Source organism: Pleurodeles waltl, chromosome 6 (assembly GCF_031143425.1).
Source record: "Pleurodeles waltl isolate 20211129_DDA chromosome 6, aPleWal1.hap1.20221129, whole genome shotgun sequence".
NCBI lineage: Eukaryota > Metazoa > Chordata > Amphibia > Caudata > Salamandridae > Pleurodeles > Pleurodeles waltl.
In genome coordinates this window covers 1504183815-1504327993 of record NC_090445.1, presented here as the reverse complement: position 1 = coordinate 1504327993, position 144179 = coordinate 1504183815, and the positions used below count along the sequence as shown (strand labels likewise).

Genomic DNA, 144179 nt, shown 5'->3' with positions numbered 1-144179 from the left:
CTCCTTCTGGGAAAACATGGCTACCTACCACTGTGATGTTGCTGTGGTATTGAGAAATCAGCAGTTCCTCCTTGCTGCAGTGATGCCTTATGTGTTCCTACAAATGGCAGCTGCCGGGATCTTTGAATCCACATCTCTATCCCCTGATGTGTGTGTGGCTCTCTCAACAACAGTACCACTCATGGCACAGGAGGCACCACACACATCAGAGGATGAAGATGTGGAAGGAACAACATTCACAATGAAAATCACCTGGCAGCACTAGTCTGTGCCACATGGACAGTATCTCCTTAGTTCTGTGCTTAAGATCATGCCAGTGTTGTGACAGCTGGCAATGTGCCCTCTTCACCTAACCACTGTTGACTTGCCTGCTATGTACTGTTATTGTATCAAATCTTACCTATTGGCAATTTGGACACCACCTTACTAATGCACACTTCTCCTAACCATGTCTCATGGCACGTCTCTCACCCCTGGACTCTGATTGTACAACAAATGGCTCAGGATCTCTCATGGGGTCTATGAACTGGACATTGTATAGCATTGGAAAATACACTTGCACCTGTAAATAAATCACCTTGTTCAAATGTAACATTTCAACGTTTATTGTGATCTATCAACTCAGCTAAATGTATGCATTGTGTGAAGCTATGTCAATGAGAACAGAACATAATTACATGTGTGCATTACTGTCAGACACAAAGCCACACACTAGGATCCTAATATGAAAAAGGTGAATGATGGTGTTGTGGGCTACAACCAACTTACAGAGTCTTAAATACATGTATTGAGCAGATATCCAGGGAAGTTGACATATGGCATGTATGTGTCTGAACCAAGTGTATGGTAATTTACCCAGATGAGAGCACCAGCACAGCTAATATGTGTGGTTCAGAAGAGGCAAATCTAATCAGTGACGGGCTGCTATCAGTGTAGCAGAATACAGACTAAAAAATGGCTAATGTCAAATGTGCCACACTTCCCACCTATAATACTGCCAGACCTCAGCAATGACAGTTGAAGTTCCATACTTAGCTGTCCAAGATACCGTATACATACACAATGTGAATGGCTGGAATTGTGGATGACAAATTTTTTGAGTAGCTCATGTCATTTGGACATAAGGGATGCATATGTTCATCCAGGGAAATACAGCCAGAGAACATACCCTAAGCCATTCCTCTTACTTGGCCAGTGCACACATAAGAACACCCAGACACTCAATCAACATGGAGAGATAATTGTCTAACACTAACAGGATTTATTAAAACATATTAATAACAGCACATCAAAACCTAACCTATACACTACCCTACACTAAACTAACCTAAACTAACCTATCTTAACTTACACCTACACCTATCTATCCTATTCTAAACTAATCTTACACATGTAACGCCACACTCTAAACATTGTCACCCCCTCCACTTAAGAGACATGACACGAGTAGGACAACATAAACTAAGGCTACACATGTACTAACCTAACCTATTTCCTAAACAAATATAAATATTTTTGTACGTTTTTTTAGATTAAAAAAATGTATATACATATTTTATTTTTTTAACATAGAAACCCCAATACAACCCCCCACCCAAACGCCCAAAATAAAAAATTAACTAAAAGCCATACCCCAACTATACTTACACTAACCTACACCTAAGCTACACTACTATACTATCCTATCACTATCCACCTAAAACACACTAAAAAATGTAACATCAGTAAATAGGAGAGGGAAGGAACTGGGAGGCTGTGGCACAAATAGTTTACAACTTCTTCAGTTTCTTCTTGCAGTACTGCTGAAGTAATTTGTAATTACCGGTCTTGTCTCTTCCAACTGATCCAGCCTTGCCATCATGGCTGCCATGTCCAGTCTCATGTCGGATTCGAAGGTGTAGCTTGTGGCTGGAGCAGGTGGCTGTTGGGGTGTCTGGCTGTGGATTGGTGCAAAAGAAGTGGAAGGGGTTGGACCAGCACAGGCTCCCCTGACCCCAGATTTCTTCCCTGATGTTGACTGACCGGTTGTGGGCTGCAGCAGAGGTCACCCATTCAAAAATGCATGACAAGCCCCAGTGGATTTCTCTCTCCTATATCTCTTCTCCATCCTTTGGTATCTGGCCTCTACTGCCATTATGTGCCTGTACCTGTCAGCACTCTTCTCAAAGACGTGTTTCTTGGCTTGGGTTCATAGTGGCAGCTGAAACATGAGGCGAACATGGCATTAAATACAGTATTGAGTGGAGGTAGAACAGACATGCTATGTACACAGCATCCTCAAATAACATATGCTGTCCACAACACATTCTACAACACTGACAAACTCCAAATCTATACTAACTTCCTACAAGCTATCTACAATATCATGTCACTGGGGGTAACGGCTACCCATTGTTGACCATCGGGCCCAGAGGTAAGTGGACTAGTACATCCTCGCTCAACATTTGTGTCATCAGAATAGTGAGGATCAAGTTGCCGTACAATTCCAGAATCCCTGTGCCATTGTCAATCCACGGGGCAACGCGTGCAATCCACCACTTTGACACTCCTGGTGCTACATCAAGCCTTGGCCAGGCATCATGGATGCAAGGTGGGGGTCATCTGATAGGGGGACAGGAACCTTCCCACTTGCAATTCTAAGGTTTAGCAAAGCATCATTCATGTGTCCTTGGATTAACACCTTCTCAGAGCATGCGTTACAAGGGGGCAGACAATTGCTCACAATGGGCCCACATGTACCGCTCAGGCTTGGTGCCTATATAGTTTGGCCAAAGCATGAACAGTACATCTATGTTGTCTATAGATTTGGAACCTATTGCCCCCTACCCTGTGCTATGTTGTGCAAATTGGGTAATGCGGAACACATGGTGGCTGACAGCTGCCCTAAGGGGCACAGTATGATTGGCACTACACTGGGTGCAGCTACAGTATTCCTATTTATTGAACAACATATGCACATGCATGTCTGACATCTCCTAAGTACCAGGTACACACTCAGCATTCACATTCTATGCACACGTGATGTGACCAAGACTACTCACAAATATCGTGATGGGTAGACCATGTTGGTAAATCTGCACACACCTAGCTTGCTACATACCGTAGAATGTCCCACAACCTACCTGACTGTTGGCCAGCACAATAAGGCTCCTTGCTTTCACGCTTTCTTACTCAAAATCTGAAGAGTAGTGAGGCACCGGTGGTGCAAGTGTCTCCTACATAAGCCCCCTAGAGACCTCAAAACATGTACATTATCTGTACCGTTTCCTGAGTAACTGAAAGTTACGTCTGGCACACAGTGCTGTCAAAAGTGCTATGACATATATGTTGGCAACAGGCATGCTAATCAGATAAACAGCAGCTCAGACACATATCATGATTGGCATCAATGTATATGTGGGCATGCTTTTCTTTTCCCACTATTCCATAGCAACACACGTTGGCACTTGTGCAAAAATCAACTCATACTCCATCCTCAACATGGCATCAGACATGATGTCCATATCCTAACTCAGATGATGGCATCTCATTGGTCACACATTACATTTCATCATTGCATTGCACACATCAGACCCTCTCACACAAAACCCTGGAATGACACACGTGACACACAAGGTGACACTTACTAGCTGCATTGGGGTCTTCAGATCGGGACACTTCTCCAGTGGTGTATGGTGGAGGCCCACCTGTATTACATGAAAGGAAAACATAGCTTAGTGATTGTTTGACATTTCTGTGCATGAACAACAGTTTCACATTCAATTTGTTAAGCTGAGTAAGCAAGCCAACTTAGAGGTAGGCCAGAACAACAGCCAAACATTTATAATCTGTCTGGGAGTTGAAGGGCCAGATAATGGAGACCCTGGCACCACCAAAGCATCCCTTTCCCTGACGCTCCTGTGGTGCATGTCACTGCACCATATGTACATGGATTGGTCATGCAGCTGTTTTTTTGGGTTACACCTCCATGTCCATGTGGGGCAGCATGACAGAGTATTCTGCATCAGAGGAGTATGCAATGGTTGTTGCAGTGGCTGTCCCATTGTAAAGCCATTGCTTTTGACCATGCCCCAGATATTGAAGACATCTTACTCAATCGATTGATACATCCTTGTTCCTTGTCACTGATATGTGTGTGCCATTTCAAGACACACATACTAGAGCTGAAAATGCCATGGCAGTTTCCTCATGTTCACGTAGTTCTCCCTTCCTGCACATTAACTGAATAACATTACTTATGTCTTGCCAATAGTGTGTGGGCAGCCATTGTCACCACAATAGGCTATGTCCAGGAAGGGATACCAACATGTGCATCTACACTCCCCTCAACACAGACACACTTGCACTGTGGTCCATGTATGCCTGCATTGGTGCAGGCTTCTGAGTAATGTGCTAGTGCTGCAGCAGGTGCAGGCCTGCCCCATACTGTCTGCAAAATGGGGCAAGCCTGCGTTACAAATTCAGCACATGTGTGTCAGATAATAGAAACATTATGGGGTGTATGTGATACACAATGTACACAAAGAGGAATGTGCAAGTAGTCTGGACCCAGTGCCTAGCTAAGCTCCCTTAAATACTGTTGGCTAAAGACAAAAAGGGGCTGATTTAAGGAAAGTTGTGCTGCACCTGGTGCCTTGAAAATGTCCTTCTGCCCCTTAGCTCTCCTCTTTCCCCCACTATATGTGCCCCCTATGAAATATACGGCACACCATGCCGCAGGGTAGGGGGCAATTGTGTCATTTCGTATAGACGCAAATTATGTTTTCAGCAGGAGTGGCACCAGAAATGTTGCACTACTCCTGTAGAGTATATGGGGGACCATGATACATAAATGTATGCCCTCTTTTAATGCCTGCTCTGAGCAGGCATTAAAAGTGCGGGAAAAATGGTGCTGGGATATATAAAGTTATTCCCTGCTGCATTTATTTTGCCCCCCTCACAGGGGTAGGCCCGCGTACCATACATGATGCCTGGCGCAGCCATCATGTTGTGCAAGGCTTAACAAAGTGGTGGTATGCATGCATTTTACCACTTTGTTAATATGAAACAGAGAAAATGGCACTTCCACCCTGCTTTAGCATCATTTATGAATTTCACATGATAGTGCGATGGTGGCACTAGGGGCTCTTAAATCTGGCCCACAATAACCTGTCCTGACCCTTGACAAAACATGCTGCACTCAACATTATGGGCCTGATTACAACTTTGGAGGAAGGTGTTAATCCGTCCCAAATGTGACGGATATACCACAAGCCGTATTACGAGTCCATTATATCCTATGGAACTCGTAATACGGCTGGTGGTATATCCGTCACATTTGGGACGGATTAACACCTCCTCCAAAGTTGTAATCAGGCCCTATGTCCGCCTGTCAAGCACATGCATAAGGATATTGGAATGCAAATGGTGTACTTACCAACTGGTCCACCAATCTGTATCCCCAGGTGATTCAGTAGATCCTGCTCCCGTGTTATGAGGTCAGCCCGACGGTGTTTCAAATGGTGGTCGTTGCGCACTATTCCAAATATTCTGCGTAGGTGGTGGAGCACCTTGCCCCACCACAGCTTCCGTGCCTTTGTGAGGTAGCCCTGGATTACGTGGCCACCCAAAACTAGCATAATCGGAAGGTAACTTTGCACTAGCCAAATGAACCCTACCAGTTTGTCGCTTGCCATCTTGGTTGCCTTCCCTATCCCAGACATTGTGCAGTATGTGCAAACTGCAAATGTAACAACCCCCAAAAATATTAATAAACTACCCCACCTAACCCAAATTACCCCAACAAACTATGCCACCCCTTGACAAACACCCCACAATACAATCACAAATACAGGACTAAAACACTGCATAAGGCTGAGGTAAAGACAAAAAGCACACAACAGCAACAGGATACAGCACAAAACTCTCCAACAACACCAATCCTCCACAAGTACCAGCTCCACACCCTCACATAGTCACAGACAAAAAGACTGTGAAGTGAAAGTGAATGCACTGTACCATGTATGTAGCCAGGAAGTCCTGTTTCATCACTTCCTGGGCCTGTGAGTCCCGTTTTCTGATATGTGTTGTTTTTTGACGCATGACGGTCATGCGTTGATTTTTCCCCATTGAGGCTGACTTTCGATTGACGTGCAGGGGCCAGGCATCATTTTTCTCTTAGCAAAGTAAGAAGTATCATCGTTTGTGTCAAACATTTTGACGCATAGCAGTCATGCCTGGTATTCTTTCCCATGAAGCCTGACAAGGCCTATGGATTTGCGACTGACTCGCAGGGGCCAGGTGTCATATTTGTTTTGGAATATTGCCATTTGCGTCAATATTTTTGACGCATAACTGGAATGCGTGGATTATGATGGTAAGGCTGACAGTGCACCCAGATTCACATACCATGTCAGCCTCCTCACGGTAGCTCTTCAGCAGAGCAATGTGCAGTCTCCTGCAGACAGACACATGCACATTTCTGATCAAATGGCCTGGGATTTTCATTTTTCTTTGATGTAAGGCTTGCCCTATCATGTACAGAGGACTGGCTACTTGTACGTGTAGAACATGTCTTATCATTTGGCATGGTCTGACAGGCATGGTAATACATTCTTAGTAATTTCCATTTGCAGCTTGGTTATGGCTGGTACCTTTAGTGGAACTTGTAATTTTTGTACGACTAGGGGGACGGATGATGTCATCTGTCACTGCCTTCTGTCAGAATAGAATGTGATGTGGGCAACTACAATGTCGTTGTTGTAGCAAACACGAGTGGGTTCTATACTGACCTAGGCATCCTCTCTGAGCATATGCTGGGTGATCTTATGGTGACACTGTTGTGTTGCACAGTCAGTATTGGTCTATGTGTGTACTTTCTCCATCATTTACGAAATATCATGTTTGGAATAGATTAGGTCCTACATTACTGGCATTCTTTAGCCTGCTTACACTTTGTACACATCTTCTACTGCAACATTGTCCAGTCATACATGGACAGGATGCAAAGTGTGACTTGCGTAATTTGGAGATGTACACATCTTCTACTACTGGCTACATGATAGTTTCCCTCCCATTTCCAGGCTTTGCAAGATTACATAATTTACACACACACATGACATTACACCTGCCACAGCACTTGTGTAGTCTCCAAGTGACCACCCCATGTTGTATCTCCAAGTATCTGTGGGATTCTCTCAGCTGTCCTTCCACATCCTTTGGTGTACATTGGTTTGCACTAAAATCTGCATTCAACAACCTATGTCACTGTCACCATGAGTTTATCTTGTTAGTGAGTGAAATCATCTCAGCACTGTATTTTTCCAGCCAGACATTTTAGGATGGGTCTGTGACATGTTTGGACATTGTTAGACATACTTTTACATACCACACTTGAGTGGCATGTTGGAAACCTAGACATTTTAGGAAATTTTGTCACTGTTCGTAACTTTCTCTTGGTCAGGCATGCGAGTGTCAATGAGAGGTGTGTTTTCATATGTGGTGTGTGATGGTCTCATACAGACTATACTGGGTAACCTTGCTGACACATGTCAACCATTGTAGGTAATTAAAAACCCTTTCCTTCCTAGGCCATACACCAGTACATCAGTCTTCACATGTATATCTGGATTAGCTTCAGGCATGTGTCAAGACAGCAGATTTGTATGACAAAAGTATTGTAGAATGTACAAAGGGAGTGGGACAGACTGCCTACTTCCAATCAGACATTAGTTTGGTGGTGCATTCTCCCATTTTATAGTTAAATTCTGGCTATGGGTCATATGTATGGAGAGTGGATCAGCAGCCATTGCTGCTTCACTTGTCTAGCAACCCTTAGGGCACTCCACAGACAACAGGTGTGTGCTATATGTGAGGTAAAGCATACCATGTGGCAGGGTTGGGCACATTGGCGGTGACGGAACATAACACCAGTGAAATACGGTGCAGGCTTAGGCTCATTCTTTGGTTCCTAACCCTGAACAGTCGATGAAGTTCCATTGATACCAATGGTCTCACCCCTTGTCACACATGCTCAGTGCTAGCATAGCAGCTATCCGCCTGAGATGTGACGCAGTTCAGTTTCTATTTTTCTACTACACCCTTTTGAGACAGCCTGTACGTATATATGCTCCCCTGGCATACATTTTGCCAGGCATGAGGATGATGTGGGGAAAGGGGTAGAAATTAGCTCAATGCCCACTTAACACCACATATTTTTTTAGGTGCATGGATCTAGGCCTTTGAGAGCCACATGGCCATGAGTAATGTGACACTCATGTGCGGCATGGAGGCGCTATACCATCTTACATCACAACCTATGTCCCAACCATCTTTGTTACTGTTGTGTTTCTTTCCTGCTCTCTGAAGTATGAGCAACATTCCAATGGTATATGTAGTGGAGAATGAGTAGACCATGGACATTCTGGTGCGAAATGATTTATTGGTGATAGTTACAAAGTGATATTATTTGTACAATGTGTAGGTGTAGAAGTTCTGTACAATTTGTTGTCTCCTGCTAACTCCAGCAGCAGTATTTTGTAGTTCTCCCTCCAACTGTGCTGAACCATTGTCATCCTCCTCCTGATTGGAGACATCTACCAGTTCATCCCAGGGAACATTGGTCCATATACATATGTTATGCAAGATTGCACGTACAAGTATCATGTGGCATACAAGTGGTGGTGCATACAACAGGCTTCCTCCTGTCAGGACCAGGAACCTGAACCTTGACTTCAGGTGCCTCCACCACATTTTGTGTCCTTATGTGCCCTTCATTGTATGCACACTCTTCCATTGTAGTCGGGTTGCCAAAAGGAGTCATCACCCATGGTGGTATGCCGTAACCCTAGTCGGCTGCAAAGGAATGAGAGAATATGTGTTGGTAATGCATATTTGTGGTTTTGTATGTTCCATAGCATATGTTAGTTATAGGTGGAGTGGTGACTCCGGCTTGCTTCTGGGATTGTGTGTGTTACTGTTTTGTAGTATGGTTCCATTGGTTTATGTTGATGGATATTACTATCATGGGTTTTGGTTTAGGGACCTGGTGATTGTCAAATTAATCCAAACTGATAGTTCATCCATGACAATCGTGTTGTGTTGTCCATATTTGAAGATGTGTCCTATTGTTAGTGGGACCGACCACCTCCTTGCACCACAATGGTGTCATCTAAATTGACACCATGGTAGCCCTACAAAGCCAAACTCAGACCTCCAAGTTACCATGTGGCACTATGCATGCAGTGCAACACTTTGTGGCCCTTTCTGGCAGATGATGGCTGTGCCAGCCATCATGTGTACAAGGGTGTGATTCACACAATTGGAGGAGTAGCAAAATCGGTGCAGTAGAATATCCAAATTTTTATACATGATTCATCACAGACACTTTCAACACATGAACAGTGCACGGGTTGGGAGAGAGCACACAATAGTTTTGCATGGGTCCCTATGTGCAGTGCATGAAAGGTCATGTATGTTCTCAATAATCCTACAGAGTCCTCCTATGGCATCCATTATCTTTACAGTATTGCACCTACTCTGCGCCATGGTGCCCTTTCTTGTATACAGTACACCCAGGGTGGCTTTAGGAGGAGCTTAGAGGTGCATGTGAAGTGGCACTGGACTATGTGCAGCACCACTTCTCATTTATTTGCCTCATGGTCTTTCATAGCTGGTGATGTTGTATTCCTAAGTGTGTGGCACAATGCAGCAGACAGGTGAAGGTGCACACTACAGGTACGTCAGGTATGTGTAGGTGATATGTAGTTGGTAATGGCAAAACTTGAGTGGCATTTGATCTTGGTGCTGCCAGAGGCTTGAAAAACATGACAAATGTGGGGTTGTGCCAATGTGTGACTTTCTTTATATTGACATTGCCTTTGCCATTCACCTAGCTGAGCTATTCATTGTTTGGTGTAATGTGTGTGGGATCTGTTTTTAGTTGTCAACCAGTGGACACTTGTAGTGATTTGGTCCGAGCTTCTGTATGCAAAAGGGATATAGCTCCACCTGTCCTCCACGTGGTGTGCCAGTCAGGTTGTGGCTATATTATGTACATATGGGTGTAAGTGTGTGTGATGTGCAATGAATGCAGTGTAGTGTGGCATGTGCCATGTGTTGTGGTCTGTACATCTGTGTTCCCCTGCCCATCGTGTGTTTAGTGTTATGTATGTCTTGTTTGTCCTACAAGGTTGCTGTGTTGTCTGTGTACTGCTTGGTATGGTGGCTTACCTACGAGTAGGCCATGGCCATATTGCCCATCCTGGAACCGCTTGTTGATGGTGAAATGCTGGAATATGTAGGCATCATGGACGCTGCCATGATATTTGGCTAGGATGTTTCTGAGGAACCCACAGCAGTCCACAATGGCCTGCACATTTATGGAATGGGTGTGTTTGCGGTTCCTATAGAGGTGTTCTGTTGCAGCAGGTGGCACAAGTTGGACATGGGTGCAGTCCATTGTGCCTAGCACATGCGGGAACCCAGCAATTAGGCAGAAACCTTGCTTGGTCTCCTGCTGCAGGAGCTGGGTGTTGGGGAAGCAGATGTGGTGGGGTATGAGGCAGATGATTGCTTTTAGAACCTTTTGCAGGAAGGCCGAGAAGGATGACAGGGAGATACCAGCCACTTGTGCACCCTTCGTCTGAAATGATCCTGATGCCAGCATATGGAGGACAGCAAGGAGTTTGGTCATGGGTGAAATATTTGTTGGAGCTTCCACCCTTGCAGTGATGTCTGGCTCTATGTGGTGCAGCAGGCATACAATGGACTCCCACTTCAGACTGGGGTTCTGATCACATCTTGTTCCCTGAGGCCAAGCATGGTTGTGCGCTGTCAGAATATCCTCTCCCGCCTTCTGCACTGCCTTTGTGGCTGCTGTGGTGCTGTTTAGGGTTGCTGTGATGGTGCTGGAGGGACCTGTTGTCGTCACTGCCATCTGCGGCATTTTCCAAGTTGGAGCATTAACAGTTCCATGTTGTCCAGGGGGTTGCCAGTGCTCCTTCTGTGTGTTTTCCCTAAGTAGTGGTGCGGGGGCCTCATTTTACCACCTGGTCTGACCAGGCATTACAATTTGACACAAATTGGGCTTTGCGTCATTTTTGAAGACAGATTACTTTCTGTGCATCGTTTTAGCATCAGGCAGTAGATATGGCGCTAGAGGGCTAGCGTCATTTTTTGGACGGGAACTCCTACCTTGCATATCATCATTGCAAAATGACACAAGGTAGGTTGGCGCTGCCAAAAAATGACGCTAACTCAAATATTTTGACGCTAGATGAGTCTAGCATCAAAATATAAATGTGTCGGTAGGTTTGTGCCGCATTACGTAAAAAAAAATTACACAAAGGCGATGCAAACTTTTCATAAATGTGGGCCTTGGTATCTTCTTGGTTTCACCAGAACTCACGTCCAAGGGCCCAGGAACTGGATTTGGTACCATGTGGCAAGTCAGGATTCTCAGCAAGAAAGTCCATGTGCTGGCAGATTAAGATGGTCATTACAACCCTGGCGGACGGTGTTAAAGGTGGGATAATCCTGCAAACAGGCCGGCGGACAAAAAAAGGGAATCATGACCCTGGCGGAAACCGCCAACAAAGACAGCCACTTTAACACACCGCCCGCCACGGCGGTACAGACAAGCAGCGCGGCGGTTACCGCCAACAGACAGGCGGGAGACAATGTACCTTCCACACTATTACAACCCGCCAATCCGCCACCTTTTCCGGGGCGGAATCACTGAGGATAAAAACACGGCGGAAACAGCTTTTGCAATGGGAAAACGCTCACCTTAGCACATCCCACGAGGAAGGAGGACACCATGGAGCCAGAATTACAAATCCTACCTGCCCTTGTTTTTCTGCTCCTTTACGACCAACAGCTACGTAGGCGCAGAAGATACCGGTGAGTACTGCACCTACGACACGGGGAGGGGGGAGGCAAAAGTTAGGGGGACACCCACCAAACACCCCCACCCTCGCATATCACAACATACACACCAATGCAGTCACAAAAATCACAGTAACAACCCACAAGCCCCCCGGAAGAATGCAAAGACAATGCGAAATTCGGGCAAACATTGTAATGTGCCAATATACATGTCATACAAAAATATACAGATATATATCTCAAAATCACTCTTATTTACACATACAATCCGAGAAGTAGTGCAGATATGTACAAAACAATGTCCGTGCACCAACAGTTCAAAAATGCATGGGCGAGGCCCACAATAGATACCTGACCAAAATCGGAGAGAACACTGCTGGAGCATCAGATAGAAACACTACAGGCACCTCAGGGGGAAGGGAAGGGGGGGCACCTCAGCCAGATGAATGCGAAGCTAGATCCACGACGGGCTCCATGCCCATTGATGGATCCTGGGGAGTGCAAAGCCACAGTCTCTCAAGTCTCTACAGTGGGTGGTTTGCCCACTGTTCAATCCTGGGGAGTGCAAAGCCACAGTCTCTCAAGTCTCTACAGTGGGTGGTTTGCCCACTGTTCAATCCTGGGGAGTGCAAAGCCACAGTCTCTCAAGTCTCTACAGTGGGTGGCTTGCCCACTGTGCCATCCTGGGGAGTGCAAAGCCACAGTCTCTCAAGCCTATACAGTGGGTGATTTGGCCACTGTGCCATCCTGGGGAGTGCAAAGCCATAGTCTCTCAAGTAGATGCAGGTCTCCACTGGTTCTGGAGGGGGACTGTTGCCCAGACTGGATGAGTCTCCCCGTGAAAGTACCTGTCCTGTCACTGTCCCAGCTGCACATGGGATAAGGATGCCTGATGTGGCGGTCCATTCATTCCTACACGGTGCATGCCCTGTTCAGCGGTGCTTTGCCATGGCGGTCTATGGACTGTTCAGCGGTGCTTTGCCATGGCGGTCTATGAACTGTTCAGCGGTGCTTTGCCATGACGGTCTTTGCCCTGTTCAGCGGTGCTTTGCCATGGTGGTCTATGGACTGTTCAGCGGTGCTTTGCCATGGCGGTCTTTGCCCTGTTCAGCGGTGCTTTGCCATGGCGGTCTTTGCCCTGTTCAGCAGTGCTTTGCCATGGCGGTCTGTGGACTGTTCAGCGGTGCTTTGCCATGGCGGTCTTTGCCCTGTTCAGCGGTGCTTTGCCATGGCGGTCTTTGCCCTGTTCAGCGGTGCTTTGCCATGGCGGTCTATGGACTGTTCAGCGGTGCTTTGCCATGGCGGTCTTTGCCCTGTTCAGCGGCGCTTTGACATGGCGGTCTTTGCCCTGTTCAGCGGTGCTTTGACATGGTGGTTCTGATACGGACATTGGTGTGTGGCATGACGATCTCTACACTGGGCATTGGTGTGTGGCATGATGATCTCTACACTGGGCATTGGTGTGTGGCATGACGATCTCTACAATGGGCATTGGTGTGTGGCATGACGATCTCTACAGTGGGCATTGGTGTGTGGCATGACGTTCCATCATTGCCCAGCGGGGCTGTGGCATCCTGGCCCCTCATGGGCTGTGACTCCGGCAGTGGTCTCTGGACCAGTGACGATACTTGGGCCCTACTGGGCTGTGACTCTGGCGGTGGTTTCTGGACCAGTGACGATACTTGTGCCCTCCTGGGCTGTGACTCTGGCGGTGGTTTCTGGACCAGTGACGATACTTGTGCCCTCCTGGGCTGTGACTCCGGCGGTGGTTTCTGGACCAGTGACGATACTTGTGCCCTCCTGGGCTGTGACTCCGGCGGTGGTTTCTGGACCAGTGACGATACTTGTGCCCTCCTGGGCTGTGACTCCGGCGCTGGTTTCTGGACCAGTGACGATACTTGTGCCCTCCTGGGCTGTGACTCTGGCGCTGGTTTCTGGACCAGTGACGATACTTGTGCCCTCCTGGGCTGTGACTCTGGCGGTGGTTTCTGGACCAGTGACGACGGTGCTGGCGGTTGTGTCTGGATCGCCGGAAATGATGGCGCACTTCTCCGCCGTGACACTCACAACAGGCTGGGCAGACTTCCTCTGGACCTTCCCCACCTTTTTTGGAGTTACAGCTGACTCACCAATCGCCTTCGATCCCATGTCACTTGTTGTCCCACCAGGAGTCTTAAGACGGTCCCGTCGTCCACTCTCCAATTTCTGAGCCTTTACAGGGGGTGGGCTGCCAGTGCCTTGGCTCCGGGTCCTACTGCCTGCCCTGGTGGCCGGTGCACTCCAAAAACCTGGAACACGCACCACTGGTACTGGAGGCTTTTTGGCTGAGGCGCTACGACGGGACTGATGAATTGGAGGGGGGGCAAAAAGGTCAATTTGACATAGGGACAGTTTCTGACGGACACTGGGATGGGTAGCTGGAGGGGGTCTGGGAGTGGAGGAAGAGGAGGTGGTTGTAGGAGGTGTCACTTTTGGTGTTTTGGGTGCAGGTGCAGGTACTGGAGGCTGTCATGAGGTGGATGGATGTTGGGTCATTGATTGCCGGCGTTTGTGTACTTTGGGAGGGGGCGTCACAGACACACTGGGAGAGGACACAGGGGACGTGTAAATGGGAGTGGAGGTGGTGAGTGCAGGTGAGCGGCTTGTGGTGCTGGGTGTTCTGGTGCGAGTCCTAGTGCCTGTAGATGTGGTGCATGCAGGTGTGTGTGTAGACGAGACTGGGAGGGAGGAGGGAGAAGAGGAGGAGGGGGACACAGTGGAGACAGTGGATGTTGCTGTGTCTGTATGTGGGTGAGGCTTGCGTGAGTGCCTGTGGTGTGTGTGGTGCCTATGTTTGCTTGAGCTACTTGTGTGTGTTGACTTGTGTGCATGCTGGTCTGTAGGTGTGCTTGGGATAGGCTGGGGTACAGGAGATTGGGTCTGGGTGGAGGAGGTGGAGGGGGGAGGCTAGAAACAGGGACAATGGCTGCCATCAGTGCTGAGGCCAGAGATTGCAGGGTTCGCTGAAGGACAGCCTGACCAGAATGAATGCCCTCCAGGAATGCATTACCGTGTTGCAACTGCCTTTCTACACCCTGGATGGCATTCACAATGGTAGACTGCCCAACAGTGAGTGACCTGAGGAGGTCAATGGCCTCCTCACTGAGGGCAGCAGGGGTGACTGGGGCAGGGCCTGAGGTGCCTGGGGCGAAGGTGATGCCCACCCTCCTGGGTGAGCGGGCATGGGGCGAACGCTGAGGGGCTGCTGGGAGGGCGGTGCTGGTAGGGGAGGTGGCGGCTGTACCTGTAGAAGTGGGGGGCACAGATGGTGCCGCCACCACAAGGGAGCTCCCATCGGCAGACGAGTCCGTGTCGCTGGTTGGTGATCCGGTGGCCGACGTGAAGCTCCCCTCGCCCTCCGTCCCACTGGTGCATTCAGAGTCTGTGGTGTGGCCCTCCATGGCCATGTGGGATGCAGCTCCCTCGTGCTCCGGTGCCACTGTACCTCCGCCTGATGATGCTGATGTACAAAAGGACAGGGAGAGCAGGAAAAGGCGGGGAGACAGAACAAAGAGAGTTTTAGTGCATGGCATGCCGCTACCGTTGGCAGACAAGACAGACGCAGCAGCCCCCTGCATAACGCCGTGCTCCTGACCTCTGCACATGCAATTTCTGGAACATGGCCTACATGGCAATGGTGGAAATCTGCGCACATGGATGCCACAGGGGCAACTATACCTCAACTTGGCACTCTGCTGAGGTGGGGTTGAGTGCCACATGGCCTACATTACGGAGGGGCCTTGCCTACCTAACTCACCCTGGCCTAGGGACACCCACAGCCCACCTCCCCACCCAGACACCTCCACTGCACGCAAAGTCCGCAGAATGAGGTTGTACTCACCCCCTTGTGTCTGCTGTGATTTCCTCAAGCGCCCATCCAACTCCGGGTAGGCCACCGCCAGGATCCGGAACATCAGGGGGGTCATGGTGCGACGGGCACCCCTCCCACGTTGGGAGGCCATCCCCAGCTGAGACTCCGCCGTCTTCTTACTGCAGCGGCGAATGTCCTCCCATCTCTTCCGGCAGTGGGTGCCCCGTCTCTGGTGGGCCCCCAGGGTCCGGACCTCCTTGGCGATGGCATGCCAAATGTCCCTCTTCTGGTGGGCGCTGACCTACATGACATGCACAAGGAAAGAGGAACAGTCATTACCAACTGCACCGTCAATGTGAGTGGCCCCCTCCCTACTCTGGCCATGTGGCCCATTCATTCCCATGCATAACTGTTCTATGTACTCTGCCCCCTTCCCTCTTCCACCCAGGCCTAGCCCATACAACGTGCTCCCTGTGTACTAACCTGTTGGTCTGGAGGACCGTAGAGTAGCATGTACTGGGGGAGGACCCCATCCACAAGTTTCTCCAACTCCTGTGCAGTGAAGGCAGGGGCCCTTTCCCCAGACGCAGCAGCCATCGTCGCTTCCAGACCGAGTTCACAGCAGCACAGCAGTGTAGGTCCTCTCCTGTTGAAGGTCAGGTATCTAGTGAGTGAACAGATAGAAAATGGCGGTGACGTCCGCGGCGGTGTGCATCATCACTGCTGGCGCACCTGTTCATTGGCTCCTGGGACCTATAGGCTCCAATGTTAACCAATGCAGCATTGCGCCGCGGTCTACGACCGCCTACTGCGACGGTGTGCAACGCCAGGGCTGTTACCCCACAATCCCATTGTCCCAGTTTAGAGGTCAGGCAGCCGCCATTTCAGGGGCCCACATGGCTTCATTTACTACTGCGTCACGCATAGCTAGGCCTATACTCAAAACACATACAGGAAGGGTTTTTTGTCTGGTGTAGTCTTGTGTGTAACTGTGGGTACATACCTGGAGGAATAGTGACTGGTTCTTCGCTGTTGTCCTTCTTAGGCACCGTCAGCTGGGACATATGAGAATATGACGGAATCCTCCGGTGTACCGACCACTGGTGGACCTGTTGACAATGGAAGAAAGACATATCATCGTCACCTACAGGTTTGCCCGTGCCACAATCCAGGAACTATGTACCCAGTTGGAGCCAGACCTGATGTCACCAATCCGCCATCCGACTGGAATCCCCCCTGACGTGCAGGTGCTGTCAGTGCTCCATTTCCTTGCAAGTGGGTCTTTTCAGACAACTGTGGCTATGGCATTAGGGATGTCCCAGCCTATGTTTTCCAACGTCTTGTCCAGAGCGTTGTCTGCTCTGCTGAAACACGTAAGGAGATACATCATTTTCCCTGAGGTGGGGGATTTGCCTACAGTGAAAGGTGACTTCTATGCCTTTGGACATATCCCGAACGTCATAGGTGCCATTGATGGGACCCATGTAGCTCTGGTCCCCCCCGCAGGAGTGAACAGGTATACAGGAACAGGAAGAATTATCATTCGATGAATGTCCAGATGGTCTGTTTGGCAGACCAGTACATCTCGCAGGTAAATGCAATGTTCCCTGGCTCTGTGCATGACGCCTACATCCTGCGGAATAGCAGCATCCCTGATATGATGGGTCAACTCCAGAGGCACCGTGTATGGCTATTGGGGGACTCTGGTTACCCCAACCTTTCCTGGCTATTGACCCCATTGAGGAATCCCAGGACCCTGGCAGAGGAACAGTACAATGATGCCCATGGGCGGACTAGGAGGGTGATCGAATGCACCTTCGGCCTTCTTAAGGCCAGGTTCAGGTGCCTCCATATGACAGGTGGATCCCTATTCTACTCACCGAAGAAGGTGTGCGACATCATCATCGCCTGCTCCATGCTCCATAATTTGGCACTGCGACGACAGGTGCCTTTTCTGCAGGAGGATGATCCAGATGACGGTGTTGTGGCAGCTGTGGAGCCTGTGGAGCCAGTGGACAGTGATGAGGATGAAGCTGAGGATGAAGAAAACGACAACAGGGAGTCAGTCATACAGCAATATTTCCAGTGAGACACAGGTGAGAACATTTTCTGGTTTAACATTACATTAACTTTCACACGTCTACCTCTATGCTGTACCTACATTTCACTCACTATTTGTTAATTGAGTTGTACCCTTCCATTTCAGTTTCACAAGTGTGGTAACCTACGTGTCAACTGCTTGCATCCTTCAAGGGCTTGTGATGTGTGACATTGGTATGTTAGCCTTACAATGGGTAACCCATTATGACACTGTAATTGATAATACAAAGTTCCAAATCATAGACTGACTCCAGATTTTTTTGGCTTTCAAGGGTGTTTATTTAAGTGCTAAAAAAATCAAGGAAGGTTGTAAAATGGTGATGGGTGATGGTGGAGGAATGTCCATGGCAGAGTCCAGTCTATTAGTCTCACAGGTGCACTGCCCATCTGGGCATTGGAGGTGGAGCTGGGGCAGTTCCAATCTGGACAGGGTGACAATTTGGGACAGTGGGGGGACAATCAGGGTGGTCTTATTTCCTGGTGGTGGTCTTGCCATCTTGCTGTGTCCTGTTCCTGGATCTCAGGGCCTGCTTACGTGTTGGTTGACCGTCTGCAGGGGGTGGGGTGCTGGTGTGGTGGTCCTGTGGCCGGGCGTCCTGTCCACTAGCGCTGGCGGAGGTGGTGGGCAGTTCGTCGTCCTGGCTAGTGTCAGGGGCCCCTTGGAGTGCCACGGTGTCCCTCAAGGTCTTTTGAATGTCCGTCAGCACCCCTACGATGGTGCCCAGGGCGGAGCTGATGGTCCTGAGCTCCTCCCTGAACCCCAAATACAGTTCGTCCTGCAGACACAGGGTCTCCTGCAACTTGTCCAGGACCGTCGCCATCGTCTCCTGGGAGTGGTGGTATGCTCCCATGATGGAGGATAGGGCCTCGTGGAGAGTTGGTTCCCTTGGCCTGTCCTCCCTCTGTCGCACAGCAGCCCTCCCAGTTCCCCGGTGTTCCTGTGGCTCCGTCCCCTGGACCGTGTGCCCACTACCACTGCCCCCAGGTCCCTGTTGTTGTTGGGGTGGTGGGTTACCCTGGGTGCCCTGAGGTGGTGGACACACCACTGATTGACCTGTCCTGGGTAGGGAGGTTTGGGCCCGCTGGGTGGGTGCTGTGCCGGTGTTACCAGAGGGTGGCAGCTCGGTGTTGGGCTGTGGCTGGGCAAGGGGAACCGACTGTCCTGAGGCCCACGATGGTCCGGGCTGGTCATCAGGATCCAGTGGGGCAGAGCTGCTGTCGTCACTGTGGGGCTCTTCTGGGGGTGGAGTGGTGTTGTCTGGACCCTCTGGTGTGGTGACGTTCCTTTGGGTTCCTGCAGGGGTATAAGAACATGATTATTGCATGTGTGTGTTTCATGGTGTGAAATGGTTGGGTGTGCGTGATCCCCAGTTCAGGCATTCCTGTGTGGGGGCTTGTGTGGTGATGGTTGGGGGGGGGGGTGTTCTGGGTATGTGCAGTGGGCATGCTTTAGTGAGGGGTGTCCATGCTTAGTTGTGTCATGCAGGGCTTGGTGTTGGGATGGATGGTTGGTGTCATGGGTAGATTAGTGAGGATTTGGGGTGATATGGGAGGGTGTGAGGGTGAGGGTGTGTGATAGCATGCAGGTAGGGTGGGGGATATGATAGATAAGATTTGACTTACCTGTGTCCCATCCTCCACCGACTCCTCCGAGGCCCTCAGGATGCAAGATGGTCAGGACTTGCTCCTCCCATGTTGTTAGTTGTGGGGGAGGAGGTGGGGGTCTGCCGCCAGTCCGCTGCACCGCGATGTTGTGCCTGGATACCGTTGAACGCACCTTCCCCCGTAGGTCGTTCCACCTCTTCCTGATGTCCTCCCTATTTCTTGGGTGCTGTCCCACGGCGTTGACCCTGTCGACTATTCTGCGCCACAGCTCCATCTTCCTGGCTATTGATGTGTGCTGTACCTGTGAGCCAAATAGCCGTGGCTCTACCCGTAGGATTTCCTCCACCATGACCCTGAGCTTCTCCTCGGAGAAGCGGGGGTGTCTTTGGCGTGACATGGGGTGTTGTGTGTGATGTGTGGGGTGGTGTATGTGTTGATGAGTGTGGTGAGTGTAGTGGTATGTGGTGTTTTGTGCGTGGATGTAGTGTGGGTGATGGTGTTGTGTGCCTGTGTGTGATGGGGTTGTCAATAGCTGTGCTGTCTCTGGACTTCTCTCAGAAATTCTGGTTGTAGGGGTTTGTGGGTGATGTGGGTTTGTGTTTTATATTGTATTGGGTGTGTGGGAGTGGTGTGTGTATGTGTATCAGGTGTGTGTATTTGTAATTGTCCAATGTGGCAGTGTTTTGGAGATGTGCGTGTATTTTGAGCGCGGCGGTGTGTACCGCCAATGGAATACCGCGGTTGAAAGACCGCCGCGTGGATTCGTGGGTCGTAACAGCATGGGCGTGTTTCTGTTGGCGTGGAGGGGGGGATTTGTTTCCGCCACTTTATCGCTGACCTTTGGTGTGGCGGTGTTGTGTGGGTGTCTGAATTTCGGCGGATTCCGTGATGTGTGTCACAATAGCTGTGGCGGTCTACCGTGGCCGCGGCGGTGTATTGGCGGTCTTCTGCACAGCGGTAAGCGCCTTATACCGCCAATGTTGTAATGACCCCCTAAGTCTTTGATGTCCCTGATACTTATATCTGGAGGCAAGCTCAATTCAAGCCCTTGGAGAGCTTTGGAAAACAGGATGTGAAAAGCAAAGTCCATTCCTTTCACTCCCAGGGAATAAGCAGGAAGCAGCAAGCAGCAGGCCAGCACAGCAACGCAACAGGCATAGTGTCAGTCCCTCCTACAGTAGCTAGTTCTTCTTCCTGGCAGAATGTCCTCAGTCCAGAAGTCTTTGTCAGTTGTGGTTTCAGAGGCCTAATACTTATACTCATTTCTGCCTTTGAAGTAGACAAACTTCAAAGGAAAGTCTTTGTAGTGCACAAGACCTTGCCTTTCCTGCCCTGGCCCAAGACACACTCGAGGGGTGTTGAGGCTGCTTTGTATAAGGACAGGCACAGCCCTATTCAGGTGCAAGTGTCAGCTCCTATGACCATTCTAGCCCAGGAAGACCCCTCAGGATATGAAGGGCACACATCAGTTCCCTTTGTGTGACTGTCTAGAGTGAATTCACAAACTGCCCAACTGTCATTCTGACCCAGACGTGTATTCCACAGACAGGCAGAGGCACAGAATGATTAAGCAAGAAAATGTCCACTTTCTAAAGGTGGCATTTTCAAACTTACAATCTAAAAAACAACTTCACCAAAATATGTATTTTTAAATTGTGAGTTTAGAGACCCCAACCTCCCCATCTCTATCTGCTCTCAATGTGAAATTACACTTAAAAGGTATTTTAAGGCAATCCCCATGTTAACCTAGCAGAAAACCGAATTTAGCAGTAGTTTACTATCTGGGCATATACAACACACCAGTACATGTCCTACCTATTAAATACACTGCACCCTACCCACGGGGCTGCCTTTGGCCTACCTTAGGCGTGACTTACATGAAGTAAAAGTAAAGCTTTGGTACCCACTTGCCAGGTCAAACTGCCGGTTTCAAACTGCCCACACAGACACTGCAGTGGGAGGTCTGAGACATATTTACAGGGCTACTCATGTGGATGGCACAATCTGCAGGCTCACTAGTAGCATTTGATTCACAGGCCCTGGGTACCTCTGGTGCACTTTACTAGGGACTGACTAGTAAATCAAATAAGCCAATCACCCATACAATTTAGACAGAGGGCACTTCAACTTTAGCACTGTTCAGCACTGATAAAGTGTCTAGAGTCCTAACAGCCAACAACAACGAAATTCAACTCAGGATCAAAACAGGATGTCAAAAGCCAAAAAGACTGGGGGAAACCACGCCAAGAGCTGACAGGTCTAATATGTGTCCCCCCCAGCTACAAATGGGGAGAACTACCCAACTCATGGGAGTTCTTATCACTAAGGATAAAGAACCTGGAAAGGCCATCATCATTGGTGTGTTCTGTGCCAGGGCGGTGTTCCACCGTAAAGCCATTCCCTGTAGGGAGATGGACCACCTCAACAGTTGAGGATTCTCACCCCTCATTTGCACTAACCATCTGAGGGGTCTGTGGTCTGTCTGAATCAGCAAGTGAGCCTCAAACAAGTAGGGTCTTAGCTTCTTCAGTACCCAGACCACATCAAAAGCTTCCCTTTCTATTTCACTCCACCTCTGTTCCCTGGGAAGTACCTCCTACAGACTGATCTAGGCCCTCTCCATTTACCTGTGAAAGCACAGCTCCCATACCATGTGCTGAATCATTTGTCTGCACCACAAATTCCTTAGAGAAGTCAGGAGCCTTGAGCATGAGTGCAGTGCACATGGCCTCCTTCAGGGTGACAAAAGCAGTCAGACATGCCTCTGTCCACATCACCTGATGGGGCTGCTTCTTGGAAGCCAGATCTGTCAAGGGGGCAACAATGGTGCAATACCCCTTGATGAATCTCCTGTAGTACCCAGTGAGACCTAAAAAGGCTCTCACTTCTGTCTGGGTCTTGGGGGTGCCCAAGCCAGAATAGTATCAATCATGGCGTGTAGGGGCACCTCCTGGCCACTACTTCCCAGGTGTCCCAAGTAGACCAGAGACCCCTGCCCTATTTGGCACTCACTGGCCTTGATAGAGAGGCCTGCACTCTGCAGAGCCCTTGACACTTCCTGGAGGTGGTACAAGTTATCCTCCCAGCTAGAGCTGAAGACTGCAATGTCGTCCAGGTAGGCAACATGGAAGTTCTCCAACCCAGCCAGGACCTGGTTGATCAGCCTCTGGAAGGTGGCAGAAGTGATCCTCACCCCAAAGGGCATAACACAGAACTGGTAAAGGCCCTCTGGTGTTGAGAATGCTGACCTCTCTTTGGCACCGTCGGTTAAAGCAATCTGTCAGTACCCAGACATTAGATCAAACGTGCCTCGGAACTTGGCAGCTCGCAACCGTTCAATGAGCTCATCAGCTCGGGGATAGGGTGTGCGTCAGGCTAAGTGACGTATTGAGCTCCCGCTAGTCAACACAGAACCTCAGTTCAGGTGTGACAATGGGTGGAGCAGCCTTGGGGACCAGAACTACTGGGCTGGACCAAGAACTGTTGGTGTGCTCAATCACCCCTAACTCAAGTTTCTTCGAGACTTCCTCCTTGATGCTGTTTCTCACTCTACCAGTCACCCTGTAAGACTTGTGCTTAATAGGAATGCTGTCCCCAGTGTCAATATCATGGGTACACCATTGAATGACTCCAGGGGTGAGTGAGAACATAGAGGTGAACTGTTCCAGCAACTGGTGACAGTCCCTCTGCTGTTCTAGGGTCAGAGTAGGGGAGAGGTTCACGCCCTCCACTGACCAATCCTACGCTTTGGCAAACAGGAGGTCGGGGAGAGGCTTACTCTCCTCTTCCACCCCAACCCCGTGAAAAAGAGCAGCTTGAGGCGGTTTACGTGCAGGACCATCAAAGGGTTCCTAGGAGTCTGCACGTCCCCCAGGTAGGAGACACTCTTGCGCTCCTTCACCTCAAACGACCCAGACCAACGGTCTTAGAAAGCATAGGGCTCTACTGGGGCCATCACCCACCCCTTCTGACCAGGCTGAAACTCAACTAGGGTGGTATTCTGGTCGTAGCATTGTTTCATGTCCTCCTGGCTAACTTCCAGATTCTCTTGGGTGAGTTTCCGGAAGTGAGATGTCTGGTTCCTGAAGGCCAGCATGTAACTGAATACATCCCGGGGTGACTTCTTGGGATCTTGCTCCCAGCCCTCCTTCAACAAACTGAAAGGTCCTCTCATAAGGTGCCCATACAGAAGTTCAAAAGGGCAGGAGACAACACCCCTTTTGCGGCACCTCCCTGTAGGGAAACAACAGGTATGGCATTAGGACGTTACACTTATGCCTCATAGGTTTTGAGCGACCCATAATCATGCCCTTCAGGGTACAGTTGAACCTTTGAGCCAACCCATTATTTTGGTAGTGGTAAGGGATGGTGAACTTGTAGGAAATATAGCACGCCTTCCACATGGACTTCATGTACAGTGGCATTAAATTGGTACCTCTATCAGATACTACCATCTTGGGGAACCCCACAAGGGTAAAGATTCCCATTAGTGACCTGGCCACTGTGGGCGCAGTCACAGTCCTGTGATGGGTAGCTTCTGGATACTGGGTGGCATGGTCCACCAAGACCAGGATAAATCTGTTGCCCATGGCTGTCTTGGGATACAGAGGGCCCACTATGTCAATGCCCATCCACTCAAAAGGGGTGCACATGACAGGGAAAGGTTGGAGAGGAGCCTTGCACCTCCTCACAGAATTGCCACTTGCCTGGCAGGTCTGACAGGTCCTGCAGAACGCATCTGAGTTCTTCCTCATTTGGGGGCAATAGACATTGGTGACAAGTCTGTCAAAGGTCTTGTCCTGCCCCAAATAACCTGCCAGTGGCACATCATGAGCCAGACCCAGTAGGAAGGCTCTGAAGCACTGGGGTACCACCAGCACATGGCCTGCCCCAGGATCAGCAACCTTAGGCTCGCTATTCAGGAGACTATTCTCCCAGTATATCAAGTGAGATCCAGAGGTGTCACTAGCTGTCTGGTCCTTGGCCTGCTTCAGAAGACCCTGAAGAGTGGGGCATGCCTTTTGCAATGTGCTGGTGGGGTCAGCTCAGGTATGTCCCCCAGTTCCGCCACTTCTTCCCATATAGGCTCCGAGGGGTCCCCCTCAGGTTCAGCCTCCTCCCAGACTATTGGAATCTCAGGAGCGAGTTTCCTACATCCTGTGCCCCTCCTACTCCTGGAAGGCATGTGCACCACTGTCTCAGGCTCTAGGTCCTTCTGATCACCCTTTCTGGCAGCTATGGACAATGTGGTCATGCACACCCACTCTGACAATCCCACTATCTCCAAGTGCGACCTGAGCTCCACCTCCTTCCAGGCGATATGTTCCAAGTTGTTCCCTAGTGGACAGTCAACTGGCATGGATAGACTCACAGCTACTTTCAATGAACCTGAGACAGCGCCCCATTGAAAGAGAACCTGAACTACCAAGCATTGGCACTCACTGTTGTCTACTGCTACAACTTGGTGGACCATATTAGGGACTACCTGCACCTCAGTCACCAGATGACAGTGGATTGTTGTCATACTGGCTCCTGTCTCTCTCAGAGCCTCCACCCACCTCCCATTGAGGGTCACCCGCTGCCTGTACTTCTTAATGTTATCAGGCATGAGGGTTCTCTGGACCACCTCTTCTAGGGAGACTAGGTTTAACTCAGCTAGCTCCGCACCACTAACTTTGGACAACTCCTCCCAAAGCCCTACACTGGCCACCATAAGTGACTGCCCACCGGTGGGGGGCTATGTCAGCTTGGGACACAATGGAGACTCCCTCTGAAATGTCCTTCCTGATTATAGGCAAAGCATTTGAGGGGCCACTTCCCTGAAGGCTTACCTGAAGGGAACCAACTCCTCTTCTCAGCAGGGGTTGGGAACCCTTACCCTGGGAACTAGATTGGGGCCCTTTAGAGAAGTCTTTACTTTTATCTTTGTCCGCTCCCTCCTTCTTCTGTTGGGGACCCAGGCCACCGTTGTCTGAGTCTCTCACACATACAACTTCTTTTGGATACTGGTGCTGAGCCAGTGGTCCACCTCCCTGGTAAGCTTCCTGGGGTCAGTAATCTTGCTGTCAATCTGGTGCATCTCTGGAAAACAACGACTAGACTAGTGCTCCCATGCAATCAAATTGTACATCCCGATAGTCTGTTACCTCGCTGCCCTTCGCTCAATCATACAGTGCTCTGCAGAAAAAATAAACATTCTTCACCCAAGCTTGTGACCCACGTTTAGTACTCACCCTAAACCTTACCCTGCAACTCTCTGGGGTGAGACCATACCTCTTGGTTAGGGCGTCTTTGATGGCAGGGTACATCATCTGATCCTCTACTGCTACAGCCAACAAGGTATCTCTCCCCTCCACTGAGAAATACTTCCACAGGCCTGCCCCGTTGTCTCTCTCAGGGACCCAGTACATCCTCAGTGCCACCTCACACTCCCTGAACCACCTCTCAATGTAATCACCCACAATAAAATCTTTCACCACATCCTTGGGTATATGCACCTCCACCTCAGACAGCACTGGAGAATTACTGACACCATCTGTGCTGGACCTATTCTTTAGATCCAGGTCCTTGAAGCTCAGCTCTTCAGATAAAAGCAACTTTTCCTCAATGGCCATTTTCTTCTTTTCCATGGTGAGTTTATCTTTCTCTGCATTTCGTTTGATTTTAGCCAGCTCCAGCTGAAGGTCCCACTCGTGCTGCAGTTTGAGCCTCTCCATTTCCATTTGATGCCTTCGGGTCTCCTGTCTGTCCTCTAGCTCGTTAGGGGTCAGGCACTTTGAAAAAACGCTGCTGCCTGCCCTGGAGGGTGCTCTCCCTCCCGGCAGATCCTGTTGTGCCCCAAAATCGCAATGTAGGCTCTACTCCTCCAGATGCGCTCTGCTCACCTCTGCGTGCTCACCAGCCTCCCTGGCTGCCAACCAGGCTCTCACCAATTCCTCCTTTCTACTGAGTCCTCTAAAAGAACACCTGAACTCCTTGCAGAACTTTTGGAGCTGAGGCACTGTATAGGTCGCTAACCTATATGTATGTGGTCATGTATTGGTCTGCTCTATGGAAATAGTGTACACCAATCACTGTATGTCACGTACAAATACAAGTCTTATTCTCACTGCTGATCACCAATGTTAGAAATGGGGTCTTTAGTTGGCAGTGGTTTGCACCCTGTCCAAGTAGGAATCCTCACTCTAGTCAGGGTAAGGGAGTCACACACCTAAGATAACCCCTGCTCACCCCCTTGGTAGCTTGGCACAAGCAGTCAAGCTTATCTCAGAGGCAATATTTGTAAACACACACAGTAACAACACCACAAAAGTACTCCACACCAGTTTAGAAAAATAGCCAATATTTATCTGAATAAAACAAGACCAAAATCGCAAAAAATTCAACATACACAAGCAAAGATACACAATTTTAAAGATTAAGGCCCATATTTGTGAAAAATGCAGTTGTGTGTAATTTTTCTTAATACGATCTAACGCCATTCCTTAACGCCATCCGTGCCCCATTTTTATAAAATCATGCACAATGGCACTAAGGAATGGCTAATATCTCAAAAAAATATGCTAGCCGGTGAGGGATGGTGTTAGGGGAAATGGGGCTAGGGGTAAAAAAATTACTGCAGCCTGATTAGCGGCAAAATATCTGCCGCTAGTCAGCCTAGTGTAATTTTTTTGACGCACAAGCAGCAAAATAATGACTCCTGTCTAATTATAGACAGGAGTCATTACCACTACCCCAATGCCCACCATAGGGGACCAGTGTCCCCTGGGCAAGCCCTACATACCCAGTGCCAGCTAGAGGGCCCAACTAAAGGCCCCCCCAATGTCACACCACACACATACACATACACTTACCTTGGATGGGCTACCTTCTTCTGTATTGTCCCTGTGGTGTGGGTGGTGGTGATGCTGGGGGTTGGGGTGGGCATCTTTGTGCCCATTGAATGGTATTTCACCATGGAAATGGGGCTACCTGCACATTAATGCCTGGTCTGACCAGGCATTAAATTATGGAGCTAAGTGGGATTAGTGCCATTATTTAGGTCCGCCTCCCACTTGCGTGTCGTTTCTGTATCAGGTGTTAAATATGGTCCGGGGGGGCTAGCATCATTTTCATTAACGCAAGGTGGGTTGGCGCTTCCAAAAAATTACGCTAACTCCAAAATGTTGGCGCTAGATTGGTCTAGTGTCAAAATATAAATATGGAGTTAAGTTAGCTTCGATTTAGCGTCAAAATAAATAGTGCTAAGGAGACGCTAACCTTCCATAAATATGGGCCTAAATCTCAGTAAAGCACTTAGAAACACAATAGCTCCAACTGGAGCTATTACGATGTCCTTGACGGAATCGTTCCGAGCAGTCTAGCGCCACTCGCAAGGGAGTGTGGGTCAGAAATGGAGTTGCACAGACCCCCAACTACAGTACCTTGGAAAAGGATGAGGAAGCAAAGACGTTGCACGGAGTCTGGCAGGTGAGGAGTTGCTGGATCAGGTGTGGCGTTGGTTCCTTACTACTACCGGGGAGTTAAGGGGTCGGTTTCTTATGGTTGCAGGGAAGGTGATCCAGTGTCGGTGGAAGGGCATCAGTTACTTACGATTCGGCAGGGTCAATTAATCTAGCAGGTCAAAATGTGCAGCGTCGACTTCACTGTGTTGAGACCACACCACCGGTCCACAGGTGCTGTGGCGGAGTCAGGTGTCCCGGACAGGGCACTAAGGACTCAGGCTGTGGCGGAACTTCAGAGGCACTGTAGCAGCGTCGGGCCTGCGGCATCAGTCGCAGTTGTTGCACTCAGTGGGGAGCATGGCTCCTGGTGCAGGCACCAGCGCAGTCAGACAGCGGTGCCAGTTCCACAATCGCTCTATACTCGAAGCATTTACTGGCATATTTACAAGCCCCTAGCGCTTCCTTATTCTGCCCTATTGTCCTTTTTTTGTTACGCTAAGGCGGCATCAAGGAGGCCACGCACTGTGCCACTTTGTAACCCCTTGCGTCACAATATGCCTGCGCCAGGAATAATGTATGAAAGGGGGGGCATTCTCCCATTAGGAGGCCCAGAAAAATGGCGCAATTAAATTTACAAGATTTCACTGCGTCCTTTTTCCTGTCATTTTTAATGCCTGCCTAAGGCAAGCGTTAAAGTGACGCTCCCATTGTTTCTAGTGGACCTCCCCTCGCATTGCTCGACTAGAGCCACAATTGTTGGTGCTAGTCGACCAAAGCGCCACAATAGCATCCAAAATTTAGAAGCTATTGTGCTAATATGCATGATGGTGCACCATATTGTAAATAGGGAGCTACCTTGGTGACATTAGGAGGGGCACAAGAGAACTAGCGCTTCATAGCTGATGCAACACTTTCTTGTAAATATGCCCCTTCATTTCTTCTTGGTTTCACCAGAACTCACTTCCAAGGGCGCAGGAACTGCATTAGGCACCGCTTGGCAAGCCAGTGCTCTCAGTAAGAAAGCCCAGATGCTGGCAGATGAAGTCTTTGATGTCTCCGAGACTTCTAACAGGAAGCAAGCTCAGTTCAAGTCATTGGAGAACCTTAGAAAACAGGATGTAGAAAGCAAAGTCCAGACTTTTCACTCCCAGCACAGAAGCAGCAAGCAACAAGCAGCCGGCCAACACAGCCAAGCAACAGGCAGAGTGGCAGTACCTCCTACAGTTTATAGTTCTTCTTCCTGGCAGAATGTCCTCAGTCCAGAAGTGCTCTGGAGTTGTGGTCTCAGAGGCCCAATACTTATACTCATTTCTGCCTTTGTAGTAGGCAAATTTTAAAGCAAAATCTTTATTGTGTACAAGACCCCTACCTTTCCTGCCCTTGCCCCAGACACATTCCAGGGGGTTGGAGGCTGCTTTGTGTGAGGACAGGCACAGCCCTATTCAAGTGCAAGTGTCAGCTCCACCCACCACTCTAGCCCAAGAAAACCCACATGATGATATGCAGGGCATTCCTCAGTTCCCTTTGTCTGACTGTCTACTGTGAATTCACAAACAGCCCAACTGTCATTTTGACCCAGATGTGTATTCCACAGACAGTCAGAGGCACAGAATGGTTAAGCAAGAACATATCCACTTTCTAAAAGTGGCAATCTAAAAACCAACTTCACCAAAAGTTGTATTTTTAAATTGTGAGTTGAGTTCAGAGACCCCAAATTCCTTGTCTCTATCTGCTCCCAATAGGAAATTACACTTGAAAGATATTTTAAGGCAATCCTCATGTTAACCTATGGGGGAATAGGCATTGCAATAGTGAAACACAATTTAGCACTATTTCACCATCAGGACATTTAAAACCCACCAGTACATATTCTACCTTTTGAATACACTGCACCCTGCCCAAGGGCTGCCTTTGGCCTACTGTAGAGGTGACTTACATGAAGTAGAAGGGAAGGTTCGGGCCTGGCAAGTAGGTACACTTGCCAGGTTGAACTGGCAGTTCCAAACTTCCCACACAGACACAGCAGTGGCAGGTCTGAGACATGTTTACAGGCTACATGTGGGTGGTACAATCAGTGCTACAGGCCTACTGGTAGAAATTGATTTACAGGCCCTGGGCAACTCTGGGCTACTTTACTAGGGACTTACTACTAAATCAAATAAGCCAGTCATGGAGAAACCAATCATCCTTACAATTTAGACAGCAAGCACTTGCACTTTAGCACTGGTCAGCTGTGATAAAGTGCCCAGAGTCCTAAAAGCCAGCAAAAATTAAATTCAGCACACGATCAAAACAGGTCAGAAGCCAAAAAGACAGGGGAAACCATGCCAAGAGCTGACAGGTCTAACACCGGACCTCCTGCACACATTGGTGTTCACTATCAACATGCCAAAGTCACACATGGCTCCCATGTCAGACACTCCCTTTCATCAGAACTGTTGTGGATACAGTGCAGTTTCAGGCCTATCCTCCCGATAGCGAGTCAAGGATATACAGGCTTTGATATGCTTCAGCCTCTATCGTGGATTTCCGGTGGGACTGATTCTGAGGCTATCAGGCCTCATGGCCTCCTGCGTCCTGCTGGTAACCCATGCCCGTTGGCATTATGGGCTCTGCCGTGGGACCTGAAGTACCAGTGGGAGCAGCATCAGGGAAATCTCTCCAGGTCTTGGAGGGAACTACAGTAGACTTGCAGTGGTAGCAGACAAACCGTGACTGGGCCAGCAGTAGACCCCTCTTTGTTCCAGACTCAGGGATGTCTCTACTGACAAGATGCATTAGGCTGCCGTCTGGGAGAGGTGGAGATCAGAGGACTCTGATCTCCGGTGGAGTCCTAGCTCCATATCAACCTGATGGACCTGTGGGCAATCAAACTGGCAGTAAAAGCCTTCCTTCCCTCTATAAAGAGACATTAGTTCAGGTGTTCAGACAACCCCACTGCCATGAGGTCCTTCAAAAAAAAGGACAGAGTGGGGTCATGGACCAAACATTTCTAAACATGGCTGGAACATCGGTACATTTACCTGGTGGTTCAACATTTGCCGAGCTCTCAGAATGCCAGAGCATGCAAACTCTCCCATCAAACCCAGTGTATCACAAATTGAACCTCTATCCAGAGGGGGTGGAAGGTCTATTCCTTGAATCGAAAGAAGCTTAGTTAGATCTATTCGACAACGCCGATCACGCACAGTGTCAGACGTTTCCAAGGCAGCTCTCGCTCAGAGACACTTTTTGTCTTGAGTGGAGCTCAGACCTTCTGTACGCCTTTCTGCTGATACCACTCCTGCACAGAGTTCTCAAGAAGATCAGGAAGGACCGGGCCCAAGTCATTCTTGTGGCTCTGGATTGGGCGTAGAGTGTTTGGTATCCTAAACTCCTGAACATCAGTCCTCCAATTAGGCTGCCCCTTTGGGAGGATCTTTTGTTGTAGTAGCAGGGAAAGTTCTTGCACCTGAGCCTGGGCACTCTGCCTTCTTGCTTAGAGATTGAGCTGTTGCAGTTGACCGTTTTCAACCTTCCTCCTAAAGTATGTGACATTATTTTGGAAGCCAGGAGTTGCTCCACCAAGATGGTATAAGCCCACAGTTGGGCCAATTTTATGAAATGGTGTGCATCGAAAGAACATTGACCTATTTCCACACCTTTATCCAAAGCTCTATTTGGTTTTCCTCTGGCCGAACAGGGCTCTGCTGTAGGCACTGTTAAAGGTTACTTGTCGGCCATATCAGATTTCCTGCAACTGCTGGACCAACATTCTTTCTTCAAGTTACCTGTTGTGACTTGTTTCCTCATGGGACTACAACACCTATTCCCTCAAAGGCCATTCACTATGCCCCAATGGGACCGCTATCTTGCCTTAACGTCTCTTATGTGATGCCCTTCAAGCACTGCACAACTGTCCACACAGGTTACTCACCATAAAAACAGCTTGTCTCGTGACCATAACACTGAGCAAGAAGGCAGGGAAAAAGCGCTCTCGACCAGGAGGGTCAAGCACTCTCTGTGCACCCTTCCTACACAACATTCTATTAGACAAACTGGATCTGAAAACCTGTGCTTCCTTTCAAACAAAGGTAATGACACCTTTCCATGTAGGCCAAAATATCACCTTGCCTACTTTCTTTGCTTCACCTCACCATTCTAAAGAAGAGGAGAGACTCCACTGTTTGGACCCAAAAATAGTGTTGCAATTCTACACTGATCGTACTATAGACTTCTGCATGGACGATCAACTGTTCGTTGGGCGGAGAAAGGAGAGGTTGTGCGGAGATCGACCATCTCACAATGGATAGAGCTCTGCATAAATATATGCTACTCATTGGCAAAAAGCAACCCACTGAGGGTTTGTGTGCTCATTCCACTAGAGCCAAGGCTGCAACCACTATGTTAGCTCATGGAGCCCCTGTTCTGGACATTTGTCAGGCAGCAATGTGGTGTCTTTGCACACGTTCCCCAAGCTCTACTGGCTGGATGGTCAGGTGTGTCGTGATGGGCACTTTGCCCATTCGGTACTGCAGGACTTTTTGGTCTAATCTGTTTGCTGCCCCACCTCCAAGGAGGTTTTGCTTGGGTATCTATTCTACTGTAAGAATTTTGTGGCTAGGAGTCTCTTATCTTCTGTAACGCCTTATATGGTAGAGACTTTATCTAGCCACAGGTTCCTTATCAACCCTCCCATCTTCCCTGATCTAAGAACGGATTTCTACAAAGGGTCACCCTTATGAGTCCCACAGTGATGCACACCAGTTCATCGGAATTTTTTGTGGCTTGCGCTTCTGGTGTGGAAAGGTTGTAAAAATAAAGAAATACTGCGTTTTGGGATGGCGCCTATGTAAGCACTGCTGCTAGAAATGGGGTTCCTGATTGACTGGGGTAGGCACCTCAGCCTGGCAGGGACCACCACTCTAGTGAGGGTAAGGGAGCTACACACCCAAGATAACCCCAGCTCACCCTCTTGGCACCTCTGTGTAGGTGTGCCCTCACACACACGTACCTGCACCCTATCCTCAGGGCTAAGAGGGCCTGCTATAGGAGTGACTTACAGTAACCTGCTGCACTGACCTGAATTGAAAGGGTGCATGCACTTTTCACGCAGGCTGCAATGGCAGGCCTGCAGACACATTTTCCCATGGGTGGCACAATACATGCTGCAGCCCTGGGTACCTAAATACCCTATACTAGAGACGTATATGGGGGCACCAGTATGCTTATTGTGGGGAGTGCTAAGTCCTAAGCAATTACATTTAGAGAGAGAGAGCACAGTCACTGGGGTCCTGGTTAGCAGGATCCCAATGAACACAGTCAAAACACACTGCTAGCAGGCACAAAGTGGGGTAACCTTGCAACAAAGGGTACTTTCTTATATCTCCTCGGCTTTGCTGTGTTTTTCTGGCATCAAAGGTGGGGGGCTCACAGCCACGAGGCACAGAGGCACTTTCCTACACCCAGAGCAAATGCACAAAAGAAAAGTTAAAAAAAAGAAAGAAGCGCTCTTCACACATTGCTTCAGGCTCACACACCCAGCGCTTTTCACACGCTGCGGTGAAAGAATGGATTGCTCTCCATGCTCCTGATCTGATGCGCATAGCGCTCCCCTCGTGTTGAAGTAATGAAACAAAAGGAGCCCTCCACGCGCTTCCGTCCAGAATACATCGCTTCCCTCGCTCTTTAGGGATGTGAATGCATGGGGAAGGGGGGCACCCCACTCAGCCCCTGGAGACAGCAATGGGAGAACAGGGCTGCAGGGCCCAAGCAAGTAGGTCAGCACAAGGGTTAAAAAGGCAGTAGCAATGTCTTCAAGGTAGGTGGCATGGAAGTTCTCAAGTCCAGCTAGGACTTGATTGAGCAAACTTTGGAAGTTGACAGAGATGTTCTTCAACCTGAAAGGTATGATCTGGAACTGGAAGTGCCTCTCTGGCATTGAGAACGCCAACCTCTCCTTGGCTCCATCAGTTAAGGCAATCTGCCAGTACCCAGACGTTAAATCAAACGTGCTGAGAAACTTGGCTCCTAACCGATCAATGAGCTCATCAGCTCAGGGGATGGGGTGACCGTCAGTCTTGCTGATTGAAATGAGCCCACGGTAGTCCAGACAGAATCAAAGTTCTGGTGTGGCACCAGGTGCAGCAGTCTTAGGTACCAAAACCATAGAGCTGGACCAAGGGCTGCTGGAGTGCTCAATCACCCTCAAAGCTAACATCTTGATACCTCAATCTTGACGCTGGCCTTCACTCTGTCAACTAACTGTAAACTTTGTGTTTTACAGGAAGGCTGCCCCCAGCATCAACATCATCCGTGTATAGATGGGTGACACCTGGAATGACTGAGAAAAGAGTGGAAAATTGTCCCAGTAACTGGTGACAGTTACTCTATTGTTCTAGAGTCAGAGAAGGGGACTTCTACTGACCCATCCTGCTCCCCGGCAGACAGGAGGTCGGGGAGATGCTCACTCCCCTCTTCCACCCCATCATCTGTAGCCAGAAGCATGTTTAACTCAGACCTCTCAAAGTGGGGTTCGACGTGGTTCACATGTAGAACCTTCAAGGGGTTCCTAGGAGTCTGCAAGTCCACCAAGTAGGTGAGATCACTCTTGCACTCCTTTACCTCAAATGACCCTGTCCACTTCTCCTGTAGCGCTCAGGGCTCTACTGGGGCCATGACCCACACTTTCTGGCCAGGCTGAAACTCAACCAGAGTGGTATTCTGGTTGTACCAGCATATGTTGTCCTCCTGGCTTGCCTCCAGGTTCTCCTGAGCGAGCTTCCTAAAGTGGGCAGTCTGGTTTCTGAAGGCCAGCATGTAACTAAATACATCCCAGGGTAATTTCCTAGGAGCATGCTCCCAGCCCTCTTTCACCAAACTTTAAGGTCCTCTCACAGGGTGCCCATATAAACGCTCAAAGGGGTTAAAGCCAACCCCTTTATGTGGTACTTCCCTGTAGGCAAAGAGAAGGCATAGCAAGAGGATGTTCCACTTACGCCTCATGGAGTCTGACAGACCCCCAAGCATGCCTTAAAGGGTTCGGTTGAATTTCTCATCCAATCCATTACTTTGAGGGTCGTAAGGAGAGGTGAACTTGTGGTTGACCCCACACTTCTTCCACTTGGCCTTTATGTACATGGACAAAGTTGATATCACAGTCAGATACCACCTCCTTGGGGAAATCCACTCGGGTAAAGAGCCCCATCAGTACCCAGGTCACAACGAGTGCTGTTGCTGTCTTCAAAGGGATATCATCTGAGTACCAAGTAGCATAGTCCACCAAGACCAGGATGAACTTGTTACCCAGGGCTGTCATGGGATCCAGAGGCCCTACTATGTCAATGCCCACCTGTTCGAAAGGAGTGCTCATGAAAGGGAAGGGTTGGAGGGGAGCTTTACATTTCCCTCCACTCTTGCCACTCGTTTGGCAAGTCTGGCAGAACCTACATAAAGCATCAGTATTTTTTTCTCATTTGGGGCCAGTAGAGGTGGGTGACATGCCTGTCAAAGGTCTTGCCCTGCCCCAAATGTCTTGCCAGAGGCACATCATGAGCCATACTCAGTAGGAAGGCTCTGAAGCGCTGGGGTACCACCAGCACATGGGCTTCCCCAGGCTCAGCAGCCTTAGGCTTGCTATACAGAAGACCATTCTCCCAATAGAACTGGTGAGTCTTGGGCTCAGCGTAAGCGGCCTGTCATTGGCTTGCTTCCTAAGACCCATGAGAGTAGGGCACACCTTCCACTATGCATAGAACTCCTCCCCGGTAGGACTCCCTTCTTGCTGCCAATGTGTCAGCTAAAGTAGGTCTCCAAGTTTATCCACTTGTTCCCCTGTAGGTGCCGGGGCATCCCCCTTGAGGTCAGCCTCCTTCGGACTGTGGGAACTTCAGGGGCCAGGTTCCCGCATCCCCTGCCCTTTCACGTGGCAGGCACCTGGGCCACTGTTTCAGGCTCCAGGTCCTTCTGTTCACCCTGACTGGTTACCATGGACCGAGTGGTCACACACGCCCACTCCAGCAACCCCAACATCCCCAAGTGCGACCTGAGCTACACCTCTGTCCAGATGGACATCTCCAGGTCATTGCCCAGCAGACAGTCAACAGGCATGGTGGGACTCACTACTACCCTCAAGGGTCCTGTGACCTTCCCCCCCCACTCAAAGGGAACCTGCGTCGCCATACACTGGTGCTCTGAGTTATCCACTGCAACTACTTGGTGGAATACACCAGGGATTATCTGCTTTTGAGACACCAGGTGACACCGGATCGTGGTCACACTGGCTCCAGTATCTCTGGGAGCCTCTACCTCATGCCCACTGATGGTCCCCCACTGCCTGTACTTTTTAGTGTTATCAGGTATTAGATTTCTCTGGACCATCTAGTGAGACAAGGGTAATCTCACTTGGTTCCCCACACCCACCTGGGACCAACTCCTCCTCAAGCGCTACACTGGCCAAGCCCTTGGTCTGTCCACCGGTTGCTGGCTGTGTCCATTTGGGTCATTTGGGATCCTCCTTCATGTGGCCCACCTGATCACAAGCAAAACATTTATGGTGTCCCGCCTCTGCAGGCTTCCCTAAAGAGACCCATGGTTTCTTATCTCCTGGGAGGTGGGAATTTTTAACCTGGGTACTAGATTGGGCCCCTTTAGAGGACTCCTTTTGTTTACCCTTGTCCCCCCCACTTTTGCTAGGGACCCTGCCCACCTTTCACAGAGTCTCCCCCATACATCTTCTTGTGGACCCTGGTACTCACCCAGCGATCCACCTCCACAGTAAGCTTCCTGGAGTCAATCAAGTGTCTATCAGTCAGGTGCTGGCGCAGCTCTGCAAAACACAGACAAGGGCTCCCATGCAATTAAGCTGTACAGCCCCTGAAATTCTTTGACATTACTGCCCCTCACCCAACCATCCAGTGATCTACAAAAAGAATCCACACATTCCAACCAGGTCTATGAATCAGTTTTCTAGTTTTCTCTAAACTGATCCCCGTACTTGTCAGGAGTAAGGCCATACCTAGTGAGAAGGGCCTCCTTCGTGTCGGAATAGGTGAGGTTGTAACCCTTACCCAAAAGCTTACAAGGAGTCCCTCCCCTCCTCTATGAAATGGTTCCACAACCCTGCTCCCCAATTCTTCTCAGGGACCCCATTCATGTGGATAGATGCCTCATATCCCTGAAACCACCTCTGGATATTATCTCCCTTCTTGTATTCTCTTGCTACAATTTTGGAATGTGTACTGTTCTATCTGAGTGCAATGAAGTATTGCTGCCATCATTGGTGTTGGATCTACTCCTCTGATCCAGCTCCTTTACTCTGAGCTCAGGGTCTAAAAGCATCTTCCTTTCCACCATTTTTAACCTCTCCAACTTTTTCTGATGTTTCCTAGTTTCCCTCCTGTCTTCCAGCTCCTCTGGGGTCAGACCCTTGGAAACACTACTGCTGCCTGGCCCAGGGGGTACCGCCACCCCCTCGGCAGCTCCTGCACCCACAGCACATCTTCCCTTGGATGTCGCTCCACGGTCTTCCCAATTGGATCCTCAGAATGCCCACTGGCTTTTCCGGCTGCTATCCAGGCCCTCAGCACCTTTTGTAGCTCCTCCTTCTTGATCAGGCCTCTAATTTGGACTTTGAGGCTTTTGCAAACTGACTTGAGTTCATTCACGGTGTAGGTTTTCAACCTATCCTCCTCAAAAAACCAAATCCAGGGATGTAACTGATGATATTCTTGAGTGAGACATGATGTAGTAGGAAGTTCAACTTGAACTCAAGACCAAAAATAGATCAAAGGAAAAATCTAAAAGCCTGTATGTGGTGCGTAGTAGTCTGCGATATGGTAGTAGTGTACACCAATCACTGTAGGTCAAGTGCAAATGCAAGTCCTATCCTCACCACTGACAACCAGTGTTAGAAATGGCATCTCTAGTTGGCAGTCTGTTTACACCCTGTCCAAGTAGGGACCCTCACTGTAGTCATGATAAGGGGGTTATCCAGCTCAGCTAACCCCTGCTCAACCCCTTGGTAGCTTTGCACAAGCAGTCAGGCTTCTCTCATAAGCAATGTGTAAAGCATTTGCACATAACGCACAGTAGTGAAAACACTACAAAAGGACACCACACCAGTTGTAGAAAAATAGCAAATATTTATCTGTGTAAAACAAGACCAAAACAAGAAAAATCCAACATACAGTAATAAAGATCTAAATTTTGCAAGAATTAACTTTGAAATACCATACCTTGAAGTCGAGAGCTCCGTCTGGGACTATCTCTGTGTCATGAGCAACAAATCCAACAGTTCAGGCCAACCATGGGGTAGTGGGACAGCTACGGTGTCGAGAAGACCCACAAAAGGTACCTTGGAAATGTAGGGCAGTGTGATGCTCGCAGTGGGATCTGAAGTGCGGCATTGCTGCCATTGGCAGGTGTTGGCGGGCATTGGTTCCGGAGGTCGGCGCAGGGGTTGTCGAGCCCTTGAAGTCACACACGTTGCAGATCGAACTCCGGGACACTGATGAAGTCAGGAGCACTGGCGTTGATGGCCGCGGGGCTGCGATGAGAAGCTGGCCAATGTGACATGCTGTGCACACAGGTCACGGTGCAGGCAGTGGCTCGGTGACAGCATCCTGCGGCGTCGGTGAGACCAGGGCTGTGGTGTGAAGTGGGGCGGTGCGACGTGTGGTGTCTCCAGGTCACGGTGCAGACAAGGCATCATTGTTGCTGAAGCATCATTGTTGCTGAAGCATTGTTGTCGATAGGCCCAAGGCAGCGGTATGACCAGGGGCGGGCTCAGTGCAGGGCCCACGGATCACGGTGCAGACAGGGGTGCCTGTTGCAGGAGTTGATGGCGCTGGCGTCAGTGAAGCGGGGCTGCGGTGCAGGACAGGACGGTGCTTTGTGTACCTTACGAGTGGTGTAATAAGGCCATGGTGCAGGCAGCGGCGTCAGTGTGAGCATAGAGCGTCGTCATTGGAGATACCAAGGCTGCCATGGGAGCAAGATGATGCAGAGTGCGGGGCCCACAGGTCACAGGGCCAGCAACGGCTCTGTGATGGAGTCAGGTGGCGGCGGCGGTGAGACCAGTGTTGAGGTGCGAAACGGGGCATAGCTTTGTGTGCCGTCGTCAGGTCACAGTGCAGGCAGTGGCATTGTTGACGGCGTTGTGGTGGTTTTCCATCTGTTGCAGCACAAAACACACAGGCCCATATTTATACATTTTACACATTTTATACATATTTATACATTTTGACGCAAAACTGCGCCAACGCAGTTTTGCGTCAAAAAAATTAGCGCCGGCTAACGCCATTCTGAAGCACCATGCGGGCGCCGTATTTATTGAATGACGTTAGCCGGCGTTAGCCGCCGGCGCTGTCTGGTGTGCGTTAAAAAAAACGACGTACACCAGGCAGCGCCGGCGTAGGGGGAAAATGGCGTATGGGCGTCCAGAAATGGTGCAAGTCAGGCTGAGGCAAAAAAATCACCTCAACCCGATTTGCGCCATTTTTTTACGACGCCCATCCCCCATTGAAATGACTCCTGTCTTAGCAAAGACAGGAGTCATGCCCCCTTGCCCAATGGCCATGCCCAGGGGACTTCTGTCCCCTGGGCATGGTCATTGGGCATAGTGGCATGTAGGGGGGCACAAATCAGGCCCCCCTATGCCACAAAAAAATAAAATAAAAAATACTTACCTGGACTTACCTTAATGTCCCTGGGGTGGGCCCTCCAGCCTTGGGTGTCCTCCTGGGGTGGGCAAGGGTGGCAGGGGGTGTCCCTGGGGGCAGGGGAGGGCACCTCTGGGCTCATTCTGAGCCCACAGGTCCCTTAACGCCTGCCCTGACCCAGGCGCTAAAATCCGGCACTAATGCAGGTTTTTTAGACCCGCCCACTCCCGGGCGTCATTTTTGCCCGGGAGTATAAATCCGACACAATAGCATCGGAGTCATTTTTTAAGACGGGAACGCCTACCTTGCATGTCATTAACGCAAGGAAGGTGTTCACGCAAAAAAATTACGCTAACTCCATGAACTTTGGCGCTAGACGCGTCTAACACCAAAGTATAAATATGGAGTTAGTTTTGCGTCGAATTTGCGTCGAAAAAAACGACGCAAATTTGGCGCAAACGGAGTATAAATATGCCCCACAGTTCCCAGTGCTGTAGGCAGATTAACCTGAAGTCTTTGATATCCCCGAGACTTCCAACAGGAGGCAAGCTCTACTTCAAGCCTTTAAAGAAACTTCACAAGTAGGATACGCAGCAAAGTCCAGTCTTTGTCCTTTTTAAGGCAAAATCAGCAACTGCAGGCCAACTCACCAAAGCACACATAGGAAAGGGAAAGTACTCATCGTCCAGCTCTTTCACACTTCTCCTTGGAAGAGGTTCCTCTTGACCCAGAAGTAAACTAAAAGTCTGGGCTTTTGGGTACACTACTTATACTCATTTCTGACTTTGAAGTAGGCAAACTTCAAAGGAAAGTCTGTTGTTCACATGATCCTACCTTGCACATGCCTGGCCCCAGACACACTCCCGGGAGTTGGAGGCTGCTTTGCGTGAGGACAGGTACAGCCCTTTCAGGTGCAGGTGCCAGCTCCTCACTCCCCACTCTAGACAGAGAAGACTCATCAGGATATGCAGGACACACATCTCAGCACCCTTTGTGTCACTGTCTGGAGGGAATTAACAAACAGCCCAACTGTCAGTCCAACCCAGACGTGGATTCCACAGGCAGGAAGAGACACAGAATGGCATTTTCAAACAGACAATTAAAAACCAACTCTACACAAAGATGGATTTTTAAATTGTGAGTTCAGAGACCCTAAACTCTATATCTCCATCTGCTCCCAATGGGAAATTACATTCAGGAGGAATTTAAATGGATTCCCCATGTTAACCTAAGGGAGAGAGAGGCCTTGCAGTAGTCAAACCCGAATTTGGTAGTATTTCACTATCAGTCATGTAAAACACACCAGTACATGTCCTACCTTTTAAATACACTGTACCCTGCCGTCGGGGCTACCTAGGGCCTAACTTAGGGGTGACTTACATATAGTAAAAGAGAAGCTTTGAGCCTGGCAAGTGGGTACACTTGCCAGGTCGAATTGGCAGCGCAGGACTGCACACACAGACACTGCCGTAGCAGATCTGAGACATGTTTACAGGGCTACTCATGTGGGTGGCACAATCAGTACTGCCGGCCCAGTAGTAGCATTTGATTTACAGGCCCTGGTCACCTCTGGTGCACTTTACTAAGGACATACCAGTAAACCAAATATGCCAATCAGGGTTAAACCAACCACCAATACAATTTACACAGGGAGCACTTGCACTTTAGCACTGATCAGCAGTGGTAAAGTGCACAGAGACAATAAACCAGCAAAAACAGAGTCCAGCAAACCATAAAAACAGGAGGTCAGAAGGCATAATGACAGGGGGGAATACGCCAAGAGGTGCCAGGTCTAACAGCTAGCAAAGGAAACACTGCATCGTTTCTAATGTATATACTTAAATGTTTACAATAATGTTATGATTTAATGCACAGTCAATGCACATGCAGCAATTAATAAACTGCCTGGTAATTCTCAGAGTACCATGTTTCATGCTTTAACTCCTGGAACATTGTGCAATATTTTGTCTGTTAAATATGCCTACCCAGAAAGTACTGTTCCATGTTTTAATTGGGAGCCATCCAATATATTACTTCTTAAAGCAGAGTGAGCAACCAAGTCAAATAAGGGAACATTCCTCAAAGTAGGATCTGGGTATGTTCATTTTGTACCAGTAATTGTTGATAGTATCTATTTTTTTCCGATAGGCAGGTCTCATGCCAAAAATGTATTAATGGATTGTTCTTTCCCAAAAGCAGCAACTCATGTGTAAATCCCTATGCTAGGGTTGCAGGGCAGAGAACAAAACTGTCAGTTTATTTACCAGACCAGTATTGGCTAGCAAAGGAAACGCTGCATAGCTGCTAATGTATATACTTAAATGTTTACAATATTGTTGTGATTTAAAGTACAGTCAATGCACGTGCAGCAATTAATAAACTACCTGGTAATCCTAAAAATAAACGTCATAGCTTCAACTCTCATGACGCATCCCTTCGCGCACTACTCCCGTGAACCAGCTGAAGGATCACACTGTGGAAACTTTACCAAGATTGGCAGGTCTGGGAAAAAAAGACATCTCTGTTGGGGGTCCCTCTAAATGGGGAAGGTTTTAAAGGGTGTGCCTTAAATTCATATCTGAGCACAAGCAGAATTAAAAATGACTATGAGAGGAACCTTGTGTCAAAGTTCATCTTTTGTAGGACCTGTAATAGGAATTTCCAATAGAGTCAAAATATTGTTTGAAGTCTACTAGAGTTAATGCACTAGGGCTACATAATTGTTATGTTAGGGAAAGGGTGAGTTGCAATGGCGTGAATCACTGCCTTGAACCGTATGTAGAGGTTATGAATTTGATAACCCTGTTAGCGGGGATTTTTGCTAGAGTTCTAAGTTCTGAGTTTACAATGAATATGGGGGGGAGGTCGGAGTCATTGTGAATATTGCTCTGGGACTTTGACAGGTATAACAGAACTGAAATAGTGATTCTTCTCAAGTTTTGTTTAGGGCAGAGTGTTAGTGTGCTGGCTCTGTGAATACTTCTAAAGGGTGAGGATAAGAAAGGGCTTCACATTTCTTGAAGTACTCAATGGGGAAACAGTTTGGAACACATGTCTTGCCCGGCTGTATCCTCTATATTGCTTCAACAACTTCCACTAGGGTATGGGAGGCTCTAGATTCTTGAGCTAATGGTTTGACAAAGCTTGATATTAGAGTTCTAAGAGAATGAGTTTAACTTATTTTGCCTCTGAAAGGGACATTGCTTGTTAGAGAGTTTTGGAGATGGGTGCAAAGGCTAAGGCTTTGCCCACAGCATTGCATTTGGTGGCCCTTAGGGTAATTTATTGACATATTAATCCTGGATACAGCTTTGCAGTTAGCAAGCCAGACTAGCAATGCTCCCACTTTGTCCCCTCACTCATACACGCGGTGCTGTGAGGCCATTCTCGGAACCTATCCTTATCTAATGCTAACTGTCTCCGTTGAGTTTTCGTTAATTCAGGCATTCTAAGTTTGGACCGGTCTTTGGTAAAAGTTTATTTCTTTCCTAAGTCAAGGACTTCTGCCTCTAGGGAAATGATGGCTTTCTTCTATTCCTGTGACATAATATAGAGACGTCCTGTTTTCCCATGGATGGTTGCCTTAAAGGCTTCCAAAAATTAATGTGGCAGAGGTGGAACACCTTATAGGCCCCGCCTCCTTCCTAGCCACAGTTTGATCGGCGAGTGGCCTGAGATGCCCTGTGGAAATGTCAGGACCCTCCATGGTCCCCTTCATGTCTGTGGCAATGCAGTCTAGACGAGAGAAGGAATTGTGACCTGCTGAATAGAAGGTGTAGGCCCTCTCTCTCAGATGCCACATCCTGCAAATGTCACACCGTCTCTGTGAGGCAACCAAGCTAAACAGTGTACCTGATTTATGAGCCCCCTCCATCCCTCCGTTTTAGAGCTGTAGGAGTCCCGATCTGGATTCACAAAGGCATAAATCACCTCAATGATCGTTTCCCCATGTGTTGTCTTACTGAGAAGGTTAATAAGGATTTTAATAGTTCTAACGATCAGGGCTGGTGGGCCATACACACTGAGGACTGTTCAGAGGTAATCCTCAAGAGAAACAGAAGCTATGAGATTTCGTCTGAGGTTGCCCGTCTTTACTTTAAAGACTGTGTCTGGGAATGAATAATGAAACTGGGCTGCCACTTTCCTAAAGCCTTGGTGAAGCCAGAGTGGAAAATCTAGAAATATCCATACCTCTTCAGGGAGCTACAGTTTGTGCTTAGTAGGTGGGCTTCTTGCCATAGTTGTATCTCTGGGCATCAGCATTTAATGTATTGCAACACCATCATACAATACGGTCACTGAGGCCATTTACATTCCTTGAGATGATGTAGTCAGTCGGCTTAGAGCTAATCACCACCATCCATGCTAGTTTACTGTTTCAAGAACTGAACCTACCGAAATGATCTGCTGTGGTGACAAAAAACCTTACTTCTGAACCTTCTAGATGTAACAAATCTTTACCCTACCGTTGTGCCCAAAAAGTACCTGTCGCCAAACAGTCTATCCATAAGGATAGTGTGTGCAAACAGATTACATTGTAAAACTTAGGCGTTCATGAGACTCTAAACCTTCTATCTTTTACCTTAGGAGTTTTAAAATCTGCTACAAACATATTTAATAACGGCTACCATCTCATGAGGTGAGCATGTTTGCCAAAAAACAGTAATGGATCCATCAAGAGTGTCTATTTGACTCTGGTCTGAGTGATCGCTGCTGGCCATTAAGTGTCACCAGCATCATATAACGAGGGTTTGAGTCAAAGTGGAGGATGTGTCAGGGCTAGCGTATAGTGCAGCTAGAGAGGTAAGAGGCATGCAAAGAAGTACAGCTTTGCACAAGAACCAATGTGACCTGGCATTCACACATGACCACTTATTTATATGTAGCAGAAGGGGAGATTCTGGTCTGCGCTGACCTCTCCGTTGCAGTCTGTCTCCATAGTGCTTCCTTCTGTCCTCGTGGGTAGCTGCGAGCCCATGCTCATCGGTGGGGATAACACCTGCAGCTAGCTACGGTTTTCCCATTTGAGGAGGGAGTATTATTTCCATGCCCTTTCCTAATTGCGACTGTGGGCCTGCTGTGTGGCCCCTTCATGGTCACCTAGTCCCATATACTTTCAGAGATGTTGAAAAAGTATGACGTTGGTTAGGAGCACCTTCAACTTGACCGGATAAAACAGCTGAAGTACATTCAGCTTTATCACTCTGAATTTCCAATTTACTTTTAGAAGAATTTGCTTCGCTTCTGGCCTATATCGGCGTAATCTGGGTAAATCATAATGTTAAGGGTTTCCAGTTAAAACGGATTTTAACCAATAAAACACTACCGATGGGAATAATTGCTTTTCAGTAGGAAATGGAAAACACCTGATTTTGCTGCACTAACAGTATTTTGACATGAGGGTGCTAAAGCATTTCCGGTGCAGCCAATACTTCTAAGCAATGTATTGTGATGTGACCAGCTATGGCCCTCTTGTGCCATGATAAGCCACTTAATATGCCCTTTTGATCATCCGCACGGACACCTTGGATTTACTTCCCACCTGTTTTGGGAGCATGGCTTGCCTCATCTGACTTCAGATCAGTGTTCACTGCACATTACTCTGTAGGAGGTAGCAGGTTTACAGCCGAACTGTGAGCTGAGTCACAGTCTGGGGCAAAGGGCACCATCTTGAAGCCATACTTCTTCAGTGAGGGCAGGATGGTGTGCTTAAAGCTCAGTTATTAAGATTGTAGCAACAAAGGTCACTTATAGATGGTTTATCCAACACTCCTGTTCTTAGTTTTACATTGTCCTGTTTCAAAAAGCATGTCAGTAGGAGTTACATCTCCTCTACAGAAAGATGAGGATCATATCATGAGCCCTTTTAGCAACCATGCACAACCCCAAATGGGGTCCATGCATGGGTTTTGTTGAAATGGTGTGGCGTACAGTACATACACGAACTTGGAAAAATCTATAAGTTAGCGTATAAACTACAGCCAGTGCTGCTCAGAAATATGAAGAGGCAGCCACTGCTCTCTGTTTCCTAGACAGCACAGTTTGAGCAAAAACAACTGTATTGACCCATTCCCAGCCTGCAGACATCAGTAGAACATGTTCAAGATATAGCCACAGTCTGGCAAAGTTCAATTTTCATTCTTACTGCCTCCGCACTTTACAGGGCCCCTTAGTATTGCTTCAAACGTCTTTTACTGCATCTCAGCCACTTAGGATAAGCTTCCAGACCCAATCCAAGGTGTATGTCAGAGCAGAGGAAGCCAGAAATATAGGACAGCAGGAAAACTCAACGGGGGCTGAGTGACGATTCAACACCTGTCCACGAATACGGTGACACAGGATTTAGGATTATGCAAGATTACAGGGCTTGGTCTGAATTTTCAGTGAGTTGCTGCTGCCTTGTTTGGTGATCACCCCCCCCCAATGCTTCTTATGTCATGTCTAACACCATGGATATTCTATGGAGGTGCAGTGAGTTAATGTTATTTGTACATGATCAACTGGAGTTAAATGTGAGCATCAGGATTACATCCCAGATCAGACTACAGTTGCCGCTGTGGACTGTCAGCATGCAAAAGTGTTTCACCATGTGAGAAAGGGTGGGGCTTTATGCTGATCAAAGCCTCCGGCTCTTTAAATTTGCTGCCTACCTCCTCCAAAACATAACAAACAAAAAAGATCTGGGGCTGCTGCCAATGTCCTTGGGAGGTTTCACACCCAGTAATGTACATCGGTTACAGGGAGCCCCCAAACAATTAGCTGAAACCAGCACTCTGAAGGGTGTTTCAGTGAACTGAGTGCACATGTGTTGTATTGGTTCACCACTAGGTGACCATGTAACGGGAACCAATATTGTATGACACAGCATGCACCGTGTGAGTTTGAACGTGCCGTTACTTACTGGTAATGTTCATTACATCGATTAAGGTCCTCCTCATCCCATTCCTTACTTAGTGAGCGTGTCCCTTCTCCTCACAGGCTTCTGAAACGCTAGTCCATTTTTTATTTTTATTATATAAACGTCTCTCACCCTCCCCTATACCTGTTAGTAACAATCGAAGACACAACAGCAGCGGAAGGAAGGGAGGAGACTGGACGGGGACAAGGAGGACCTTAATCGAGGTAATGATTACCGGTAAGTAAGGGTACATTACCCCCCTCATAGGACCTCCTCATCCCAGTCCTTACAAAGTGAGCATCTTACAAGCCAAAACACAAAGAGAAAGCATGACACCAAAGATATATGCTGAAAACAAAATAATGAAAATAAGCATTAAGAAACAGCTGCTTTCATAACAACAAACAGCCAAGTTATCCATAGAAGCATGTAACACATCAAGATAATAATGGCTGATAACAGTGTCATGTGACTGCCTGGTAGTCGCCCTAAAACTCTTGGGGATAGAGACTCGGCCCAGGAAGCAGACACCAACCAAGTGGAGCACCCCTGAGACAGAGGATCCAGTCCCACAGACTTATAAGACTGGCAAACTGACAAGCGCACCCATCTACTGACGGTGGATGTAGAAACCTTCCTCCCCCTAAGCATCCCCCCGAAAGGACACAAACAGAGCCGGGGAAAGACAAAAGCCCCAGGTATGCTGCAGATAAATTTGAAGGGCTCTCTGAACATCCAACACAGAAGGAATCCAACACACCCGAGCACCCTCCTCCTCTGGAAAATCAGGAAGAACAATCTCCTGCTGTAAATGGAACTTATAGGAGACTTTAGGGAGAAAGGCTGGATTAGCCGTAAAACCATCCTGTCAGGCAGAAACTGCAAATAGGGAAAATAGATGAACAAGGCCCCAATTCACCCAACCTGTGAGCCAAAGTAATGGCCAACTTAGTGGACAGCCACAACAGCTCGGCCTCCAACAAAGGCTCAAAAGGGGACAGTTGGAGACCCCATAGTACAGTCGGCACATCCCAAGAGGGAACAATCACTGGAGAGTTTGGGAGACCAACTTCCCAACAGCTGAACCTCTACAGGTGCAGAAAGCAGCCCACTGAGCAGCCAAAGCAGAGGGGGAAAGAGTTTTTAGAAACCCATCCCTGAGAAACTAAAGAACTTGCAACTGTTTCCCAGCAACAGGATCCACCAAACGGGAAACACACCACCTGACAAATAAGCCCCAATGCCTATTGTAAGATTTAAGGCTGGAAGCCCTATGGGAAAGTTGAATACCTAACTCCACCACGGAAAAACAAACCAAAGACTCCAATCTCAAACGTTTAAGAGCCAGATCATCAGCTTCAACTGGCAGAGACAAGGCCGAGACAGGCAGGGAACTGAAGCGGGTACAAGATCAGCGGAAGCCGGACAGATCTGCCCCTGGACAACCTCAGCAACAGGGGGAACAAAAGGCACTGAGGCCAAAAAGGAGCACTCAGGAGAACAGACACCTTCTCGACCTGAATCTTCTGCAGCACCCTCAGGAGGAGCAGAATGGGAGGGAATGCATACAGAAGGCCCAAAGGCTATTGTATCGAAAGAGCATCCATCGCCCACGTCCGGGGACACATCACCTCGGAACAGAAACAGGGAAGGAGGGCATTGAAAGGAGATGCAAAGAGGTTGGTCCATGGCTCCCTGAGTCAAAGACAAATGTCCCTGAACATTGGTACAGACAGATTATACAGAAATGAAGAAGGCAGATTCAGGCTCAGGCTGTCCACATGAAAGTTCAACTGGCCTGGAATATAAACTGACTGCAGAGCCCTGATGTGCGACTGCCCAGGAACAAATAAGGGAAGCCAGATGATTCAGAGGTGCAATGACGATTCAACTAACATCAAGCCACCTTGTTGTTGATGTGAACCAACAGGGTCGCCCCTTGTAGCTGATCCTGAAAGAAGTGCATTGCCCGCCAAACAGCTGGCAACTCTCACCAATTCGAGAAACAGGCGCTGTCTTCCCAGGACCACTGGCCATTAGCCTCCAAGGACCGCCAAAGTTGCTCCCCAACCCCACATACTGGCATTAGTCATAAGTAACAGAGTGAAAGGAATCTGTAAACATCCCCTTCTCCAGGCTGAGAGAGTGGAGCCACCAACTCAGGTCCCAAATCAGAACAGGAGAAAGAGGAACCAGAACTTCGTAATCTGCATGGGAGAGATCTCAGTGGGACAACAGATGATTGACCAGTGGCTTGAGGTGCAGAGGAGACCAAGGAACCACAGCCATCAACCCCTGGACCCTCAACCAAGTCCGAGCTGAGGTTGACTGCTGAGCCATGAGATTCAACAGAAGATGCTACAGTGTAGCAATGTGATCCAGAAGGAGAAAGGTCACCCCCATCTGGGTTTCGAACAGACAGCTAACGTCTGTATCCTCTGAACAGGGACCAGATAAGACTTTGCCAGGTTTAGCTTGAAGCCCAAGTGCTGGAACTGGATCATGGTCGCTTCTACTGTCAGCTGAGCTTTTGGAAGAGAGGAAGCAGAAATCAAACAGTCATCAATATAGGGAAACACAGAGATACCCTGAAGCTGCAACACCCCAACAATCAGAGCGGATACCTTTGTAAAAGTCTGGGGGAGCAGTGGAGAGTCCAGAAGGCAACACCTGAAACTGGTAATGAACCCAGTTCACAGCAAATCGCCGAAACCACTGGCTTTCTAGATGAGCAGGCATCTGTACATATGTATCCTCCAAATCGAGGGTTGCCAAATAAACATCAGGTTCAACGAAGGGAATGATGGACTGCAAAGTAGTTATCGAAAAAGAGTTTCGCTTCACCAGTTTGTTTAAAGTCTTCTGATTTAGGACTGAGTGGTAAGAACCATTTGGTATTGAGATCAAGAAAAGTTGAGTAGAAGCCCATGCCCTCTCCACCTCTGGTACCCTGACAATATCACTCTTTGCGAGCAAGTTCTCCACTGACAACATAGCAGTTCTCTTTCCAGCATCCATTGATAATGGAGTATTACAAAAGTAAGTCTTGGGGAGGGGTGGGGAAAAATCCAGAAACGGGATCCGTGAACCCTGAAAGATGACCAATAGAACCTACTGGTCGGAAATCAAGCGGAACCAATGGTCCTGGAACAGCCGAAACCAGGACCCCACCCTGGCATAGTCACTTCTGACTAGCCCCTTGGGGCTGCTGACTCTGGGGTCGAGCCTTGATGGTAAATGCAGCCTCCCAACCCATCCACGAAAGGGCTGAGGAGAGCACACCCTGAAAACTCTGCTTATGGAAAAAAATATGTTTTTCTTCTGCACAGACTGAAAGGGCTTCAGCAATTTCTTCTGCTCTGCAGACCCCTGCATCTTCATGTTCAATTCGTCCCCAAAAGAAACTTAGAACCTTCAAAGGGCAGCTTATGAAACAAGGCCTTTTGAGCCGCATCCAGACGCCAAGGCTTTGTCCGCAGTGACCGTTTCCCAGCCACTGCTAACCCTGCTGAAGATGAAAAAGCCCATAGGGTATCAAAAGAAATGTCAGTCAGAAATTGGGCCAACACCTCCTTCTGCACCAGAATAGGATTGGGATCTCCCTGATCCTCGAGACAATCAAACAATCTATTGAAATCCTTAAAGAGAACTTGTGATGCATAGGCTGATAAAGTACTCACCCTGATCCCAAAATTAGAGAAAGCATATACCTACTTTAAGGCCGCCTCCACCACCTTCTCAACAGGATCAGAGAGAGAAGCCTTTTCAAAAGACAAGGAAGAGGAAGAAGTCATGGAGGACAAAATGGAATTGACCTTAGGGACCTGCGGAAACTGGTGATCAAATTGCACCAGGTGATATCTTCGGCTCAAGAAGCATGGAATCTCCTGCTTATCAATGTCCTTCCGTTCCTTTACTAGTATCTCCTTTATATCATGCAAGGGCAAATCATCCACATCCAAAGCACTATACTGGGAACAGAAGCCATCATCCACCAAAGATTTAGGCTCAAAAGCAACCACGTCCTGAATAAATGCTAACATGCCTGAAAATAACTTTATCCTGGACTTAATTACCTTTTGGGATATTGTTCAGCTCTGCATCATCCCCCTTATGTTTGTTTTTTTGCAGAAGGCTCAGTCAATGCAGTCTGAACTACAGAATTAATCGAACCGTGCAAATCAGTCCTGGAAACCTGCAAAAGGTTATCTTCCTTCAGGCTCTGAACATGTTTCCTCTTAAAAACAGACTTTCCAGGCACAGACACATGCTCCTTATCCCCCCATGACTGAAGGAATTAAGCAGGAAGTGAACTGAAACTACTTCCTCTTTATAACTGCCTCCTAGCCACCAAGTTTCAAGCAACACAAGACTTTGGAAGTTCAAAAGACAGCATTGTCGCCTCCCTTGCAGCCACATACAAAAAAAGACTCAGCCGCGGGGGCCAGGTGCTGCTACAGTATCTTCAGCACCCGAACAGCCTGCCCAGGACCACCAAGAATGGCCCTCTCCCCCAGCTAAGCACATGCAGCACGGGTGCGGGCAGAGCAAGTATGCATCATACCGCCAATACGAGAAATGCAGTAAGGACAGCGCATGTAATACAAATGAAGCAAGTTGTGCAAGCAAAACATCCGCATAGACAGAAAAACATAACACTACTCACGGAAGACTCTCAAAACAGCACAGCATTCCAAAAACCTGTCGAGGACCAGGAAAACAAACGAGAATGGAAGAAGGTGGGAGGGTTTTAAATAATAAAAACAAATGAACTAGCATTTCAGGGGCCTGTGGGGAGGCGGGACCACCTCACTTTGTAAGGGCTGGGACGAGGCAGTCATAGGAGGGGGTAATGTCTGCCACTGAAATCACGGGCCCACCTCCTCTCCCAACCAGAGCCTTGCTAGGATGTCATAGAAAACAGATTCCTCCACTTGCAAGTACTTCTGTAAGACTGATAAGACTGGGACACAGCCAATCTTGGACACTTGTGTGACACACAATGTCTTCCAGTCTTCCTGGACTTTTTGGACGCTTAGGCCAGTTTGTAAGAGTGCCAGAGGAACACTTCTGAACATATATTGGTTCATCTAGCAGCCCCTGGTGCTAAACATGAGCACACGATGCACAGGGCCTTGCCACTTTGCAAGGTAGGCAATCCTCTAGGGTACTGCAGGCAAGACTCTGCCCCAAGGTTTATAATAATTTAATTAAACTGTCTTCAGAAAGGATTTGTTCTGCAGAGCTAAAATTCATTCCCATTTGAGAATGACCCTTAGCACAATTTATAAGAATTTTGCCGGAGGAAGGGAACCAGGATGTGCCACGTTGACTCCTGCCCTTTTTGAAGAGTAATCACCTGATAGGGAGGGAGGAATTACTTTTGGGTGGAATGGCCCATCTAATCTTTGTAGACTGCCTTCCATATATCTGCACCAAGAGGAATACCTAGCAAAAGGTGATAGTATTCTATTGAGTATCGACCTGGAAAGACACCCTGTGGCTTTGTCACCCAGAAGGCAGTAGGACATTCCACCCAATGTAAATGGAAGTCTAGCAACTAGTCATATGGGCTTGATTGTAGTGGCTTAAGCGTTCCAAAAAGTTAGCAGGATCAAGGGCCACAGACAGATCTAACATCACCAGAAGCAATGCTGTCCCTTCATCAACTAATACAGAAAATAAAGGAGCAACCCTGTATTGTTCTTTAGGAACCTTGGTTGTAGACCACTACACAAAAAGAGATATTCCTTCTTAAAACTTTAGATACATATTTAGTAACTCAAAGTACTATAAAAAATGTTCTAGCATTCGCAACAAGAATTTTCAATTCTATTAAGGACACACAGGCAAGCCTTCTCGGTGCTGTGGAAGACAGCTTGTGGCTCGTTCATGAGGAGCATATCCTATAAGGAGTGGACTCCTTGTCAAGAAGTGGCTTCTTATGTGCAATCTTGTGTCAGAAAATGTTTTGAGAAGGATATTCGTAATACGCTACAATCTGAATGCCTGCGCCCAGCTCTTGAGGGGAAAGTAGCGGAGACCCCTGAATTAGACCCGCACATGGTGACCTTTCTTTAACAATATGCAAAAGACCCGAAAAAAGGTATTGATAGGGCCTGGCGTGGATACCAGGACAAACTTTTGGACATTTCAGGTCCCCTCACTAAGATTCTTGACTTGGCAGTCCAGGCCAAAGAGTTGCAAGAACCTATTGATCTGAAAATACTGTTGGAATGGGCCCAACGGGCCGTTTGTCTTTTGGGTAATGCTAACTGCTCTATATCCACTGAATGTAGAAAGTCGTTTTTGTTGCGCATTGACCCAAAATTTGCGGAATTAGCACCAGCTGATGCTGGTCCAGCTGCAAAAGGCCTTTTGTTTGTTGACAGGTTCGTCAAGGATCTTGCTAAGTACGTCACTACCTTTTTCCGGTTTGGACAAGGCCCAAACCTCAATTAAAAAAGTATTCAACAGTGGCCTTTTTCACCGGGCTCGGCGTATCAGAGGTCGATCGTCTGGCCATTTCACATCCCAGACCTCTCGTCCATATTAGAGGAGTAGAGGAGACTCAAACTACCAATCCGGCTCCAACTTCTACCCAACCAGAGGCCGAGGATATAGGGGCTGCAATCCTAGAGGACAACCACAAAGGAGGATATTACAGCCAAAATGCCTCTCAAACAGGTAACAATTGTCTTCCGGGGAAGTTATTCTGGGGGGAAGAGTGAGTCTATTTGTTCAAAAGAGGTCTTTGATTACGCAAGATGCTTGGGTACTGAACACAATCACAGGTTATCATCTAGAGTTTTATTCGAACTGCCAGCAATCCGAGATCCCTCCTCCTCTCAGTTTTTCCCATCAAGAAAGTTTTTTTTTTATAGATCACAAAATGGAGGCCCTTCTTCAAAAAGGCGCGATTATCACCTCTCACCCTCACCCAAGAGGTTTTATCAGTACAATCTTTCTAGTTCAAAAGAAGGAAGGGGATTCCTGTTTGGTACTCAATCTGCGACACTTCAACTCACGGATTGTCTACCGACATTTCAAGATGAAAGGCATTCACCTTCTCAGGGATCTCTTATTGGAAGGGGACTGGATGGTCCGTTTGGACCTCACGGATGGTATCTGACCATTCCTATTTTTGCCCCCATTGCAGGTTCCTTCAGTTCTTTCGGAAAAACCAATTTTACGAGTTTTCCACCCTTCCTTTCGGTCTTTCTTCCGCCCTATGGTGCTTCACCAAGGTCATGCACCCGTTGATGCAATGGCTAAGAGAGAAGGATGTACGTCTGATAGTTTATCTAGAGGACATCCTCATCATGGCTCAGGAGGAGCATCTGGCTCGCCTCCATCTTTCCTGTACAATGCAGCTCCTTCAATATCTAGGGTTTATGATCAACGAGGAAAAATCCCAGTTAGTGCTGGTGCAAAATATAGACTTCCTGGGCTTCAAGATAGACTCTGTCTTGACTCAACTGAAACCCCCTTTAACCAAGAGACTGGCTATAAAGAAAGAGTTAAAGAAAGCATGGTCTGCTCATTCAATTTCCTTGAGGGTTCTGGCCCGATTTGTGGGCCTCCTAGCATTGCCATTCAGGCCATTTTCCTGGGTCGATTACACTATCGAGCTATCCAGAGGTTTAAAATTCGGCACCTTCGCAGAGGTCTGACTTATTCCGAATTGATTGTTCTTTCGCAGGAAGCTCGGATGGAGCTTCAATGGTGGCTGACTCATATGGATGCTTGGAATGGCAAGGCTAATTTTGCCTTGGTTCTGGAAGTGTTCATAGAATCAGATGCCAGCAAATGGGGCTGGGGAGCCAGATGTGGTCAGGTGGGAGGGGAGGTGGTCCCCAGAGGAACTTAAAATACACATCAATTGCTTGGAGCTTCTGGCGGGCTCCTTTGCAGTGAAGACTTTGTCCCCTTTCAAAATCTAAATGTTGTATCCTACTGAAGATGGACAACATATGAGCGGTAAGGTATATCAACAAGTTGGGGGGGCGGGGGGGGGACACGGTCTCAGATGCTGGCAGAAATTGCAAAGGACTTCTGGCATTTCTGTCTAGAACATCAGATTTCCATAACGGCGGAATACATTCCGGACAAGGTGAATGTAGTCACAGACTGGAATTCAAGACATCTGAGGGATTCCAGCGATTGGTGTCTTCACCCCAGAATATATATATATTTTTTTTTATCAGCTTTGGGGTCCGTGCTCGGTAAACCTGTTTGCGCCTGATTGAATGCACAACTTCCACGCTTCTATAGTTGGAGACCGGATCCAAGCGCTCTCTGCTCAGACGCCTTTCTCCAAGTTTGGACGGGTGGATCGCATTATGCCTTTCCCCCGTTCTACATGATTCATCAAGTTCTCTCCCAGTTAATTCATCAGAGAGCAGAATTAGTTCTGGTAACCCGTGCTGGAAAGCTCAGTCTTGGTTGCTGGTGGCATTGACGCTATGTTGTGCAGCTCCAGTTCAAATTCTCCCTTCGGAGGATCTCTTATTGGACCCAATGGGGCGTCCACATCCTCTGATTTCGGAGGAGCAATTGTTGCTCATGGCTTGGAGGATATCAGGGGATCATCTCAAGGCACAGGAATGTCGGAGGACACTAGATTTTTCCTCTCTCAATCTTTGGCACCTAGTGCACATAAACGATATGCCTCTGCCTGGAAGAGATGGTTGGATTGGTGCAGTCAGAGGGGTATACGAAGATCTTACTCTAGAATTACGTAGAGATCAGACTGGGCAATTATTGATTTCCTTGCAAAAGCCGTTTGGTCCTGTTTCTTTGGCGACTCTTGCGAGCTGGGTCAGATGGTTGTTGCAAGAGACCTATGTTTGTGGGGCTCATTCTGTCCGTGGGCCTATGGCCTTAAAGGCTTTCAATTCAGGGTCTAGGTTGGAAGATATCATGATAGTGGCAGACTGATCATCAGATTCTACTTTTAAATTGTTCTATCATAAACCAGTTGTTGATGTGGCTTCAGCTTTAAACTAGCATAATCCAAAGCCTCCGGTCCTGACATAGAAGCAAAAATTTCTAGCATTCGCCACAAGAATTTTCAATTCTATTAAGGACACGGAGGCGAGGATTATCCCGCCCTAGGTATCTATAATATGTTATTGTCACTATTATCAGATTAAAATGTTTGATTTCCCACCCAATATTTTATGGCATGGAGTATTAGTTTAGCATGTTACCACCCTATTATCTTTTTTCCAGATGAGAAGCTGGCGAAGTTTTCTTCAGACATGGAGGAGGGTGAATCAGTTCCTTTGCACCGGTTGTGCAATGTTCCAGCTTCCTGGATTGGAAAGGCATCGTTTAATTCTGAATTTCAGCGTTCCTGGCAATTTGTTTGTTATTCAGTTATCCTTGGCATAGATGTGCAAAAAAAGAGGATGGACTTTAAGGACGGTGCGATATATAGTGGATGGCTGGCCCTGATTTTGGGGGGTGGGGGGGAGTGGAGGTGAGGGTCGGTCATATCGAGGCTGCGAGACTATGGGAAATGTAGATTTGTTTTTACTGTTTACTATTGGCTGCTCTGTGTTGACAGAGAGAGAGAGAGAAAGCATAACCTGAAGCATCTGGTCCTGACATAGAATTAGAAGAACCTACAGCCTACGTGTAATGCACAACGCATTTTCAGCAATAGGACTGCAAAACAACAAACTATGTTAGCTGTTTACAGTGTTCTTTGGAATCAGTTACATATATAATGTAGAACAGTATCATAAAAAACAACAAAGACTGGTGCTATTAAGTAATGTGCAGCACTGAAGTCAAACAAATATAAGTAGGTAGCGAAATGTGCAATTACACGTCTGAAAACAATAGGATATGCCCCTCATCAACGAGCCACATGGTGTCTTCCACAGAACCGAGAAGGCGTGTTTCAGTCTTGTATAGTGGTCTAAAACCAAACTGAGTATGTGACGATATATATTTTTAGTCTAAAAAGGATTGTAGTTGTAAATCCGTCTTGACACCAGTAAAGTACTTAAAACACAAGATTTGGCTGGGCGAGAGGAAGCAAGTTGGTTTCTTGTTCATGAGGGGAATGGGATATGGGCGGGGATCACCAATTCTCTTTTAAGTATTAAAGTCCTTCTGAGACTCCTTCATTACTAAGTGAAAGAGATGTAGCAGAAGAGCAAAAAGAATGAAGCGGTGTTTCATAAGCCACTCTGGTGTAGTCTCATAACCACTTAAACAACTAGGACGACTTGGACTGGCTGACTACATTTACAAAACGTGCACTGATGGATCTATTGGCGTTGCATTTCACACTTGTGGCCCGGCACATCCCTAAAAGCATTTTAAAAGTCCTGACACCTGTGAGAGGGCAAAGAAAAAGGTAGGGCATGGGTGCCGCTACATAATTTATATCCAAAAATATCATCAGTGTGGTTGGTGAAATGTGGCACTTGAGCAACACAATGCGACAAAAGTGTCCCTGCATGGGACAGAATCTGTGAAATAAGTTGAGGTTCTAGCCTATGGTAAGGTTAATTCAAAGGTGAAGAAAACAGAGGAAATAAAATCAGTTAGAAACAGTTGTAGAGCCAAACACACCAAGAGGAATCAGTGTACCATCCTACATCCATGTACTTCAATCGTTTCGTTACATCATAACAAGCAGAACAGTTGGTTGTATAATAATTTTTTATTAGCATTTCTGTAAAATTTTGAAATTCTCACAGTACGATTTCTTTAAAACGCAGCTTATGTAAAAATTTAAAAAAAAAAACTTTTTTAAAAACATATTATAGAGTAAATTGATATGTCCCTTATAAAATACTGAATCAGTGCTCAAATGGGAACAGCAATTCCAGCTATTATATTATTAGCATGAAAACAATGGATGTCAGTGAAGTAAACAATAAGCAGACACTACTATGCCCAGTAGTTGAATGCAAAATCTGCACATCTTACAGGTGTTTGCCTCTCTTAGGAGCAGTGTTCTGCAAAGAGGCTTAGGCTCAAACAGAAAACGGTAATAATCCAATTCAAAGACGCTATTAGTGGCTTTCCAAAAATTAAGGCAAATTTAGTTGCGAATTTCACTGCTCAAATAAGCGTATACACAACCTAATACTTAACTAGTGTATTGATTTATGAGAACTTACTCCAATACTGATATTAAGCCAAATTTTGCACATTCTGCACCCCGGTCCTCTCTAAAATGTTTTTCTTTATGAATGTGCTGTGCAAAACAGATTCCTTCTGGTGGCTGGAATGATTTTGTAGAGCTGGATGTACATTCTGGTGCTCGACTTTCACCTACGAAAGCCATTAATTTCATGGGCTACTGCGACAATCCTTTATTGCATGGGTTCCCATGTCCAAACAAGACTGACAGATGCTACTTGTTAAGCTTTAACCACCCAGATAAAAATTACTGTCCAACACGGCGCATAGCCAACGGGCACAGCTGAAAGATCTATAAATAGATTTAAAAAAAGGAGAGGTATGGTGTTCCACAGATGCATGTAATCACATGAAAGCCTTTTCAATGTAGGCGAAAGAGAAGGAAACTGGAATACAAAAAAGATATTCTAAGAAAATACAGAATTAAAATTGTCAGCGATTCCTTTAAATAGCCTCCATTTTTGTGGGGTTGCTCAGCACGATGACCTATTCTAGTCATTTACCAATAATTTAATTCCCTGTTTCGTAATGATCAGGGAAAGCAAACACTGACAAACTGGTGCTTGGAAGAGGCAGGAGCCACACCACGCCACGCCTGGTTTTCAAAAACGTGTTGGTTTTCCACAACTGGAGATATATTATAACCCGACTGATAATACTGGTACTTTCCAGGACTGTGAAATGCAACCTGGTGCTTTTGCGAAAACGTGTGGGACACATGCACACAAGGAAATTTCAAGTGCATGTTCACCGGAGGCCATACTAGTCTGGTTGAATTAGGCCAGCATGTGCACCTCAGGATACCTGAGAGCTAGGGCCTCTTTATCAGCAGACATCTTCCTATCATTCAAGACTTAAATCACAAACATCACACTTGATTTAGACATGTCACAACACAGGAGTTACAGAGGTTTGAGGTCAGCATTTGATGTGTGCATATTCTCACCAGAGCAACATTTGAATCATGGTAATTAAATCACAGAAATAAATGTTTTTTTCCGTTGAAGATACAAAAAAAACATATACCGCCCAGCATTATTTTGTAGAACTGTTGGTGTTTGTACCGGAGTAAAGTTGTACAGTCCAGATGGCTTGGGCAACAATGCCCAAGGAGGTGCTCCAGAGAACAAAAGCACCACAATGATTAAAACCTTTCAAAAGCTTGCTGTAAGTTGCTCCGGAAGCAGGAGAACCCACTTGCCTAAGGCTAGGCTTTATATCACTGAGGCTACTAACAATTTTACGACGACTGCTTCATCTCAAAGAGACTGATTGGTTCAAATCGAGTGTCAAGCCAGCTACAATCCAGCAGATTTATCCCAGCATAGTAAGATTTTTTTTTAACTAGATCACAGAATTTTCAAAACACTTTTAGATTCAGCCTAAATGCAAGTAACATACATTTTTAACTAACGGAACAATCAATTTACTGATTTTGGTAGCAGAAAAAATGAGTGACACCCCTCTAATTTTTATGTATTCAACAACCTGGAGTAGACTCTTTGTAGCCTGTGACCACTGTTAAGTCGGACCAAAGATAATCGATTTTTTTTTTTTTTTATTCCAGTTTAAGTGTATTTTTTACAAAAAGCATTTCTCGAAATGTTGTCAAAAAATAATGTAAAGACTTTACAAACACACAAACACACTTTGAATCTGGACAAACAAGGTTCTTTCTTTTCGGTTCCTGAAACAGACAGACATTCCAAACGTCTCTCTTCACCACCAAGGTGCCCTGCCATTTCCACCCCCAAAAAAATCGGATTTTGCTACTCCCACAAACATCCAACAGAAAACCATTAAAATCAAAGTTTCTAATGGCAACATGATCATTAAAAAGGCTGTATCACTTGACTGAGTAGACTGGAGCTTTTTATGAGAAATGACTGCAACTACAATGAACTGGCTATTTAAGGCACACTCTCCGAGGCCCATCGGTAGTTTGAAAAGAAGTGGAGTACGATAGGCCTCAAGGGACAGACAATTCTTCAAATATGTTGAGGTGACCATGGCTGTGCCGCACTCAAACTTTGTCCATTGTGAACACTGCAAGTCAACACCAACCCTTTGCTACCCAAACGTGCTAATTTAGCAGAATGTCTTGTATTGCAACTAAGGCTGCAGAGGGGCCTTTTAGCTTGTAAACAGCATAGTTTCATTGTACATCTGAACATTATTGCACAACAAAGTCCACAGTTATCCATCCATATAAAACAAGCCCTTACTTTCTGTTGATTCGTATGTTCTTGTGGAATGACTGCCCAAAGATTAATTTCAATACCCGCCCCATCTCCACAACCTTTTTCCAGCACAAAGCTGGATCCATTCATGTACACAAGTTATACTGTCTCACGTGTTCTTTGACCTGATTGTGCGGATCGCGCTGACTGGTAAGACCCAAATGATTTTCCCGTCTGGTCTAACAACATTTACATGAATACATTGCCTAAATGGTATTGCCAGCTGGTGCCCAAATGTGTTAGCAAGACTGGCTTGCATAAGGAAGCAACATTTTATGAGATTCAAGGAGTCTGATTATATAACTTGAAACTCGGATACACCCCCATCCCACATACACACACAAAATATGTATTCCAAAATTACATGCAGTCTTGAAAGTGGTTGACTTTCAGTTCAATTACAACCTTTGACGGTTGATGAGATGACGACTTTTATTGCCCAGCCCAAATATTCCAGCAAAGTGTGAGCCTGTGCTTAATGAAGAAATATACTGCACAAATCATATACAATCTACAAAAAATGTTCATTCCTGAAAGTTTGATTCTCGTCCATTTTTTTGTCGACAGTGTTTCATGTCCGGAAAATGGAATAAATAAGCGACTTCGTAACATATTTCAGTAGAAGAGTACGTGAAGAAACAAGCTGCTCCTTTTACAGTCTCACAAGGTGGTGGTTTATGAACTGCTTTATTCCCTTCTCGGTGTTCGCGTTCTAAATTACCGGTAATGCCGAAGGTAGACTAGTTTCTGGGGTTGAAATTTCTCTCTGCACAATGGACACTCCGTCTACAAAAGACACAAATGATATAGATAATATTAGTTTACCGAAATCTTGATAGAAGCAACCCTTCCTAATGTTTATTTTAGGACAGCAACAACCTGTGGGACACTCTGTGCTGGTGGCTGCACCCCTCGTAATCACTTTGTCTTGCCGTTATGCTAAAGATTGGAACCCATGTGTATCCATATTAGGAACATTTCTGCATTCCGTGCCATAACCCGCTGCTTTTCTTACTCATAAAACAACAGCTCCGGGAAACAACGCCCAATTGCAGACAATGTAACAACAAACAACATATTTTGAATAGTTTACATGTTCTAATGCGTGAAGAGGCAGTGTTGTGTAATTTCTTAGTCCCACAAACATCATTTTTATGTCTGGTGTTAGCCAAGACCTTCTGACTGTAGTAAAATTGTTATAATTTAGTTTACTTGTGCATAGGGGGCTTTCAGGCAACCCTCTTTATCAATTTGTCATTTTTTGTGTTATTCATGTTTTTCATCTACTGCATAATGCAGCATGGGGCAATGGGTCAGCCTACTTCAGCCACTGACAAACTTCACAGTGAGTGATGACATGCTGCTCTTTCACGAAGAACACTTTTGCACACAAAGTAAATCCTTCAGTGCCAGGGAGTATTAATGCAATATGTTCATTTTGAGACCAAAACATATTGCTGCTTTTTTCAAATATCTTTTTTATAATGTTAAGACCCTGGCAGCTGCCATAATAAAGATTCCTAAAACCAGTGGCAAAACAGAACAGGCATTGAAAAAGTGAAAAGGCTGCCAGCTGCCAGACAGACTGACCCTGCCAGTGGTTGTTTCTTCCAGCAGTGACTTGCATCATTGCCTTCTGAAGAGTGTTCAAGTAAAAGAGTTTTGGCAGCACCGTAGTAGGCTCAGGTGTCAAGCTGTGGTTCCAGAGAAGCCACGTGCTCATTCCCCAAAGATAGTGTATTGCAAGGGTTAATGCTGGAGCACCAAGACAACGTTTACATGCCAGAAATGGGTAATATCGCATTGTATCATCCAATTTATTTTAATATTCGGGGTCTGGTATAAAAATGTGTCTCTGAAGCTAAATCCATGGCTCACGTTAGCAGAAACACAGGTGTACTGGTTTGTAAAGTGTGACCACTGAGGAAATAAGTACCCCTGTGTGTGTGTGTGGGGGGGGGGGGGGTGAGGAGGACAGGAGCTAGAATGCCCCACTACTGCAGAGGGGCAAACTGAATAGGACAACAGGTCAACCCCCAGACATCTCCCCTTGCACAAAGCCTTCCGGGCTTTACACAAGAGTGGAGAGTCAGGAAGATACCAAGCCTGTACTTCCACATGCAAACCAAAAGTAAAGCTATCACGAAACCACATCAATTAAGCATTAAAAACAAAACAAGACAAAAAACATAAAGCAGATCTAAACGTTGCATATTTAATTTTAGTGCATATATGATTGCTAAATATTGTTATAATATGTTTTTTCCAAACCAGTAAAATGTGCAATGTGTATCTAGGACCAAATTCCTTATTAGAGAAAGAATAAGAATGCTCCCTGAGAGCCAGATGGCTAAAACGTTATTGGTACATCTAGCCACTTTTTCCTCTAAACTAATGAGGATATTAAACCATTTAGGAAGCCACTTTTCCTTTAAACTCATTGGAATAAATAAAGCCACTCAATAATACAAAACCAGTCATGTTCTTTAGAAGGGCCTGTCTTGGAACAGCACAGCAGACCTGGCAGACCATCTCTAATATTTGCTAATTGCATTATATGTCATCTTCACTGCATCACAACAAATAACCTCCAGTGGGGCATGCTGCTAAACACAGACGAAGGAAAATGCTGATCATGAAGTGGTGTTTGTTTCAGGACCACAGAGTGGGCAGAGGAACTGTTAATCTCTAAACCACTAAGAGACATAGGATGGTGTGGGCCAGTAAGGGTTGGATAAGTGTTTTAGAGGACTTTATTTGCTGTGTGTGGAAACACCCTAGCAGTCAGTCTGGGAAAGTCAAAACAAAGGAAAGTACGCGAGAGATTAGAAGAGTTTGGAAAGTAGCTGTGTAACAGCTCATGACAACCAGCCACTTAAAGCATGCTCATTAAAATGGACATTCGGTGGAGGAAAGCCAAGACCTTAAGAGTATAAGAACACAAGTCTTAAAATAATGTGTATTTTAAAAAAATTCTGAGAATGACCTATACAATGGTACCCAAGCAAGGTAATAGCACAGTATGTGCTAGTGAGAGATGATCTCGTACAGTCTTCAGTGCAAAACACGGTGTACAAAGGGAACATGTAAATCAACAAAAACAACTGGTACTGGTTCTCAAAAGTACCCCCATTTATTAAGATGTTTCAAACTGTCACTCCAAGTTATGAAGTAGTAAATTGTAACCTCAAAAGACAAACTTTGTGAAGGTCCCACGGCTAAGCCATCTGGCAATGCAGTCTTTGGCTGAAGTAGACACCGGCATATTTGTAGGTGAAGGTTCAACAAAGCAACTACCCTCCCTTGGCAACACAGGATTGATGAGGTACCAACAGCACATTTATTTTCCTCTCAATAAAGAGAGGAACCACACATTTAGCCCCTCGGCTGCCCTCTGAGAAACCATTGCAAATGAAGCACTTTTTTCCATCAGTAGTGCATGTGGGGAGTGATTTTCAAGGGAGATGTTTATTCTCCAAATATTCTGTAAATCCAAGTACAGTTCTTCAGCAGCATTTGTATTATTAATGTCCTGATATATCTTGTGTTACCTGTGTAGAATCAGGATCAGAGACAAAAGAGAATGAAGCCTTTGCAGATAGTTGTATTGTGGTAAAGACATAGGTTGGGGGAATAGGGGGTGGTTGACTTATCAACACGTGTGGGGTTGGTATCAGTATTGGTGCAACGGGAACTGATGTGGATCTTGGAGCTAGTGTGGAAGTCTGCATTGGAGTTGGTCAGGGCCTGGCAAAGGATACCAAGAGGTGAGACTGCTGTGAAGGAGGTAAACAGATTATAGGCCCCCTACTGCTCCTTGGGGCACACAAATATGGTAGAGGGAGTCTGAATTACATGAAAGATTTGCATTATAGCTACCTTGAATGTCGCTGTATGCAGCAAGGCTGGTGAATTCAGTGTGTGCTGGGACTGGATGAGGAAGTAACCTGGGACTGGTAACCTGGGACTTCAAACAGGTGCAGTGTTCATCTTGATGGCCTTGCATCTTCTCTTTTGAGGTAGAATGGAGAGAGTGGGTCAAGTTCTGCTTCACCCTTTTGAGTTTGCATTTGGACTTCGATTTTGACTTAGTCAAAGACTTCAAGAGGAAAATGGACCGCTTATGCGACACCCTGCAACTGGGACAGCAACAGAGTGGGCCCAAGATCTGCTCTTTGACCACAACATCTTCCTCTTCCTGTGTTTGCTGAAGTAAAGCTTCACCTCCTGGTCCTGGAGTGCTCTTGAGTGAATGAGAGAGTTCCATCAGTCAAGACTGGATCCCAGGCACCCAGGAAACACCTTGCGTGGGTCCTTGAGGACATCCACTTCCTGCAGTCTTGGCACAAATGAAAGGCTATAGTTTTTGGAAGGGACACTGTTCCCTTGCACACTGTCTAATAGTTTAATAAATCATGGTAGAACAACAAAAGTTAGGAGTGAAGAGCCAGCTCTGCATCAGACGGCAAAGAAAGAAAGTAACAGATGTCAGTGTGCAGGGTTGCCCTTGTAAGCAGTTCTACCTGCCACTTCTGGAGCATTACGAAGTCAATGAGGAGCTGCACACCACCACCTGCCAGAAAGCAGGAGCACTGATGCTGAAGTTCTTCAGATCCAGCCTGGCATCAGAGGTTATTCAAAAGATGAGGAATCTGCAGGTAGAAATATCTATCAGACCATATAACTTTGAAAAAGTGTTCTAGGGTATTGCACATTCAAATATAATCTACTGTTTTAAGGTATTGGAGTTAATCCCATTATGGGGAAGGAATTATCATTGGTTCAATTAACCAATAGGATACAAAGGAAATTCTCAACATCCTCAAAGTAGGGGTCAGAACTGGGCAGTGATGGTCCTTATGGAATCCTTGGGTGTTCACCTTAGTTATTAAGATGAATTAGCATGGAGTTCACCTTCTGGTGGAAGAATTAAGCCTCAAAAGCAATTACAGTATTATTAGGCCTAGATAAGATCATGTCCCAGAGCATTTTAGTTCAGATCAAGGAAGCACCTCAAGCTCTGGGTGAGATAGGCACATGGGCTAACTAGGAGAAGGTTGGCGAGTTACCTAAAATTAAGAGTATGCTTTGGCTTTCTGAATTAGATGAGAAACCAATAAATACCTGCCCAATGCCTAAAGGTGCAAATTGCCCGCCTGGAAGAATTGTCCACATAAGAAATTATTTTTATAGAGTGTAGAAGGTCTGTGAAAACAAGATACAATAATGGATGGTCAATGGGCAAGGCATGCTGTTAAGCATCACAGATAGTGCAATCTGGCCTAAGCTACTCGTAGAGACAGAAAGCAGGTTAGCTTAAGAGAATTGTGATTTGGCACAAGCCATATCACCTGAAGCTAGCTGCCAAAGGCATGGGTGGAGGGCAGGAAATGAAAACACATGCTGGCAGGCAAAATCAGATACAAAGGCTTGAAAATTCAAGAATTGGTAGAAAACAGTATGGAATCAATTAAATATGCTTTGGGATAAGTACCCAATCATCAAGGAGCATAAAGAAAGAACTGGACTAGAGGCAGCACATGGGTACAAAGGAAGCCTGGATGTGGAGCATAAGCTTTGGGTTACAATGAGAATAGAATTTTTTCATGTTTCATTCTCATAGCCTGTACGTATACTCTCAGCCTGCACTGAGAATTTTATGATAAATCTGGAAAGGGTGGGACAGAGGTACCGCTTTACAGTTCTCTATAGTGCATGTTGGAAAGAAGATACCTACTTTGGGTCTATACTAACTTTATATGCAGAAGGTTTACAAAAAACATCTACTTCTACACATTAATAAGCCAGAAGCAGCACTGATATTTGCTAACTTTGCCTTTCTCAGAGTTGAATCTCAGTTTTTCTTAAGTGCTTAAAACCCTTGTGTTGGTGTAATAATTGTTAGTCATTCAAATATCATGGAACTCCTGGTAAGATGGGTTGTTGGTCTACAAGACCAATAAAGGAAATAGATCAATCTAAAAAGCCCACTCTATTGTTGTATTTTGTAATCACATCAAAAGGCATTGCTACCTCCAGCTAACAGAGTTCAGTGTTGAGAAACTCATGTTTCATACTACAAAAATCCATCTCACCTTGGTGTTGCACCACTCTGTAATGCATTCCCAGCAGAAAAGATGTCCACATGGTGTGGCTGTGGTATGCCTTCGATGTTCCAAGCATAACGTGCATCTGGAGTTTCGAAGAAGAGATTTTTCTTGTGGTGGGGCTCTTTGATAATAATAAATTTTAAAAAACACAGTTATTGCATTTTACCAGTATGCTCCTCAATTAAGCAACTACCTTTTATCTGAATGCTCTTAAATTAGACCAACACCTCATACTGGAATTCTCCTCAATTAACCTACAGAACAAAGGCGAAAGTGAACTAATTATGACTATTTATCTAACAGCAACCAACAGGAACCTGTGGATTAAGCAAAGACCAATCAGAAAAGTATCAGCTTCAAAACTATGGACCTATTTAAAATAGTTATAACAGCAGCAACAACGTTACATTGCTTGCTAACTAGTGACCTCATTTCAATGCGCTATGCGGTGCTGGAACTGGAAACAAATTACTACGGGAACCAATATATTGGGAGTCAAGGTGAGCCAGATATAAGGGGATATGGTCAAGACAGGCTGAGCTTGAAAAGCAGAGTCTGATAGGCAACTTATACATTTGTTGTTAAAAAAAATATGCCACAAAGAAATTGCCAACAAGAATGTATGTGACTGTAAATCAGTTCTCCATTACTTAAGTGGTCACACAACACAGTTGAGGCACCTGCTGCAGAGATCATTGGGTCCCCAGCAGTTTACAGGGGCTAATAACAGAGGTAAGATAACTCTAGTCATTAACACAGTTCTAAGAGTGTACTGTGTTTGGTCCAACCAGAGTTTTGACTCACTCCTAAAGTAGCACAGAGGGTTAATATGCCTGCAAAGCACACTGAGTAACATGCAGACCACAAATTTGTATTTTATTTAGAAAGGTGAGTGGGCTACTGCTTTTTCTACCTAGATCATTTTGGTACCACCTGTTCATAAATTGCAAGCCTTCTAATAAGCACAATGAGCTATCTACCGGAATCAGGGAGCCGCATGCAAAATGTACATCATAGGTTGTGATTCTTATTGGTTTTTCTCCCATCAATCTGATGTAATACTAAAGATTACAAAGAAGGGTTCCTTTGGGAAGTAATTAAGTCTTGTTAATACAAACAATCAGAATCACTGAGGTACGTTTTGTAGCTTGCCTTTTTGTTTCTGTCAACCATTCACTCTTAACATATGTCTACACATTTAGATGATATGTGATTCCTACACTTTACAACCCTCATCGTCTTATGTAACATTTCCTGTACATTGATGTACACACTTGAATGATTTATTGTGCATCTGTGTGGTGTAAAGTGCTCTGATACTCTACACTGGGATAAGTAGGGCTACAAAACAATTAAATAAAAATAAATAGCAGGTGCCGTTTAAATTAATAGTTGTGTAACTACTCAAAAATAAATCTTGCATTTTTACAGGGCAAGCAGAATTCTTGTGTAAGAAGTTGAACAGCGTTAAAAACCGGACATCAACTCATCTTCTCTTAAGTACTTGTGAAGTGATAACAAGCCGAGTGCCTTTCCATTGCATTTGTGTCTAGTTGTTTGGCTCCAGGTGGCTTCCAGCTAGGATGGTACTTAAACAGAAGGGGGGCTTGATGGCTCTTTAAATGAAGTCTTTATTTTGGGTCCATCTGGAAAAAATAAGAAAGTCCCCGTGTTTCCTGCAGGTTGCTGACAAAGTGCGGGGGCTGCTGAATTGTGTTCTGGTGTCAGAAAATGTCACGAGGACAAATTCAGCATGTTTGCCTGGGTCGGCCTGATCCGGACCAAAAATAGCTGCTGGAACCCACTTCCAGCAGGATCTCCCCACTTTCCAGCACTGCACTAACTTAATTTCGATGCGATACATAATAAGTAGAACACTGAATTATTATATATCAATAGTCCTCATTTAACTGTATTCCTAAGAAACAAAAGTGTCACTGTTTGAACTACATTTGCAGAGTCACACGACATTTTACAAACTCTGCAAGGTCTCCAATGTTAGATGAACTGTCCTCCAGGTATTTTCATCCTTCTCTTTAATTATGTCAACTGGATGGACAAAAAGAGCCATATGTAGGAATGCAGAGAGAGATGGGATGTAAACATTCACCTGTTTGCTTACAGCTCAGTGGTACGTTTTTAACATAAAAGTCAAACACCTGGGTGTGAACGCCACACTTTTAGAACATGCCTGTGAGCTGTATCAGTCAAGGTGGCCAATATCTTAGTGGGATAATTTGTTTGCTGAGGGAAAACATACCGAAACTATTAAAATACTACAGTTGACTCTTATCCATTAACATAGTGTCAAAATGCCTACAGCATGTTTATGTTTGATAACATTCACATTACATTTTAACAGTCGAATAACTAGTGGTTGATTCCCACAACGGGACCTTTCAGCTAAGTTGTGTTTTTTTTCATGTCTCGATTCTCTCCGATGAAAGGTGCACTCCTTTATTTTTGTTAAAGACGTGAAAGTGTGTAACTTACCTATGGAAAATCTATCTGCTGGTAAATCTGCTTAATTTCAGGATGGAAAACTTCCATTTTGAAGAAGAAAACTTCAGCAGCTATGAAGCGGCATACCTCCTGAAAATAGAAGTCTTATTCCCAACATGGCAGAACAGGCAGGGCAAAATTGCCACGATATTCCCGTCGGATTACAAGTAGTTTCAACAATTCAATATTTTCATCACTTATTGGGCAGAAACCTGCATACCTTTGATAGGACATACGTCGGTGCAGTTTCCACTTCTGCTGTGCCCACTGCCTCTGTTTGAAGTTGTAGATCTGCACTGAGACTATCAGTATCAAATGAAGTAGTGACACAACACCCAGGAGCCCATAACTTGATCGAATTCCCTGATCATCTCCCACCAATCCTCGGACACGGAGCTGTGAAGCAACGAAAGATAAAACTACTTTTAAGTATTAAAAGATACAGGAAAGCCTTGTTGTTGAACTTTTCAATGCATGAGACATTGCCATATATATTTTCATTTGCTTTATGGGGCTGTACAATTTATTTCCCAAAATGAGATGATAAATCTGTGTTATGAATAATTTCATCAGACTGGTGATATAGTACCAAAATATTAAGGTAATTCTAAAAGTATTGCGTTGCATTCAAACTTTGTTTATCGAAGTCAACCTTTTCATATGCTGTGTCAAGTGCACAAGCAGCTTTCTGTTATAAAACAAGCAATTCCACATGGTTTGTTTAACTGATAAGCGTCTTAAAACCTTAAACTGCAATCTGGAATGCATCAATTGTCTCTAGTTATGGGGTCTTCCTTCGATGAAAATGCTGTCACAGGCTTGCCCATAGCTGTACATTTTTATCAGGCGTTTATAAGGCACTACATGCATCAGGAATGGGCCTCTATAACTGTAGAGGGGTGTTTCGGGGAACAAGGTGCTGGGATAAACAAACACCCAGTTGGTCGGATGCTGGCATTCTGCAATCTTTCAGGAGTATGGGAAGAGAGTCGGTTTGAAGCGTAGTAAATTAAGGACAGCTACCAGTCCTGTCTCTCCTCCTTGGACATGTGGTCTGCCAAGGGAGGGGGCTAGCGGTGGGCATTCAGCCTTAACAGAGTGAGACAGCTACTTGAACTCCTTGGCAGCCTTTCAGGTCTGGAGGTGGAGAGGTTGGCAAGAGAGACTAGGGGCCGGCCTTTGTGAAATGGAGACACCATGCCTATCTAGGCTGCAAATGATAAGGGATGTACGTTGCAGAAAAGAGACAACCACCAATTATGCTTCAGTCTTAACTGTCTAGTTTGAGCAGAGAGAGGGGTGTCAGGAACAGAATAAATTGGAATTAAGCCAAGCATTACTCCTATGAGGACATTTATTAGGATACTATTGCAGATGTAGGTTACTGGCCTGCTGGAGAATGGGGGTCTGAGGAGGTAAGAGTGCTTGATTTAACTGAATTTTGGTAAATTAGATAGGGGAGGTGGTGAAGTCACCACCACAACGCAGGCTGGTGGCAGCGCAATGAAGACAGTGTTTCACTAAAGGCAGCATTTCCTACTTTTGGCAGCAACACTGAACAGGGGCTCCGCCCAGTGGTTAATGCAAGAAAAAAAAAACATATCAATGAATGAGGGAGTATTCTTGAATAAGAATTACTTTTTACTTCATGGAAAGCAAAGACTGAAGCTTCAATGGGACGGTGGACCACTGTCCTTGCTTTTGGAATTTGCTACTTATACAATCACAAGCAAATAGAAGGATTGTAAGGGGAGGGGGGGTCACAATGCAATTCAAAGGTGAGAATTGTGCGTTGACTTTCTGGGATAAGGTGCGGTATTGGATCTATGCTTACTCGTTTCACACTGGTGATGGCAAAGCCAAAGGGATCTACTATGGCCTGCAACGTTTTTGCGAAGTTAGGGCAGCAGAAGGCTGGCAGTAACCATTCCTACATCTGTAAAAAACAGGGGTAGTGGGGGACATTTTCTGCCTCTCATTGCTTTCGCTAATTGCATGCAACGGCTCAAAACGGCACATATGTGATGGCAGACTTACTGCAGCACACGACAGTCTCCGGCGATTATGACCCTGGTCTGCACCAGAGCAAAAGCAGCAACTTTACACCGCCTTATTTGCCAACCTGAAGGCGGCTTGCACATCTCACTTTGTATCTTCACACGGAGATACGTGGAAGATTGCGATCTCAAAAAAAGCTCAAGAAGCTCAGCCTCCGAGGCTCAAATAATCGATGCACAACATGTATTCTTCCAAATCTGCAGAGGACACGAATACTGGAGAACTACAAATAAAGACAAAAAGTAACTTTCCTTGTTTATTGCGCAAGCAGACGATCTTAAAGGGAAGATCTTAAAGGGAACATAGGGCTGTAGGTCAATTTCAATTTTGCATACCTAAATGATACCAAGAAGCATCTTTCAAGGCCAGTATTTTCGAACAAAATGCAGTTGGGACGCATAAGAGCTTTGTGGGCTTGAGTAAACATATGGAAATAAACTTCCTGATACTGCATAAGAAGCAGATGCAGTCTACAGATCGATTTTGTTGTGAGCTACTGAAGGAATTAGTAACAAGCAAGCTTGTGGAAGTAAGGATTTAGAATTCTACTTCAAGGTGTTTCGTTAATAAGAACCTTTTATTCAGTAAATGAGTACTCGACAGTGATGGTAAAGCCTAAGTGCTACAACATCAGACACAGCTTTTAGTAAAGCATCTGAAAGAGGAAAGGGCAGGGAATTCATGTATATAGCTGTCCAACTAAACTTTGTGTAATTCTGGAAGTGTGTGAATGAATATTGAAATGTGCGAACCAAGGAGTCTTGCATAATTTTGCATAGGGCAAACTTAAGATGTCACAATGAGCAGCGGAAACTGGATTGGTTTCAGTTGTGCTTTTCTTATTCTAATTTCTTGACCAGCGATCAACTGGCAAAGAAGGTCTGTAGAGAACAAGCTGTTCCTTGGTGGGGGCTTGGCACATTTCCTTGGCTCGCGTCAATCCAGAGTACACAAAAAGAATTGTAGAAGGAGCCAACTTCATAATTAACATACTTGCCTTGTCAGAGTGAGACAGCAACAGCTTTCCAAAATAGGTCAATAGCTGGGTTTTGACTTCTAAAATTACCACAATAGAGACTGTTTTGGTGCAGTATCACATAAAATATATTATATCTATACAGAAACTGAAAACCCATAGATAATCTGGCGCTGCAGAGGGGATGAGAGATAAGGGTATAGGATACGTCCTCCCTGATGGTAGAGGATATGTCCTCCCTTCTCCAGTTACCTTCACAAAAAGAATATCCTATACATATAACAATATGTCCTATAATTACTATAGGATAGAAAGCACACATGGGTTGAAGGTAACCCACGTTATTTGAACATAACCATAGTGTTGTTTGAGATATGTATATATTACCTAGTGGCGTAGTTAGGATCAAGTTTCTAAAGAAATAGCATTTTTTATTTTGCTAATGACTTTGGCACTGCTTGACGAACCTTCACAAAATTTTCCAAGAAAATACAAAGCTCACTTGAGCTGCTTGTCTGGAAAGTTTTGGGGTGATCTGTCTGGGGGCGGGTGGGAGAGAAAACAAGAGGGTCCAAAACACTTTTTCCCCATTTATTTTTCCATAGGCATTTTGAACAGCAATAGCGCTGAAACTACTGGACAGAATTACACCACATTTGGCAGAAAGGTCGGCCCTGGTCCGGGAAACAAGGTTTTTCTGTTTTGGTGTAAATTTGTTCAGTAGTTTTTGAGAAAATAAATTTGTGTACCTAGGGACGTGGATCTGTCACAACTCCTACGTGGAGCGCTGAGAATCCGCGAGCCACACGGAGCAGTGTGATTGGCTGGCCGCAAGCTTTTCAGAAAGTTGCGATTTTATCGACTGGGAACAGTCCTGGGGGATGGATTTCTTGTCAAAAATGAATTCAAGGGTCGAAGTAGAGGTACTCTGACCCCGAGGGTGGAATGAATAGGTTAGTGAAGGATTAATTATAAGTTAAAAAAAGGTGAAGACGCCTTCTTTTTTGACGACTGTGGAGTCCTGACTCTGTCGTAGCACTCAGAACGACCCCGTGTAACACTGTGATGAAGTCGCTAACATGGACGATAAAAGAAAATATATAAATAAATATATACACACACATATATATATATATATATATATATACATACACACACACACACACACACACACACACACAAATTCATTGTTACACACATTGTGACAGCCATTCAGACACTCATCTAGTCAGACACACTCTGAGCTTCATGTACTCACTCACAGACTCACTCAGACCCTCAAGCGCCCACTCATGGACCCAGTCTGACACTCACTCACCCAGTCACAGACCCATTCAGACACTCACTCACAGACCCAGTGACACACTCACGTACCCAGTCACAGACCCATTGACACATCTACTTAGAGACTGAGACCCTCATGCACCCACTCACAGATCCACTTACACCCTTTTGCACCCACTCAGACCCACTATCACCCACACACAGACCCACCGACAGAAACACCCACTCACAGACCCCCTCAGGCACTCATGCACCCACTCACAGACCAAGCCATACACTCTTGTGCCCCCTCAAAAACCCACTGAGCCTGATGCACCCATCTCACAGACCCACTCAGACCTTAATGCACCCACTCACAGACCGACTCAGACCCAGAGACCCTCATACAGCCACTCATAAATGCACTCAGACACACACCCACTCAGACACTGACACACCCACTCACAGATCCAGTCACATACTCAAGCACCCAGTCAGAGACTCACTCAGACCATTATGCACCCACTCATAGAGCCACTTAGACTGTTAAGCACCCAGTCACAGACCCACTCTGATACCCACTCACATAGACAGTCATGGACCCAGTCACAGACCCACTGACACTTATACACCCACTCAGACCCACTCAGACCCTCATGCATCCACTCACAGACCCACTCTGACCATATTGCACTCACTCACAGACCCACTCAGACACCTGCACACCCATCCACAGACCTGGACACTCACACACCCACTCATAGACCCAGTCAGACCCTCACTTATCCCCTCACAGACCCAGACAGACTCTTACTCATCGACTCGCAGACACCCTCTGAATGTCACACCCATTTATAGACACACACAAAACATGCATCCACTTACAGACCCCATTAGACTTCCATTGAGGTATTCATAAATGTATTGAGACATGGAGATAGTGAAAGAAAGACATATGATCAATGTGTAGGTGTTGTGCATTGAATATGTGCTTTTGCTTAGAGAATCTGTGGAGGAGTCGCAAATCCACATTGTTTGTTAAAAACAAAATGTTCAGATTTACTTTCAAATTTTAAAAGCGTTTTGGAGGTAGGGTGGCTCTAAAAAGAGCCTTTGTTTTTATTGTATATACAAGTTTAGTACACATTTGAGCAGATGCAGTGTCAAGTTGCTGAGAAACACTTTGCTGCCTTCACCTGTGAAGTACACTCCATCTCTTCTATATATCCCATCCATGTGAAACTGTAGGTTATTACTGTAGATAGAGCCCATGTTGTAGTCTCTGAGGAATACTGAAACAGTTTTAATTACATGTTTCCTGGCTTTGTCAATCTGTGGACAGAATTGATTTGACAACTTCCATTTATGCCTCTGGCATCTATTGGAGAACATAAAGGCAGTGTTAGGGTGCATTCATTGAACAAAGGCATCCTTCATTACAAATTCCAGTTCTACCACAGTGACTGTACCCAGGTCATTACCACCACATTCCACAATTATGAAGTGAGGTGGTTGGCTAACTCTAATGTTTTCAACCAATGAAAGCAAATACTGCCACTTTAATCATCTCTAGTCAACCCAAGAAATATCCACATTAGGTAACCCCAGTTCCCTGTTAACGTCACTCTTTCTAGCATACTCACAGCCCACTAAACATAGCTGTGACCTACCTACAAGCATTTTCATTTTCGATATGGGTACATTTAATAGTAGTAAACCACACCAGCTCCAGCATAAAGTAAAGCTATACTGCTGCTAAGAATAAATATAGTGAACTTTTGAATTCCTGGTACAGTAGAGTGTTCTGGAGGAGATTGTTATGGCACCTGTGGACATTTAGGGGGTCATTACGACTTTGGCAGTCTTTGCTAAAGACTGCCGAAGCCGTGGGCACCGCAATACCACCAATGCTGGCGGTATGTGTGGCACCCTATTATGACTTTTCCGCTGGGCCAGCGGACAGAAACAGTGTTTCCGCCTGCTGGCCCAGTGGAAAAGTCATATCAACATTGAAGCCGGCTTGTAACAGAGCCTGCGGCAATGTTGATGTGCAGCAGCAGCTGTCGCACATTTCACTGTCTGTAATTCGGGCAGTGAAATGCGCAATGGGGCTGTGCCTGGGGGCCCCTGCACTGCCCCATCCCATGGGCAGTGCAGGGGCCCTCAGGGGAATCAGAGTCCCCCTTACCGTCAGCCTTTCCATGGCGGTAAAAGGACTGGCTGGCGGATGGGGACTCATAATCCCCTGGTGGATTACGACCAGGGTGGTAATGACCGTGTGTGTGTGTGTGTATGTGTGTGTGTGTCTGTGTGTCTGTAGGGGAGCAGTCCTTAAAGTAGACAAACATTTGTTACTATAGGAGACATTATAGTGGAGTAGTAATTGGAATTAAAAAAAAGTTCCAGATGAACGAGTTACTTACCTTCGGTAACGACTTTTCTGGTGGATACATTAGCTACCTGTGGATTCCTCACCTCATGAATACTCCCATGGCGCCAGCATTCGACGGAAATCTTCTTACTAGTCTCTGCACGTCGACGAGGACATCACTGTCGCCCACGCGACGCCGTCTGACGTCATACAGGCAATAAGAGGTCCTCGACGACGTGCAGACGTCAGTACCAATCATTTTTTACGTGCATGAGAACAACCAGGCAATGCAATGAAAGAGCAAGGCAACATCCATTATATTGTAAAAATACACCACATTGTATGAATAACTGTAAATCTTTTTATGTACATATATATATATATATATATATATAAAAAACTCTCTCTTTTAAAATATATACACACACCAAGTATATACATAAAGATATATACATATATACATATATATATATAAATATATTATATATACATCTATTGCACCCTCAAAGACCAAGAGGAGCGCACTCAAGGATTACTTGGCAAGACCATAAAGGCAACGGGGAGGCGGGTGGGACCGTGAGGAATCCACAGGTAGCCAATGTATCCACCAGAAAAGTCGTTACCGAAGGTAAGTAACTCGTTCTTCTGATGGATACAACTACCTGTGGATTCCTCACCTCATGAATAGAGTCCCAAAGCAGTACCACGTCCGGCAGTGGGTGCCTAAATGGTCAAACCAAGAAATCCTGCAGCCGTCCCTTCTAACCTCAGAATCCAAACAGTAATGTTTTGCAAAAGTGTGAAGGGACGACCAAGTTGCGGCCTTGCAGATGTCGACCACAGGAACACCTCTGGCTAAGGCCGAAGTGGCCGACTTAGCTCTGGTGGAATGAGCTCTAATGCCCTCAGGAGGATCCTTCTTTGCCAAAGAGTAACATATTTTAATGCAAAGAACAACCCACCTGGATAGTGTTGTCTTGTGGACTGCCTTTCCTCTCCTCTTGCCCACGTATCCAATAAACAGCTGATCCTCCAGCCTGAAATCCCTTGTTCTATCGATAAAGAAGCTCAACGCTCTCTTTGGGTCCAGACGGTGCAGTCTTTCTTCCTCTTTGGAAGGATGAGGCGGAGGATAGAACGTGGACAAAGTAATTGCCTGAGCCAAATGGAAGGGTGAAACAACCTTCGGGAGGAAAGCAGCCTTGGTCCTCAACACCACCTTATCCCCATAAAAAGTTGTATAAGGGGGTTTTACTGATAAGGCCTGCAACTCACTCACTCTCCTTCCTGATGTTATAGCTATCAGGAAGACTGTTTTTAAAACCAAATACCTCAAGGGGCAAGAATGCATAGGTTCAAAAGGGGACCCCATAAGGAAAGTCAGGACTAAGGACAAATCCCATTGCGGCATAACGAATGGCTTTGGAGGATATTGATTTAGAAGACCTTTCAAGAATCTGATAACAATAGGGGATTTAAATAAAGATGGTTGGTCTGGAAGACATATGAAGGCTGACAAGGCCGATAAATAACCTTTAATGGTAGCCACTGCACAACCTTTCTGCGCCAGAGATAGAGCAAAAGACAAAACGTCCGATAGATGAGCATGTAAAGGATCAATCTGCCTCTCTCCACACCACGCAACAAATTTAGACCACCTATTAGCGTAGATAGATTTAGTGGAGTGTCGCCTGGCCGCTAATATAACATCCACTACCTCAGGCGGGAGAGAGAAGGAACTCAGGTTGCCCCGTTCAATCTCCAGGCATGTAGGTGCAGACTCTGGAGGTTGGGGTGTAGAACCTGCCCCTGCGACTGTGAGAGGAGGTCTGCCCTGAAAGGGAGACAGAGCGGCGGGCACATTGAGAGTTGGAGAAGGTCGGAGTACCACATCCTCCTTGGCCAATCCGGAGCTATTAAGATTACTAGAGCCCGGTCTTGGCGAATCTTCCTCAATACTCGAGGAATCAAGGGTATGGGAGGAAACGCGTAAAGCAACTGGCCGCACCAGGTCATTTGAAACGCGTCCCCCAACGCTTCCTGCATCGGATACTGAAGGCTGCAGAACAACGGACAATGCGCGTTCTCTCGAGTGGCGAACAGATCTACCTGAGGAAACCCCCATTTCTGGAAGATTAAACGGACTTGATCTGGATGGAGACGCCACTCGTGGTCTGCCGAGAAGTGGCGACTGAGACTGTCCGCACGCACGTTCAAAACTCCGGCCAGATGGTTTGCTATCAAGCAAATCCGATGGTCCTTTGCCCAGGACCATAGTCGAAGAGCTTCTCTGCAGAGAAGGTACGACCCCACTCCTCCCTGCTTGTTTATGTACCACATCGTGGTAGTATTGTCCGTTAGGACCTGTACCGACTGACCACGAAGGGAAGGGAGGAAGGCCTTGAGAGCCAGACGTACAGCCCGTAACTCTAACAGATTGATGTGAAAAATCTGTTCCTCTGGAGACCAAAGACCTTTGATCTCCAGATCCCCCAGATGAGCTCCCCACCCTAGAGTGGAAGCATCCGTTATGACTGTGGCCACTGGTGGCGACTGCTGGAACGGCTTTCCTTGTGAAAGATTGTTGCTTGCAATCCACCACTTCAAATCCACAGCAGCATCTCTGGAGATCTTGACAGTACCCTCTAGATCCCCTCTGTGTTGAGACCACTGCCTTCGGAGGCACCACTGAAGAGCCCTCATGTGCCAGCGAGCATGCGTGACCAACAGAATGCAGGAGGCAAAAAGACCGAGCAGACGAAGGACCTTGAGGACTGGAACTACCGCTCCATTTCGAAACATTGGAACCAAATCCTGAATATCTTGAATCCGCTGAGGCGGAGGAAAGGCCCGACCCAATGTTGTATCCAGTACTGCCCCTATGAACAGGAGGCGCTGAGAGGGCTCTAGGTGAGATTTGGGCTCGTTCACCGAAAAGCCCAGGTCGAACAACAACTGGGTTGTTGACTGCAGATGACGCAACACAAGCTCCGGGGACTTGGCTTTGATCAACCAATCGTCCAAGTAAGGGAATACTGCGATCCCCTTCCTTCTGAGCTCTGCCGCAACCACCGACATCACCTTCGTGAAGACTCGAGGTGCTGAAGTAAGACCAAACGGAAGGACCGCAAACTGGTAGTGTTGCGATCCCACCACAAACCGGAGATACTTCCTGTGTGACTTGAGTATCGGGATATGAAAGTAAGCATCCTGCAAGTCGACAGACACCATCCAGTCTTCCATGTTCAACGCCAAAAGCACCTGTGCTAGGGTCAGCATCTTGAACTTTTCCTGCTTGAGGAAACAATTCAAGATCCTCAGGTCCAGAATTGGTCTCAAACGACCATCCTTCTTGGGAATCAGGAAATACCTTGAGTAAACTCCTTGACCCCTTTCCTGCTCCGGGACCAACTCCACCGCACCCTTTAAAAGGAGGACTTCTACCTCCTGTTCTAGCAACAGGAGGTGTTCTTGTGAACAATACGAAGGGCGGGGCGGGATGAGGGGCGGAAACTCCCGAAAGGGAAGGGTGTAGCCTTTTCCTACAACACTGAGAACCCAAGTGTCCGACGTAACAGTCTCCCATTTGGTGAGAAAATGCTGTAATCTTCCCCCTACAGGAGAGGAGTGAGTGGGAAATGGTGGAAGCCTAAGGCTGCTTCCCCTGCTGCACCCCGCCAGAGGATGAGGAAGAGGCAGAGTGCTGCTGAGAGGCTCCCCTGGTGCGGACCCTACCCCTCCCCCTAAAAGATCTATAGGGATGGGAAGAGGCAGGTTGCTGATATCTTCCCCGAAAGGAAGAGGAGGAAGAGCCACGCCCAAATCCACGAAACCTCCTGAAGAATCTGGAAGAGGCCGTGGAAGAAGGAGCTTGGAGTCCCAACGACTTAGCCGTGGCCCTGCTCTCCTTAAACCGTTCCAAGGCCGAATCAGCCTTAGCCCCAAACAGTTTGTCCCCATCAAACGGGAGATCCAACAATGTGGACTGTATATCTGCCGAAAAGCCCGAGTTACGGAGCCAGGCCTGTCTCCTTTCCACCACAGTTGTGCCCATTGCTCTGGCTACCGAGTCGGTGGTATCCAGTCCCGTCTGGATAATTTGGGTCGCAGCAGCCTGGGCATCAGAGACAAGATCCAAAAGACCCTGGGGAAGCTCTGTAAACGAAGAGGAGATGTCATCCATCAGAGCATGAATATACCTCCCCAGGATACAGGTTGCATTGGTGGCTTTTAACGGCAGACTGCAGGACGAAAAAATCTTCTTCGACTGCGCCTCTAGCTTTTTTGAATCTCTGTCCCCAGGCACCGTCGGAAAAGAACCAGGCGCTGACTTGGACGAACAGGAGGCCTGCACAACCAAGCTCTCCGGCGTAGGGTGCCTAGATAGGAAACCAGGATCAGTTGGAGCCGTCCGATACCTCCTGGCCACGGCTCTGTGAACTGCTGGGGAAGATGCCGGCCTCTTCCACACCTCTAAAACCGGATCCAGCAGAGCGTCATTAAAAGGTAACAGAGGCTCCGCCGCGGCTGAGGCCGGATGCAACACCTCTGTCAAAAGGTTTTGTTTCGCCTCCACCACCGGCAAAGGCAGGTCCAAAAAACTAGCTGCCTTCCGTACCACTGTATGAAAGGAAGCAGCTTCCTCAGTATATTCCCCCGGGGACGAAAGGTCCCACTCAGGGGAAGTGTCCAGCCCACTGGCCGACTCCAGTCCACGCAGCCCATCACCCGAGTCCTCTAGCTCTCCTTCCTCTAGGGCTCGTTGGTACTCCTGCTCTTCTAGTACCCGGAGAGCACGCCTCCTTGAATGCAGTCGTTGCTCAATCCGCGGAGTCGACAATACCTCCGCCGAAGTCGGAGATCGGCGCCGATCTTCCGAAGCCACCGACGCCGCATCCGGCGCCACAGGTAACTTCGGCGCCGACTGAAGAGCAGTTGAAACGGATGGACCCACCGGAGTCACAGGCCGAAATCTCGACGTCGACGGGATGGAAATCCCTGGGGCCAATCCCTCCGAAGCCACCGGAGCGGCCACCGGCGCAGACACTGGCGCCGAGCCCACGTTCCCAAACGGGAGAAAGGGCATAAAGGGTGCCGGCCGAAGAGGCGCAGGATCACCCAAAGAAAAGGCCAAAGGCCCAGCCGGAGCACCCCCTGGAGCCATCTGTTGGAAGATGGCATACATCGCATTCAAGAATGCGGAACTATCGGCTCCAGGGGTGGGAAAAGCCGGATACTGGGGTGCCTGACTCGGAGGCGACCCCGACGCCGGCCTCGGCGTCTGCGCCGGAGAAAACACTTGAGGCTCCAATACCTCAATCACCGACGCCTGTCCAGGCGAAGTTGGAGACGCCGGAGAGGGCAACGGCGTCGAAGGATGCGGCGTCACCGTGGGGCTGACCTCCCATGTCCTTCGGCGCCGATCCGGAGACCTGGAACGAGCCTCCCTTGAATGACGCCGAGATTCTCTACGGCGCCGGGAGTCTCGATGACGCCGATGTCTTGGAGAAGACTTCTTGTGATGCTTCTCCTTTGACTTGGCCATAAACAGCTTCGCCTCACGTTCTTTAAGGGCCTTCGGATTCATGTGCTGACATGAATCACAAGTCGAGACGTCGTGGTCGGAGCTCAAACACCAAAGGCAATCGGAATGAGGATCCGTCACCGACATCTTGCCTCCACACTCACGACAAGGCTTAAATCCAGACTTTCTCTGCGACATTATTTCCACAGAGAAAGAGTACGCAGCAAGATATACACTGTAACCGCAAGAGTAACAGTTGCTCCCTCGAAGATAACCGTTTCGAATGCACGGAAAAAAGGGAACTGACGTCTGCACGTCGTCGAGGACCTCTTATTGCCTGTATGACGTCAGACGGCGTCGCGTGGGCGACAGTGACGTCCTCGTCGACGTGCAGAGACTAGTAAGAAGATTTCCGTCGAATGCTGGCGCCATGGGAGTATTCATGAGGTGAGGAATCCACAGGTAGTTGTATCCATCAGAAAAATATTATCTCTAGTGTATTAAAAAATTTACTAAAAAAAGGAAATATATTTTTATATCCCTGACTGGAGTTGCGACTCCATCGAAAAGTTACATGGTGGGGTCTGCGTAGGAGGGACGCGACAGAGTTACAACTTCTGCAGCACACAGTAGCAAATTGGGCTTCTGACTAAGAGCACAAAATGGGATTAATATACTGTAACCATTGAGATGTATGCTCACATAAATAAAAGATGAAACACAGTTTGTGATTTGATAACTAGTACAGTATCAGTGAGAGCAAAGGTGAACAGGTTGCCATTACTGGTTCCTTGGTGTAAGAGTGGGCTACCATTCCTATTCTCATTTTTTATTCATCTAATTAAAAAGAGCACAAGTGACATTGTGAAAGTATTTTGTCTATCAGCATAAACTATTAACAGATATGTAAATTCCATTAATTTGAAACCAAGCTTAACCAAGGCTAACAAAAGTAATAAAAAAAGGTGTAGCTGACATAAAAATCTATCTTAAGCAAGGTGTAGCCAGATAGATATTGATTGTTTTATAAAAAAAAATTATGATAGGGTAGTAGAGTTGTTGGGTCAATGCTTGAAAATATAAATTGACTTGTTATGTGGAAAGACTTATAAAGAGTTATAGTTGTTATTTTGACTTGATTTAGGTTACGTTTGAAACAAGAGATACATTAGGTACAGGAAGAATGGTATGTGACTGTAATGAAAGACATATATGTGCACATTTGTAAGAGATACGCTGGAAAAAAGTGTAGGTAGTGATGTGTAGTGTTGTCCCAATCCATTTTAACATGAGAAGTATGTAGAGTATCTATAAAATTAATTAATATGAATTTCTCTTATTTACCATTGTGACGATGTAGAAATTTGTGGGTAGGTCTAATGCAGAAAAGCTTCCACCATGGTACCTGGCTGGTTGGGTTGAGGAAATGAATATTTTTTTGTGAAGGAAATGAGACCATCCTAGAGAGAAACAATTCTGATATCTTTTTTTTTTATTTGCACGGATCTATGCCTGCATTGGAAGATGTTTGAAAAATGCCAAAGAAAACATAACAAAAAAAAGAAAGTGCCGAAATTATATGATCTACTGGCAAGTTATAAAAAAAAAAAAAAACAACATTTAGACAATGCCAGTGAAGACAAAAGAGTTGTGGGTAAGCAAACAAAAAAAAATCTAAACTGTGTTTGGGAAACACAAGTCTTTGCAAGCTGAACAAAACAAACAGGACACTTTTAAATCAGTCACAGAAAATCAAATAATTTGTGAAAATAGAGCCAAGAATTCAAATAAGAAAGCTAAAAGCTCAACCAGAAAACACAAAGAGTTTAAAGAAATTAGACTGAGAATTATTCATACCAGGGTAATCTTATTTAAAATACAAAGAAGTGCAGAAGAAGAAAAGTATTAAAACAAAAAAATGCTGAGGCTATAGTTGATTAGGCATTTGCCTTGAGGAGGAGACTTTTCATTTTGATTATCAACAGGATGAGAACCTTGGATAAAATGGCGTTTGGTATGAAGAGATGCAGCCGAAGAAGGAAATTTGTTAACAAAAGCAATTTCTGTAAAATATTTACTGGTGAATGGAAGCATAAATCCAGTATGGAACCTTTTCTTTTTTCTTTTTCTAAGATGTTGAAGGTTATTTGCAAGAGAACACATTAGTACATGCAGGGGACCCATCTGGTCGATGTTATGAAATGAAGGAATGGAGTTCAATTGAAAAAGAGAAGATTGTCCCAAGAAATATGGATGAGGTGATAGCTGAAGAGGTTCAGGGAATGTGTAGACAGGGCCCTGATTACCAGTGGAGGTGTAGCAGTATTTGTAGCATTCAGCAGCAATCTATTGACTTATTAAGAGCTTTTGTAGGCAAGTTTCCTTGTAGAAGCCTGAAACTAACAATTTCAGTTTTGCAAGGATTAGACCCATGCAAAGTAGGAAAGTTTACAAATTTATAAGGACATTCTTTTGCATGTTTATCCAATAAAGTGTGCCAAAGCACCTTTCATCGTTTTAGAATGTTAGCAGTTCACCATTCAAAAGTACAAAGTTTAGTTAGGAGATCGTACTATGTAAAGACTCCAGCATTATGTTTAGGAGAGATGAATAGAGTACTTTTGCATGGTACTGTTCGAGAGGTAGAAAAAATTTGTGAGGATGTGCAGTTCCAGTTCTTTGGTACAGAAGAAGATTCCAGAGAGACTGAGGAATTTGTAGGTACAGCTATGGAGGAGGAGAGCTGAAGTAAGCTGGGAACAAAATATCCAAAACACGAGGTCGGTGAAATTAAAATGTTTATCTGCTTGTCCACAAGAAATGTCCCAAGAAAATCACCCCAGAGCAACGCTGAATAGGCCGTCGCTGTCCCAGCTCACCCACTGCGTCCGGCTGTCGCTCCCCAGCTCCTCAACTGCCTTTTTCCGATGTTCGGCGTTCCTCGTGCCCACCATGTGACGAGGAACACCCAACACCGAAGAACGGCCTCAGGGGAGCGTCTCCGCTGCGCGTGCAAGCAAGGTAGAAAAGCACGCACATCGGAAACTGCTATTAAAGCTACTACAATTCGTTTTCCCTTTTCACAACAAAATAATTAAAGATTTACCCCTTTACAAAAAGAACAATACACCTCACCCCTTTTACAAAACAATAAGATACTGGTAACACTGGTGAAAGAACAGACCTCAGGTAACAATACATGCTGTGTTTTACATTTCTCGACTCATAATGAAACTTGAGCGACACACAAAAAAACCTGCAAAATAGAAACTCCCACTTAACGGTACCTCAAAAGGTAAATTGTGCACTCTACCACTTTTTCTGACCGGCCAAAGTTTAGAGCATGTGTCCACCACCTTAGGACTCAATGGCTTAACCCCACCAGATTTTTGTACACTGACGAATTTCTTTGCTTTTGTATACTGTTCGAACGTGTCATTAGGTGGCAACAATACATCCTTTGGTAAAACCTTTACCACTTTTCCCACATTCCACCAGTTACGTCCACCAACACGAACAGCATTACCACACACTTTGTCAACCTTCAATGGTTCGGAAAACTTAGAGTCATCTTTCTTGACAAAACCAGGCAATTTGACCCGCAGCAAATCACCCACAGTAAATTGCAAGTCCTTCACACTCCTTTTCTTGTCATAATGTTTTTTTGTTTTTCTTGAGCTTTTCTCATACTCGAACGAACCTTGCAGTCAATATGTTCCTTACACGTAGAATGTTTGAACAATTTGGACAGCCAAGCTGGTCTAAATAGAGTGGCAGGCTTCCTCCCTCTAAGAGCCTCAAACGGAGATACCCCCGTGCTTGTATGAGGCGTTGTTCTGGAGAACCAGAGCATGCTCTTTACAGCTGCGTCAACAACACACCCATTAGCTAACGCCCACTGGACACATTCACGAACCACTCTATTAAAGCGTTCAACCAAACCATTTGATTGCGGTTGGTAAAGAGAACTCCTCAAATGTTTGATAGCACAATCATTCAGAAAATGTTCAACTTCACTAGATACAAATTGGACCCCATTATCAGACACAAGTTCCTTGGGAAACCCTCCCTCCAAAAATACATCCTTTAGAAACAACACAACCGACATGGAATCAGAATGTCCCACAAACTTCACATGAGGCCACTTGAAAAAGTAATCAATTACAACATAAGCATATCATAATTTAGGTGGAAGAGAATTGAACGGTCTTAACAAATCGATACCAATCTTTTCCCACGGACCTGACGGACATTCTATAGGCCTGAGCGGAGGCGTTGACGTTTTGAGGCTCTTAACACTAGTGGAACAAATGTGACAACATTTGACTAATGTTTCAATGTCTCTGTCCATTTGCGGCCACCAATAGTATTCTCTCACCCTTTATTTTGTAAGAGTAGCACCCAAATGACCTTCATGTGCTTTTTTCAGAATAATGGATCTTATAACTTCAGGAGGCACAATTTTATCACTTCTCAACAGTTTACCATCTTCAATTGACAGTTCATCAGACACCTTGAAAAAAGGCTGAGCACTCAGATTCAAACTTTTTTCATGTGCCCACCCTTCCTCAACATACGTCAAAACTTTAGAGAGTACAGGATCATTTGTTGATGCTTCTTTCCAATACATTTCGTTAAATGACCCAGTACGTTCCAATTCGATGGCAGCAATGAAACAGTTTTCATCTTGAATGTCCACTTCCTCTCCAACATCTTCAGTAATAGGATACCTAGAGAGATAATCTGCTCTCACATTCTTTCCCCCAGAAATGTGTACAACAGAAAAATCAAATTGTAACAACTTGGCCACAAATTCTTGGTGCGATACTTTTAACATTAGTACCATTTAAAATAGAAACTAATGGCTTATGGTCTGCTTGGAGAAACAAATGTCTTCCCCAGCAATAAGATTTAAATTTCTCTATACCCCACCAACATGCCGATAATTCTTTTTCAATTACAGAATAATGTATTTCATTAGGTCCGAGCACTCTTGACGCAAACCCAATGGTATGCTCCTGTTTCCCACTGATCTGCATCAAAAGAGCTCCAACACCGAACTTGCTGGCATCCACAGTCAAACAACACTTCAAATTATGGTCATAGGACTGTAATACACTAACACTACCTAGCGTTTGCTTATTAGTGTCAAACGCTTCTGCACACTCAGCATCCCACACAAACTCTGTTTTTGTTTTCAGCAGATTAGAAATGGGTCTGACTAGAGTTGCACATTTTTCAATAAATCTGCAATAGAACTCGCAAAGTCCCCAAAATGATTTGACGCCTGCTTTGTCCTGAAGTGCAGGTGCTCTTACAATCGCTTCTAAAAGACCTGGTCTGGGATAAACATCTTCTGCTGGCATGACATGCCCCAGATACTATACAGACGTTTGGAGGAACTGACATTTTTCTCTTTTCAAAACAACCCCAGCACTATTAAACCTACTCAAGACTTGCTTCAAAATCACATCATGTTCATGTCGATCACCTGCATGGATCAACACATCATCCTGAAAGACACACACTTTATCTATGCCTTTAAGCAGTGTAGACATTATTCTCTGAAACGCTGACGCCAGTCCGAACGGCATACGACAATATTGGTGCGTTCCCCACGGGGAACCAAAAGCAGTGAAGTGCCGAGAATCAGGTGTCAATTCTACTTGGTGATAAGCAGCAGCTAAATCAAGTTTTGTAAAAAGTTTCGCTCCATTAATTCAAGAGAGCATCTTACCAATCTTTGGCAGTGGGTGGGAGTCCACTCAAATTTCTCTGTTAAGTGCCCTCAAGTCGACACATACTCTCAGTTCCCCATTTCTTTTCTTTGCCACCACGCAAGGTGATAACCATAACAAAGAATCAACAGGTTCCATGATTCCCTTCATTCGTAAACTCTCTAATTCTTTCTCCAACTCATCTCAAACACTAAATGGTACACCTCAATTTATGTTTTATAGGAACGGCATTGTCCTTGACCTTTATTTTGTGTGTAAAGCCTCTTATCTTACCTAGTTCACCCGAAAAAACCCTAGGAAACTCATTAAGCAAATTTTCTATATCGGAGGAATCTCTTATAACTGTCACCTGATCACCTGTACCTGGACGCAAGACCATTCCAAACAACCCTTGATGAAAACCACCCTAAAATGTTCAATCCTTTTACAGCCACATACACCTTCCCAAAAATGCATTGTCCCTTGAACACCAAAACGTCTTCGAAGAAACCAACTAGATCAATCCTCCTTCCCTCCTACAAAATCGGAGTTCTGTCTGGTGGGTTCAATTTTCGTGTGCCCCAATTTTTTTCAAATGGCTCCTGAGTAATCATAGTGAATCTGGCGCCCGAATCAGCCAGCAACTTTAACTGTTTGTCACCTACTTGAACTAAAATGTACGGATCAATGAGGGGTCGGGATTAACTGTTCTTATGTCATGGTCACCCACAGCCAGAATAATTTCTTGCATTGCACTCATCAACTCAACCATTCTGTCATCACTATCATCGACGACAGCATTAACCTTAGTGTTACCACTTTTGTTACTTTGACACACTTTTGCGAAATGACCCGTTTTGCCACATAATCTGCACTGAACAGATCTTTCATCATTTTATAGGTGATGGATAACCACACCTAAAACATATGTTAGTCTGCTTGAAAAAACTATTGTGTTTGGCCACCTCCCCTTTGTTGTACAAAGGAACGTTCATCTTGCGTCTGTCGTCAAGTCTCTGAACTACGTTCATTTGTTCCACATGTGCATGTTCCAGTTCTTCAGCTGATTTAATTGCAGTTTCAATGCTTTTGGCAAGTCTGATAGAATCTGACAAAGATGGATCTCCCAAGGACAACAACTTTTGCTTGATAGGCTTATCCGAACAGTGACATATGAATTGGTCACGTATTAACTGATCAGAAAATGTGTCAAAACGACAATTTGAGGCAAGTTTCCTCAATGCAGATATGTAGGTATTGACATCTTCTCCACTTTTCTGTTCCCTCCTAAAAAACGTATGTCTTGCTATAACCAAACTTGGTGGAGCATCAAATCTGGTGGCCAGTTTCTTAAGAGCTTCTTCAAATTCGTAGAGTTCCTCACTGTCTTGCAGCTGACTATCTGGTAAAATGTTTAAACACCGATCTTCCCTCGAACCCCAAGGAATGCAGCAACAAACATTTTTTCCTTTCAGGTCTGAACCTTGATGCTCCAATAGCACCCAAATATGTTTCAAAAGCCTCATACCATTGCTTCCATGGTATAGCTGGCTCCCCAGGTGTTTCCAAAAATGGTGGCGGAGGGTTAACAGATTGCATGACTGGTAATTGGAGAAAGAATATCACTTAGAACAATATAAAAACATGGACTTAAACGTCTTTACCAATTCACCAACTTCACAATAAATTTGAGCTTGAAAAAAAACCCTAGAATCCTTGGTTAGGATTGCCCTTTAAAGATGGCCGCCACATTTCCTTAGGTATAAGGACTTCCTGTAAATACACCTTTTGACTAGAGGGTCATGGGAGGAAAAGCAGACAGTAAATGAGAAACCCTCACCGTGATTAAAGCTGTCCAGAGGGTCCTCAAGGATTGGAGACGAGGAAAAATGCAAGCACGAGTGAGCCTCGATGAAAAATCCTGGGGTGATTCAGTTCCACAGCTCGTCGCCACTTGAAGTAAGCTGGGAACAAAATATCCAAAACGCCAGGTTGGTGTAATTAAATGTTTATTTGCTTGTCCATAAGAAATGTCCCAAGAAAATGAACCCAGAGCAATGCTGAATTGGTCGTCGCTGTCCCAGCTCAAACCACTGCGTCCGGCCGTCAATCCCCAGCTCCTCAACTGCCTTTTTCCGATGTTCGGCGTTCCTCGCGCCCACAACGCGACAAGGAACACACACACCGAAGAACGGCCTCATGCGAGCGTCTCTGCTGCGCGTGCAATCAAGGTAGAAAAGCACGCACAGCGGAAACCGCTATTAAAGCTAATACAAGAGCACAGGTATTGCTACTGAGAATTTTGAACAAATTATAAAGTTTAATACGGCTTGTTCTGAAAAGCCTAACTTTGTTAGAATTTGTTGTAGACACACTCACTATAAAACTCAAACACGAAACGTGGATATGTTTTGGAAAACTGAAAGGGAAAACAGAGAAAAGTGGCAAGAACTTGCTGCTTATTTATTTGTAGAAGATTTTTTTATTTGTCAATTCAGCAAGTTATTTGTTAGTACTGCTATGATAAGTTAGAAGATCAGAGAACACCAGCTAGAGCAGTATATAACGGGTCAGAACATGTGAGTGTCCTAGAACAACTGCAAGACTTAAATGTATATGAAGCTATACTTATACAATTTGTACATCCATTTCAAGCGATTATACGTTTGGAACCAAAGACAGGTAAATTGCATCCAACAGAGGTATTGAAATGCCTTAAAGGGTGAGTAGTGTATTTGCCATTAGACTTTTAAAAATGTTGAAACTACAGAAGCAGAGAAAGACAATGAAAAACCACTTCTAATCTTGGTAAACGGTACACCTACTAAGAATAAAACAATTTTGCAAGACTTGCTTGACGTTAATAAAGTTAAAACAAGCAACATTATACATAGTACAAAATAATGTTTATAAAAAAAATGTTGAAGTTCAGAGTGATCTAGAAAATGTTGATGATGATGAGTTTGCCAGCAAAAGGACAAATAGAAAAAGTAGATCACAACACATTTATGAGACCTACACCATCCGTCCATTCTAAGGAAGTCATTGGTGATGCTACAGATCTTTACCAGATGAAACAAGCTAAGGGAGCTCCCATGAGTGTATGGGGAAAGAGTTTAGAGGCTCGCTGCTTTGCACACTTATTTCCCACAGGAGTCAGAGGTTGGTATGATGACTGGCCCATACAAATACCAGCTGCTGAAAACCGATCAACACAATTATATTCAGAGGGTCCAGAATTCAGACAGTATATTCCAAACATATTTCACCTACTATTGGAGAGTCATTTGTCTGGTCTTTCGTATGCCGGGAATCATATTCTAAAGAAAGGAGTTAATCTTCAAAATATGTCTGCAAGAGATTTTGTTAATAAAGTTCAAGAAAAGGATGAAAATTTGGAATATAACAATTAAATTTAATGGTGTGCCTATGTGGTACCAATGAATACTCGTTCCGTCGTCATGGAGAACGGACGTGTATGCTAAAAAGGTTTTTAACATTGAGTTGTGCAGAGTATGCATTGGATGATCTCAATGAATATTTGGGAGAAGCAAACTGTAATCTAAAAGATGCCAATTTGAAGACAGCTGTAGAACTCTGGTCATTAGATCCTGCTAATGTTTGTAGATATTTCAACCACAGGTTCCAAGCTATGATTGATGTTATGTGGAACAAATCCAATCCTTCTCTTGGAAAAGTAACTGATTTCTTTTGGCAGAAAGAGTACCAAGCAAGAGATGCTCCTCACATTTGCATGCTACAATGGATAAAAGGTGCACCCACATTTGCAAGAGAACATGATGAGTCTGTTTTCTTTTCTAGAACAGCATCTTACATGTACAATACCAAAACAGAGAAAAGGTCTCAGAGAACAAGTTTTGAATTTCCACAGACATAGATGTGGGAAGTACTGTTGCCATAGATATGGGTCCAAAGATTTTTTTTCTATACAAGATGGTGATTTGGATTTCCAAGGCCTGTCATTTGCAAAAGCTTTTTGTCTTCAGTGAGACATACACTAACACGGAACTCACCAAAGAACACACATAACTTAAAAAGAAGTGAAGATCCAAATATATTAATGACCACAACACTGTGATTTTAAAAGTGTGGAATGCAACATTTACATTCAATTTGTTGCGGTCAATTCCATCGCTGTGGCTCGGTACCACATCGTACATTTCAAAATCAGAAAAAAGCTGAGATGAAGGAGATGTGGGGGAGATTTCTGCAGAGAAGATAATTGGCAAGAAACTGTATTTGTTCATCTCAAAAATATTTTCCCATAGGGAAAAACGAAGTTATGAGGCCTGTGACAGGTTACGTTCAGAAAGTTTGTTTTCAAAAATCAAAAGGAAATGTGTGGGTTAGTCTTGGTCTATCAACTAGAAGAAACAGAGTATAGAAGTCTTTTCCTGAAATTCAGGACCTGGCAGAGGTTGAACCAGAAAGTACAGACATTGTAAAATCAAATATGTTGGATACATACTATCCAAGAAGAAGTCCACATCTAGAGGATAAGTGCCTTTATGAAAGTCTTCAAAATAACAGATTTGGAAGTAATGTAACTGAAAACCTAGAAGAAGGAAAATATGCAGTCCGTGGATGTGATGGATGCTTATGAAACATGAAAAACAAAATGTAATTAATTATCGAAGACTGACTTGTCAAACTCCTGAGAAAAGATATATATTTTTTTTTATTTACCACTTCAACTGTTCGAACCTTGGCATACTGAATTCAAATTACTTGGAGATTACGACTGCTAAAAATACCTTTTAATGCTGTGAAAGAGAATATTCTGTATCCCGTGTTCAATAACTACTTACAAACGTTAACTGATGAGATACTACAGGAAGAAATTATTGCTGCTGAGGTAGCTAAGGATGGCTCTCAAAGCAGTCAAAGCTCAGCACCTTCAAGTCAAGATCTTCTTGGAAAACCTTTTATTGAACATGAAGCTTCAATAGCTGTGAATGAGGTGGAAACTGCAATGGAACAAGCTAGACAAGAATCAGTAGATCTGAAACATTTAGTTGGCCAACTGAACAACTAGCAGAATGAGATTTAAAGGAAGTTAAAGGTAAATTAGGACCTGGTTTACAACATGAGAAAAAGGAAAGCAATTGCTCATCTGTCAAGCCAATACTATTATATATTAGTGGTCAAGTTGGCACAGGAAAAAAGTGTTTTAATTAAAGTTATATCTACTTATCAAGAGTAGATACAGATTCAAACTTATATTGTGTGATAATTGCACCTACTGCACTAGCTGCACACAATATCATAGGAATAACTTTACATACACTACTAATACTACCAGAAGTTAACAGGTGAAGCTTGAGCAAGAGTTTGGAAGAAAATAAAGCTTTTGATTATTGATGAGGTAAGCATAGTCTCAAATGTAATGCTTGCCTTTGTCCACCTTCGAATGCAAGAGATTTAAAAACCTGAATAGGTCATCTTGTTCGGAGGAAAGCATTTGATTGTTTTTGGAGACCTATTACAACTTACTCCTGTAAAAGGACACCCAGTTTTCAAAAGTCTTTCACATGAAGAGACTTGAAACTCATTGGGAAGTATTGGTAATGTCAACATTTGGTAATATTTTCAATACAAAAGAACTTGTGAAAAATATGGCACAAGTCTCTGACACAGAGTATGGAAACAACGTAAAGGACATTAGAGTAATAGTTCTGACAGAGGAGGGAAAATGCGTGTTGGAAATCCAGCTTATTAAAAAACTGTTTTCCTCCAAGAAGACAGCAGCAGAGCTAATGTGTAACGTTTAAAAAGAGGAGAAACAGATAGTTTATTTGACGCATACCATTCAAGAGCATGCTGTATTTAATGAGGAATTACTAAAACTTGAGAAAGAAGAAATTTGGACATTACGGCAACTGACAAAATGGAACACCAAGAAGTAAATACTAGTGAGTGAAAAATTACAAGAAAAATTTGACTCTTTGGAGAAATTTGTATCCAGGACTGCTGGACTAGAGAAGTGTTTACGTGTTTGTAAAAACTGTAGAGTAATTTTTAAGACCTAATTTAAATGTAGAAGAAGGATTGGTAAATGGTGCCATGTGTAAAGTTGTTTAATTTATTTTCCTAACCTTAATCTGGTGGAATTCTTAGCTACAAAGTTTGATCAGGTTGATGGGGTGAAGCAAATTGGACGATGCGTAGTAGGCTTTTTTGCTTGTGAAAAATGTGTATGTTCAACAAACACAGTTTCTAGTTTGTCCTGCGTATGCTGTAACGATCCACAAGTCTCAAAGATTAAGTGTTGATCTGCATTCATAAATATCGGAAGAACAGTTTTTAAAGACGGAATGTCATATGTGGCCTTGTCACAAGTTCAAACGTTATCTGGTTTGTTTCTGGTTGATGTTTGATGAGAACAAGCTTAGTGCAGCCACTCACACACCCACTCACCCATTCAGGCAGTCATGCAACCCCTCACTCACCTATGCTGCAACTCACGCAGCTAGTCACCCACCCACACACGCACCTAGTTACTCATCCACACACATGAATCCAGTAACTCACCCATACAGCCATTCATGCAGCCAGTCACTCACACATACAGCCACTGACACACCCAGTCACTCACCCATACTCACTCACCGTCACTCACCCACACACGCAGCCTGTCATTCAGCCGTACACCGTCATGCATCCAGTCACTCACCAATACAGCCACTCACACACCCAGTTACTGAACCATTCATCTACTGATGCACAGTCACTGACCCATAAATCCACTCATGCACCCAGTCAATCACCTATACACCCACTCATTCACCTTTACGACCCCTCACACCCAGTAACTCACCCATACAGCCATTCATGCAGTCACTCACACATATAGCCCCTCACGCACCTAGTTCCTCATCCATATATGAACTCAAACACCCAGTCACTCTGGCATGCAGACACTCACGCAGTCAATCATCCAAACACCCACTCATGCATCCAGTCACTCACACAGCCACTCACGCAACCTAGTTAGTCACCCATACACCCACTCGTGCACCAGTTGCTCACCGATACACTCAGCCTCCAGCCACTCAGCTTCACAGCCACTCACGCATCCAGTCACTCACCAATACAGCAAAGGGTGTACTTTTAACGGGTGTAGATCTGAGCCTGGTAAAATGTAGATCCAGATTTCAGCAGATAAGATAATCTCAGATATGGAAACTCGTAATATGGATGAATGATGTCTCCCCCATCACTATTACCGCCTGCAGTATCGCACCACCATACTTGCTAAATAAACTGTTTTTATTATGAATTCAGCACTAGCAAAAAAACACAGTAACCAGGTAACATGTTTTGTTGCAGTCATGCATGTATGGCAGTGGTTCCCAAACATTTTCGACCCACGGCTCCCTTGACCTATTGCCCATTGGCTGCAGCTCCCTATTATGTTACGTTCTTAATGGGTGATGGGGGGATGTAAGCCCAGCCTAGGGAGTGCTTCCATTTTTCTCCCTTAAACTAATTGGGATAAAGCTGATGAAGGTATTGTAATAATAGATATAACAAAATAAAAATTGAACAGTTGTTTAATGGAAACCTTTGATTGGCTGAGTCAGAAACAACACTCTTCAGCACTGGGGTCTGCATGCCATATGGAAGTTTTTTAAACTATTTTTTATTTTTAAAAAATGCTTTTGGTGCACTGCAGTGAAGACAATTTGCACTAGGCCTCCCGATTTTAAATACCTGCCATTCCCACCCTCTGTTACTACTGTTGTATCAAAACATATTCCATTGTGTTGTGTTTCTGTAGTATATACTGAAAAAATAATTGATTGGGCAAGCCAGTCTTTCTTCCACTTTAAAGAATTTTTAAGCCATATCCTGTCACTATTTTCTTTTCTGTTTTGCCACCACTATTACATAACTTACTCCATCAAATGTTTCACGCTTCTAATGCACCATTCCCAAAAAACTCTGTTTCTTGTATTTTTTTACTCCTCTGACTCCATTTTACTTTCTTTCAAAGATCACCAAAGCCAGTTTTCCCTTTTCCCCCAATAAATCACATTATGTTTCTATGAACATTTCAACCCTGCAATTTGGTATATCAAAGAGCAGAGGTCAGATAAAAACAATTCTAAATCAATTTCCCCTATAAGCCATTTTGAATCACTTGTTTTTTCCCCCAGTATGCCTTTACCATAAAAAGTTTAGTTTTTAATTTCCTTCTCAGCTGACATCCCTGGTCACCTCATGTTAGCTCACAATCTGCATTTCGTCTTCTTCCGCTCTTCGCTAATTTTCCAACTCTCCCTCCTCCCTCTCTTTTTTCAACTATTGCAGTTTACTGTAATTTCCTCCCACAACAACCCCTTCTATGCCTCACCTTTCCTTTTCCAGCATTACAGCATATTGCAAACCTCTTGTCCTCCAACTTACAATCACCTTACCCCATCAAATTCCTGTTTTCCCTGTCATTGTTCTCCTTCAGTGAGCCCTCGCTTTTCACAACCTATAGCTTTTGTTTCTCCGTCTTACTTCCCTTGTCACACTCCCACTTCCTATGCCATGGAAGTCATCCTAATATTGCATGTAGAAAAGACCAACATTCTGTTTCTAAAACATCAAGTTTATGTAGCTATATAATTGCAGAAGGTTGTCATATCCTCATCACCGATATGCAGAAACAGGAAAAAACTAGGAAATTCAAGGACAGATTACAGTCCTAGAATAAATAAGAGTGAAGCTTCACAAGAGAGAGTGCCAACCTGCTAATGCTGAGATGAGTGAAAGTAATCTGAAACCACATCATGTGACATTTCCTTCAAGATGCTCATTGCCCAGTGTGCAGGCCTCATCTAAAGCACCTCACACTGCATGTGTTTAGTTTGGGAAACCCAGTGAAAGCTCGTCATACTGTTTTCAGCTCGGGGAAACGGGGAGATGGGTTAAGGAAGGCAGGGAAGGAAAACACAGGCAAAAATGCAAGGAGGTAAAGCAGTGGTTCCCAAACGGTGTGCGGTGCCCCAGGCTAGTTTTTCCGGCGCACTGGGGAGCCGCGGTGCACAGATTGGGAACTACTATTTAAACTTCGGTATACAGCAACACAAACTAACAAGCTGTGGGTGACAAACCAAGAACTTTATAGAACCTGGACCTTATTTAGTAGTTAAATAAATGCACACCCATTACAAAGACAAGTTCAAGTTATCATGCTGAATTAATATAGCTGATGTCATCCAAAAAGATCTGCTTCTCAAAAGGCTCATAAAATCGCTGTCTCTAAACTCTCAATGGACCTCTTTAAAATATGAACAACTGATTTCTATGTCACTTGCTTTCAATCACCGTTTGATTTAAGGAACTACTTTACTACAAAAACCAAATGACTGAGCAATTCAAATATTTATCCTACAAGTGATTCACCCTGAATTGAAACTCTAAGAATGTTTTCTGGCTACTATGCATGACCACAAATATCCTCCAAACATTTTATTTTCTGTTTTTAGTTCAAAACACAGTTTTTGTCAAAGTTCCATTTTTAGGCCTCGCCTACTATACAGTGCAAACTGTCTGGATGTGAAAGACCTATTTGTGGGCCTACAAAGAAATTACCTCGCACCAAAGCCTAGGGCTCATTGACTTTATTGGTACTCTTAGTAGTTTGCTACTTATTCAATGGCTTTCCTTCTCTGATCTTTTCCACCACATTATTTCCTCTCCTGGAGTACAATCTCTTTACCATGCTTTTGACTGGCTGATTTCTATACTTCCTCTACTCACTTTTAGGAAATTATTATTTTCTATTTTGGCTTAGTACTTCAAGAAAGTGCATGTGTTTGGCAACCCTCTCCCTCAGAGCTTATTCCCCCTGCCAAATACATTTCAGGAGCTCTGTTTTGCCCTTTTTCTCATGTGTCTCCATCCCTTTCTCTCCCCCCTGTGTTTCTCTTGCACAGCAGTGTTACAACTACCTCAGGTGTTGTTCTTCCTTACCTCCCCAGCCCAGTTTTTTTTTTTTTTTTTAAACTCCCCACCGCCCACTCTCAGTTACTCCACCAACCCGTTACTCCATGATCCTGCCAGTCCTTTAAATTTTTTTTTTTTTAGGGCATGGCAGCATATTGTTGCCAGTCCTTCAGCCTGACTAAAAGGAGCTTTTCTGCTAATTCAGTTTAATTTTAAAATTCTGCTTATCCATCTTTCACCTGTAAATTTGGAAAAAATAAAATTAAAAAATGGCTTGATGGCGCATGTGCACATCAGCATCAGATACGTGCATGTAATCAAGCAGATGTGTGTACATCATCGTTCTTGTGCACCTACAAAAGGACACAGGTACAGCAGCTGTGTCATTGTGCCTTTTTTGTCTTATGGCCGATGCTGCACAGCACTGGCAAAAGGGCACTGGCAAAGCCAATAGGTCCCATGGGTATATGTTGCCTTCCCAATTGAAATAGATGCCTGCTCCTTTAAACTCTCAAATTATTTACCTACACTGGATGGATTTTATTTTGAAAAAGAGCCTCAGAGCAGCCAATTTGCCACAGTTCTTCCCTCCTACACTATGCTTAGAGAAATGCCCGAGAACACTCAGAGCGTTTTCAAAAAATGTTTCCATCTTCTGATAATGCCCCTTTTCACCATGAAGGCATTTTATAGTGTTTTGATAGTGTATTTAATGTATACAAAAAGAATTGTTTGGGTTTTGGATTGTGTGGGACAATATTTTCTTCTGACTGACTTTAACAAAGCTCCTACAAGTACTTCAATCAAAGCAACAGTGAGAGGTTATCTCAGGTGTGACTGCCACACATGTAAGCAAGGTGCTTGTAGTGCCCGCTATGTTGTTTTACAAGAGTAACCTAGCCAAGAAAAACTTTGAAGGTACCTCACAAGATGTAACAAAGTAGTCACCATCAGACAATGCCTTATCAGTTGAAAAATGTACAAAAATATCAACAAGGGAGTATGAAGCCTTCTGTAGTGAGCCAGGTCACAGAAGAGTTTTGTCTTAGACACTCTATAGATGGGCATCAATACACAACTCTTGTGCTCCTGGATCACATAAATTCTGTGTTACTAACTTTAGGCTCCAAAATACCAGTTTTTCCCCCTAGGACCACAGTGAACATAAAGCTTTGGAAATAAATCTGCTCTTACTTTAGGTAAGAGTCTCTTGTGGAGTGTCACATTCTGGGATACGCCAACTAGCTCTCAAGGTAATGTTAATAACCAGGACAGGGGAAATTGATGATAAGACATACTTGGCAAGAAAGTTTGCTCCTCTGTAGCAATTCCTTTACACGTGGTTAATGCCACTTATTTTTTTGATAGACTTATAGGCAGTTGATAAGACAAAAGAGAAAGCTTTTTTGGGCATTTATTGAAGGGCTAAAAAAAAACTAAAAAAGCTGTTCAGACTGCTAGGAGGTAGTTTAATCTTGCCTCTCACACAGAATTGACAGATATGCAACATATCACTTCCAGACAATCCTTATATTGAGTACCTATTTTAGCACTCTAGGTCAAGGCTCTCCCAGCTTAAACTAAAGCCTCAAATACTAAATCATCCTTTAGTAGGCACAACTCTCCCTAGCTCTCCCAAAGATGGGAAAAAACAATCAAGCACAAAGATACAGAACTGGGGCAAGTAGATGGTCTGCATTCTCTCAGACTGAGGTAGTGGCTCTACCAACTAATAGAAAGAAAAATATTTTGCCCCTGTCCTCCTTCCAACACAGAATGAGTAGCTAAGGAAGAGCCTGAAGCACAGTTCTTCAAATGTTGGATTATAGTGCCCTGTTGCCAAAGCACCCAGGTGACTCGCAAGGTACAGTTCCGTCCTTAATAACTGGAAGAAAGCACAAGTGATACATGCTTTAGGAACAAATTATTTGTAATGCCTCCACACATGCCAGTTGGGGTATGAGAATGAAGATCACAAGTTCCTCCTCTGAGAGGAGAGTTAAACATGTTTGTCGACAGATGTGGTGGAAGAACAGGGTTAAGTATACTCCAGGGATACTTGTTGGTATATAGCGATCACATCAGCAAAAAAGAAATCCATATCGGATCAGAGGTGTGCATTATAGAGAATGACATTCTTAATGTTCACCATGCAAACAACTGCCCTATTTTTAAATCAAAAGGGCTTCATAACAAAATACTCCCTTAAGACATCTAGTCTAATCTCCGAATCCGAAAAAGTCCTAATTGCTACTTGTGCTTCTCTGTCAGAACATCTCATTCCCAATTAAAGGTGCCTCTATTCAGGTTAAAGTCTACATCGATAGTGTTCAGCAAGAGTCTGACAGACGTGGCGGTGCACATAAGGTCATCACCCAATTCTTGGTAAACCACATGGTTTAATTGTTGTTGGAGGTTCCTGGCTGTACCAACCATGTAAACAAATAAACATGTCTATTATCTATTTGTATACATTGGTCAAATGAGAAATCATATTAGTTTACGTTTTTTTTCCTCAGAGATGTTGTAGAATCAATTTGAAACTCACCCAACTACTATCTGAGGCCTCTTAAAACACAATATAGGCATTGACTGATTCCTTAGCTATTTTCAGATATGAACCAAATATACTGTGTTGAGAACCAACAGAGGGATGTAAAGCATGCCTTAAGTCCTTCTTTAAGATTTCAATTGGTAATAGTCAAAATGTGTAACATTTTATCAACCGTAGAAAGATTAATTAATTAGCAGAAAAAAAAAAAAACTAATATTCAGTGACTACATACCACAACCCAGGAGTATTTAAGCTTACTTATATTTGGACAAATGCAATTAATCTGATGGGTACTCAAAACACAAGGGACACTGTAATAAACTTAATAGCCTGATATTTTTGTACACTGAAAACATTCAAATATAAAAAGTAACCTATGAAAGAATTAAAATACGTATTAAGTCCTGCGCTGTATTAACAGTTGGTAATAGATATCATCTATAATCTCGACTTTTCACATAGATAAGTAAAAGATTCCAAATCAGAATTCCCATGAGACATGGTTCTTGACATATGCCCATTATGGGAGTAAAAAACGTTACCCTATAGAAGATTATGTGGAACCTCTAGACAAAGCTATTAATCGTAACCTGGAAGGAGAAGATCATCCACTACAGACACAAGAGAAACTCTTGTATACAAGAGACAGCTCAAGGCAGCAGTAAGCATCAGAATAGGCGGTGCAATTTGAATTAGCTTCACAAGAATTGTCTTGGCTTTGTGCCTACATACTTACTTAAACCAAAAACATTGCCACAAACCTTTTGCCAACGTCCACTATAGGATGTAGCACTCCTGTACCTCTGTCTTGCTTCATTCGCTCCGTGGGTGTAGATGCATGCCAAATTCTAATCCCGGCCTACAGTAGAAAATGTCCTAATGCTTTCCTTAACCTCACTGTTCCTTCACCTTTCCTAATCACAGCCCCCAAGACGCTGGTGAAAACCCACTTCTGCAAAATGCGATTAAATGTGAAGAGATTCATGATTTAAATATGAGAAACATGGAACATAGATTTTTGTTTCAATACTGAATCTAGGTACACTAAAAACGACCTCCTATTCAACATCCCAATACTCCAACTTCTTCAACCCAGTCCTCTGTGATTCCCTGGGGGTGGGGGCACTTTGCCTTCTTGTTCCACCCAGGTGCCACTTGGTTCCTGACTATTAAGTTCTACGACAATGCAAAAGTGAAGCTGACCAGGCCAGTCTATTGGTTTTAAGATTATTGGATTGCATCAAAAAATAAAACAGATCCTCTCTGAATGTCTGGTAGTAGTTTACCCAATTTCTAAACAACCCTCTCACCTCTAACCTCTTGGATCTCCATTAATAAGCCCCCACCTTCATATATCAGCCAGGCCAGCCCACTCCCTGGAAAACTCATCAGTAAGCCACTACCAAAAACCATGCTACTGAAGCAACAATTCCAACATTCTCAACCATCCGACGAGGAGCATTTAACAATATTTGTTGGAAAAGGATGGTGGGTGGCACCAGTTTCTCATTTCAAAATCAATTACAATTGAGTTAATGGTCCACATTATGATTTATTCAAACTCCAGCATGCAAAGTAAATACATTTCTAATGGATACCTCTAATCCGAGGGGTCTTCAAACTGGGGGGCGGGCCCCTTAGGGGGGGTCTCAAGTGATCCCAAGGAGGCCGCCAGGCTCTGGTCAAAGGAAGCATTATACAGATAACAGTGCTTATTGCATTTTTAAAAAGGTAACAGTACTTAACCACAATGTTTAAATAAGTCTAGACATTTAAACATTGCCCTCTTCATAGAAGAGCTGTGAAAGATTCTGAGGGGAGGCAATCTTTTTTATTTTTCAACTGGGGGGCGCAACATTAAAAAGTTTGAAAACCACTTCTCTAATCGCAGATTCTTCACCTTTGGAATACTCCCCAGGTGCTATACCAGAGCAAGATGTCTTTCCACACGCCGCTAGTTAAGTGCTCAGTGGCTCCGCACTAGCCCTGTGCGGCCCCCAGCAGTAACAAAGTGGAGGCACATTTAAACGCCAGCCAAGTGAATTGACGTCTGTTCATTTTATACTGCACCTTCAAACGTTGATCCGAAGCTCTCCTCCCTTTTTCTGTGGTTTGGCGAATATTCCAAACTAAAATTTCAGTGTGCAAGGGTAACATGCCTCCAACAAAGAACACAGGGTACAAACCACTCTGTGAAAATACTAAACATATTTTGTAACAGGCCCTCACGAGGTGACCCTCTGGTGTTTAAGGTTGGCACAAAACTGCTGTGTAAAGAATGTGCCCTTGTGCACCCGAAGACTGTCCCATACTTTGAAGCTGTACATCCCTGAGCATTCTCAAGGCCAATCCCATGACTGACCCTGTTTGGGGGTCTAAGTCAGCGAGTAGCTGAAGTCCAAGTAGAAGCAGAAACACAGGGCTTGATCCAATCCCACCTCTTTCTACCTAAAGAGAAGCTGTGAGCGCATCAAAGTAATATTTGACCTCCCTCCCAAACTTCAATTGAGGAGCCAATATATTAGGTCCCTTAGAGCCTAGCGTTCCCCAGGACACCCACAATTCTGCAGCCAAGTCGAGACATTTAGAGATATCATGATTCATATTTTTGGCACTCATCCGCTTCCACCTAGTGCGCTTTGGGTGCCAAGGATCTCTAGGGTCCTCCAGTCAAATTTCTGCCAGTGGTTCCATCCTCAGCACCATGTGAGCATCTTCCACCGACTTTTATACCGGCTCCAAGATCAGCGCCTGTCCCTTACACGTTTCTGGAGGGGGTTCCTACGCAATCCTAATGTCAGACTCCAAGCTGAATACACCTCGACCAAATTCCACCCGGTCCCACCGTTTCAACTGCACTGCTTCCTAATAAAAAAACACCAGCATTCAGGAGAATACTTTTGGAAAAAAGTAAGTAGTAGTACTACGTGGAGATTTAATGGTAGGGTTCCATAGGAAACTTTTGTCAATTTTTTCCTTAAATCGTTTTGACTTTTATCTTGGGGTATTTTTCAATTGAATCCCATGGTTTTGTATCTTTTTTAGTTTACCTAAGTGATGTAGGAATCCACACATATCGACCAACATATAACCCCATTGTAGGGTAAGTCTAATAAGTTTGGGTCATTTTGCAACTTTAAACATAAGGATTTAAAACTTGGCATGTGACACAAGGGCGTTCTATATAGACCTGTGGGGCACACCTATATAAACAAGATTCTTTTTGCATAAATAGCATGCTCTAACACTAAAAACATGATTATGGGTAGCGCTGACGATTTATTTGGTATTATTTTCCTTATTCATTGTGGTTTCACTTGTACATACGATCTGCACATGTGATGATGTTTTGGTGGCAGTAGGTTAAATTCTAGTGATGTATAGTTATGTAGCATACACCTAGGTTTACATTCACTAGGTGTCGTTCTCTCCACTAGTCATGAGGAGGCCCAGAGTTGTACGGGCCGAAGCGCGTCAACAGTATACCATTTGGGAGGTTGCAACCAATTTCGAATTTTGTCTGTAAAGAACTTCATACCACAGGCCTTTCCATTTTTCCCTTTGAAAATAAGGATGCTGTAGGTCTGGGATTTACTCTGCAACCATCTCTTACATGTGGATATTCAATAGAACTTTATGGACACCACATTGCACCTTGAATAAGGAGAGGGCTATCTGATTAATCATTGTTGTCTTACGTGGATTGTTTAGTGTTTTAGATGTTAATTGGTCTCTACATGAGAGACTCTCTCCTGAAAGTCATGAAGGGTGCATTTTCGTTGATGTATATAAAAATGACTGCTGCAGTTTGAATAGTTGTCTTAGTTGGTGGGATGGGGTAAAATGCTTCAATTAAAAAGCAATTAAATAGCATGCCCAAGTCCAAGAGTTCCCCAGTAAGGTGAATCCTAAATTGTTCTGCATGATCTCCAAGACAGAATCAAAAAGGACGGAGGTATTTGGGGAAACGTCTGTTCAATTTGGCTGGGCTAACCCAGAGGTCATTCAATGCAAGTTGTTTATTGGTCAGTTATACGCACTCCCTCTGGGACATGATCAAAAAGTTCTTAATGGTCGTCCTAAAAAATATTTAGGGTCTCCTTGCATCAATTATGCATGGTGGTCAGGATGTAGTAAAAATATGTAATTTGTGCTGGTGTGGACATTACCGATTGCACAGGATAAGCATTCAGTAATAGTGTGGGGCTCAGCCACCACATACAAATGAGATACACAGGCTTCTCTGGGGGCATACATACATTCCTCATGGAAATTACTTTTTCTGGATCTCGCTAGTTTAGCGAAAAAGTTGATTCCGCACTAGAGTGCTTTGAGGAAAGCTGAGACATGGCCTTTTGACCCACAAGGTAGGTAGTTTCTTGAACAGCCTCAGTCATTCCGAAGGTACTCCAGGTTTGGCCCATAGCTAACCCAAGGGGCCATCCCCTAACCCCCACCCCCTCTGCAGTTACCTCAGCCCTTTTGCGGATGAGGAATCAGGTGGACAATGTGTAGGTCATCAGGGGCACCAATCACCTCAGTCCCCCTCTGCTGCGACACAAGCCTCCGAGCTGCTTCAGTTTGCCTTTGCAGCGCACAATCAGCCTGTGGGAGGCAGTATCTGACATTTTCTCCCAGGGTGGTAGTCCATAACACAAAACGACGACGACCCACCACCACCCTCAACAAGCCCCCCGCAGGAGCTGGAACAAGATCACCGGCGACCAGCTCACCACCTTCCTCAGCCAGAACCCCCCCACCAGCTCAACGGACCCCAACGAAGCCGCCAACAACCTCACACAGTGGATCACCAACTGCGCAGACGCCCTCGCACCACTGAAGAAGAACCCCCCCAGCAGACGCAGCAGCAAGAAAGCCTCCTGGTTCACCGACGAGCTCATCACCTCCAAGAAGAACTGCCGCTCCCTGGAGAACACCTGGCGCACCAACCAGACCACAGACAACATGACGGCCCTCAAACACCCCACCCGCAAACACCACCAACTGATCCGCGCCACAAAGAAGACAGCCTTCAAGGAACGACTGGACAGCAACACCCACAACAGCAAGGAACTCTTCAGCATCGTCAAAGAGCTCTCAAACCCCGACGCCGGAAACAATGACATCACTCCCTCGCAAGACCTCTGCGACTCCCTCGCAGCCTTCTTCCACGACAAGATCGCCAACATTCACAACAGCTTCGGCCCACCAACCACGAACCCCACCACCGAACCGATGCCCCCCACCGCCACCCTCCGCACCTGGACCCCAGTCAGCACCGAAGACACAACACGCACAATGAACACCATCCACTCCGGATCCCCTACGGACCCCTGCCCACACCACATCTTCAACACGGCCGACCACATCATCGCACCCCACCTCCGCGACATCGTCAACGCCTCCTTCAACACCGCCACCTTCCCGGAGTGCTGGAAACACGCCGAGATCAGTGCCCTGATGAAGAAACCAACTGCAGACCCCTCCGACCTCAAGAACTACCGCCCCATCTCGCTCCTCCCGTTTCCTGCCAAAGTCATCGAGAAGACCGTCAACAGACAGCTAGCCGCCTTCCTCGAGACCAACGGATCCCTCGACCACTCGCAATCCGGCTTCCGAGCCAACCACAGCACGGAGACCGCCCTCATCGCAGCCACAGACGACATCAGATCCCTAATGGACAATGGGGAAACTGCGGCCCTCATCCTCCTGGACCTCTCCGCAGCGTTCGACACTGTCTGCCACCGCACCCTGGTACAGCGCCTGAACAACACCGGCATCCAGGAGAAGGCCCTGGAGTGGATCACCTCATTCCTCGCCGGAAGAACCCAGAGAGTCCGCCTCCCCCCGTTCCGGTCAGCGGCCACCGAAGTCATCTGCGGCGTTCCACAAGGGTCATCGCTCAGCCCACACCCTCTTCAACGTCTACATGAGCCCCCTCGCAACCATCGCACGTCAACACAACCTCAAGATCATCACCTACGCCGACGACACCCAGCTGATCCTCTCCCTCACCAGCGACCCGGACGCCGCCAGAGCCAGCCTACACGAAGGGATGAAAGACGTCGCCGAATGGATGAAGAACAGCCGCCTGAAACTGAACTCAGACAAGACGGAGGTCCTCATCCTGGGATCATCACCCTCCGCCTGGGACGACTTCTGGTGGCCCCCCGCCCTGGGAGCCACCCCCAAGCCAACGGACCACGCTCGCAACCTAGGCTTCATCCTGGACTCCTCCCTCTCGATGACCAGACAAGTCAACGCCGTCTCATCTTCATGCTTCAACACCCTGCGCATGCTTCGAAAGATCTTCCGGTGGATCCCCACCGAGACCAGGAAGACGGTCACCCAGGCCCTCGTCACCAGTCGGCTGGACTACGGGAACACCCTCTACGCCGGCACCGCCGCCAAACTCCAGAAGAAACTCCAACGGATCCAGAACGCCTCAGAACGACTCATCCTGGACATCCCCCGACACAGCCACATCTCCGGACACCTGAGAGACCTGCACTGGCTTCCCGCCAACAAAAGAATCACGTTCCGACTCCTCACCCACGCACACAAGGCCCTCCACGACCTGGGCCCCAAGTTCCTCAACAGCCGCCTGACCTTCCACAAGCCCACCCGCCAGCTCCGCTCCGCCAGCCTCGCTCTCGCCACCGTCCCCCGAATCCGCAGAGCCACCGCCGGAGGAAGATCCTTCTCCTACCTGGCAGCCAAGACATGGAACTCCCTCCCCATCCACCTCCGGACAACGCAAGACCATCTCGCCTTCAGGAAGCAACTTAAGACCTGGCTGTTCGAGCAGTAGCGTTTCCCCCCCACCCTCCCCCCGGCGCCTTGAGACCCTCCGGGTGAGCAGTGCGCTATACAAATGCCTTTGATTGATTGATTGATAACATAACATCTAACAGATAGCCCCTCCTGATCATCCAGCATGGCTATTCATTTCTGTTTCTTTCCAACTCACCTCAAAGTGCCTCTCAGAGGAGCTCCTATCAACCTTACTACAAGAGGTGTAAGCCTTAATTCCCAAAGGGGCCATTAAGAGATGGCAGGCCTTGGAAATAGAGACAGCTTGTTACTCCCGCTATTTCCTCATACCAAAGAAGGATAGATGCATTCATTGTATTTTAGGTGGTCACCCTTTGGATGCCTTTGTGTGGACATACAAATTCAAAACAGTTACCCTGCAGTATGTTCTCTCTGCACTGGATCCAAGTGATCAGAAGGCTCTGGTCTCCAGCAGCTAAATCTGTTGGAGCTACGCACCATCCGCATGGTACCGAAGCACCCCCCACTATCCAACAATGAAAGGCTGTTGAAAGTTTTCACTCACAACACCATTATCATGTGGTACTGCAACAAGCAGGGCATGTTGGAGTTCAGAGTACTGTGATAGGAGGCGATGCACTTCTGAAGTTGGCTGGTCAAGGCACCTCTCTGATGGTGAGCCAGCTGGCGAGATCTTTAAATGCCAAAGTGGACAAGCTCAGCTGGTGAATCACAAACTGCAGTTGCACCCCGAGGTGGCACAAGGCATCTCCTGACTCTGGGGAGAATCCTCGCTGGCAGAGAAGGCAGTTCCAAAACTTCTGTGTGTTGGAGTTCCAAAGATCTCCCTCTCTAGAAGACGCATTCAGTTAAAGTGGAGCATAGGACTGCTGTACACACTTCCACCTCTGCTGCCCAGAGTTCTGAAGATCAGGTACAACTAGATTCACCGTAATGGCTCTGGATTGGGCCAGGATAGTGTGGTACCCCGAACTTTTAGGCATCAGCATCTGTCCTCCTATAAGGTCACCAATTCATGGTGGGGAGGCGGGAATCTTCTGTCACAGCAGCAGTGCAGGTCTCTGCACCATCTACACCATCATGTGTGAGGACCAAGCAGCGGCAGTTGACTTTTTGATCTACCACTTGAGGTTTTGGATGCCATTTTCATGGCCAGGTGTCGCTCTACAGAGTCCATTTACGTCAGACCCGGGAATAAATTTGTGGCATTCACAACACAGTCCATCCTTACAAGCCAAACTGTCCAGTCCTCGAAAAATCATAAAAATGTTACTAGACCTGCAGGTCAAGTAACTTAAATAATCTACTCGACCTAACTGTAATGTACTTAACCCATAAACGGTCTCAAATTGTGTGATACTAGGTAAATAGTTTACAGAGTCATCTTTTTTCATTCTCATATATGACTGCGCCATCAAATATGTGAGCTCAGCATTTCTGCAGTGCAAAAAAACTCTTTTGTTTGATTAAATAGTTTGTTTGCTGCATGTATTCCAAGAATCTAGCCCACATATAGGGTACACATGACCAATGACTACTTTTAGTTTATTAACAGCATTGTATCAGGGCAGGAGTGTTTCTCAGTTTGTTTAAACACTCACTTTTAATAGCTACAGTACTAAATGATGTGGTAGCACATTGACATCTACACACAGTAAAATTCCAAGTAATGTCCAAAACCATTTCCACTAACTTGCAACTTTACTGATAAAAAATATATAGTGTATTAACAATATGTGAAAATTGGATTTCAGCAAACATATCCTTTGCAAATCAACACGTAAAGTATTCTGATTTGTTTTTAACCTATTAAAATATGTTTTAATCACAAAGAAATATAAAAATGGTCTTCCACAACTACTGAAATATATTTTTGAATGTTTGCACAGTTGACTTAGTCATTAAATGTTGTGTGTCCCGAAAAACCTGACACCCAATTTCATTTTTACATCAGGTCACACAGTTCACCTTGCAAGGTCCTGGAACTCTGCAGTCAGAAGGCAAATTAATTCTAAGTCACACTGACTTCTGACCTTTGTCTGTGAAAACAGAGCAAATGTCACATAAGAACAAGATTTAAAGGCATCTTGTATTGCCCCTCTACTTTTCAACTAAACAGAACAACTGTTCTTTCTCAACCTGCCAGAAGGGGTGAGTAAGTCCTATAAATAGCTCGACCTGATCAAATAGGACATGCCATAGCAAGTGGTTGAGTAGATTTTTCGAGCCCTGCAGTCAGATGTTTATTTTTCTTTGGCACAGCAAGGTTTTTGCAGTGTGCCATTAAAGTTTATTTGCCAGCTTTTTCTGTGTTTTGCATTTTCTGAACCAACTATCCTTGTTAAAATCACCGGTTATAATGCAGTTTATTAATCATTTGATATACTTGTTCCCCCTCTTCCTCCCACATTGTTTTTGGTGCCAGAGCAGGCTCTTGATCTGGTCATGACTTTCCACATGTTCAACCCCTTGGAGCCGATGCACAGCTGCTTGCTGAGTCTTTTGATTCTCAAAAATGACTTCTCATGCGATCACTTCAGCTTGTCATGTGAGTGAGCTCCAGCTCTCTCGATGCAGCTGCCTTGCACCTACTTTTTTTCCTTGCAAGACGAGTGTTGTCTTTTTTAACCAAATATTTTAACTTCTTTTCACCTTGGGCAGTCCATCACTCTCTCAAAGTTCTTTGCTTCACCCCATCCCTCGAAAGAGGAGACGGTCCACTGGCTGGACAACATAAGAAACTTAAGCTTTGACATGTACCCCACCAAAGAGCATCGGGTGGACGATCAGCTTTGTATGGAGTTCTCAGGGGCAAAGAAAGCTAAGGCAGTGCCGAAAGGAATTTTGTAAAGGTGAATAGCCAAAAACCAGCCTCAGGAAGAAATGAGGGCTCAGTCCTCTGGGGCCAAAGGCTGCAAGCACTGTACTGGCATGGAGAGAGCCCATTTGTGAAATCTATTAGACAGTGACATGTATGTCACTGCATATGTTCACAAATCACTAATACCTTGACTGCCAGGTGTGATGGAAAAGGAAATCTGCCCAACCTGTTCTGCTCAGCTTCTTGATCTTACCCACTTCACATTCCCTCTCCTTTGGGAGGTAGTGCTTTGGTATCTATTCTAAAAGGTAAGGAGTCTGCAGATAGAGGTATCCAGCAGAATAAGTTTCTTACCTTCCATAACATTTTTTGTGGTTGCGGTAGGTACTCTATTGAACAACAGATTCTTTACTGCCCTCAGACCAACCTGTTCAGTGATGCAGTCTCTTTAGATCATCTAAAGAAGCCCCAAAATAGAGATCTGCACAATGGCCTGGCAACTGTTTTGTACTCTGTGACCGATGGCATGGAAAGAATAAAGCAAGAAACTGACAGTGACGTGCTATGGTGGGGCTTTTATGTGGGTTCACTCCGTTACTTTAGGGGCAGAACAAGGGCAATGGAGAGCCATATGGCATAACTCAGCTGTGCATGGGGAGCACTGCTTCGAAAACTTCCAGATCCAGTCTGGCGCTTGGGAGATATTAGAAGGGTGAGAAATCTGCAGTTAAATAGAGCATCCACAAGAAAGAGTGTTATGAAAGATAGTAACTTGTATGACTGCTCTATTCTCTTCCAAATCTAGCACAATTGTACACCACTGCCACAAAAAAGTTGACTTGAATTTCCTGTTCACCTCCTGAACTTAACACATTAATGATGTCCACATGTAAGCAGTCATTCATTGTAAGTTACCTCAAAACTTGGACAAATGCCTCCAAAAATGGCTATACACAGAAGTAGTGAAGGACTCACACACTGAAATTTCAACAACTGGTAAGCAGCTAGACTCTTGAGAAAGCTACTGTGTTGATCCGTGTTGATCTTCTGCATCACAGAATCCTTCTTTTTGCCTTGGATGATAAACTAAACACAAGATGACTTTCTTTCCTGGGTAAGATATCCCATTAACATTCAACTTAATTACATCCCACAAGCCTTTATGAATATAATCGCACTAACATACCACTGCCATGCAACAACCCTCACTCTATATTTACTGGCCTTCCTTGTTAAATAGAGAGTTAAAAATGGCTTTCCAATTAACTTTTCCTCATAAAACACAAATACATAGTCCTTCAGAGGAATAAATCACGTCTGCCTACTGTTTGGGTGCATATTGTATATGTGACAGCGATTATTAAAAGGCCATGTCTATAACTAAAAAGGCTTGTTTTCAGTCTTTTATTTCTAAGGAATAGAATTGTTCCAAAGAACTTTATTTTCATGGGCAATCATCCCCTTAACATCTTTGCGGAATTCGGCTGAGCAGGTCATTATATATCTTTCTGTCTTCATTGGAAAACATTTTAGGAATTGAGGGCTGAGAACTCCTGAGGCTCCATGTTGGTTGGAATCGAACCACACAGATCAGGTGAAACCGGGTTTTTTTCTTCTCCGCCGATACACACTTTTCAGTGCAAGCTGCATTAACTTTTTTCTTCTTTTGTACTCTTACTTAACTTCCTACTAGAACCCTAGTGTGCTTTGCGTGATTTTCTAGTAAAATAAACTTTCCAAGAGACTTCAGATAAATGGGTGTGTAAGCTACTATTACTTCAATCTCGTTTCTCTGTCTTTCTTAAGAAGCTAAAATCAGCAACAGCCTGATTTCCCAACATTTATTTCTGGATCTAAGCCACAACTTGAGCCTTTGAGGTTGCAGAACGCTCACTGACGTTGTGATAGTGAAGGTAATAAACTCAATGACAACATTTTGTTGGCAGCACATTTAGCCATAGTTTATCAGTTTTAGAAATGATTAACACAAGCTCAAGACAATAAACAATGTCAGTTCAATAAATAATTGCTCTTTGACAAATGTTTTGTATTATATAGACATCCCCAGCAGAGAAGATCCTATAGGGTGTTTTACTGAATCAAGAGCATGAATATTTTAGAGCTGATAATCACTGGTGCAGTAGCCATGTGCCACCCAAGTCCACATTTTAACATTTTGACACTCCTTGTAGTCTTTCAGACACAACTGCCCCATTTCACGAGTCCCCTCATAGAGGCTCTCAGCTTTTACCTATGTAGCTCTCTAGACTCTACTGGACTGTAGACGTAACACAAAGTGGAAATAAGTGATTATCTTCCCAATATCTAGGCTATGATACAACTAATGATTGGTGGTAGCTAAGTGATAGAGGCAAGTTAAAGGTAGGTCTTTTTTTATCTGCACATAAGCTGGGGTGATCACCTAGAGGTTCCAACATTTATATTTGTATAGAGTACCATATCTGGAACACCTCCTTTTCCATGAGGTGGAGGTGTATAAAAGTGGTGGTCAATCTGAGGAGTGTGGACTCTAGTGTGGGGTCCCCGTGTACATGTGTAGCACTAGGTTGATAAGGAAATGGACAGGGATAACCGTAATTCATAAAGTAAGTGATCTTCAATGTGTGTATGTCTCCCTGTGTCGCTCTCTCTAAGTGAGCACCAATGACTCAGATTACTTCGAGCTTGCATTCCATAACTTTGTTTCTTGATGAAATAGATGCACAAAGTGCAACAGGTATGCCTGGACATAGGTCCTATGCTCATTGTGTCAGTGGCTGTAAGGCGCAACTCACTGATGAAGTCCAAGTAGGCCAAACCTGGACTTGCTTAATTTCTCACCTAGTGGGAGGGGAACTAGCCTGACAGGTTGGGATGAGCTGGGCTGGTCTTATAAGAGCAGGGCCAAGACTTCTTGGAGTATGGTTATTCTCAGTCTAGAGTGGTTCCAGGGACAACAAGCAATGCTTGGTGTAACAGCTGTCCAGTTGCAATAGAGTTGTTCAGGCCCTTCAGAACTAGTCTTACTAATCCTGGAGGCAAAATTTGAAAATTACCCCAGTAATGCTAGAAAGAACTTTTCAGAAGGGTACGTTCAGCATAGTGGTAAAAGTAGCTTATATTGAACGATTAGAAGTTGTGGACTACTGTTCAGCAGTCATGGTACATCCTCCAAGGCATCACTACATTAGATCAAAGATAATGGACTGCTGAGAAAATTGGTTGGCATGAGTAATCCACTCCTCCGCGAACAGTGTCCCAGCTGACAGAAAGAATCTCTTGGTTAGTATTTTCTGAAAAAGGATGGAGACCCTTACCCACGTCCAATGGGAGCTCAGGCCTCCAGTGGGAGCTCCTTGTGAGATTTTTGGGTGCTATATACTACATACCAACTAGGCTAAAAGTTTGTCCAGTCGATGTGTAAAAGAACAATAACATTCCTTCCTCCCAAATGGTGGAAGTAAAATATTAAAATACATACGGGATGGTTTTATGAAAGCAAATTTTTAATCTTACCTTTCCTGTCTCCTTGTTAAAACAAGATTCCGATAGGAAATGTGCTACACAATCGCGATGTTTCTGCTCACAACCAAGTCATGCACAGGTCACAGGCTTTGTTAGGGAGTTTTATCTATTTTTTCTGCTTTCCCAAAATGTTTTGTTTCTCCACCACGGTACTTGCCACTGAATCTTGCGGCCATCTGTGTTATATCATACTCCAACATCTCCTGAATCATTATTGCGGGCAAATCAGACAAATTGCTGCCCTATAATTATGGTCCTAAGCCGTTCACAAAGGCCTATAATGAGGGGGATGAGAATTAACATCCAATATTACCCTGCAAGTAACTGCAATACGGCTTTAGACACCATCTTTCCAGTGATGAATTCAACAGACACCCCCAGGACATTGCGGCTTGCTTGGACAGATTTTGCAGTAGCAAAACAGGAACATTGTGTGCGACAAAGGCAAAAGTTGAAGTATTTTTGTGACGGGTACAAAATGTGCCCATCACAAAAATACGGTCAACCAGCAAGCACACCAGAACCGTGCAGCAAGAATGAGTTGGGGAACAAGATGTCTGATGCAAGACCAGAGTCCAGAATGCAGTTTAGGATTTATGCTCTCTTGCACCATGGCATGAATGGTGGAGGAGTTACTGTAACAGCCCCCTGCAGCATCATGTACATCATTCTGCTTGGTAATGCAGGGGGAGGAGGGACATCAAAAGGTGAAAGAGGGGCGGGAAAACGAAAAGCCCATGGAGGAGGAGAAGTTGGACAGTAAACAATGGTGACATGATGGGAACTGAAAACCAAACAAGGTCTGCCAGGTGCAGGTGGACGGGTATAGTAGGGGGAAGGATGCCATGTCAGGAAGACACCTGCCAGGCAGAGGTAATGAGAGGCATGGGGGCAAAAGAAAATGAGGACAAATGCAGGGAACAGGAAAAAGACTGCAAAAGAAAGCTGGGACGCTCACATGCCTGCTGTATCTCAGTCTCCAGAAATGTTTATCTCATTTTTGTGCTGGCCTGGTGTGGCTTGTTTTGGGGTTCTTGAAGGTTCTCTACTTCAAATAAGATCATAGGGACATCATAGAGCTGGAGATAGAGAATGAAAACACAACTTTCCTGCCCACGCTTCATTTACTGACCCACCGAAGAGAAGGGACGGATAAAGAAGCAGAGCACAGCAGGGGGCCAGGGAACTGTCAGCCACTGAATGCTATCTTTGCAGGCATGTAGTGGTAGCCATGGCCCCCAAAGCAAGTATTCTGGTTGGCGGGGTAGCCAGTGCCAAACATTCAATAAAGGTTACTAAATAAATACATTTTGCCCTCAGGAAAGTAAATAACTTTTTTTCCTTTTTTAAACACCCTTTTCTGAATTTCAGGCAACACAGTGTTTTTTTAATTGTTTGTGACTCCTGGAGATGGCAAAACGTCACCTGCATTACACACAAAAATGGAAACCTCCCACTAAATAAGATATAGAAAGTAATTTGAAAACACACACATACATTACTAGACAAATGATGCAGTTCTGCAGTGTACAAGTGGGCCTCTTTTTTTAGAGAGCTCAAGTCAGACTTTTACAATGCCTTGGTAAATGCACAAATTAAATATATTTGCCATAAAAGCAAATTAATTATTACCCCTCGGTTTGTGCTGTTGAAAATTAAAGATTCATCTAAATGGATACACTAAGAGAGTACAGCTACACTGGCTACTCACCAGAAATGCTGCTAATTCAAACTGCTTATCCGCTCCTATAAAGCCCTCCACAACATTGGACCAACATACTTCAATGACCGCCTTCAACTCTACCATCCATCCAGACAGCTATGCGCTACCTCAGTCACCCTCGCAAGGTTCCCCTTCATCCGCAGAAGAAAGTCAGGATGGTGCTCCTTCTACTTCATCACCGCCAAGAACTGGAATGAACTTCCCCAACCCCATCAGGGCAGCTCCTTCGCTATTCAGCTTCCGCAAGAAACTGAAGGCCGGCTGTTCAACTAGGAGCTCCATCTGATCTACATTCCTGCTTCAGTGCCTGGATACCATCATGGGTGACAAGTTGAGCAATACAAATCGATGTAACATAACAACTACATTTGTGCATTCTAAAGTAGGCATTATTATACTTACATATGCAATTCCAGTGACTCTTTTAGCAATGTGATAAAATGTGCCCTTCATGTAAAACACGGCAAGATGGAGTCTTTGAAGCATAGTAATTGTTTGTCTGAGAAAGTATACAGTCTTCAGTAAGGTCTTCTTCTGCTGGTCCGAGAAACTGCCCACCTGACGCTGGATCCAATTCCAGATAAAATACCGGCGCAACACGCTGTGCGAATGGCTGACATGCAATGTTCTAGGGACATCAGATTCAATATGCAGTTCATGCTCCAAATGTATCAGCTGCTTGTCCAGGTAGTAAGGCACAATTGTGTAAAAAGAAATTAAGGCAGCTCGCTGAAACCAGGAAGGGATCTTCTTCTTAGAGGAGTCAACCTGGATGATGTTCACATACTCTTCTCCAAGAGTCTGATAGCCTGAAAAACATAAAAAGATTAATAGCACATACCAACAGCTTAATATTTTGCAATAAATGTAAATATTCTGTAAGTTGTGTTGAACATAATACACAAACGGCGAGGGGGGAGTACAAAATATGTATAAGTATGTGTGCTAGCACAATAAAAGTGCAGGCCATGCGTGACAACTTAATCATGCATTCAACACTGCACGTTCCGTACTTTTGGACACCACACTATAGTTTTAACGATCAACTACTTACTTAAATTCATACTTTACGGCTATTTTGCACTTTGCCACATTGCACTTACTGTCAAATGGAAGCATTCACTGTTCAAACTATTGCATTTATGAGTGTTGCAACCACAGAAGGCAATAGTCCATGTAAAGTATTGAAATGTAGCAAAACTATACATCCCCATCATTGACAGAAAGTCAAAAATATGAATTCCACGTTTGTTTAGCTACGTTTTGACGATTGCACTAAAGATGTGCATAGAACACCAGACATTTAAGGGATTTTTTTTTAAAGCAGGGTGAATCATCAGTGTCTTAGCCACTCAAACAGAAGCCATCATGCTTACCTGAAAATGTTGTGAGGGTATAGTACGCAATATCACATAATAGTTCAATCTCTTTTCTCCACTGCAACCATTTCTTGGCACCTGTGACATTGAAAGAAGATATGTCATTTGTATTGAGCCCAACACAGGCTTTCGCGCTTAAAATGTCTGTCGCAGTTACTTTGAAATGTTGCCATACGCGGAATAAATCACTTGGCAGGAAAATTTAAAAGCTCGCCTAAGCTTATTAGAAGTACAGCTGTTGGCATCACTCGGACATATTTTAATAATAAAGTCAAGCAACAGAGCGAATGCCACAGGCCAACGACTAACTGCCCATGGCGAAAGCGCTCACACACGCTCCCACTTTCACTTACAATGTATCCGGGGAGAAGAAACAAAAAGAACTAGAGTACAAGGGTAGCAATTTTGCAAACTTTACTTGCGAAGACCAGCAACAAGCATATTGACTCGTGCACTCTTTTCAAATGTGGGAACCTAACTACCAACTGGAAAGAGCAGGAAATCAACCACTTTTAGAGTATTATGGTTAAAAACAGCAAATGTGTAAATGGGGTTAAAAGGTAAAGACTTTGGGCCATATGTACGAACACTTTTTCCCATAGACACAGAATGGGTAAAAACCTTTGCTACCTTTTGTACCCGAGTTCACGGCAGACTCACTGAATGGCCACGTGTGCAGTAAACCGAAGAAATGTGCGCACTGCAACCTTACTCCCGCCAAAGCACTCTGCCCAAACCTGCCCCTCTTTCGCCCATGTGTCCAGTGTTACGATCTATATTGTCTTCCTCAACTGGGCGTTCACAAGCTGAACTGGCCCCTTTCGTGTGCTCACTCCACCGTTGGCCTCCCTAATTCCTTATATGTGATCCCCTTTGCCCACTGTGTCCTACGTCACTATACCTTTAGTGAAATCACCCTGCGCTCTCTTATTTTCTCTGTTCACGGACCGATTTCTTGTTTATAGTCTCTCGTGGGTGCTCCCCTTACCTCAGGTGCTCTCCTCCCCGATGTCCTGCTTCAAAGCGCCATTTCCCGTGCGGCGTCTTCCCCCTGCTTTGCCCCGTGTTTCACTCGTTTATGTCCCTCCTCTAATCCTTTGCCATGAACTCTGTCTACCCCTCCAAAGCAGCCAATTCCCTTGGTATATGTCGTTCGCCTTCCTATCACCCATCTCTACCCTGCGCACGTCTCTCTTCTGCAGGTTTCGTCCCTGCTCCCGCAGAAGCAGCTTCCACCACTGTCCTCGCCCTCCCGCGTTTGCCCCGTACCTGTGACAGCCTGGAAAACCTGGTGTGCGCTCTGTCGCAAGCCGCCCAGGTAGAACTCGTCCTTTTGGCTAGCGCGGATCAGCTGCGGCTGGTTTGCCGCGAGCAGTGGCATCCTGCTTCATGCGGCTCTTCCGCGGACTGAGACCTCTAGCTCCACCGCTCCAGCTACGAGTTACTCACTCTGTTGACATTCCGCCTGTCAGCACAAGGGCTCGAGGTGACGTCCAAAACAGGGCGTAGAAACGTCATGCGTTACACAGCTCCTCTAAGGCACGGCTAATGCAGCGGACATCTTGAATATGGCAGGAACTGCAGACTTGTCACATATATGTAGATTTATAAGTAATCTCCCCTAATATGCTAGTTCTTGGCTTCATGCTGATCGATAATTCAGCTTTAGAATGCTTTACTTTCGTTTGCAACCATCTAAATTTGGAAACTAAAAGAATGAATGATCCTGCAGTTTTTAAACGAGGACCGCCAAAATGTTCTGAACTTCATTATAGTTTGCGAGTCATGAACATTCTTGACAACTTCTGGCCTCAAAGATGCGGATGAATTCAGTCATTTGAAAGGCGGTCCTAATATGGCCAATGGGGAAGAAACACTTTTTGGTGGGTGATTGTGAGGAAGAAGCAGGGACGAAATCCAGGATTAAATCCTTTATTCAGGCAAAAGGTACATAAGCGGCAGCAACCGCAAATCTTAGCCGATCGCCACGACATTCCGTTGCCCTCCAACTGCCATCCACGTTCTGCCTCCCCGTCACAATTCTATCTCGCACATTCTCTCCTCCACATTACAATGCCACACACCTTCCCCCCAACAAAGAAATAACAAAAATAACATTGTCTAATATCGCAATACAAGAACATATAACTTGCATAAACAAAAACTGAACATCATAAGAATCTTAACAATCATAACTCACAACTAATAAAGAAAATATATATATAGACCTATCTCAATCAGTTACATAGTCATTTAAATATATTGGGGCTCTTCTATCCCTCGCACCTCATCCACATTCACATGCATCTCACGAGAACTCAATGCCTTAACAGAGGAGGTGCATTAATTCCCAAACAGATACCCACTACACTCATCTAAACTTTCATTACCATGTTTAACACCCGTATCCTCTTCTCTACAGATCGATATGCGTCTTACATTCCACACTTTGCCATCATCCAATTTCACTGCATTTCTCAAAATCTTAACAATTTTCCTAGGCTCGGACCTGTGGTTTACCTTTCTCAATAATTCCCGGTATTTTGACACGGACACTTTGCCCCACAACCAATTCATCCAAACTAGATCTGGTATCATGGCGCAATTTGGTACGCAATTGATACTCTAATACCTTGTCCTTCATCACATTATCACAGACCACACCAAATTTCACCCGATTCCTTTCCATTAACCACCATGGAATCAACCCGGTGGACGGCTTCCTTCCTCTCAAAAACTCGGAAGGTATCTTTCCAGTCACAGAATGTGGTGACGCCCTATAAGACGAGAACATCTCTCTTATAGCCAGTTTCCAAGGAATACCTGATTTACAAGCTAATTGTATAGTTTCCTTAACAACTCTATTAAATCTTTCAACTTGGCCATTAGAGGAAGGATTACATAGAGCTACTCTAATGTGTTTAATACCTTTCCTTTCTAGAAATGCAGTCATTCGCTTAGATGTAAACTGTACACCAATGTCCGACACAAGTGCTTCAGGAGCATCTTCCATAGCAAATATATTTTCGAAAAATTCAATCACACTTTCAGTAGTAATTTTGCTCATAAATTCAACCTCCGGCCATTTTGAAAAATAGTCAACCAAAACAATAGCACATGCCTCTTTCATAGGTAATGTAGAAAACGGCCCCATAAAATCAATAACTACTTTCCGCCAAGGTCTATCAGGTAATTCGACTGGTAACAAGAGAGCCGAACATGGTTTCACACTCTTGTCGCTCCGAGCACAAATAGAACAATTTCTCACATATCTGTCAACCATCACGTCCACACCCGGCCACCAGAAAAATTCCTTCACCTGGCTTTTGTTCCTTGACATCCCACCATGACCAACATGACTCCTACTTACAATAATCTCACGTACTCCCTTCGGAGGAATCATTCTGTCCCCCTTAAAACCACATTGCCTTCTAAGCTGAATTCATCTTTTAGTTTCCATAAAGATGCATTCTCACCACGCAAAAATCGCTCACAAGGCCAACCATCGATAATATATTTTCTTACCATTTGCAAATCTTTATCGTTCATCATTTCTTCTTCACATTTGCATTCAGACTACACAGTTTGATCAGATGCATCATGCAATTCCAAACCTGACAAAACATCCTCATATGTGTACGCAACATCACACTCAACATCAACACATTTGTCATCAATAGGCAAACGGGATAATCCATCAGCAATATTGTTGTTTCTACCCGGAACATACATTATTTCGAAAAAATACATTTGCAACTTAGAGGCTAGCCTCGCCAATATTGGCGATAAGTTCTTTCCACCCCGGTTGTAAAATATTGACCAAGGGTTTATGATCTGTACATAGTTTAAATTTCTTCCCCCATACATACATTCAACACCTTTCAACATCCCATGAAGCTGCTAAGAATTCTTTTTCAATTACAGAATAATTTCTCTCAGACTGTGTTAATGTACGCGAAGCATAAGCTACAATCCATTTCTCGTATCCATTCCTTTGTGATAACACAGCACCAATACCATAATTACTAGCACCTACTGCAATCACACAGTCTGTATTGGTCTCAAATGGTTTAAGGCACGGAGCCTGAACAATTTCATGTTTAATAGAATCAAAACATTCCGCTTGTTCCTGCCCCCAAATAAATGGAACATTCTTCTTCAATAATTTCCTCAAGTTTTCCACCTTAGTCGCGTAGTTTTCTATGTATTGCGAATAAAACTCAGTAGGACCCAAAAACGACATTAGTTGTTTTTTGCATTTCGGCTCAGGTGCATCAACAATAGCCTTCACATGACTCACTTTGGGACAAATACCCTCACCGGAAATAATGTGGCCTAAATACTCCACTTGCATTTGACCAAATTTGCACTTTTCTTTCCGAACTGTCAATCCATTTTCATTTAGTAAGTTCAAAACCTCCATTAACACACTATCATGTTCCAATCTGTCACGCCCATATATCAAAATATCGTCCTGAAATACTTTAGCATTTTGCACCTTACTAAAAATGTTGTTAATTTCTCTTTGGAAAACAGCAGACGCGCTTGCAAGGACAAAGGGCATCCTTTTGTATTGAAAAGCCCCCTCTGATGTTATAAATGCTGTAAAGTGTTTTGAACCCTCATCCAATTCAATTTGGTGGTAAGCACTAGATAAGTCAATGGTAGAAAAAGCAGTAGCCTGACATACTGATGATACCAATTCCTGCAAATTTGGTAAAGGAAAAGCATCCACCCAAATAGTATCATTCAGAGATCTCAAATCAACACACAATCTTAGCTCCCCAATGCTCTTAAGTGCTAATACAACCGGAGATATCCAGTCTGAGCTTTCGATTGGTTCAATGATATTCTTTTGACACAAGTCCTTCAGCAGATCTTTAAGTTTAGATCTATAATGCACCGGAACATTTCGTAATTTGTGCCTCACTGGACTAGAATTTTCTCTTAATATAATCTTGTGTTTAAAATTCTTCAATTTGCCCAAAGACTTTGAAAAAACTGTTGGATAGCATTCGTCCAGCTCATCATATTGCAGAGCACCTTGGACATCATAGCCCATTACTCCATACACAGGAACATTTTTCGTAAAATCAATTTTGATACCCAGCTCCTTAATATGTGGCCATCCTAAGATCGTCTGACCTTTCTCAGCAACATACAACCTCCCCTTACACCACTTACCCCAAAAACTTATTGCATACATTAGTATATCCAACCATAGAAATTCTATTACGAGTATAACTTCCAGGGTTGACATCTGTGGGTATTAAATTTCTGCCGGCCACAATTTCTCAAACATACTCACACACATAAAGGTGAACCATGCACACGAGTCCACAATTGCAGTAACTTCAATACCATCAATGCTCAATTTGCAAGTCGGTAACCCAGAAGATTGCAGTGGTAAAACATTATCGTTATCAGATAAAACACTTAAAACTAAATCCTGAAAACTGGTGGAATCAGAATCCTCTTGAGCTGCAACATAACTCACACCCTTTGTCGCGTGGGCTCTCATTATCCTAAATGAGACTACTGGATTTCTAGGCAGCAGGATCGATAACGGTGTGGGGGACTGAGTCCGACCCACGTGTAAGGAACTCTGTCACCCTAAATCCGGTTGTTGCTCCGGCTAACTAGCAGTGCCTCATTTCTCCCACGGGGAAGAAATGATTGGGCAGCCGAGCGCATGACATCTTTGGAATTTCTCAGGGAAGTCGTGGTCACTCAGATCCAAACCAACTCTCTCATTCACAATATGGTCTCATATACAAATGACAAAGACAGTATAAGTTTTATATAATGTTTTAATAAAACGACTGTATTTTAGATATTAAGGCGTGAGCCGCAATAACCAGAACAATACAACATAGTAGGATTGATATAGTAACCAGGAGAGTAAAACATAGAAATAAAGCTATCATAATTCCTAACTGTTTCTACTCTCCCTCTGCTTGTTCTATTTAGAGCACAGCATGTTAAGCTTCTAGCTTGCCTTTCTGTATCACTAGGGAGACGGACACACTCATACCTGAGCAAAGGCCTGTGATCTGGTTCAGCATCTGCAACGAGGCAGTCAGCGTCTAGTTGTGGTTCCCTGGTCGGAATCTCCCTCTTGCATGTATTGGGACAAGGAAGTGATTTTATAACTAACATGTCATCGTGATCACAAAATGTTCCTGCGCAGGAATGGCAAGTCTAGACTCCTACCACGTCTATCGGCAATGTACCAGACTGTATCCTTGACTAAAGCACAGAGTGAATATGTTATGAAGAACTCCAGTGCTGAAGTAGGCAAAACAGTGTGATATGAATAAAAAACAACACCGTAGAACTGGCTATTCTGTAAAATAACAGTACGAAGCCTAATAGAAAGCATTTAGAGGAAAGTGCACAGAGGCTCTAAGCTGTTAGCAAATGAATAAAATATATTTAGGGCAAAGTGCACAGAGGCCTAAGGCCTGAAGCTAATGCGCAAAATATACGTAAAACTGACCACACTACACCCTCCCCTTGTCGGTAGCAAGTGGTTCTAACAACATAAAAAAAAAAACATGACCTAAAATTAAACCCAACATTTCGACAAGATGAGAAGACAACAAAGTCATAAATTTAGGAAACATGTGACGATAGAGCGAATTGCAATGTAGTGTCAATTTAGTCGGGAGAGAGAGAAAAAAATCCAATTGTCAGACAGAAGCAATAGAACGTAGAAGCTCCTCCACTTCGAGATATGTCAATATCGGAAGATCCACGCCACAAAGTACCATGGAGCAGGTGTGTTCCAAAGCCCCAAAACCATTCAGGGCGGCACCCCGTGTAGTGCCAAGGAAAGAGACAAAACCATCTTCCTCCAGGAAGGGAATCTCATAATCCGCTTCACGAAGCAAACGCAACCGTAGTGCACAAGTCTGGGAATGAGCCCTAATCGGGAACATCAACAGATCAAGATCAACCACTGGAGAGCGCTGCAGTGAGAGACAGAAAGCCAGTGCATGTTCAAACGAGCACCAAAGGCATCGAAACACGGGTTGCACACAATCCAAAACCGGTCGGAACGACAAAGACCAGTCACACGCCAAATAAGCCAGGAGTGTTGCTCCAAAACACTGCATCATGCGTTCACGACACAGCTGCGCTGACGGGAGCAGCAATACAGGATCTCGTTGCGGCGGGACAGCCATTGCGAAAAAATAGCAACAATAGCAAAACTCCAGCCAATAAAGCCAAAGTAATTGGGAAACCCCCAAAAATGCTTCCGAAAATAGAGTGTATAGCCGAAGGTATCAAACCGAATACGGAAGAGAAGGTGTGAACGAAACCAACACCAACGGCTTTGAAAAAATGAGCAATACCAGCAGTGCTAGATGCATTAAATATACGTCCCACAAGTTCACCGAAGTGACTCGGAAAGTTAGTATTCAAAAGGGACTGTATCTCCGCCGATGACCTTGCCACTTGAAGTGCGTAGGTCTCGCTAGCAGATGTAAGGGCCACATGCTTTTGAAACAATAAAGCTTTCAGCCGACTCAACTTGTCGAAATCAACCTTGGAAGTAGCAATATGAGGCCAGATGTCCGCTACCTCCCTAAATTCAGTAGGGGGAAACAACACATTCCCGCAGCACGTAACGGCCTTGTTGACGACAACGACGTAAACTATTCCGGCACGCATGCCACAGCAGCGTTCGCTGTTAAGAACAATGTAACTGCCGTTAGAAAGCACCTGGAAAGTGTTTTTAATAACCGGGACTGGAACTCCCTTCAGATAACAAGCTAAGTTAGCAATCGAAGCGTTACACGCCCCGTGCAAGGACTACTGTTTACAAACCATTGAATGGCTGATAGAAGCTTCGCATTCGCTGCCGCTAAGAAAAACCTCCTTCAAACCATTAACACATCTGTACTGAAAGGGAAGGTCCCACACCTCGTGTATGTAACTGTCTCCCAATAGTTCATATCTACCCACCGGAATGTGCTTCAAACAAGAAGTAAATTGCAAAGTAGAGATAGGCAAATTAATAACCCCATGGATCAATCATTCAGCTGACGGAATCTCAGCTACCGTGAAAGGCAGTTTCTCTAATTTTTCAATATTTAACATAACATATGTCGCTTCCTTTTTAGCCATCAGTTGTTGTTGACGAGTCAAATTAAAAGAGATAAAAATCTCTCTGGCACGAACGTGCTGCCATGGAACGCGACCCGCCTTCAAGGTCTGAAGAGTCCAACCCAGCTGCATGACAGATCGTGTCTGACTCTGCCCATGATATAAAGAAGACATGTCTGATTTTATAATGTCAATAGCAGAAGAGACAATGCTGTCAATCGTGTAAACACGGTCAGAAAGGGTATGCATGCCATTATCAACAACAGACAAAGTCTGCAGCAGATTTTCTTGATCAATCTGTCTTAACCGGGCTGCAGCCTCCTGCTGGGAAAGTTTCCAAAACTCATTATACACTTCGTATAAGAACCTTTTTCTCCGGGGCACCTTGGGACCTGACAAGAAATCTTGTAAATCAGTACCATTAGACAGTAACTTGAGGTGTGACTTAACTGCACCCAGCGTGGAGTACTTCAACCATTGTTGACAAAGTTTCCCCACACTGTATGTAGTTATTATATCTGCATGTTCTGGTGAAATGTAACGAGGGTCTGCCCTACTAGTCCTGAACCCCCCAGAAGAGGTAACAAAACGTTGATGACACTGATTAGTGTCTACAGGCCACAATAACCACCCGCCCGGATGTAACGATGAAGCGTTAAGCGTACCATTCTGGACCCAATGCGTAAATTCACTAAAAGTAGCATTCACATAGTGCTGCCAGTTATTTAATTTAGAAGGGACAGGTATGCTAGGCAAAGTCAATTCTCTAATCGACGCCAAGCCCAAACAACTAGTCTGTTGTACTGTGTCATTGAGGAAAATCATTTGCACAGGGATAATGCATGCTCGAAATAATGTATCTCTGCCTTGCATCTGCCAATTTTTCGTACCCCAAACACTTTTCAAGTCAACAGTCTTCAACCAGTATTCATATCCTTCGACCGAAAGTCTAGATACAAACGAATTTGAATACAGTAATTTAGTATCGGTCAACAAAATTTGCTTATTAGAATACGGTGTCACCTTAAAATAGTAAGACTTAGCATTTCGCTGATCATGCCCAGAAAAATATGCAAATTTATCATTATACGTTTTCGAACTCCCTTGTGGAGGAGTCGAGCAATGTTCCCATTGTACATAATTAAAGATGGACTTAGGGCTACTCGCTTTGTGAATAAAGTGGTGTCCATAATGGGTGTAGCAAAACATATCACCATGATTATCTTTAAATTGGTAAGCATCTTCATCGTCATAGACAGTATAATATTGCAAATCTTTTAGCATAGCATCTACTGTCTTCACATCCCAATCATCAGAAACAATGCCTGGAATAACAATATCATTCATTGATAACTTAACAGCATACGGTATTTGAATCAATTCAGTGGGACCATATATATCAAACATTACTTTATCCCACACAATTCCATCCGGAATTGGTATCGCAGAAATGTTCACATTGGATATGTCTCTTCGAACCATATGAGACGAAAAATGTGGTCTCAACACAGTCTCCACGTGCTCAATGTCTGATCGATCAGGAAGAAAATGACCATGTATTACCAGAAAAAAGGTAACCACAAATCCCAACCATAAAAAAATAGTCAGTACAGCCATAAAAAGCCACAAATAGTTCCAAGGAACAACAAAATATGTACGTTTAAGCCAACTTAGTAGCTTACGTGGACCTCGGATCGAAGACAGCGAAGACGAAGAGCTGGATACAGCCGCATCCGCGTCGTTGAAGCAGCCAGAGGCAGTTCTTGCAAAAGGTGCAACAGTGAACAAGGAAGCTGATGGAGGTTCTCTCCTAGGTACGCTATAAATCACATGTTCAGAAACATCAGTAGAACGTACAGCAACTTGAGAAAAAGAATCGATATCAATCGTCGACTGTGGAACAATCGCAAGATCATCTTCCACCCTCCCCAAGCTCGGAGAGGAAACATTGTCGGTGCTAATCACCTGCAGCGGGACTTCTTCCCCAGTAGTGAGAGGGATGCCGGAACTACTGGGTGTCCCTCTTGGTCTGCTGTGCAGAATCGGCCACATGTTGTAACTTGACATTATCAATGGAAACAAAACGATTTCCTTTGGCCCCTTGCAGCGGCGGCAAAATCACAGTTCTCGTGCCGCTCACCCCCAACACCGGGACAGGTGCTCGATAAGAAGGACCAAATTCTTTCTTTACTGCGACCTTTTCACGCACTAGATCCCCAATCCTGGGTATCCAACCAGTAGGTGTTACTGGCTCATCCTTAATTCCAGAGGAGGCAGCACTCGCAGAAGAGTTATCTTCACAAAATTGTTGTAAATCCTGCAAAACAGTGACACGATCATTTACGTCAAAGGGCGTATCTGCCGCCTCCACACCAGGACCATCTAGATCAGGAACATACATTCGTGTTCCGAACAGGCACTCATATGAAGTACGACCCCCCAGTGACCTTCTAGGCAAGTTATTAAGTGCTCTCTGTACTCCATACAGGTGGGCTAGCCAACTACGACCCGTACCTACAACCCTGGCTGTTAAGGATTGCTTTAAATCACGATTTAAACGCTCCATGACAGAATTTCCCTCGGGATGAAATGGAGACGAGAATTGGAGTTGGACCCCCAACGAAGCCATGGTGTCCCTGAATGCCTTAGAGGCAAAAGCAGGGCCCTGGTCCGAATGAAAAGCCACAACTGCAAATGTATCGACAAAGATACGCAAATCTTTAATAACAGTCCGAGCGTCAGCCGAGCGCTGTGGCCAGACCCACACAAATCTGGAGCACGAATCTACAGCAACCAATATGTATTTGTATGCACTATCTGGTGTCAGTGGACCACAATGGTCCAAGTACACACACTGTAATGGTCTATTTGATATCAGAAGAGGAGTCTGCTGCGGGCGTCTAGCCGACGATGCTTTAATTTGTTGACAGACGTCACAACAAAGGACATACTGCTTTGTCTCCTTATAGAGACCAGGCCACCAATAACGGGCCTGTAAAAGTGAAATCGTGGCAGCCACACCAGCATGCGCAGATGCCACCCCTTCATGCGCTGCAGAAATTAATCGAGGTCTCTCAATTTTATTGGGAATTTCACGTACACCAATGCCTGGAATTGTAACAGTAGCATGTAGCGCACCATTCAAGCAGTAACTATATTTCGAAGGAAATCCTTTAGGAAAAGGCGTGCCATCAGCCGTAGCCTTTATGGCAGCTGAAATTTCTGTGTCTGGTTTTGAACTCGAACGAGTCACTGCGGCTACTGTGGCGACAGCCACTGCCGATTTCGCGGCTTCATCAGCCAAAGTATTCCCAGCAACGTGTATTCCAACGCGCTGGTGTCCAAGTGTATGCACAACATGGACATTAGGAAGCGTTTCCTTCAGATCCGCAACCTTACCCCACAACATTTTATGCTTAATGGTGTTGCCTTTAGAATCTCTGAACCCATTCATCTTCCAATAGTGTAAATATTCGTTGAAAGACTGCACACAGTAGTAGGAGTCACAGACCAGCAAGGTTAAAAGTGCCGGATCCGCGTGCTCCAACGCTAACAATAGAGCTTTGATCTCAGCCAGCTGTGCCGTGCAATCACCCAAGGTTTTAGTATAAGTATGTCGGGGGCAGAACACTTCCCCCTCCATAGTGCAGCTCACCACAGCACATGCAGCAGAATATTGTTGTTTAGTCCCAACCGCCGGTTGCGCAGAGCCATCAGTATACATGACCACTTCATATTGGTCAATAGGCAATGTACCAGCAGGAACAGGGTATTCTATTTCGTATTGAAGAAATTCTTGAGTCTGCAGTTTAGGGTCAAATACATAATCTACATCAGGGGCTGTCAAAGACGTAGCCCATTGTATCCATCGCGGGTGTAGAGCCTTCGAATTAGGAACACTCGCTTTAGTAACAGCCTCTAAGGCCGGAACCGGGGAAACGACAACAATGCGTTGACCCTGGGCCAGCGGTCTTTCTTTAATAACAGCCATCTGTACTGCAGTGAGAATTTTCTCAGTCTGTGCAAAACGTTGTTCTGCAGCAGAATACAAGTGGGACTTGTATGCTATCGGGACTGTCTCCCCTTCATTAAAGGTGACATACGTAAATCCATCTGCCCCAGGAATCACCCTGATGACCAAATGAGTTTTATTGTCCCGTGTGTGTAAATGTTTAACCGCTAAGAGATCATTCTGCAACTCTCGCAGTATGTGTGTATGCTCAATCGTCCAAAATCTACTTGAAAAATTCGGGCGAATCAGTTCATATAAGGGTTTTATACGTGTAGCATAATCAGGAATGTAAGTTCTGCCAAAATTCAGAAACCCCAACAAAGACTGGAGCTTCCGAACCGTATTAGGAGGCTGCAGTAAAGCACATTTCTCCAAAAAATGTGGCGCCAGGCTCTTGCCCTCACTCGATAACTCATATCCCAGGAAAATAACACTGAGGAAGGCAATCTTCGATTTCTTAAAATTAAACTTATAACCAATATCAGCAAAACCCACAACAATGCGCGATACGCGACTGAGATGTTGTAGAATCTCATCGTCCGTCAAATAAATGTCATCAACATATGATAACGCCTCAGGGTCCAACTCGTGCAGAAGTTCAGTCACACGAGCCGAAAACAGTCCTGGGCTATTCTTATACCCCTGAGGTAAACGACAAAACTTTTTCTGAGAGCCAAACGCACTGAAACTGGTATAGTCCCGACTTTCGGGTGCTATATTCTGGCAGAAAAATCCATTCGAGATATCCAAGGTTGTTTTGTATTTTTTACGCACTATATTATTCATAAGCGCAGCGCTATGTGAATTCTGTATTGCATATGTGCGTGTATGACTATTCAAATGTCTGTAATCCACCACTATCCTATAGGAATGGTCCGGTTTAGCAACCGGATATAAGGGATTATTCATCGGCGAGACACAAGGCTCAATCACACCTTGGTACTCCAATTGTGTAAGAATTTTCCGAACCGATGCCCTTGCTTCAAATTTAATAGGATATTGCGGCTGTGGCTGAGGTTCGCCTTTAATGGGAATGAAATGATAAGGTGATTGTTTATCCCACCCCACATTATTTCTATATAGGGCGGGGGCTTGTGCTAGAGCCCATGATTTACTATAGGACTCCGCTAGTTCTCTCGGAACAAGTGGTGAAAAGGAAGGCGCAATAACCTCCTCCCCAACCGGACAGTCGCGCACAAAGTCAGGTGGCCAATCTTGTTCGGCCAACAGGACATCATATGATTTCACCACATGGTCCCAAAAGATGGCGTATATAATGCGGTCAATGTCCCCTTCTAATCGTATAGTCACAAGATATACTTGATCAGGATCAGAGACTCGCATATCCGCCGTCTCGACTTGTATGAAGTCATCAGTTGCTTTCGCCTCCAGATGCTCTAGAAGACTCCGGCGAACTATTGTGACCTCTGCCGCGCTGTCTAACAGCGCTAACGCCCATGTCTTGTTCGTCAAGAGAACTCTCTTCTTGAGCGGCATGTCTAACTGAGACTGCTGCCACTTTCTTCTTTTTAAACTGCTGTTTTTGTTGCAGCGGTTTCTCTTCTTGTTTAATAGAAACCTCCGCTGAGCGTTGTGAATCCTGTCTCGGTTTCACGTACTCCGTCCTCCGCTCTGACCGCCCACCTCTCTCACTTCTTTTCTCCGAGGAGTCCTGAAAGGAACGAGATTGGCGCGTATCAGTATATTGATATCTATCAGGCGTCTTCAAAGTATCCCTATTCCTGAGATTATACTTATTTTGTGGGGTCTCCGGTTGTGGAGACTGCCCACCATCTTTCTTAGGTGTTTGCTGTTTCTTATCCCAGCGCTTTTTCGCACCCTCAGGTTGCTGTTGCTTAGAATTATCCTTATTATTTTTACCCTGCAATTGTGGTTTCTGCAGTCGAGCCCCTAGGCTATCACGACCAATACTAGAATATGTTTCAGCTATTATTCTCGGAAGCTCCCGCTCCTGATTAATCTGCGGAACGTCCCGAAGACGCATTCGCACTGCTAGTGCTACAGCCTCCCCCTTGAGATTACTCAAAATAATAGAAGAAACCGCGTCAAAATTTCCCATCAATTGCATGCCTAAATCCAAGGCAGGGGCAGCCCCATATTCATCCTGAATTTGTTTAAGCACCTCCGGCAAATTAGCCAAAGTCGGTGTACCGTGTGCTGTAGTATAGAGAGCGGCAAACACCGTGCCCCAAGTATTACAAAGATCCACCGTAGGAACCATCCCATACGGCAAACACATCGTCAAAATTCTATGCTTATCCTGAGGTCCCGTATGGGGAAATACCGCTTCCAGCGTATTAATTTTTTGCGCCAGCCAAAATGGAGTCTCCTCACGTTTAGCCGGTACCTTGCCCATTACAGAGTGTACAGTGTCCGGATTTATTCCCGGCACCACCGCATTTGGATGAGCTGGAGCAGCACGCGCTGCATTAGTATTTAATGTCTGCATCACAAACTGAACTAATCGTCTGTACATTTCAGTTAATTCCACATATAAACGACGCACTTCAGCCACTGCCACATTTGCCACTCCAGGATATGGTGTATATGTAGCCAATAAAGGCCAGGTCGGACCATCATTACTCAACGGACCTAACCGTACTGGTGTTACTGAATGTGGGAGGGCGCCATCAAGCCAATTATGGTGTTCTTGATAAGATAAAGGTATTTCTAAATAAGCGTAAGCCCTGTATTGTCCAGGGGCATTCGCAACCGTGTATTCGTGAAAAGTATTTGTACCCCCATCAGCTGCTGGAAATACGACCCAAGAATAAAAAAGTTCTGTTCTATAGGCTGCATGGGCGTCCACCACAAAAGTGACCGGACCCCCCTGGACCGTCAGTCCATGTGCTATTAGATGACCCATGAGCGGAAATCGCATATTAAGCGGTATATTTACTACAGCTGGATTCGCCATTAGTATAACAATAATAGCTCTAGGACAGAGAAGGCACACCAATATCGGGGTATTTCCTTTCAAAGTTCAAGCTTGAACAACCAACCACAAAGTATTAGGATGTACCCAACCTGTGGTGGCGGAAACCCTCAGCCCCACGGACGTCTCCGTATACGGAACCGAGGAGTCAAAATATATACGAGACCGAGAGAGTCAGTCGGACCCAAACATTAGAGCCAGACCAAACGTTGGCGGCGCCATGTCGCGTGGGCTCTCATTATCCTAAATGAGACTACTGGATTTCTAGGCAGCAGGATCGATAACGGTGTGGGGGACTGAGTCCGACCCACGTGTAAGGAACTCTGTCACCCTAAATCCGGTTGTTGCTCCGGCTAACTAGCAGTGCCTCATTTCTCCCACGGGGAAGAAATGATTGGGCAGCCAAGCGCATGACATCTTTGGAACTTCTCAGGGAAGTCGTGGTCACTCAGATCCAAACCAACTCTCTCATTCACAATATGGTCTCATATACAAATGACAAAGACGGTATAAGTTTTATATAATGTTTTAATAAAACGACTGTATTTTAGATATTAAGGCGTGAGCCGCAATAACCAGAACAATACAACATAGTAGGATTGATATAGTAACCAGGAGAGTAAAACATAGAAATAAAGCTATCATAATTCCTAACTGTTTCTACTCTCCCTCTGCTTGTTCTATTTAGAGCACAGCATGTTAAGCTTCTAGCTTGCCTTTCTGTATCACTAGGGAGACGGACACACTCATACCTGAGCAAAGGCCTGTGATCTGGTTCAGCATCTGCAACGAGGCAGTCAGCGTCTAGTTGTGGTTCCCTGGTCGGAATCTCCCTCTTGCATGTATTGGGACAAGGAAGTGATTTTATAACTAACATGTCATCGTGATCACAAAATGTTCCTGCGCAGGAATGGCAAGTCTAGACTCCTACCACGTCTATCGGCAATGTACCAGACTGTATCCTTGACTAAAGCACAGAGTGAATATGTTATGAAGAACTCCAGTGCTGAAGTAGGCAAAACAGTGTGATATGAATAAAAAACAACACCGTAGAACTGGCTATTCTGTAAAATAACAGTACGAAGCCTAATAGAAAGCATTTAGAGTAAAGTGCACAGAGGCTCTAAGCTGTTAGCAAATGAATAAAATATATTTAAGGCAAAGTGCACAGAGGCCTAAGGCCTGAAGCTAATGCGCAAAATATACGTAAAACTGACCACACTACACCTTCGCATTCACACTGCTCTTAAACACCTTGCCAAAATGGCCAATCGTTTTACACAAATTACAAATCTTGTTAAATACAGGACATTTTTTGGAATTAGCAAGATGATCCCCAGCCCCACACCATAACAATTTTTTATATTGTTCCTTTTCCATTCATTTTTTTTTCCCATCCCTTTAGAGTCTTTCATCACAGCACTAACAGCAATTGCCTAAGGGTCCAAGTCAGAAGTATTTTTCCTCACAGTTCGGATGCATTTTTCAGACACTTCCATTCTTTGTGCTACATCAATGGCTCCTTTCAACGTCAATTCACTGCCACACAATCATCATTTCTCCTGAATTTTACGAGATTTTGTTTTCATTCGAATTTGATCTCGCAAAACCTGGTCATAAGATATTTGTTCAAAATTACAGGTAACAGCTAAACCTCTGAGAGCAGCAACACATTGATCTATTGTCTCATCATCATGCTGTGTTCTGGAGTAAAAACTATACCGTTCCAGAATCACATTAATCTTCCTGCCATAGCGTTCATGGAGTTTCTTCTTTGCAAGCTGATAAACATCCACATTTCCTACATTGTCCATTAGAGGTAAGTTCTTAAATTCCCTTAAGCTAACCGCGCAAATCTTTGTTTCAGCAAGGCTAAATATCTGTCAGGCGTGCATTCTTGATCTTCCAAAACATCCACATAAGCTTCAAATAAGTCAATCCATAATTCCCATTGAATAGGAGGCTCACCAGGCTCCGCAAGAAAAAATGGTGGAGGTTGGATGCTTGACATTTTGTTGCAGTTTAACAACTAGGAATAATGAAAGGAAGCCTTGAGAAATTGCAGTATGAACTTGAAACGGTCTTGAAATACTACTGCCAATAATGTACGCTTTGCAAAAATTCATGCAGTATCCTCAAAATAGCTGCTAATTTTGCCAGCATTAACTGGAACAAAAATACTTCCAAAATGGCCGCAGAAAATGCCACAATCGTGCATCATCCAAGGTTGCGGACTAGATGTTTAAGCAGTCTCCGTAATAGCAGAGAGATTAAAATTCACCTGTACACTTGCGCAGCAGGAACGTGATCGGCACAGGAATAGAAGATCTTGATCCACCTAGCAACGGGAATGTGTTGCTATGAAATCCTCAGATCTTATATCGTAGACGCATAAAAGAACCAGCCGATTGCTGCCACTTCTAAGAAGAACTTCTTCCCGCTCGTCGCCAATGTGAGGAAGAAGCAGGGATGAAATCCAGGAATAAATCCTTTATTCAGGCAAAAGCTACATAAGCGGCAGCAACCGCAAATCTTAGCCGCTCGCCACGACACTCCGTTGCCCTCCAACTGCCACCCACTTTCTACCTCCCCCGTCACCATTCTACCTCAGCATTCTCTCCTCCACATTCCAATGCCACAGTGATGTGTCTCTATTAGAGTCCCTTGTAATGGAGACATTTTGTTTGTGGGCTATTGGAACATAAAGTCAGCAATTTAGGACAGGAAAGTGGTGGATTTTGAAAAAATCTGGGGACTGTATTTTCCACAGTGGCTTCGGTTAGCAGAAGCAATTTATTTTAGCCGGCAGAGAGCATAAAGGCTTTTTTAGCTTCAAAAACTGAGACTTCCACCTAAATCGGGGGCCTGATGTACGACGGCCTTTGCTGTTTGCGACTGCAAAATGGGCAGGTACGATGTACCTTCCCTATTTTGCGTGTCGGTCGCAATTACAGACTCACAAAATTGGGATTTACGAATCACAATTAGGAGGGGGTGTCTTGAGAGCGCCTCTTCCTAATTGCGAGTCGCAGGGGGATGTATGATTGTTTTGTGACTGCAATTGCGGTCGCAAAACAATTGTAGTTACCACCAATTTCAAATTGGTGGTAACCCATTCACAAACGAGAAGGGGTCCCCACGGAACCCCTTCTCCTTTGTTAATGGATGCGAAAATTATTTTTCATTTTTTTGTTTGAAATGCATCCCATTTTTGTTTTTGGAAAACGGGCTGCATTTAAAAATAACCAAAACTGCTTTATTTAAAAGTAGTCACAGACATCCCTATGCGTGCGGCCATTCCCAATGGGGGTGCAAATTGCTACCTACCTCATAAATATTAATGAGGTAGGTCATTTACAACCTCATTGGGAATCGCAAACAGTTTGAGTTGCACTGTTGTATATTAGCTTTTGCGACTCGCAATGTCACATAGGCTCTCATTATTAGCCTTAAAGAAATGTGCGATTCCAGCAGTACTGGATGCATTAAATATTCGTCCCACGAGTTCACCAAAGTGTCTCGGAAAATTAGTACTTAAAAGGGACTGTATCTCTGCTGACAACCTTGCAACCTGAAGTGCGCAGGTCTCGCGTGTAGATGTAAGGGCCACACATTTTTGGAACATTAAAGCTTTGAGTCTGCTCAACTTGTCAAAATTCACATTAGAAGTAGCAATATGGGGCCAGATGTCATCTACCTCTTTTAGTCTAGTGGGAGGAAAAAGTACGTTCCTGCAACATGTAACAATCTTAGAGACCGAAACAACATAAACTATTCCAAGTAGGAGGAGGTGTCGCCATCATCTTCAAAGACTCCATCAGCGTCACCACCTCCACCGAAGACCCCCCCCTCGCCGCTGAACACCTGCATTTTCAGATTCGCACCGACCCAAGGACCACCCTCAGAGGATCTCTCGTCTACCGTCCTCCCGGACCTCGCGCCTCTTTCAGCGACGCCATCGCCGACTTCATCTCCCCGCACGCCCTCGCCTCACCGGACTACATCCTCCTAGGCGACCTCAACTTCCATCTGGAACAAAACAACGACCCCAACACCACCACCCTGCTCGACAACCTCGCCAACCTCGGCCTCAAACAACTGGTGAACACCGCCACCCACATCGCCGGACACACGCTCGACCCTATCTTCTCCGCCAGCAAACACGTCTTCTTCAGCCACACCTCTGCCCTACACTGGACCGACCACAGCTGCGTCCACTTCACATTCCGACGCGAGACCTCCCACCTCCGCACTCAACCCATCCCTCATCGACAGTGGAACAAGATCCCTGAAGAGCAACTCTTCTCCGCTCTCGCCGCCAACCAACCCACCCTCACCACCGACCCCAACGACGCAGCTCTCAACCTCACAAACTGGATCTCCAACTGCGCTGACAACCTTGCTCCCCTCAAACGCACGCATCGACAGACCAACACCAAAAAACCTCTCTGGTTCTCTGACACCCTCAAAGAATCAAAGAAAACTTGTCGTGCCCTTGAGAAGGCCTGGCGCAAGAACCACACCGCTGACAACATGACCGCCCTCAAGAACGCTACACGCGAACACCACCACCTGATCCGCACTGCCAAAAGGAACTTTTTCACCGACAGACTAGACAAAAACAGCCACAACAGCAGAGAACTCTTCAGCATCGTCAAAGAGTTCTCCAACCCCAGCGCCAGCGCCAACGCCGTCACGCCCTCACAGGATTTGTGCGAATCCCTCGCCACTTTCTTCCATCGCAAGATCAGCGACCTCCACGACAGCTTCGGACACCAGACCCAACCATACACCACTGAACCCGCTTCCCCGGACATCACCCTCAACAACTGGACCCACATCAACACGGAAGAAACCAAATCCATCATGAACTCTATCCACTCCGGCGCCCCTTCGGACCCCTGCCCGCACTTCATCTTTAACAAAGCCGACGACATCATCGCCCCGCACCTCCAGACCGTCATCAACTCTTCTTTTTCTTCTGCTACCTTCCCCGAATGCTGGAAGCACGCTGAAGTCAACGCCCTACTAAAGAAACCTACGGCTGACCCAAGCGACCTGAAAAACTTCCGCCCCATCTCTCTTCTACCTTTCCCAGCCAAGGTAATAGAAAAGACCGTCAACAAACAGCTGACCACCTTCCTGGAAGACAACAACCTGCTCGACCCTTCACAAACCGGATTCCGAACCAACCACAGCACGGAAACCGCCCTCATCTCAGTCACAGACGACATCAGAACCCTGATGGACAACGGTGAAACAGTCGCCCTCATTCTCCTCGACCTCTCGGCTGCCTTTGACACCGTCTGTCACCGCACCCTAATCACCCGCCTACGCTCCACCGGGATCCAAGGCCAGGCCCTGGACTGGATCGCCTCCTTCCTCGCTAACCGCTCCCAAAGAGTTTACCTCCCTCCGTTTCGCTCAGAACCCACCAAGATCATCTGCGGCGTACCTCAAGGCTCATCGCTCAGCCCGACACTCTTCAATGTCTACATGAGCCCCCTCGCCGACATCGTACGCAAGCACAACATCATCATCACCTCCTACGCCGACGACACCCAACTTGTACTCTCCCTCACCAAGGACCCCGCCAGCGCCAAGACCAACCTACAAGAGGGTATGAAGGACGTCGCAGATTGGATGAGGCTCAGCCGCCTAAAGCTGAACTCTGAAAAAACTGAAGTCCTCATCCTCGGCAACACCCCGTCCGCCTGGGACGACTCCTGGTGGCCCACGGCCCTCGGCACCGCACCGACTCCCGCAGACCACGCCCGCAACCTCGGCTTCATCTTGGACCCTCTTCTCACCATGACCAAGCAAGTCAACGCCGTGTCCTCCGCCTGCTTCCTCACTCTCCGCATGCTCCGTAAGATCTTCCGCTGGATCCCCGCCGACACCAGAAAAACCGTGACCCACACCCTCGTCACGAGCTGCCTGGACTACGGCAACACCCTCTACGCCGGGACCACAGCCAAACTCCAAAACCGCCTGCAACGCATCCAAAACGCCTCGGCCCGCCTCATCCTCGACGTACCCCGCAACAGCCACATCTCCGCACACCTGAGACACCTGCATTGGCTCCCAGTCAGCAAAAGGATCACCTTCCGTCTTCTCACCCACGCACACAAAGCCCTCCACAACAAGGGACCGGAATACCTCAACAGACGCCTCAGCTTCTACGTCCCCACCCGCCCCCTCCGCTCCGCTGGCCTCGCACTTGCTGCCGTCCCTCGCACCCGCCGCTCCACGGCGGGTGGGAGATCTTTCTCCTTCCTGGCGGCCAAGACCTGGAACTCCCTCCCCACCAGCCTCAGGACCACCCAGGACCACTCCGCTTTCCGGAGACTCCTAAAGACTTGGCTGTTCGAGCAGCGATAACCCCCCCTTTCCCCCCTAGCGCCTTGAGACCCGCACGGGTGAGTAGCGCGCTTTATAAATGTTAATGATTTGATTTGATTTGATTCCGGCTCGCATCTCACAACAGTCTTCACCATTGAGGAGAACATAGCTGCCATTTGAAAGCACCTGGAACGCAGATCTAATCAAGGGTACTAGAACTCCCTTCCGATAACAAACCAAGTTCGCTGCAGACGCATTACACGCTCTGTGAAAGGACAGCTGTTTACAAACCATCGAATGGATGACAGAAGTCTCGCATTCACTACCGATAAGAAAGTCCTCTTTCATGCCACTGAGACATTGGTACAAGAAGGGCAGCTCCCACACCTCATGGATGTAACTATCTCCCAGCCTTTCATATCTGCCAACCGGAATGTGTTTTAAACAGGACGTGAATTGTAGTGTGGAAGTAGACGGATTAATGACCCCGTGTATTTACCATTCAGCAGATGGTATCTCAGCCACAGTAAAAGGCAACTTTTCTACCTTTTTGATGTTTAGCATGACATGTGTTGCTTCTTTCTTAGCCATTAGTTGTTGTTGTCGCGTTAAATTAAATGTAGAAAATATGTCCCTTGCGCTAACGTGTTGCCAGGGAACGCAACCTGCCTTCAGTGTTTGAAGTGTCCAACCCAACTGCATAATGGACCTCAGTTGACTTTGTCCATGGTGTAAGGAAGACATATCAGTTTGTATAATGTCTATAGCAGAAGAGACAATGTTATTTAGGTTGTATATCCGGTCGGACGGGGTATTAATCCGATTACCTACAACAGCTAATGCCTTCTGTAAATTTTCCTGTTCTATTTGCCTTCATCCGGCAGCAGGTTCTTTTTGGGAAAGCTTCCAAATTTAATTATACACTTCACATAAGAAGCGCTTTCTGTGTTGTTTTCTAGGGCCTAACAGGAAATCCTATAAATCAGTGTTATTAGACAGGAGACTGAGGTGTTCCCTTATCGCATCTAGTGAGGAACTTTTCAACCATAACTGGCATAATTTCCCTACACTGTATGTTGTTACTATACCCGCATGTTCGGATGATATATACCGAGGGTCCGGTCTACTAGTTCTAAAACCCCCTGTGGAGTTTATGAAACGTTTATGACACCCATTGGTATCTATTGGCCACAATAACCTCCCACCAGGACGTTAACAGTGAAGCATTAAACGTGCCATTCTGGACCCATTCATCGAGCTGATCTTCAGTTGCATTGATATACTCTTGCCATTTATGAAATGTTGCAGGGGCAGGAATACTGGGCGCATTCAATTCCTTAATCTTTGCTAAGCCTAAACAACTTGTTTGTTGAACGGTTTCATTAAAAAATATAATTTGAACAGGTATCAGGCATGCTCTAAGTAAAGTTTTCATCCCCCGTATTTGCCAATGTTTAGTTCCCCACACACATTTTCAGTCAATCGACTTCAGCCAATATTCTTTTTTTTTTCATTACTATGCAGTTATAACAACATATCCAATGTCGCACATCTGAGAGGCCAGCATTAATATCACATGAATGAGTAAAGCATAGTTAGCAACAAAAACATGCAACCTTCTTACAATATCTCCATAACAGGATTCAGGCTTCACTGAATATGATACAATGCTGTCAAAATCTGAACACTCCGATGAGCACATTGAGAAACGAGAGAACTATACAACAACAGGCAGGCTCAACTCAGGAAGCTGAGAAGAGAGAAGGAAAGAAAGATAAGGGGAGGGTATAGATAGAAGCAAAGGGGGAAAGATCAGAACAATCATGCAGCTGACAGTACGTCAATATTCCTGCAGGCCTTGTGGCATAGCACAGAAGGAAGGAAACCTTTTAATGCTACCTATAGGAAGCGACAAGCCATCAGACGCTGCCAAAATCCCGATTCTCCAAAAAAGCACGCATTGGGCCCCATATGTCTTTCGGTCGGGTGCCCTCAGGCATAAGCTCCCAGTATATCATCAGCTGCTCTTGACAGAACAAAGCATCCCGTAGCCACTCACGACAACGGGGAGTTCGGCCACATCCCCAGCACATTACAACCCTGCGCTTGGCCAGCAACAACAGCAGCCCTATCAGTCTTCTGTGAGCAGCGGGGACCACCTCCACATAGCCTAAGAGGGCAAGCTTAGGAGTTTGCAGCAGCTCAGTATCAGTCATCTCCTCAATGATGCGCAAACACCTCTGTCCAGTATTCACGCAACCCGGCACAACTCCAAGCGAGGTGCAGAAAGTCTGCGTCAGGATCCCCACATCTCTCACAATGCACGTCAGCCCCCAAACCCATGCTTCACAAGCTGTAGGGTGTATGATACAACCGATGTAAGAACTTAAAATGAATAAGACGCAGTCTATAATTAGGGGACAACTCTCTCATATGCGTGCAGCATCTAAGCCACCCATCATCAGAGATGGCCTCACCGATGTCCGCCTCCCAGCGCACTCTCGCCCTCATCACAGTCTCAGGCGACTCGCTCTGCTTACAGGCATAAAGCTTGGTGATAAGCCTGTGCGGGGACCGCGTCTGATGCAAGGGCTCCAGTGCACGGCAAACCGGCGGCATCGCAGGGAAACAGGGATAGTGCGAGCGGAGCAAAGCACCTATTCTAAGCACATATAGGCCCTCATTCTGACCCTGGCGGTTTGAAACCGCCAGGGTGGAGGGCAACGGAAGCACCACCAACAGGCTGGCGGTGCTTCCAGGGCTATTCTGACCGCGGCGGTAAAGCCGCGGTCAGAAAAGGGGAACCAGTGGTTTTCCCCTGGCCCAGGGAATCCTCCATGGCGGCGCTGCTTGCAGCGCCGCCATGGGGATTCCGACCCCCTTCCCGCCAGCCTGTTCCTGGCAGTAAAACCCGCCAGGAACAGGATGGTGGGAACGGGTGTCGTGGGGCCCCTGGGGGCCCCTGCACTGCCCATGCCGCTGGCATGGGCAGTGCAGGGGGCCCCTAACAGGGCCCCACCATGATTTTCACTGTCTGCTATGCTACTGCACCCGTCGCACCCCTGCAACTCCGCCGGCTCCATCCGGAGCCGGCTTCCTCGTTGCAGGGGCTTTTCTGCTGGGCCGGCGGGCGATCTTCTGGAGATCGCCCGCCGGCCCAGCGGGAAAGTCAAAATGACCCCCGCGGTCATTTGACCGCGGTGCGGTCTTTGGGCGGTTTCCGCCCGGTGGGCGCCGCCCGCCGCCCGCCGGACTCGGAATGAGCCCCATAGTCGGTTGATCGCAGTGTCACACCCATCACCAAGCGCCACCGCAGATGAGATGACCAGCCCATCAGAGAACCAAGAACCCAAGGTGATCAAACTAGACTCATGGAGAAACTCATGCACACCGGCATCTCCCGACAGCTGCCTGTCTGTAACATCCAAAACCGCATTGCAGGGGCAAACAGCTCATGCACATTAACACGCCGCAACATCGCAGTCCAAGCCCTCGCTGTGCAAGCCACAGTATCAACCCCATGCGGTCTGGGCCTAAACAGGCTCCCCAGCACGCGCAGTAGTCTATCAGGCCATACAGCGTCACTTTCAGGTGCCAAGTGTGGCAGATATCGTGTGAGGTACAGTCAGAAATGCTCGAAATGTGCCTGTGCATGGTAATAATAAAGCTCTAAATCCGGGGCAGCCAAACCACCCATCTCGAACGAAAGTGTCAATCTCTCCCACAAAATTCTGGGCTGTCTACCCACCCAGACCAACTTCACCAGCGCGGACCTAAGCCTTTAAAAAAAACTCACAGTGAGAACAACGGGTAGGTTGATAAACAGATATAAACATTTTGGCAAGATAACCATCTTCGCTATCGCGATGCGACCCATCAGTGACAGTGGCAACGAGCGCCACATCTCCACCTTGTCCTCCAACCACGCAAGAGATCTGCCGTAATTCGCTGACCAAAGCGTACTGATGTCCCCGCTCAGCCAGACGCCTAAATACCGCACCAGGCCATCAGCCCAGCCAATGGGATATTCAGAGGGGAACTGTGTCGTAGCCACAGAAAGAGGCAACACGACCGACTTGGACCAGTTGATGGTAATCCCGGAGAACCGTCCAAAACTCACTATTTCATCCAGCAGGGTGTCAAGATGTCGCTGCGGATCTCGGACATACAGGGCAATATCATCCCCATACATAGAAATTAGTATTGGGCGCTGCCGAAATGCCATTCCTCTATGATTGTGGTGTTGCCTCAAACGAGCAGCCAGCAGCTCCATCGCTATTGCAAAAAGCAACTGAGATAGTGGCTATCAGAAAGGGATCAGAAATGGTCCCATTCACTCTCAACCGGGCAGAAGGTCTTGAATACAGCAAGCGAATCAGTTGGATAAACCTAGAGCTCAGTCCCACCCGAGTTAGCAAAGCAAACATGTACGACCACGCAAGAGAGTCGAAAGCCTTGGTGGCATCTAAGAACACCGCTGAAAGGGACCGGTAGGAGTCACAGCTGCACGGATCTTTCCCTGGCTTTAAAATAGTCACAACAAGTGAGGCAGGAAGTACACTGGCATCTAGAGCTTTCGCATAAACCTCCAGGAGGTGCGGCGCAAGGATATCAGATTATTCCTTATAAAAGGACGATGTTAAGCCGTCCAGCCTAGGCGCCTTATCACCCGGCAAGCTGAGGATCACCTGAACCACGTCATCCACCGAAAACTGGGCATCTAGATATGACCGACGTAAATTCTGAAACCACAACAAACTGATATCCACAAAGTAATCAGTGGCATCTGCCGAGTCCAACCCAGCAGAAGGTTCCGCATACAGATCCGCATAGAAATTAGTGAGAACGCATCTAATCTCATCATGGCCAGTGTGACGCTCACCGGCTGAATCTGACACCTCTACAATATAATTACTTGCCCACAGCCTACGGAGCATGCCTGCCAGAGTACGACCAGCTCTCTCTCCCACTCCATATCTCCTCGTCGCAGTGTGCCTCCCCAGGAAGCAAACCTCTCACAACGCCGCCTCTTCATACTGTGTCATCTTACTTCTCAGGGTGGCCAAAGTGTCGCCCGACCAGTCCATCGCTAAGCATTTTTCCAGATCAACAAGCTGGGCATCCAGCTCCGCCAGCTCCCTTCTCAGCACTTTCAGCACTCCATGCTGCTTAGAGAGATAAAAGCCATGAATCACCACCTTTAAAGCCTCCCACACAGTCCCAGCAGAAGCCACCGACCCACGATTCTCAGCAAAATAATTCAGGATGGCGTCTCGGATCTCATCCCTGAATACCTGATCTCTAAGAGCACTGTGAGGAAGTCTCCACGTTAAGGCCCGCGCAGGGCCTCCTGGTATAGCCAACTCCAGCAAAACTGGAGAGTGGTCCAACAGAGTACGTGCCATATGCTCAACCGACTGCGTCCAGAGCTCAGCATCCCTGGTATCAAGCCATCTGTCAATAAGGGACCAGCTGTTATGAACATAATTGACACAGGTGCCCTCCCTATAAGTACAATGCTTTACCCTCCATATGTCTACCAAAGCACCCTCAGACATCACATGCGAAAGAGCCCTAGCAGCCACAACATTCTGTGGCCAAGCCAGGCTCTCACAATCTGCCACAGGATCCAATATCACAAATGAAAATCCCCTCTCCACAGCAAGGTCCCAGATCCCAATGAGTTGATTAACCTCCCAACCTCCTGGAAAAAATCAGGGTCATCAGTATTTAGACCGTAAATCGATACCAATCTACAAGGTCTATCCAGCAGTGTGCCGCGCAGCAGGACATAACGACCTGCAGGATCAACACGCGTCTTTTCGGTGTGCCTCTTTAACCCTTTCTGAATCAGAATTGCCATGCCACTAGCATAGCACGAATACATCGCAGCGTGAGACTCTCAAATCCAGCCGGCCTTTATCCTATTTTGGGTGGCTGCAACCAGGTGGGTCTCCTGCAACATGCAAATGTCAATCGCATGACACTGCAAATAGGCAGACAGCAGTCTCATCTTACGCCCGTCATTCAGCCCACGCACATTCCAAGTTAGGCGGCACACAGGCGTCACGCTATTCCTTGCCAATCCACACAGTTATCTAAACACATATCCTTCCACACCATCAAAATCAAGGCTTCATCAGCATGCAGATAAGAAAGAAAATACAAAGGAAGAAAGACAGAGGAAGGGGTCCAAAAACAGAACAGCCCAACCCCCCACCCACGCTGACCCCTCAAATGGGTCTGTGCTACAATCCCACCCATCCCCAAATACACATCCCAAACAGTAGTGTTAAACGGTATGAAAGGACTCATCCAGAGGGGCGTGGAACAGGCCAGCTGAAACACCATCCCAAACGGGATGGGGGCAGGGGAACTCACAATGCAAAAAGTACAATAGAGCAGCCATCTTGCAGGTTGGAAGCAATAACCAGTGTAATAGTGATGAGGCAGCGAGCAGGGCTACCATGGCCCCAAGAACAGCAGAAACCATTTAGTCATTGTCACTCAGGGCACCTCTCTCTCCGCCAGAATCCCTCAAACCCTCCGACTGTGCCTTCTTAGGAACCGATATTGCAAACGTGGCGGCCAGTTTCGGATCAGTAAAGAAATGCAACTTGCCCTTATGCCGCACTCGGAGCTTAGCTGGATAAATGAGGGAGTATTTGGCATCCGTGTGACTTAGAGTGCGCTTGACCGGCATGAAAGCCCTACGGGCAGCCTGTACCCCAGGGGTATAGTCAGAAAAAAAGTTAAGCTCAGTGTTATCATAAATCACAGGTCTCTGCTCTCTAGCCAGTCTAAGTATGGTGTCCCTGTCACAATAGTTCATCAAACGAACAACCATAGGGTGCGGCGGAGTTCCCAGTGGCGGCCGAGGACCCAGGGGCCTGTGGGCCCTCTCCACCACCAGTACCTGAGAGAGTTCACTGGGAAATATCTCAGACAACATAGTCTCAACATAATCCTCCATATGACCCACAGCTATCGATTTAGGGAGGCCAAGAATCCGAATGTGATTGCGGCGGGACAGGTCCTCCAGATCCTCGTTCTTGTTGCGGGTCACCTCCAGCACACGTTCCAAGTGCACCAGTTATTCTCTGTCTCTGCTGCGTCCATCCTCCAAATCCGAGGTGCGAGATTCCAGCCGCTTGAATCGAGCGTCATGACCATCCACCCCTTCCTTTAATCGATCCATCTGCTTGGTCAAATGGTCAAGCTTAGCATCGATGCCAGCCAGACTATGCTTGAGATCTAAAAACATAGCCTTTACAGAAGAAGCGGAAGCCCCCTCCTCGGGTGGCGAATCATCCGCCGAATGGCCAGTAACGCCGCTCTTCTTTTTACCCCCCTCAAAGGTGAGTTTAGTCTGCTTATGGTCGGCCTTCCCCGTCCTCAACGCCGTTCCCCAGGTTAGCATCAATTGAGTGCACCGTACTGCACCAGCCACCGCAAGGCATGACCACCCTGGACAAAAACACCACACAGGTACGTATTCCGATTCTCCGGTCCTGTCCCGTCCAAACCTGAAATATGGAACCAAGTGTCGGGCCCCCCAAGTTGATCCTGGGTCCAGTACCAGAAGTCCAGTCCCAGCCTCAGGAGCTATCAGCAGCAGCCCAGGGCGACAATTCCACTGCACCGCAGGGCCATGCGGCTCAAGTCCCACCGC

The 144179-nt window shown here is 45.6% G+C and overlaps 1 protein-coding gene across 1 annotated transcript; it reads right to left on the bottom strand.

Moving 5' to 3' along the window:
- Positions 1 to 57067: 57067 nt before the first annotated feature.
- Positions 57068 to 116576, bottom strand: PEX10 (peroxisomal biogenesis factor 10). The gene is made up of 6 exons (XM_069240986.1): positions 116355 to 116576; positions 115083 to 115163; positions 114109 to 114515; positions 68640 to 68815; positions 65903 to 66038; positions 57068 to 60593 (listed from the first exon to the last, which is right to left on the bottom strand). The coding sequence occupies exons 1-6, from the start codon at positions 116464 to 116466 to the stop codon at positions 60525 to 60527; spliced, it is 981 nt and encodes a 326-aa protein (XP_069097087.1). The 5' UTR covers positions 116467 to 116576; the 3' UTR covers positions 57068 to 60524.
- Between the last annotated feature and the right edge of the window lie 27603 nt (positions 116577 to 144179).

What these genes read in the sequence shown, in the direction of transcription:
- PEX10 (XM_069240986.1), bottom strand. Translation starts at nt 116,466, where the DNA reads ATGCCACTGCTCGCGGCAAACCAGCCGCAGCTGATCCGCGCTAGCCAA. An exon ending in GGTTTTCCAGGCTGTCACAG is followed by an intron (nt 115,164 to 116,354) that starts GTACGGGGCAAA and finishes TCAATGTCACAG; the next exon opens with GTGCCAAGAAATGGTTGCAG. An exon ending in TACCCTCACAACATTTTCAG is followed by an intron (nt 114,516 to 115,082) that starts GTAAGCATGATG and finishes TATGTTTTTCAG; the next exon opens with GCTATCAGACTCTTGGAGAA.